Source organism: Capra hircus, chromosome 4 (genome assembly GCF_001704415.2).
Source record: "Capra hircus breed San Clemente chromosome 4, ASM170441v1, whole genome shotgun sequence".
NCBI classification, from domain to species: domain Eukaryota; kingdom Metazoa; phylum Chordata; class Mammalia; order Artiodactyla; family Bovidae; genus Capra; species Capra hircus.
In genome coordinates, this window is record NC_030811.1 from 56,208,992 (window position 1) to 56,347,311 (window position 138,320).

The 138,320-nt window shown below is 39.8% G+C and overlaps 3 protein-coding genes and 1 long non-coding RNA gene across 6 annotated transcripts; 2 read left to right on the forward strand and 2 right to left on the reverse strand.

The window, feature by feature from the left end:
- On the reverse strand, positions 8,607 to 11,703 carry LSM5 (LSM5 homolog, U6 small nuclear RNA and mRNA degradation associated). Its single transcript, XM_005679209.3, has 5 exons — positions 11,609 to 11,703; positions 10,450 to 10,545; positions 10,143 to 10,170; positions 9,472 to 9,544; positions 8,607 to 8,873 (listed from the first exon to the last, which is right to left on the reverse strand). The coding sequence occupies exons 1-5, from the start codon at positions 11,652 to 11,654 to the stop codon at positions 8,841 to 8,843; spliced, it is 276 nt and encodes a 91-aa protein (XP_005679266.1). The 5' UTR covers positions 11,655 to 11,703; the 3' UTR covers positions 8,607 to 8,840.
- Positions 15,678 to 71,334, forward strand: AVL9 (AVL9 cell migration associated). Its single transcript, XM_018047125.1, has 16 exons — positions 15,678 to 16,059; positions 34,035 to 34,155; positions 35,833 to 35,918; positions 39,046 to 39,117; positions 41,700 to 41,789; positions 42,463 to 42,529; positions 43,585 to 43,625; positions 44,797 to 44,835; positions 49,160 to 49,229; positions 49,516 to 50,048; positions 57,483 to 57,617; positions 58,792 to 59,011; positions 61,243 to 61,360; positions 63,871 to 63,924; positions 64,436 to 64,524; positions 66,808 to 71,334. The coding sequence occupies exons 1-16, from the start codon at positions 15,970 to 15,972 to the stop codon at positions 66,921 to 66,923; spliced, it is 1,941 nt and encodes a 646-aa protein (XP_017902614.1). The 5' UTR covers positions 15,678 to 15,969; the 3' UTR covers positions 66,924 to 71,334.
- On the forward strand, positions 76,549 to 88,049 carry LOC108635852. The gene is made up of 3 exons (XR_001917973.1): positions 76,549 to 77,575; positions 82,707 to 82,804; positions 87,416 to 88,049. It is a non-coding gene; the product is annotated as an uncharacterized LOC108635852 (long non-coding RNA).
- On the reverse strand, positions 97,519 to 118,128 carry KBTBD2 (kelch repeat and BTB domain containing 2). Of its 3 annotated transcripts, XM_018047127.1 has the most exons (5): positions 117,503 to 117,930; positions 116,684 to 116,792; positions 108,036 to 108,546; positions 102,859 to 103,024; positions 97,519 to 100,220 (listed from the first exon to the last, which is right to left on the reverse strand). In XM_018047127.1, the coding sequence occupies exons 3-5, from the start codon at positions 108,203 to 108,205 to the stop codon at positions 98,685 to 98,687; spliced, it is 1,872 nt and encodes a 623-aa protein (XP_017902616.1). In that variant the 5' UTR covers positions 108,206 to 108,546; positions 116,684 to 116,792; positions 117,503 to 117,930; the 3' UTR covers positions 97,519 to 98,684. The 3 variants fall into 3 exon arrangements, with proteins under 3 accessions (XP_017902616.1, XP_017902617.1, XP_017902615.1); XM_018047128.1 differs by lacking the exons at positions 116,684 to 116,792; positions 117,503 to 117,930 and adding an exon at positions 118,056 to 118,128; XM_018047126.1 differs by lacking the exon at positions 116,684 to 116,792.

The window sequence follows — 138,320 nt, forward strand, 5'->3', positions numbered from 1 at the left end:
TGAAAGCACTGGTGTCAGGCTCCGCAGCACACCCACCATGACCAACAGGAGGGACTGTAGTCCAGGAGACCCTCTCACAAATCACTGGAGTGTAAATGACTAATGGGTTCATATACTAATTGGTTGTCTGTGGTGGTTCCCTACCAGGTGAATCAATAGCATTTCCTTTTGAAAGTGTGTTGTCACTTAAAGTATACTATGCTGTGTGCTAAGTCACTTCAGTCATGTCTTAACTCTTTGCCACCATATGTACTATAGCCCACCAGGCTCCTCTATCCATAGGATTCTCCAAGGCAAGCATACTGGAGTGGGTTGCCATTCCATTCTGCAGGGGATCTTCCCAACCCAGGGATCGAACCTGCGTCTCTTACATCTCCTGCATTAACAGGCAGATTCTTTAACACTAGTGCCACCTGGAAAGCCCTACTAACTATACCGCCCATTCAAAGGATCTGCAAAAAGAATCTTAAGTTAGAATTCCTGCATTCAGGGAAAATGCAGTGTAATCTGAAACAGTGCTCTTGTAGGTGACAGAGATCTGGGTGGTGGTGGTAAGGAGAGTATGGCAGAGTTGAGAACATCGATCTAGCAGGACTGCTGAGAAAGGGTGGTCCATATGGAGGCAGAGAACTGAAACAGACGGGATCTGTGGTTTGGAGGTGAAAGGAGAAAGTCTGGAGAGGGAATGGAGACAGCAGCCTGAGCTCAAATGGACAGCCAGAGCAGAATTCTGTTTGAGATCATCCTGCCAGAGGGGAGGATTGTGAGGAATTGGGAAAGAGGCTAAGAATAGGGTAAAGGAGTGTTTCTTTTCACTTAGATTTTTATCCCGTAGGCAATAAGTGACTATTCAGATTGAGTAGAGAAATGAAGCGACTTGTGGAATTTCAACCAGCATATAAAGTATTTTATAGGAGAAATTAGAATGGAGAGTGCTTATATGGCAGAAAACCAGTTTTATTCAACAGAACAAAGTGGTGAGGGTTCTGATTCACACAGGAATAAAAAATATGTGCGAGGACTAACAAAGCTGAACCTTTAAAAAAAAGACTGGAACTTGAAGTTGGGAAGAGTTGATTTGCTTTGCTGTGTGGGTTGTGGGTAGGAGGAGTGTAAAATGGTGACATTGAGGGCCTGGACTAGCAGACCACCCACACCTGGCTGAAGCTTGAGTCTGGAGCACCCTAGGACTAGCAGGGGCACAGCTGACAGGAGGGGGGAGGGAGCACCCTAAGGAGAGCTTTGGGAGATGATTACATCTGCGGTGCAAAGAATGAAGCAAAGCAGGTAAGTGAAGAATAGGATACATAATGGTCCCAGGGAAGTTTTAAGTTCCTTAGTCCCAAAACCTTTAGACTGAAGAAATGTGTAAGCCTACCCCTCCTACCTAAAGGTTGGGATATTGTCACAACCTAACTCCTGATCATTAACATGACTATCTGATTCATGCTTAGTGATTTGGAAGAGATTTTTAAAAACAGGATGAGTTTATCAGCAAATTTTTTGCTTTTGGTATGTTTAGTCCTTTTTTAGTCCAGATAAGCTTCAAAATAACCATCTTAAAAGAGGTTGAAGGTGGTCCCTTTGACGTGATGGGGAATGAGGGAAAGAGGCTGGGAACCACTATATTAATTGTGTGCATGAAGGATCTTTGTACAATGCCTTTAAGGCAGCAGTACCCCATCTTAACAAATATCATCTTATGCTGCTGCAGTGGTTAGTGTGCACACAGCTCCACCTGTTCCAGACCCACCCTGTGTGGCCCACAGCTCCTCTCAGGTCACCTGGAGAAAACCTCAACACCACTGATTATGAGGACCAGCTGAGGTGAAGCCCAAGGGACCACCCCCCAATGCATCCTTTGTCCCCCATGGCATTTCTACGTGGAATATCCTTTCTGTTACAGGATTACTGAAGCATAGACTCTGTAAGCAGCTACAGTCCAGTGGAAGACCAATGCCCTTGCAGCCAGAAGCCCTGGAGTCAAGGCACTGCTCTGCCTTTTACCCCAGATACTGACTACCAATTGCAAGGTGGCTTCCTCATCTATAGTCTAGAGATCATGGCCTGACTTTAACAGCATGGTGTGAGAATTAAGTGAACTCATTTGTAAATGGTGGTCTGTAACTTGTGTGTATTGAGTCTGTTACTTGAAACCCTTCCACGTTCACACTGCATGACTTTGACTTCTTTCCCCGGTGGCATCCAGACCTTTGGTTGGTGCGTGGGCCAGAAGTTCCCTGGCATGTTCATTGCCTGGGACTTCTGGTATACAGTTTTCTGGCTTAGTCTCATCTTCCTGAGATGAGTGTGTAAGCTCTACAGCAAGAAAAAAAACAAACACTGGAATTCACCTGTTTGAGAACACAGCATTGCCTGGCTTTCTCATGGGCTAGAGATCCTAATGTCATCATAAGTGACCTTCTGAAGAGCTAGACAACAGAAAAAAGTGGAAATAACTATCCTAGAAGAGCTAGCTGTACATGAAAACAAAGTAGCTGTTCTTAGAGCAGTTACTAGTGTTTACACAGAGATGATCTGTGAGCTCCAAGTTCTGATTCTAGATCACAAAATCAGATCCTAAGATCACAAAGTTTTCTGCTAACTTAGAGACAAAGCATAAAATCAAACAAGTTTCCTGATATAATAAATATAACATGCTAAGTTAAAATAGCCACTATCATATTTAAAATCTCCTACATGCCATTTCAGTCAGCAGAAAACTACAACAAACCAAAATTAAAAGGGTCTTTTTTAGTTTTTAGGTGGCTCTGGGCTTCCCTTGTGGCTCAGCTGGTAAAGAGTCAGACAAAACTACTGAGTGATTTTCACTTTCACATGGTGGCTCAGACCCTGAAGGAGGGCATGACAACCCACTCCAGTATTCTTGCTTGGAGAATCCCATAGACTGGCAGGCTACAGTACAGGATCACAAAGAGTTGGATGCGACAGGAGCAACTTTTTTTTTTTAACTAAAGGTTAACAAAATATGCCCATTAGTCAGATTCTATATAAACATACTGATACTATATTTCTATACCACATCATGCTGAGATGTATAACTTAAATTCACCAAAATAACTAACTTGATTTTTTATTTTTGGAAGAAGAGAAAGCAAAAGGTTGCAGGGAAAATTGGAGGGAAGAAGTTTTAACCTAATCATGGTTCCAGTCTGTCATTAAAGTTGTGTGTGATTTACCTACCCTAACTTCCAACTTCCATGACACTGAGAGGCTCATGGGGGTAGGCTGTGAGTGATCTATTCTAATGAGGAAGGGGGTGGTGCAGGGGGGAGGAAGCAAAGCCAGAGGGAAGGGCCTATTGTAGAGGAAGGAGGTGGGGGTGATCTGTCCCAGAGGGCCCCCACCACCACAACCCACAGCTCTGGATTCAATATCCTCCCTACAGGCCGGTCCTGCCCTGAGGGGGTTGTGGGGCTGCCGTTGGCTGCTCAGCTCCCTGATCACCCACTGTGCCCTTTACTGACCCCTCAGGACTTGGGATGTGGGACTCCTGCTAGTCAGGCAGCACTCAGTAAAGAACTACTGCTAGGACATCCCTGGTGGTCAAGTGGTTAAGAACCCATGTGCCAATGCAGGGGACGTGGGTTGGATCCCTGGCCTGAGAGGATCCCACATGTTGCAGGGCGAATATGCCCACGCACTGCAACAGAGAACCTGAGCATTGCAACTAACACCCGGCACGTCCAAATAAATATTTTTTTAAAAATTGCTAGAAAAAGAGAAGACTGATTGTGAGCAAACTTTTCCTTCTACCAACAGAACTCTCAGACCCCAGGGTTTTAAGGATACAAGCCATGCCTGTACTCCCATTTCTACTTTTCATTGTTCTGCTGGGACATTCAGAAATGGTTTCTGGATGCCAAACTACAAAAGCAGCACCAACAACTGCTCATGTTCATTTTAAAAAATTGTTTTCTAAATTTAAAACATTGAGATGTAATTGACATTTTAACATTGTATTACTTTTAGGTGTGACAATGTTTAGTTTCAAGTACTGGCACATTCCAGGCTATGCAACACATAGCGAGACAATGGATGCAACCCCCTTCTTAAAGTAGTCGGGAAAGGAGGCAGGACCACTGATTCTCTCAGGTCTTCAATGTCTCTACAAAGAAATTTTACTGAAAGAAGGCATGGGCACTGTGACTAATTTAAAATTCTGTACTGACTTCAACAGCTTGGAAACGAGCAAGTCCTCAAATTGCTGTACACAGTGATTTCAGAGATGATTAATTTTCTGATCTTTTTTCTCATTCCAGCTTCATTTCCTGCCATTAGGAAGCCATAGTAAACATTAAAATGTTAAATCATTTAGCAGTCAAATATGTTGATTATCCCAAAATGAATATAGGAAGATCTCCAAAATAGTTTAAAAAAAAAACAAAAAGCAGTAGTGTACAAGACAGTGTGTTCCATACGCTTGTATTTGTGTGTACAGAAAAAGAGATTATGTGTTTACACATTTATATAAACAGACATGCATATACGGGAACTGAATCTCTCTGGAAGAATACCTGAGGGAGGGAGTTTTATTTTCACTTACATTTATTTATGTGCAAATACATTACCTCAAACAATGTTCAATGTTTTTTAATTACAGAAAAAAAAAACACCCAAAACGAAGTTAATGTCACTTTCCTGACATCTGTGTCCCAGGCTAATATAACTCTAAGCCAAAGGTAACCTAGTACTTAGCATATTGCCCCCCTCACACATTTTTTTTTTCTATTAGGAGCTCATTTCTGCTACAGTTATATATATAGGCTGTATTTTTGTTTTGAAATTTCAATGTTACTTCTCTGTTTCAGGAGTTATTAAATTTCCACTCTACCTCTAACCAACTTGCTATTTCCTCCTACCAAAGAACAGGTACATTAAATTTTCAGGTGATATGGAATGTTCAATGTTTAATTACTCCCTGCAGAAGCAACCAGTCAACAATTATCACACCAGGCACAGTGCTAAGTAAGTACCAGAAGGGAGAACTGAGGGGATAAGGCTACTCTTAATGAAATCTAGAAAAGCTACAGTAAAAACTGCTCTTAAAAACCCCCACGTAACTCTTGATAAAGGTAACTTCATCTTGGGATCCACAAAATGGAGGCCTCCTCAGTGACCCAGCTCATGTCACAAATCAAAACCCGTCAGCCTGCACTAACCAGAAATGCCTCGCTGTCGAGGAAACCTAGTATACCCCTGGCACAATCCTCCAACTTAGCCTTAGTTTATCTTACCCTAGATAAGAGGACCCGCTAGCCTTAAATCCCTGACCTCCTCAGTCAGTTCTCACTCAGTCCTGTCTCTTTGCGACCCCATGGACCTCAGCATGCTAGGTTTCCCTGTCCACCACCAACTCCCAGAGTTTACCCAAACTCATGTCCATTGAGTTGGTGATGCCACCCAACCCAGCTCATCCTCTGTCGTCCCTTTTGCCTCCTGCCCTCAATCTTTCCCAGCATCAGGGTCTTTTCCAGTGAGTCAGCTCTTCATATGAGAACTGTGCATGACAGAGAACTTAGGTGCCTTGAGCAGTTTTTTAAAAAACAGGATCTTTCTCTAAAAAATTATTACTTATCTGGCTGCGCTGGGTCTCCACTGCTCGCGTGGGTTTCCTCTAGTTATCAACAAGCAGGGGTTACTCTCTCACTGCAGTGACTCCTCTGGCCATGGAGCACGGGCCCTAGGGCATGCAGGCTTCAGTAGTAAGCGCACGGGCTTAGCTGCTCCGCCACATGTGGGATCTTCCTGGACCAAGCACTGAATTCATGTATATCCCCTGCATTGGCAGGATTCTTAACCACTGGACCACCAGGGAAGCCCCTGTCTTTCAATTTAAATGCAGCAAATTACGAATGTGTAGAAGATCTATATACCCAGTCTCATCTCTATAATCAAGTCTTTGCTTCAGTCGCATCTGCCTTAAAAAGCTACACCTAAGGCAGTGACTGAGGCTTTGGTGAGGAAAAGAACTACCTGGAGAATTTACAAACTTGGTAAAATGCAAAGGCCAAAGGTCCTGTCCTATTTCAGTAAGCCTGGGCCTGTGTTCTGTAGTACCTCTCCAAGTCATTCTGACTTGTCATACTAGTTTTGAAACCGAAGTCTGAGGCAAACTGACCGAAGTCACCAATGCCAGCATAGCTTCAGCCTTTTTTTGCTAAGGCCCCACCTTCACTACAGAGCCCAGCACATACAGCCCGGCCGCCACAGAAATGAAAACACCTGTATAAAAGCCATTCACCAGCAGACTGCCAAAGTGAAAATCCTTTCAAATCATTTCAGCTTAAAATCACCTTTTACTCTGCCAGAATCTTCAATCACATTTTCTCCCCAATTTTTAGCCCTCTAGATCCAATATTCCTTGCCCATGCACTAAATTTTGAGGGATTTTAGAGAGCCAAATAAAGAGTTCTTATTATGTAGAACAGTGGTTCTTAACCACTGTGATTGTTTTGCCCTCAGGGGATATTTGGAGCCACTTCCCTGGGAGGAGCAGGGAAGAAGGAAACTACCGGCATCTAAAGGAGCCTGCAAGGCACAGGACAGCGCGTGCTGCTAAGGATTATCCAGACAAAAATGTCAGGAGCACTGAGGTTAAGAAACCCTTATTTACAATAGTATCCATTCTAAAAGAATTGCAATGTAAGACAAAAGTATAAGCAGGTGGGAGTCAGACCATCAGTATTACAGCTAAAGACTAGATTAAGAGATATACTTTATCTGTAGGCAAGTGGACTTCCTTTCACTGAACCCCAGAAGTAAAACCAATCTTCTTGCCACAGACTAGATAACTGGAGGCCTCCCTTTGAGAGGTCACATTTCTCTAGAACTCACAGCATACTGGAATTAAGAACATGTGCTCCCTGCGGGCTACTAACTCCCAGGAGGAAACAAATGAGCATGACCAACCACCTCGCTCCTGCCAGATATCAAGCAAAAGGGTAGAAAGAAGTTGGCATTACTTCATTCATGTTCCTTCCAAAAGGAAAAATAAAAAAGTATTAATAAAAAATAATAATTAAAAATTAAAAAAAGTATTGCCTCCTATCCCTCCAACAAGGGTCGCAAGTAGTGGGATGGAATAACAGACTCCTAAGAACCTACCGTTAAATCTATGCAAAGTTTGCAAGCCAGCTATTAAACCCATGGCAGCTTGAAACTAGCCAAGCAGGAGTGTTTACACCATGAAAGTAAAAAAACACACAAATCAGTGCTTTGTTTTTTGAAAAGTAAAGTTAGGTCCTTTTACCATTTGGAAACACTGAAACTGAAGATGGATTCAAGATTGATATGAAACAAAATATAATAGTGCACTAATATATGTATATATATATATACACATATATATATCATATCATATGGTTTTAATCATCGATAAAAACCATTAAGGACAAGGCCAACACAAAAAAAATTAATCAAAAAAGTACCAACAGGCAAACTACAAACTGGGGAAGTTACTGTAAAATGCATTAAGAGTAACCTATTAAGAATTCTTACAGATTAGTAAGAAAAAGAACAGTATCTCAATGGCAAAACTCTCATATAACTCACAAAATACAAATGAGTTCAACATTAATTTTAAAAAATTAAACATACCAGATTTTGCCTATCACAATGGCCAAGAGGGGAAAAAAATAGAACACAGCCAGTGTTGATAAGTATGTGATGGGTACTATGAAAAACTGGGCTTCCCAGATGGCTCAGTGATAAAGAATCTGCCTGCCAATGCAGTAGATGAAAGTTCGATCCCTGGGTAGGGAAGATCCCCTGGTGCAGGGAAGAGCAACCCACTCAAGTATTCCTGCCTGGAAAATCCCGTGGATGGAGGAACCTGGTGGACTATAGCACATGGGGTCACAGAGAGTCGGACACAACTGAGCACACACACTAAGAAAAGCTACAGTGTGAAGCTGGCATAAACTTTTTGTTGGCAACTGACATTGATCTTACCATGTAAGGTAAATATATACCAAATTGACCATGCAAATTTCTGAATTTATTCTAAGAAAACTAAAAACGCATAAAGATTTAGTTAAGACTACTGTGACCAATAATAAAGAATAGGCTAAATATGGTAAAACCATTTAATAAAATACTTTGCCCACATTAATGTTGCTGAAATATCTGACATAGAAACTTTCTCACCATTTAAATTCAAAAAAGTCTTAAATGGAGGCAACAAAATGGTACATTTAGGAAGTTTTTTTAAAAAATGTGTACGGAGAGTATATTGAAGAGGATATACAACAAAGTGTGATTAATATTTTTCTTTTCACTTTACATTTCTACAATGTCCATATATTATCTGGGTATGCTGCTTGTTTAACAGGAGTTAATGAACTTTAGTAAAAAAAAAAAAAATCATTTCAAAGCATCAGAGTCTGAAACGAATTTTGTAAACAATCATTTCTAGTTTTTTAAATGTACCTGTTCAAAATCAAGGCTCATCATTTTGTTTGGAACAATTCTTGTTTGAGAATCAAATGTCATGTAGATGAGAACGCAAACATAAAGCGACAGGAAAGTGAGTGAAACTAACTACAAGCTTTGTTTCACTGGCTATTGCAGTATAATGAATAAACTGACAGTTAACAAAAACACATTTATTTTTGTCTTCAAAGAACAAACTGTTCTTTTCCCAATATAACCATGATTAACTTACAAAAATGGGTATTTACAATGCATCTTCAAAGCATTTCCCTTTAACGGGAAACTTGCCTTCACAGAATACAAACATTAAAAGGTTAAAAAAAAAATTCTATTTTGTTGTCATTATAAAAGAAAACAGAACCTAAGCATATATCAAGGAAAGTTATTCATACTTCAGGTCCTTCTCCTCCAGGAACCAGCTGCAAAGGAGGAAAAAGTTTAAAACTTAGTACCACATGATCTAAAAACCCCTACTGAGAGCTCACTGACTGGTCATTGATCAGCCTTTGCCTCTCCCTCATATTCCCATTTTCCCCATGTCACCTCTGTTTACAATTCCAACAGTATCAATTAATACTTAGTGATTTAATGTTTCAACAATTAATTCTTGGTAAAATAAATGATTAAAAAGCACAAGCAGGGACTTCACTGGTGGTGCAATGATTAAGACTCCATGCTCCCAATGCAGCGGGCCCAGGTTTGATCCTTGGTCAAGGAACTGGATCCCACATGTTGCAACTAAGTAAAGATCTTTTGTGAGGCAACTAAAACCCAATGCAGCCAAATAAAAAAATAAATAAATATCTTAAAAATACATAAGATAAAAGGTATAAACAAACTAATCTTAGGCCTAATGTCATCTTCAACAGTTTGGCCACAGAATCCTGATCAGCAGAGCATTCCCTTCCCATCCTAAGCACTGCTGGGCCAAGAACATTGAGTTAAGCAAGTCAGTTCTGTAATCCCTGCCCCACAAAGATGGCTTAACATCTAAATAAAAGACCTTCACTGTCTTACCATTGTTATATTATTTCCATTTAGCAAAATTTGATCTAATTTAGTAATTCTTCTTCCTTCTGGTGTGATTTCACTAAACAAAAAGATTTTCAAAAAGTCAGGATAAAGAGTGATAATCAAAGCCAACATTCTGATCCACCAAAAGGTTAGTTACTATATATAAATGAACTGTACACTTTCCAGAGACAAGGTTATCCCCATGGTGATGTCAATTCTCCAAAGGCAACAGAGTGGACTGATGGCATAAGACCCATATCCACTAGTGCAGATCTTCATCTAAAAAACTGAAACTTGCCAAGGAGGTCAAATATGAAATAAAATGTTTATATATATATACATAAGTTGTAGAGTAACTAATTTAAAACATTAAATGTTTTTATTATAAGTTCCTTTATTTGATCTGAGCCCTAAGATCCCTGGCTGCTTTTAGTATCTTTTACCTTAAATCTTTGTCTCCACTAACTTCCTAGCAATTAGTGACAATTAAATTATGGCAATAATCATCCAATCCAATTTTACTAACATCAGTAGGTAAACTTTCTCTCTTTAGAGTAATTCAAACAAGCAGTGTGCTCTCCTACATCCTTTTACTGACTCAACAGCACTAAAACTGCCTTAAATCAAACACAGAGATTCCCCGTACCCATTCTTTAATTTTTAACACTACTCACAATTCAGTGACATCTTCCAATACCATATCTGAAATTTGGTGTTAAGAAAATAAACATACCAAATTAAATTTACTCTGGCTTATTTCTTTGTTCAGTTTTAATTATAACATTGAATACAATGGCTCAAATGCAAGCTGCGTGCAATTGGTAGGAACTTCATCTTTCAGTACCACAATCCCTTAAAACACTATCACAATTTCAAAAAAAAAATTAAACTTTATTATAATAATCGGTAAGTGCTGATAGTCTATAGTTCTTTTTTAAAAATCTGAAGAAAAATCCATACAACCACCTTTTAAAAGGATACTGACAAAGTCATCAAATCCCAGAAGTGTGCCAACAATCTCTTTATCACTCTTCATCACAATGTGAATTCTTGATCCTATACACTTGTCCACAAGCTCTGCAGATAAGGGCGGGAGAGAGAAAAGATTAGTTTGCCCATTCATATCATTAACAAATATTTGAATGCCTACTGACACTTGTTACATGCATATGGTGAAAAGATAAGCCAGGAAAAGTATTCACTCCAAAACTTTAGACCTTATGTTACATATCTCTGTTCAGTCATTCTATTAAAAGGAAAGTTTTCCCTCCCTGTTCTTCATTTAACCCTCCTTTGTAGCAATTTATCATGGTTGTGGTTTAATATTATTTTAGTTATCTGATTAACATATGAACGCCCCTCTTGACTCTAAGCTGAAAGAGAGCTGAGAGGTGGTTTTTACTCATCAGTGTATCCCCAGTGGACAATGCCTGAAATGTACTGGTCATTCAGAAGAATTTGTTCCAGGAAGGAAAAAAACCTTTACAATCACTGCCACATCCACTAACCCGATAACCCTTCAAATATAAAATATTAAGGAAAAAAAAAAGGCAGAACTGTCTTCATCAGAGACTCCTCCTTGTCATTAAGTCTACGTCTGCCCTGTATCCTGTTTCCTACACTGGTTTGCATGCTATCTGAAGGTAATGGCCGTGATTTAAATTTGTTGAACAGTGCCCAATCAGTGTCTAGTGCACAGATGGCGCGGTAACTGTTTGCTGAATAAATGAGTAATAACAGCTAGTTTTCAGAGGCCTCTTTAAAGGCTCATTCCAAACCCAAGGGCCTCATTCAGAAACCAGCCAGACAGGATATAACCCGGGTAGTTTAAAAGCCCGGTTGCGGAATGGGCCTGTCACTCACTATTATAGAGGCGAGCACCCAACAAAGAAGGTCGACGACACATTCACCAAGACTGAACCTTTCCGGTGAAGGTTTGGGGAGTCAAAAATCCCTGCCTCAAGAAGACTCCCCCACGCCAGAGACGTGTGCGGCCTGAGGCCGTCGAGACTTGGAACCTAAAGGAGAGCTGCAGAGAAAGCTACATTTTTCTAACACTCGGTCAGGGACTGCCTTGCTCTTCGGCCCCAACCCTAACTTTCAACTCCCCGCCCCGGCTCCCCAACAGGACAAAGATTACCTAGAGGAAGCAGCTGCGAAGGGTTAGTGGTAGCGTTAGCCGCCATGGCTACGCCGGAAGTGGCCTGCCTCTATCGACGTCGGAACGGCGAGTTTGAAAGAGCGCGCTTCCGCTTTTTTCCGGCCCGGGCAGGCTCGACCAATCTGAGGCCGAGAGTGCGATTGAGGAGAACCAGCCACTTCTTTATCCTGCAGTGAGATTCTAGAAAGTGTTTCTGTTCACTGAGCGTTCTAGGTTCTCCACAGATAACTCTCCTCTCCAAACTTCCAAGAGACTTTAGAGATCTCCGGTCTTATAAATAAGTTACTTCTCTAACCCGGAAGACTGCGAAACGGAAGCCTTTGTGCTGTCTTATTTCTCCTTATCGAGGTGTGTCTCATATCAACCCAGGATCTTTCTTCGACCAGAATCAATAAATTTGATTTTCCCGCCACCGATTCATTGTGTTGCAATTTTCGTTAAAAAAAAAAAAAAATCTACCGCTTCTTTTAAAAGTTGGATGATTTGAAAACCCACAACTAGCATTTTTAATAAAGTTTTCTGGGCAAGGGGTAAATTTTAAGTATGTTTTCTATTTTCTACTATCGTTTTCTTTTTCTATTTTTCTATTCTACTTTTTCAATTTTTTCCATTTCTACTGTTTTCTATCTTCTACTATCAGGAGTTGGTGATGGACAGGGAAGCCTGGTGTGCTGCAGTCCATGGGGTCGCAAAGAGTCGGACAAAACAGTGACAGAACTGAACTGTCCTTTTTAATCTTGTAATATCGAGAAGTCTACTATACATTTTGTATACACTATTTCTTCCACAGTCCAACAGGCAACTACCAGATGTCATTCTATGTTAACAACATCACATTTAGGAAACCTTGGTGCTTTTACGCATCTGTTTTGAAAAGAAAAAGCGAACAAATTTTTTGCGTTCGTCTATTTTATTTTTATATCTGAGGAGCTTAAAGCTAAAGAGTTTAAGCAGGAAAGGCCAGGAAGAACATCATTCATTCACACAATGGCTGCAAAGCACCAATCATTCATTCATCGAACAAATACTTTAGTTGAACATTGGCATTTTGCTCAGTATAACCAGCGTAAAGAACAGAACTACAACGTCTTCTGCCCTTATAGGAGCTAAAGGATAAATGGGGGAGAAAGACAACTAGCAAGCATTATGTACAAAGCACGTGGAATTTAATATGTAAAGCAAAAAGTCCTCTTTTAACTTCAGGGATCTTAGTCAATCGTCACATCATTCTTTGGCAAGACAAAGTAATGCCAAAAAAAATTTTTTTTCTTATATCTATTCTTGTTTCATTTTCACCATACCATAATGTGAATAGGAACCAAATTCAAGGTATTGTTGCTACCTGATAGAGTTTAAAATTCAAGAAAATAAGCTTTAAGTCAATATCTTGCTTTCCATTACAGAAACCAAATTAACATTCAGCACTATTGATGAAGAATAAAGGAGGTCTTATACTCTGAAAACGGGGATAGTTTGTTTACACAGTAGTTAATGGGGATTGCAGGAAGAGGTGTTTTTATTCTACTGAGTTCTTTCCTGAGGCAAGACACGAAACAACAGGCCAATTCCAAATGAATTTGAAAACATATCATAGCTCTGTCTCCAGGGTTTTTCTCCTGGTTCTTACTTAAGGAGCAGACATAAAATAGAACTTACAATTTATCATAACACATAATTACAAGAAGCTCTTCAATGTACTGTATGTTCAGAAAGACATTTCTAATTTTTTCCCTGGAGATAAATTTCATCATAAAATACAAGCAAATGTTTCCTTTCAAAATAATATTAAGGAAGTATTTCATTATCTCAAATCGCTATTTCCAATCTTGTTTTTTCCAACACTTTTTAAAATAAAGCAGAAATTCCTATTTTCCCTCAGCGTGTCCTTATAGACAATATTTTGCTAATGAATGTATATTAATAGAACTCATTAAAAACTAATGTAAAAGTTGTTAAATTGTTAAATGGACCAGTCTGTATAATTAGAGGTGGACAAAATTTTAGAAATTCCCTTGCTTACTTTCTCTCCCAATTTTCCCTGTGACATATCTTCTTTGTTTAGGCCATTATTTTAAATGACATATTTTTAAAACATTTAAGCAAATAATGGTTATGAATAAATAATTTCATCTTAGTTGGAGACCCTAGCATGCAAAATGTAACAGATTTGAAGGAGTATGGCTGTGCTGGGCCTTATCTGTGGCACTTGAGATCTTTAGATGTGCCATACAAACTCAGCTGTGGCATGTAGGATCTAGTTCCCTGACCAGGGATCAAACCCAGGCCCTCTGCATTGAGCCAGTGGACCACCAGGAAAGTTCTGATACAGACTTTATACTGCTATCACTGGGGTCTCCTGCACAATGAAGTAAACAGCTGGCATTCACTACAGATACAGAGTTCTAAGATGCCCTGACTTTTCTTTTTAAAAAAAAAATGTTCAATTTCACTTCAATTTTAGCTAGGCTAATTGTGGAAAATGTCAAAGCAGATGGAAGAAAACAGAAACATATTCTGTATACAGGGAATTTTATAGTTTCATACACAGTTCTGAGTCAGTACCAAAAATTTTGTAATACAGAAAAGAAATAGTAGCAACAACTTGAAGTTTTTCTACAGTATTATTAGCATTAAAACAATTCTACTGAATCACAGAAAGTATGTTCTATTAATAAGAAGAAAATGGAAGTTAAAGTCACTCAGTCCTGTCCAACTCTTTGGAGACCTCACCAACTTTGATAGTCTTCAAGGCTCCTCTATCCATGGAATTCTCCAGACAAAAATACTGGAGTGGGTAGCCATTCCCTTCGCCAATGTATGGTCCCTACCCAGGGATTGAACCCAGGCCTTCTGCATTGCAGGCAGATTCTTTACCATGTGAGCCGCCATTATACAGTTTTTCCCAGCCATACTTAGATTAGAATGCAGGTCCTTAAATTTTAAGGCCAGAGTGGAAAACATTAACTATTAAGGTTGTCTAAACTAAGAGATGGGCAACTTGTAATGATAAACTTCACAACTAGTTATTGCAATGATTGTGAACGCTATTTAAAGCAGGCACCTACCCTCAAACTGCCCTGGACAAGACTTGTTAAATCTGCTAGTATTTCCACTATTCACTTTAAATTGACATAAAATGAGATACAGTTTCTTTTTAAATTCAACTAGAACAATCAGTAAGGAAATAAAAACCTCTGATGATAACTGACTCCATGTATTTTGTACTGATCAGAGTACTAAACCCAGAAAGATAGAATGCAAAAAAAATTCTTTTTAAATAGCAGGACTAAATTGGCCTTTCCTGGTGGCTCAGACAGTTAAGAATCTGCCTGCAATGCAGGAGACCTGGGTTCAATCCCTGGGTCGGGAAGATCACCCGGAGAAGGGAACGGCTACCCACTCCAGTATTCTTGCCTGGATAATTTCACGAACAGAGGAGCCTGGCAGGCTACAGTCTATGGGGTCGCAAAGAGTCTGACACGACTGAGCAACGAACACTTTCACAACAAAGTAAAAAATAAAATATCAGGACTAGAATAATCATTTTTACAGGTTTCCCTGTAAACTTTTTATTTTCAAGGATATTCTGCATGAGGCCTTAAAACGCTTACAAACTCTTATACATAATATTTAAATAAGGAAAAAACACAGAACGAAGCAAAAGAGAAACTCTGGGTAAGCAAGTAACTTAAAGGTTGAATACACAGACGTAGAGCTGCACCGATATGTCTCCATATTATCAAAATTTAAGAATAAAGGGCAGAGACTCCAGGCCAGAGAGGCGAAGGGAAGGAGGTGGAAGAATTGGATACACGGAAAATGAAGGGGAAAAAAGGTAGGAAAAAACTGACGGAAAAGATGGGTAGGGGCGGAGATTTTAAGGAGGAAGAAGCAAGGACAGAGGAGGAAGGGGGAAAAGGTCACACACAGAGGGGGTGAACTGGGGACAGGTGTGCCCAGAAGCCCCACTAGGCCCCGCCCTCGGCCCCGCCCACCCAGCGCCCCCGCCCAACTCCCCAGGCCCCGCCCCGCCATCAGGCCCAGCCCCGTCAGGTCCCTCCCGGTCCTGCCCAGTCCCGCCTCGCCCGCGGCGGCCCCGGCATCAGGTGACAGCCCGGAAACAGCGGAAGCGGATGAGGGAAGCGCGGCCGCGGCCCGGGGGGGCGGTGCAGAGCTGCAGGATCGTCGGCCTCCTCCCGGTCCCGTGCGCGGCCCTCATGCGGCTCCCTCGCTGACACCTGAAATCCACCTCTCGCCGTCCTCCTGGGGATCGCGGGGTCGCCGAGCTTGCCGCCCTCGGCGGTTGAAGTCATCGTTGTGCGGGCCCGCGGCGTTCGTCCATGGAGATCAGGCGGGGCGGCGATGGCCCCCCACGGGGGCCGGTCCTGCACATCGTGGTGGTCGGCTTTCATCACAAGAAGGGCTGCCAGGTGAGGAAGGAGCCTGTGCCCGCCCCCGACCGTTCGGGCATTCGCGCGCCGCCGACACCCACGCCGTTCCGCTCGGCTCAGACCACCCTCCAGTGCCCTCGGCCCTCCGCCCCTGAACTTGACTCCTCTCTCCTGATCCTCGCAACTCGCCCTACCTGAAGCCCACCCCACACGCTCCCTGTTTTGCCCTCCCCCTGAAAATTGTATCTTGAGCAGCGGAGGAGCTATGTGTCAGTATGTTGGGGTAGGTAGATATTTAGGTTCTTCCGTGGAGTCAGAGGAAGGTAATCGATGGTCGGCCCACTCTTCCTCATCCATCTCTGTCTGCGTGGACTTTCTGGTTGTCTGCTTTTAGTGGGATTCCCTTAGAAAAAAAATCAGCACTTGGGCTGCGTTTTGAAGGTAATGAGCTCTGGGCTTCCTTCCACACGAGTGAGTACCTTAGGATGGTCGAAGCACAGGCGGCACCGTGGGAAAATCAACTTCCTTTGTTTATCTATGAAAGCCCTGGAACCCCTGTTGGGCTGATGTACTGACTCCGCCCCCCTTCCCATTCGGCCTTCGAGTTCCTATTTAGTCTTGTCCAGATCTTTCCTTTTGATGAGAGATAGACTCTCCAGCTCAGTTGCAGTGAGGGGAAGTGTTATTTACTGAGCAAAGAAACGTGGAAATACTAAGTCATTTTTAAGCTTCTTCACTGAAATGGTGAACGGGAACAATAGGACATCTGCAATCTATGTATCGAAGGCAGGGAAACAAAGGTAGAGGATATTTAATGAGCGCAGACATTGGAAGGCAATGATGTCATAATGTGCTATGAACAGTACATTGAAATGCTTAAAGTATTAAAAATGCTGATTGCTACCGCTAGGCAATATAGCATTTCAAAGAAAATGTAATATTTTAGAAGACTGATAGGCAAAATTTCAGTTCATTAGAGGATAATGACAGAAAAGTCATGGAGTGAAAGTAGTTGTGTATGTGTGTGTTTTAAAGACAGCTTCACTTAAAAATATATTCCTTGTCCCTCAAGTAAAAATGACATAGAAAGTTACCAAGGAGGACGTAACATTTTTCAGGGTAGTATTAGAAAATTCTGAGCAACAGCAGTGGAATATATATGTTTTTTAAATGTAGCCTTATATTTGGGGGTAAGAAAATAAATATTTGAGATAACTGTACTATGGCACGTGAGTAGTGCCTTTGTGCTCAGTCGTGTCTGACTCTTTCGATCCCATGGACTGTAGCCCTGCCAGGCTTCTCTCTCCAGGGGATTCTCTAGGCAAGAATAACTGGAGTGGGTTGCCATTTCCTACCCAGGGGATCTTCCCCAGCCAGGGGTAGAATCCACGTTTCCTGCATGGCAGGCAAGTTCTTTACCACTGGGCTACCTAGGAAGCCTGTAAGCGGTGTTCATCATCCTTAGACTTTTAATACTTTAAAACTTCATCTAGTTGTGTGACAACTAACATCAAAGAGATGGAGTTTTAAAGTATTAAAAATCTAAGGATGATGATCACCACTTACCTCAGATATGGGTGAAGCAACTGAAACTTAGAGGAAGTAGCTGATCTTGCCAAGGTTATGCTGGAGTCAGAATTGCCTTGGCGCCCTGTGTGTTCATTCAGCTGAGCCACGTGGCATGGAGGAGTCTTCTATGAAAAAGTAAGAGGTGGGTCCCGTTCACAAACAAACGAAATTTTTAATGACAAAAAAGAAGGAAATATTGGCAGGGAATAGAATAAACTCTTTTAATCATTGCTGTCATCTAAAGTCAAGATTAATTATTATGTGTTCTTCCTGTTTTATTGGTAGAAGTAATATAATTTATGTTTCCAGTAAGGAAAAATGATTTATCGTATGAAAAATATATACTAATCAGGGATTGCTGCTGCTGCTAAGTCGCTTCAGTCATGTCCGACTCTGTGTGACCCCATAGATGGCAGCCCACCAGGCTCCCCCATCCCTAGGATTCTCTAGGCAAGAACACTGGAGTGGGTTGCCATTTCCTTCTCCAATGCGTGAAAGTGGAAAGTGAAAGTGAAGTCGCTCAACTCTTGGCGACCCCGTGGACTGCAGCCCACCAGGCTCCTCCGTCCATGGGATTTTCCAGGCAAGAGTACTAGAGTGGGGTGCCATTGCCTTCTCCGTGCCTCCTCCTAGGGGCTGCTAAATAGCTACTCCACTCAGACAGCAGAGCAAATTAATAAAAAGGCTCTCACACTGAGTTGGTTGATAAAACTGACAGGTCAATGCAGTCAAAAATAATTAAACTTTTGCTGGAGACATAATTTGTATAAATTTATGGAAGTTCATCCAGCTGGAATAGGATGTTCAGTTGATGTGTAATAGTATAGGAAAAGATGGTAAAATAGTTTGTTCAACTGCATTTCTAATTTTTGGTTGCCCTACTTTCCTCCCTTTTTTGTCTTAGTTTTATAAAATATCAAGAAAGTGTTCTAAAAATCCCAATATAAGTCATACTGGGTTTTCCAGGTGGCGCAGTGGTAAAGAATCTGCCTGCCAATGCAGGAGACACAAGAGATAAGGGTTCAATCCCTGGGTTGGTAGGAAATGATAGCCCACTCCAGTATTCTTGCCTGGGAAATTCCATAGACAAAGGAGCCTGATGGGCTACAGCCATGGGGTCGCAAAGAGTCAGACATGACTGAACACATAGGCAAAACATACGCTGTATTAGTTCTTAAACGATGTTCTTCACTTTTGCAAATGATTCTAAAAGACCTGCAACTCTGCTTTCTTAAAAAAATTTTTATTGAAGTATAGTTGATTTACAATGTTGTGTTTCTGATATACAGCAAGTGAATCAGTTACACATAAATCCCACTATTTTTTTAGATTCTTTCCCATATAGATCATTACAGAGTGTTGAGGAGAGTTCCCTGTGCTATAAATAGGTCCTTATTATCTATTTTTATATAGTAGTGTGTATATGTCGGTCCCAATCTCCCAGTTTAGCCTTCCTCCCTTCCCCCTACTAACCATAAGTTTGTTTTCTGCATCCGTGACTCTATTTCTGTTTTGTAAATAAATTAATTTGTACCATTTTTTTAGGTTCCACTTGCAAGTGATATCGTATGATATCTATCTTTCTCAGTCTGAGTTACTTCACTCAGTGTGACAATCTCTAGGTCCATCCATGTTGCTGCAAATGGCATTACTTAGTTCTTTTTTATGGTTGAATAATATTCCGTTGTATATGCACCACATCTTTATCTTTTCCTCTGTCACTGGACATCAGGTTGCTTCCATCTCCTGGCTATTGTAAATAGTGCTACAGTGAACTATGGGGTGCATGTATCCAACTCTGCTTTCTTAATCTCTCAAAAGTCCAAATATGTTTGATGTTCTGTAAAGTTACATGCATTAAGTCCTAGGCAGAAGGACTGTTCCAGAGACTGCTTTTCTTTGTTAATCGGTATATCAGGTGTTTCAGACTTTTTAATTACATAAGGTTTCCCTCAGGATGAATTAATCAGCTACCTTCTTGTGTAAAGGATTAAAAGTACATGGCTCATTGAACTGTGGCTGGTTTTGGATTGTTTTAGGCAGTTTGAGGGTGCTTTGTTAGACTGCTCTTCCAAGTACTGAAAATGCTGCAGGTCATGTTGAGCACCAGTTAATTCAATGCACTGAGATCATTCATAGAAAAAATTTCCATACTTGGTTGTAATTTATAATGTTTAGATTCAAGTGAGCCAAAGTTACACCTTCATTTAAAAAAGTAACTCCTTGTAGCATTGTGCTGGGTTGAACATGGTGACTTTCTCTAGAGGAATATACTAAGTCTTTGTAGACTCTTCTGCTATATTCTGCTGTAAAGGTGCTCTCTAGTGCTGTGATAAAGAAGTCAGGTCCGTTCACATGGGCCAGAGGAAAAGCCATTTGTGTTGAAGGTCCTCAAACTAGGCATGTAGATGTTCACTCCTTCATCTTGTTTCTGACATTTTTCTACCTTTGAGGCCTTCAGATGTATTTTAAATGAAAAATGCCTCTTAAATTAGAATCAACATCTATTAACGTTATCATTTGATTATTTTCTCACTTTTAGTTGGTTAATTCATGGGGATGGATTCTTTTATAGATACATGTTCGTTTCTAGTGTTTGTTCTCATTTATTGATATACTTAACATTTAGAACATTTTAAGTGAGCTAAGGTACTACCATGACATTTCAAATGGTTTTGAAATATTTGCTCATTCTGACTCTTCCCCTGAAATTGTTTAAAATTTAGCACTTAGTAAAGAACTCTTCTTCCTTAAAAATTCACCTGCAGTTAGACCCATTAACATGAGGTAATTTATAGACTTCTCTGTAGTAGTTTGCTTATTATAGATTCTGTGTTCCAGAGTTTTGCTTGTTCTTTATTTGCTTTGTGGAAGTAAACATAAACCGAATTTGTCAGATTCACCATAATTTTGGCAAAATAACATAATCAATATATAGCAAATAAATCTTCTGGTTATTTCTTAGAGTGGAACTTTATTAAGCACTCAAATTAGTAGGGAATAGTTATTTTCCAAAAATGATGTCATAGAAAGTTGGAATTAGGAACTTCCCTGGAAGTCCAGTGTTCAGACTCTGTGCGCCTAATGCAGAGGGCACAGGTTCAATCCCTGGACCTGGAACTAAGGATCCTGCATGGCACAGCCAAAAAAAAAAAAAAAATCCAAACCAGAAAAGGTTGGAATTGTTGCTTTAATTTTGGCCACTATTCTGGTAGAGTTCATGGTTTTATATACATAGCTAGCAGTTTTAATTCTTGAAGAAACTGGTTTTACCAGCCTGTACTTCTCTAAAAGGTAGAATTGTGAAAGAACTAGAACTCACGCTTGCACTAGTTACAGCAGTGAATAAGTGAATAAAGCAACTAGATACAGTGAAGAGAACAGTGTGTTTTCCTGTTGGACTGAGTGGGCTCATCATAGGAAAGTATCTGTGAGTGGCAGGATGTAGCATTGTAAATTCAGGGGTGGGTTGAGGAGATCTGGAGGGACATTTGGTTTATTTTGGGGTTATAGTGTCAAGTCCTGACTCACTTCAGGTTTTGGGGACAGAAGGCTGGCTGACAAATATACAGTTTAGGCACCTGCTGTTGATGGGATCCTGTGATGACAATAATGAACTATTGGGGAGATCTTATTTATAATTCTCGTTGTAATTAAATAGGTCTTTGGGACAGGAAAAGCAAATTTTGTGAGAATTAGAGGTTAGGGAAGAATAAAATCTAAAGTTTGTTTTTTGTTCTTTTTTTAGCTATGCAGAAAAACTCCAGAAATGAGATTACGTTTTCTGGCCCTCCATAGCATTTTTATGTATTGGTGGAGGTTTCTCCTTGATTTTAGCCATGCTTTTTCTGTGCTGAAATGATGAAACTTTCTCACTTTGCAGGGCTGCAACATTAACACTTAGTAGCAGTGGAATACGTATTCTTTTAGGCCTTGGCATCACAGCTAAGCAGGATAGGGGGGCAGGGGGGTCAACCTTCAAGAAATCAGGAAGATTCTTTTGTCTTAAGATTCTCCGCAGGTGGCTAGACAGTGCCTAAGAGCCTAACAGTATATAAATTTCTTTCTTTACCTTAAGTCCTTGATCCCCAGTAACCCACAAGTTACCTAAGTAATATCATGGGTAGTCTTCTCCTTGTTATCAGTGTGATTGCAGATCCGTTGCTGAGCCCAGATTTTGCTAGATATGGGGAAATTGCAGGGATGGGCACTATAACAGGAAGATGAAGACCTACCTACTGAATAATTTTTAAAAAGACTGGTCCTATTATATTCTTTGGTTGAGATGACATCAGATTAAAAACTGTTTTCGTCCTAGGATATTTTTAGAGGCTGTTATTTAAGTTGATTTTTTGGACAGTTTTTAAAATAGTATTTCAGCTGTTTTAAGAAATGACATTTCTTTTCAGAAGTAATATGTGTTCACTGTGGTAGAAAAGTGAGAATATAGAGAATAAAGAAAACTGGCAGTTAAAATCCTTTATCCTAGAGAAGTCTGCCTTGATAAATATTCCTCCATTTCTCCATTTTTTAATGAATATACATAACTTTTTCCTGGAATGTATTAAACTATAAACAAGTTTTTTGACCTGCCTTTTAAATGTAACTTTATACCATTAATATCTTCCATTTTGAGAAGTATTGAATTTTAGCATCTTAAAATAGCTAAGTGTTTTATTGAAATCTTTATTTAACTGGTCTCCTTTTTAGACACTTAAGTGGCATTCCAGTGTTTTGCTATTTTAAATAGTGCAGCAAAGAACATCATTGTGACATTGCACCATTTTTGTAAGTGTGGAGACTATTTTAAGCCATCTTTTTTTTTTTTTTTTAATGGTGAGCTTGTTAAAATAGACTTTGAAGCAGAATATCCTGAACACAATTTAAATTACTCTGGATGATTCTGTCTTCATCACAAATGTCACCGCTTATACTGTGGCATTCTGGGTTTATTTTAACATAGAGTGATTCGCACATACCTCTGACTCAGCGGGGCTTTTGATAACCAGTCTGAGAGAGGGTACTTCTCAGTGTCGACCAGAAACATAACGCTGTAGTTTTCAGCTTACCCTCCCTTCTTTCTCATATGTTGCTTCTTTTTTTGTGTGGACTGGAAGGGCATATCTACTAAATATGTATGAAATACAATGGCTTAGTCATGAATTTTGAAAGAAGACCTAAAGAATTCTCTTTTTATCCAGGGGTTCATGATAGCTAGTTAAGCTGATAGATGCTTTTCTCACTTGTTCCTGGTCGGCAGTGTTCTAGGTAATTAAATCGTCAGAAGTGCAAGTTCAGGGTAAACTGTTTGGGTGTTCAGTTAGATTTGAAAACAGCCCTCTGCACTTGTATTTTCTTAATCCAACTTGTTGTCACAAGGTTTGCTAGCTATGTATTAAGGGAATCACTGCAGAGTTGTTAATGAAACCTGTTCCTGCTCCCCTAGCCTTCACGGGTGATATTAGTAATTTGTTAGGTTCTATTTGGTGGGTATGGTACACACCCAGAAATTGAAATTTTTTATTGAACTGTTCAAAATAAATTTATGTATAACAGATTGCTAAGGTAGAGTTTATTAAAATAAATCGATTTAATCATTTCTTAAGAAGTTTTCTAATTTTTTTCCTGTAAGAAAATAATTTTTTGTCATTTTAGTATATATTCACAATAGCTTAGAGATTAATGTTCCATTTATATCATCTTATCCAGAAGATCAGTCTTCAACATTGCACCAGATTTTTTTTTAATAATTACTCTTCCTATCTTCCATTGTTATTGTTTAGTCGCTAAGTCGTGTCCGACTCTTTGCGACCCCGTGGACTGTAGCCTGCCAGGCTCCTCTGTCCAGGAGATTTCCCAGGCAAGAGTATGGGAGTGGCTTGCCATTTCCTTCTCCAGGGGCTTTGTGTATGGAATTCCTTATATCTCTTTGTAATTTCAGCTCTGCCAACTTTGTTAGAGAATAATGAGGAAGAGTGCCAGTTCTTTTCTAGCATTGAATCTTCCAGAAATTTGCAAAGGAAAGTATAACTTAGAGAAGACCTGATTTCTATGTCCAGCATTTCAAGTGAAAAACATTCTGACAGAGCCTTGGTGCCTACAATGTTTTGACTGTTAGGAAAACAAATCCCTGAGATGCTTACAAAGGAAGCAGAGAAGTGGAGCAGCTGGTTCAGAATCTCATGAAGTCCTCTCCTTCTCTCAGTAAGCCTTGTATCCTTATTGGTGGAGTCCAAGGATGTGTTTAGTTGGTGTGCTGTTTGGCACTGTGGCTTCTATGGGTCTCTGACAGTGGAGTGGTTGCATTGTTAGAGAACAAGGGTATTTTTGAAGTACTCAGAGTTCACATCAGGACACTATGTTATTGTTTTGGTTTTGTAGTTATTCATTGGTGTTTTTCCAACCTTTTGCTTCTGAAGACAAAGTAAATGGACTCTGACTAGAGGACCCCAATTTGACTTGAAAACTATGGGAAAGGGTGGTAATTTTTATTATTCCTGGAGAGTAAACATATGTCACTGTTTTTTTACATAGTTCATTTAGCATTTTGAAAAATTGTCTTTTTATTCCTGGTGGTTAGAAAATTATTATTCAGCTTTCGGGCTTCCCTGGTCTCTCAGTAGTAAAAGAATCTGCCTGCCAATGCAGGAGATGTGGGTTTGATCTCTGGGTGGGGAAGATCCCCTGGAGAAGGAAATGGCAACCTACTCCAGTATTCTTGCCTGGGAAATCCCATGGACAAAGGAACCTGGCTACAGTCCATGGGGTTGCAAAAGAGTTGGATATAACTTAGTAACTTGTTCAATCAATCAGTCGTTTCTGACTCTGCGGCTCCATGGACTGCAGCACGCCAGGCTTCCCTATCCTTCACCATCTCCCAGAGTTTGCTCAAACTCATGTCCATTGAGTCTGTGATGCCATCCAACTGTCTCGTCCTCTGTCATCCCCTTCTCCTCTTGCCTTCAGTCTTTCCCAGCATCAGGGTCTTTTCTAATGAGTCAGCTCCTCACATCAGGTGGCCAAAGTAAGGAGCTTCAGCATTAGTCCTGCCAACGAATATTCAGGGTTGATTTTCTTTGGGATTGACTGGTTTGATCTCCTTGGAGTCCAAGGGACTCTCAAGAATCTTCTCCAGCATCACAGTTCAAAGACATCAGTTCTTCAGCTCTCAGCCTTTCTTATTGTCCATCTCTCTCATCCATGCATAACTACTTGAAAACCACAGCTTTGACTATATGGACCTTTGTCAGCAAAGTAATTTCTCTGCTTTTTAATATGCTGTCTAGGTTTGTCATAGCTTTTCTTCCAAGGAGCAAGCGTCTTTTAATTTCATGGCTGCAGTCACTGTCTGCAGTGATTTTGGAGCCCCCCAAAATAAAGTGTGTCACTGTTTCCATTGTTTCCTTGTGTATTTGCCATGAAGTGATGGGACTGGATGCATGATCTTAGTTTTTTGAATGTTGAGTTTTAAGCCAGCTCTTTCACTCTCCTCTTTCACCTTCATCGAGAGACTCTTTAATTCCTCTTTGCTTTCTGCTGTTAGCGTGGTATCATCTACATATCTGCTGCTGCTGCTGCTAAGGCACTTCAGTCATGTCCAACTCTGTGTGACCCCATAGACGGCAGCCCACCAGGCTCCCCTGTCCCTGGGATTCTCCAGGCAAGAACACTGGAGTGGGTTACCATTTCTTTCTCCAATGGATGAAAGTGAAAAGTGAAAGTGAAGTTGCACAGTCGTGTCCGATGCTTACTGACCCCATTTACTGCAGCCCACCAGACTCCTCCATCCATGGGAGTTTCCAGGCAAGAGTATTGGAGTGGGTTGCCAGTGCCTTCTCTGCTACATATCTGAGGTTATTGTTATTTTTCTTGGCCATCTTGATTCCAGCTTGTGCTTCATCCAGCCTGACATTTCGCATTATGTGCTCTGCATATAAGTTAAATAAGCAGGGAAATAATATAGCCTTGATGTACTCCTTTCCCAATTTTGAACCAGTGTGTTATTCCATGTCTGGTTCTGACTTTAGCGACTAAACAACAATTCAGTTTTCACTTGTTAGCAATCATCCTTTGTCTTTTTTTTCCCTCCTCTTATCTTCTTTTATAGTTATTTAAGTGTGAAAATTTTATTGCTAATTGAGATCAAAATAGATTTTGCCATATGAGTGTTTGTTGACATAAAAAGATACTTGAAATATGTGTGATTTAATATTTAGTGTTATCCTTTCAGTTCAGTCGCTCAGTCATGTCCGACTCTGTGACCCCATGAATCACAGCACGCCAGGCCTCCCTGTCCATCACCACCTCCCGGAGTTTACCCAAACTCATATCCATTGAGTCGGTGATGCCATCCAGCCATCTCATCCTCTGTCGTCCGCTTCTCCTGCCCCCAATCCCTCCCAGCATCAGGGTCTTTTCCAGTGAGTCAACTCTTCGCATGAGGTGGCCAGAGTACTGGAGTTTCAGCTTCAGCGTCAGTCCTTCCAGTGTTATCCTTTAGGGGATATATATCAATATCATATTATGTATTAATATATACTAATTTAATATTATCTTTTTAGGGGAGCAATAGATACATTTGTTACACATTGTCTGTGCTAATACCTTACCAGATACCATGTTTGATCCCCAAATTTAAGTTAGATTTTGGGCTGTGAACTTTCACTATATAATAGGACTCTTACTGGATGATAATCATTCTAAATATTTCTGAGTCTCTGGAGATGTGCTTTGTGTTTTGTCAGTGGTTTTTCACATATACTCAAGACTGCCATATACAGTGTGCAGACCCTGTACAGCACAGCTGCAGGGGAGAGCCCTTCCAGTAGACTGCCATTGTTGGTGGGTCTCCCTAGACTATCCAGTGAGACTGCCTATATACCTGCCTTTACTTTCTGCTTAGTTTTATTGGCTTTATTGTTTAAATTGTGTTTTGATTCAACAGAGTATTATGTAAGAGTCTCAGGTAACCTCCAAGAGAATTCCTCTTAAGCCTTTGTGCCATGAATTGTATGTATGTGTGTGGATTATTTTGGATATATTGAATGGGAGCATACAGAGTATTGAGTCAGCGCTCAAAACATGTGGAAGTTACACCTTAAGATTTATAAATCCCATTAAGTGCAAATAACAGATTCACTGTTGTTTTGTTTTTCCCCACTCATCAACTGGGTATCTAACAATTTAGTCATATTCTACACTAACTACCCAGAGTTAGCCTCATACTCCACAGGTTTAAGGGCTCAGCCCCACAACATGCGCTTACTTTAGACACCAGTCCCAGGTCCCCAGGCTACCTGCATTTCTGTCCAACTTTGCTACAAATTCAGGGGTTCCCGTGTTCCCTGTTAAGATTCTGAGATTTCCTAGAGCAACTCACAAAACTCAGGAAAACACTGCTTTCTTTTACTGATTTATTTAAGGATACCTCTCTGGAATAGCCCAATGGGAGAGATGCACAGGATAAAGTATATGAGCCGAGGCATGGAACTTGCAAGACCTCTCTGGGAACAGCATCCTCCTAGCACCTCAGTGTCTTCATCAGCTGAGAAGCTTCCTGAACCTGATTGTTTGGGGATTTTATGGAGGTTTCATTACATAGGCATGATGGATTGAATCATTAGACATTGGTGATTGAACTCAATCTCCACTCCCTCTCCCCTCCCTGAGATTGAGAGGTGGAGCTGAAAGTTCCTCGCTTTGAATCAAGGCTTCCTCTTTCTGGTGACCAGGCCCCGTTCCAGAGTCATTTAGCCCCACCTAGAGTCACCTTGTTAGCTTGTTGTTGTTCAGTTGCTCAGCCGTATCTGACTCTTTGCAACCCCATGAACTGCAGCACGCCAGGCTACCCTGTCCCTCGTCAGCTCCCGGAACTTGTTCAAACTCACGTCCATTGGGTCGGTGATGCCATCCAATCATCTTGTTCTCTTTGCTCCCCTTCTCCTCCTGCCTTCGGACACTGGCGTGGTTGCAAGCATCTTCTTATGAATAACAAAAGATGTTCCTATCATTTGGGAAATTCCAAAGGGTTGTAGGAGCTTAGGGTTAGGACCAGGGACATAGGTCAAATATATATTTTTTATTACATCACACTTAACTGTCCTGTATAGGTAATAATAATGTTTTTTAAAAAGCTATAAAAATATTCAACAGTAGAGAGTTGACTAATGAAACAAAACTATATTGAAATTATTGTATATGTGTAGACACAAAGGAGTTTGTGTGGAAGTGTTATAAACTTGATTAGAAAGTTTAGCAGTCTCCAAATGCAAGGATTTGTTGGTGGCAGGTAAACCAGTAGAATTCTAGAAAGTTGCCAACACAATATAGGCAATGTTCAATTTGTAAAAAGTTGTATCACCAAAGTTGGCTGTTTGAAATTCTGAATACATATTCCCAAAGAAGCATTGTTAAAAATATTCTGGGTGCAAGTCAGTCTAAAGCTGCCTCAATTTACTCATGGAATTCTTCAAGCATATGTAGTATCTACAGTTAAAACAATTTTATGAGTTGACTATATTTTATATTCCAACTAAAGTCACTCAGAGCAGGTTTTTCTTCAGTAGAATCAGGAGAATATATTGAACATAACATAGCATCAGATATTAATTAGGCTCTGGTCACTGGTAACTTGTTAACTAAATCATCAGAAAAATAGATGTTTTCACCTCCCTTTGTTTCCAAAAAGATAGGATGGAAATAAGATTTCCTTCAGAAATTAGGAACTGCTTGTGGTTATCTTTTGCATTTTTTAAATTCTAAAAGCAGTCATTTAAAAATAAATGCCAGTTTACCTAAAAGTAAACAATAATATTTTCAACTTACCGTCAAGTGGTTTAGAAAATGTATCCGTATACACGTGCAGCACAAATAAAGCAATGACAAAAATTAGCAGTTTGTGAATACAGATGAAAGTATAAGATTGTTCAAATTTTCTATAACTTGGAAACTTTTTAAAAAGATGGGGAGAGAAAAAAGCAGGAATATTCCTTTATCTCCGGCCCTATTTACCTCTCCAGAGATAAAATCTCTATTTTAAAGATGTTTTTCAGGGATGTTTTTTGATTCATTTACAAAGATGTGCTATGTAACTGTTTGCATAAATGGGATTAGAGTAGAAGTAGGATTATATTGTATTTACTGATACCCTGCTTCCTCATTAAATTTAATAGTTGCATTAATTTCCTATTACTGTTACCACAAGCCACACACTTAAAACAATGCAAATTTATTAAGAGTTCTGGAGGTCAGAAATCTGAAATGGGTTTCACTAAGGCTAAAATCAAGGTGTTGGCAGCTCTGCGTTGCTTCAGGATAATCTGGGGGAGAATTAGTTTTCTTGCGTTTTCCAGCTTCTAGAGGTCACCTGCGCTCCTTCGCTCAAGTGACTTCTGAAGGCTCAAGTGCCTTCCTCCATCTTCAAAGCATCTTGAAGCATATCACTGTCACTGTCTCTGCCTCTGCCTCCTCTGCCTCTCATAAGGACCCTTGTGATTACATTGGGACCGCCTGGATAATCCCCATCTGGAGATAATCTTATCTGCGACATCCCTTTTTCATTGTAAAGTAAGGACAGATTCTGAGAATTAGGAGATGGACATATCTGGAGGGCTTTTATTTTACCTACTTTACAGTATATCATACCTGTCTTGCTTTATCTATATATATAAGTCTACCATTCTTTTTAACAGCTGGAGAGAACTGATGTAAAATCTCATTGACCAATCCTCTGATGAATATTTAGGTTTCCAGTTTTTATGCTACAGTAAGTCATATCACTGTGAACATTTTTGTACTTCTCCATGTGAACATCTGTGTGTATTTGTGGAATAAATTCCTAAAATAGAACTTAAGTTAGAGTAAATGTATTACTGATTTGATAATTCTGCCAAATAGCCACCCAGACTGCTGTACCAATTTATAGTTGCACAGCCAAACCCCATATTCTTGTCAGCACAAAGTGTGAATAATTTTTTTCATGTTTTTTAATAATGAGTAAAAATTTTGAAATTCCTTTCCTATGTTTAAATAGGAGATTGAGCACTGTTGTACTACTTGCTTTTGGAATTTTCACGATTAAAGTTGTCGAATGAAAAAAGAAGGCACAACATAAGAGTTGTGAGTTAAATTTTATTTGGGGGCAAAATGAGGACTATAGCCCTGGAGACAGCCTCTCAGAAACGTCTGAGGAACTGCTCTGAAGAGGTAGCTGGGGAGGTCAGTATGTATACCAATACTGTGTGATTTTGGTGAAGGGGGGATACATGGAATTAAGCACACATTTGGCAAAGGGTTACTGCTAGTCACAAGGAGCAGATATCCTTGTCAATGATTTTAGTGCTTTTCTAGGTATAATTTAAAATTATATCTGAATTTTAAGATTTTAGCTGTAAGAATTTAGGCTCATAAATATTCTGAAAATATCTGACAGCCTGCTCTGCCAGTTTTTCTGAGAGCACAGAGTGCCTCATTCCTAATCTCTGCCCTAAATTCCATTCAGACTATGTTGAAGGTCCATGACTGAAGTGGTTAGTGACCTAATCCTTGTAGAGACAGGTTTCAAGTGATAATTTTTAGTTGGCAAAAACTTTTTGGATCATGAAGAGCAACATACTTCTTGATGTACTTGTGATAATTTGAATCCATGATGCTCATATTTATTAAAAAGCATGTTTATTCCATACTAAATGTTTTTAAAGTAAACACTATACATTAAAATTAGTGGTTTTTCAAATGAAATTATTTTGTAATAATTACCAAGTCTTCCTATGTTAAGTATTATATATTGGACTTTAGTGTTTACATAAAATACAATAATTTATTTCCTTGGTGTTTTGTGTGTGGGCGGGGCGGGAGGTGGTTGTTTTTCCTGTTAAACCAAGGATTCTGAGTTGGTAATTTTTTTTCTTTTTTAACTTTGTAACTACCAGATTCATGGCTTCAGGTTTGAACTTACATCCTTCTCTTGATGGCACATTTTGCCTTCCTTACACTTTGAAGAATTGCCAGTATAAAACTGGTATGATAGAGAAGACACAGAGAGATGTGAAGGTAGCCTGAGATTATTTATGCCTCCAGTTAACTGATATTAAATAACTGATCTTGGAGAGAAAGTTTGACTCCATAAATCAAACCTTTGAAAAATCCTTTCAAACTGAAATGTTGATTGCTTCTGGAGGTGGGGGGCAGGGAAATTTAAACATTTCAGTATGGCACAAGATTACTTGTTAAAAATAATCATTTTTAAAGCCCTTTTATAATCAGCTCTCATATGACTAGTGGCACCTTGATTACCTTAAATGTAGGAAAATCAGCCATCATGTCCTTCCACATTAAAAGTGAGATCTAAAAGTGATTCTCATCCTTATGTTGTTCCAACTTTAGTGTATTTATTACTGATGTAATGCAAATCCCTTTTAAAAAAAGTATGTTTTGAAAGAAAATTAAATGTAAGTCAGTGTGATACAGTCCAGGTATTCAGCATTGAATTTTGTCAGCTCTCACTGAGATAACCAAAAGATAAAGAAGCAGAGGGAAGAATGCTGGTAAACCTGGGGAATGCCAGAAACTGGCGGCTTCTGATAAAAACCGTTATTTCTATAAGATACAGTATTAGACGTCATTGATCAGTTCTCAGTCTTGGGGCAAAAAATAACCTAAAGTGGTAGTTAATGCCCACTCATCCCCTAACAGCTCATTGAAACCATAAGCTCCAGTATTGGGAGCAAGGGAGTCAGCTGATGAGAAGCAAAGCTAGATCTTGACTCAGCTTCTCAGGCTCCTTTGTTGACTCTCTCCTACTCAGTTCAAGAGGATATTGGTTTTTCTCAGGGCTCCCTGTCTTCAGTTACCATCTATTTGGTTCAGTTCAGTTCAGTTCAGTCACTCAGTCGTGTCCTACTCTTCGTGACCCCACGAATAGCAGCACGCCAGGCCTCCCTGTCCATCACCAACTCCCGAGTCCACTCAAACTCATGTCCATCAAGTTGGTGATGCCATCCAGCCATCTCATCCTCTGTTGTTCCCTTCTCCTCCTGCCCCCTATCCCTCCCAGCATTCAGGGTCTTTTCCAATAAGTCAACTCTTTGCATGAGGTGGCCAAAGTATTGGAGTTTCAGCTTTAGCATCAGTCCTTCCAGTGAACACCCAGGACTTTAGAATGGACTGGTTGGAACTCCTTGCAGTCCAAGGGACTCTCAAGAGTCTTCTCCAACACCACAGTTCAAAAGCATCAATTCTTCGGCGCTCAGCTTTCTTCACAGTCCAACTCTCACATCCATACATGACTACTGGAAAAACCATAGCCTTGACTAGATGGACCTTAGTCGGCAAAGTAATGTCTCTGCTTTTAAATATGCTGTCTAGGTTGGTCATAACTTTCCTTCCAAGGAGTAAGCGTCTTTTAATATCATGGCTGCAATCACCATCTGCAGTGATTTTAGAGCCCCCCAAAATAAAGTCTGACACTGTTTCCCCATCTATTTCCCATGAAGTGATGGGACCAGATACCATGATCTTCGTTTTCTGAATGTTGAGCTTTAAGCCAACTTTTTCAGTCTCCTCTTTCACTTTCATCAAGAGGCTCTTTAGTTCCTCTTCACTTTCTGCCATAAGGGTGGTGTCATCTGCATATCTGAGGTTATTGAGATTTCTCCTGGCAATCTTGATTCCAGCTTGTGCTTCTTCCAGCCCAGCATTTCTCATGATGTACTCTGCATATAAGTTAAATAAGCAGGGTGACAATATACAGCCTTGACATACTCCTTTTCCTATTTAGAACCAGTGTGTTGTTCCATGTCCAGTTCTAACAGTTGCTTCCTGACCTGCATATGGGTTTCTCAAGAGGCAGGTCAGGTGGTCTGGTATTCTCATCTCTCTCAGAATTTTCCACAGTTTATTGTGATCCACACAGTCAAAGGCTTTGGCATAGTCAATAAAGTAGAAATAGATGTTTTTCTGGAACTCTCTGTTTAGAATGGACTGGTTGGATCTGCTTGCAGTCCAAGGGATTCTCAAAAGAGTCTTCTTCAACACCGCTCTGCATTCACATGCTTATATCTTTCCTTTTCTCCTTTGCTTTTTGCTTCTCTTCTTTTCACAGCTATTTGTAAGGCTTCCTCAGACAGCCATTTTGCTTTTTTGCATTTCTTTTCCACGGGGATGGTCTTGATCCCTGTCTCCTGTACAGTGTCACAAACCTCCATCCATAGTTCATCAGGCACTCTGTCAGATCTAGTCCCTTAAATCTATTTCTCCCTTCCACTGTATAATCATAAGGGATTTGATTTAGGTGATACCTGAATGGTCTAGTGGTTTTCCCTACTTTCTTCAGTTTAAGTCTGAATTTGGCAATAAGCAGTTCATGATCTGAGCCACAGTCAGCTCCCGGTCTTGTTTTTGCTGACTGTATAGAGCTTCTCCATCTTTGGCTGCAAAGAATATTATCAGTCTGATTTCGGTGTTGACCATCTGGTGATGTCCATGTGCAGAGTCTTCTCTTGTGTTGTTGGAAGAGAGCGTTTGTTATGACTAGTGGGTTCTCATGGCAAAACTCTATTAGCCTTTGCCTTGCTTCATTTCGTACTCCAAGGCCAAATTTGCCTGTTACTCCAGGTGTTTCTTGACTTCCTACTTTTGCATTCCAGTCCCCTATAATGAAAAGGACATCTTTTTTGGGTGTTAGTTCTAAAAGGTCTTGTAGGTCTTCATAGAACAGTTCAACTTCAGCTTCTTCAGCGTTACTGGTCTGGGCATAGGCTTGGATTACCATGATATTGAATGGTTTGCCTTGGAAACGAACAGAGATCATTCTGTCGTTTTTGAGATTGCATCCAAGTACTGCATTTCGGACTCTTTTGTCGACTATGATGTCTACTCCCTTTCTTCTGAGGGATTCCTGCCTGCAGTAGTAGATATAATGGTCATCTGAGTTAAATTCACCCATTCCAGTCCATTTTAGTTCTCTGATTCCTAGAATGTCGACGTTCACTCTTGCCATCTCCTGTTTGACCACTCCCAATTTGTCTTGATTCGTGGACCTAACATTCCAGGTTCCTATGCAATATTGCTCTTTACAAAAGCATCAGACTTTGCTTCTATCACCAGTCACATCCACACCTGGGTATTGATCTATTTGGTAACAACTCCCAAACGTATATCTCCAATTCAGTCACCATCCCCACTACACCCTACCCTTAAACACGTCAAAATTAAACTCCTTTAAATCAAAAAAGGGGAAAGGCTTACTTTTTTTTTTCCTTCTTCTTATCCTCCTTTTTTCTTTTTCTTCTTCTATACCAGTAGGTTTGTTGATATTGTCAAATGGCATCAACAAGCATGGCTTATCCTTACTTCTGTCATTGAGAGTTTGAAAGCATTTTTGCCTGTCGAGGTATAACTTTCCCTTTGATCTTCACCCTGTTGGCTAACATTCCTTCCCATTTTAGGTCGAGTTCTCTTACCCACCCCTGATTCCAGGAGATGGACATGATAGTCACAGCTTACCTGAAGAATGGAAGTACTTGCCCTTCCTTGCCTTACCAGATGGCGCACACAACTACCAAGAAGGTATGTAAACAGACAGTGGAGCAATCAATAGATGCCTTTCTTGTTTTTGTTTTTTTTTCAAAATTGCTCCGACGTCTTAGAGTCTGAGTACTGGTAATGAAAGACATTTGGCCTAGTGATGGTTCATAAAATATTTAAGTGCTTGTTTGAAGAGGACTAGTGAGTTATTTATACCAGAGGATCTGCAGAAGAGTACCAGGCTTATATCGGCAATGGTTGGTGAACACTGGCCACTCTTTTGCCAAGAGCTCTGGCCAAGGTAAGTGATTAGCCATATTAGGACGGCTGCTATTGGTAGCACTTTCTGTATTTAAACCTCAGACTCCTCTCAGAGACAAACTCAGGAAGGTTACCTGGACCAGCTGCAGGCTGATTGAAGCTCTAGCTACAGGTTTACTAGCTTCATCTTCCAGTGCCCACCTGAAAACACCTGGGGTTGTTTTTCCTCTCCTGAAGCATTGCCGTCACAGTCTGCTTAAAAGTTTTCACGCGTGAGGAGCGTGTTAACACCCTCAAAGAAAGCAGCGCTGTGAAGTTAGTATGGAATCTCCTATCACCCTATACATGAGTGCTTTGAATGGCTTAATGAAGAAATATGCTTTATCATGGTTTTATAGGCTCTTCTAAGACACCAGATTAAACTTGGTTTGGTTGCTTGTTTTTCTAAAATTTATTACTTTTTGTATGAAATGAGGCAAATTCTACTATGCAGTTTAACATAAAATTTAAATGCTGTATTTTTAACCTCACAAACCTTTTTAACTTTTTATTTTTGTATTGGGGAATAGCCAATTCACAAATCTTTTTGTAAAAATATTCTTAGTATGAGAGCTTTTAAACATACAGAAAAGTTAGAAAAATAGTAAATATTTGACAGATTTTCTTTATATGTCTACGGTTTTGCCTATATTATACTTCCCTGGTGGCTCAGATGGTAAAGAATCGGCCTGCAACGCTGGAGACCCAGGTTTGATGCCTGGGTCAGGAAGATCCCCTGGAGAAGGGAATGGCTACCCACTCCAGTATTCTTGCCTGGAGAATCCCATGGACAGAGCAGCCTGGCAGACTATAGTCCATGGGGTTTCAAAGAGTCAGACATGACTGAGCAACTAACACTTTCATGGTTTTGCCTGCACTATTTGAAAGTCAGTTGTAAACATCATGACGCTTTATCTGTAAATACTTCAGCCTGCATTTTCTAAAAGTAAGATCATTCCTGGGATGACTTTGGATTTGACCTTTACCACAGCTAAGAGATTTAACAGTAATTCCATAATACCACCTTATATCCAGCCTACATTCAGATTTCCTTAATTGTCCTAAGAATTTCCTGGATCTGTTCAAAATTTCTGTGTTGCCTTTGGTTGATAGGATTCTTTACTTTCTTTTAATCTGGGATAATCCTGTAAAATAAAGTATTTTCTGAGAAAGGCAACTGTAGTCTCAATTCATCCTGTTACAATTCAGCCTCTAGAGCTTTTTGTGTGGTGAGTATACACTGAAAGGCAGAGAGAAGAATTCCAAGAAACCAGTGGTTTGATGCTAGAAATAAATCTGACATGGGTTCCTGTTACTTCATCATTTTTGTTTCAATGACTGCATTATACTAATGTCAGAGTTGATTATTAAATACAAGTAATCTACTTTGGTATTTACATTTTTCTGTATATCTCTTAGATACTGTGTTTTTTCACTTGCCACCCAGAAATGGAAATGGAGCCACTATATATGGTATCTCTTGCTATCGACAGATTGAAGCCAAGGTAAGACAGTTAAAATCAAAACCAAAAAAATACTTGAAAACTCCTTGTACTGGCCACTTAAGATGTAGAACTTGGGGAAATACATATGCCTTTATTTTTCATGTGGTACCTGTAATATTGTTTTAAATTTTTACAAACTGTGTAGCTGTTTTCTCTACTATACCAGTTAATTCACATGAATGTTTTTCTAAGTTGAGATTAGTGACTATATTTGTATCATAATGTTTGGTACATTGTTTTTAGATAGTGATACCTAAACTATCCATTTATCTTCAGAATACTGTATTTCAATTACATGGTATCCTTGAGTTTTCTATTTCTAATGTTTGGTATGAAAACTTAAAAAAAACGAACGATAATGAGTGTTTTTCTTTTTTTCAGAAACTTTCTAGAAGTAGTGGAAAGTACTGACCGTAGCTGCAAACTACTCACAAGTTATCTTAATTATCTATAATTAAGATTTTGATCATTCTTAAACTTACCTGCCCTCTTAATGCCTAACTTAGTATAATAGCTCTGACTAACAAATTCAAATAAACCAAGATGGGTAGCTTCCCCTTTCCTGCTTTGTTTCTGAGCACCACCATTCTTTTTGCAGGGTGGATACCCTTTCTGAGTAGATCGCTTTCCTTTTATGAAATCATTAATAACTCTGAAGTAGTGGTACTGGTATGTGTCAGTCACGTACAACTCTTTGTGACCACACAACTGTAACCCGTCAGGCTCCTCTGTCCATGGAATTCTCCAGGCAAGAATACTGGAGTGGGCCAATATTGTAAAGTAATTAGCCTCCAATTAAAATAAATTAATTTAAAAAAAAGAATACTGGAGTAGGTTGCCATTTCCTTCTCCAGAGTCTCCTGCATTGGCAGGCAGATTCTTTACCACTCGTGCCACTTAGGAAGCCTGAAGTAGTTCTCAGCTGCACATTGGAATCACCTGGAGAGTTTTAGATAAGTAGGGATGACTGGGTCCCCACTCCAGAGATTCTGAGTTAATGTTCTGGCATCAGGAGTATTAAAAGCTCCCCAGGTGATTCTCATATTCAGGGCAGATGTGAACCACTGCTCTAAAACAATCGTTTTTAACCAGAACTACTTGGAAACTTTTTAATTATAAGCATAATTGCTGGGCCTTTCCTTCTACAGACTGAATTAGAATCTCTAATAATTGATCCTAGGCAATCACAAAGTTTCAAAAGCTTCCTCAGGTGGACAATTAACTTAGTCATAAAAATTTTTCTTTTAATTTTTATAATGAACGTTTCAAACACAGATAAGAATGGTACAATAAATACCTGTATACCCAGCCATCTGCAGTCAGCAGTCGTTAATATTCTACTACATTTGCTTTGTGTGTGCTTCCCTGAACCATTTGAAAGTAATAAGTAAATTCCAGCATAAACAAGCTAGTTAACTACATGAAATAACCCTCCACGCACAGGGCCTAGAACCGAGGACACACGTTGTAAATGTTTTTGGTTCAGGTGAATGAATGCTGTGCTTAATTGCTCAGTCGTGGCTGACTCTGCAACCCCATGCACGTAGGCAGCCAGGCTCCTCTGTCCATGGGGATTCTCCAGGCAAGAATACTGGAGTGGGTTGCCATACCCTCCTCCAGGGGATCTTCCCAACCCAGGGATCGAACCCTGGTCTTCCGTATTGCAGGTGAATTCTTTACCATCTGAGCTACCAGGAAAGCCCAAGACTCCTGGAGTGGGTAGCCTGTCCCTTCTCCAGGGGAACTTCCTGACCCGGGAATCGAACCAGGGTCTCCTGCATTGTAGACAGATTCTTTACCAGCTGAGCTACCTGGGAAACCCTTCAAGTGAATAACTGAATTTAGAGATAAAGAAATCTGAGAATTTGTATTTTATTTCTTCACATACTGACCCTTGCACATTGATATTACTAGATGACATGAATCAAGCTGCTGCCTTTTCTTGGAAATCTGTTCCTTTTACCACCTTTTACCCCTGTAAATTGTATGTGTGTATTAGTCGCTCAGTTGTATCTGACTCTTTGCAACTCCATGGACTGTAGCCTGCCAGGTTCCTCTGTCCATGGAATTTTCCCAGCAAGAATACTAGGATGGGTAGCCATTCCCTTCTCCAGTAAGTTGTATAATCACAGTACAATTATTTCTCCAGTGCTGTTGTTATTAACAGCGGTTCTCATGCTCTGCCTAGACATCCTTAAAATGGCACTCCATACTGCCTGTCTCCCTTACCTCCTGAGTCTGACCCACTTCTTTTAGGGTTGCCTGTTTCTCCAAGTTGTTGTCTCCTTATCTGATAACTAGACAGATAAATCAGACATCAGAGGCCCTAGAGCCTAGGAGAAAGCCTTTCATTCCCTTTGAACAAAGGTGAGACCTAATGGATGAATCCAGTAAAGGTAAAGAGGTAGAAGCAGATTGAAGAAAGACTCTGCTCTCAGTGTATTTAACAACAGATCATCAGTTCTCAGGCAGTTCTCAGGAAGACACAGATCCGAGGAGATGTCAGGCAGTACACGAGAAGGGGGAGAGTCACTCTTGCTGCCCTCACAGCTTTTCCTGGGGTTGATAAGTCTTGTTTCCTAGCAGAGAACTGCAGAAATCTTATGTGGTCATCCTCAAAATCACCGGGACCTGAGTTACGGCTCAGAACTGGACTACAGTAGGATACAGGTGTGCCAGGACAGACTCCCAACAGTGGAGAATTACCAGCATAACAAAACTGCTGACGATTCTTCCATCTCTGAAGAAACAAGCTCTTAAACTGTCCCCTTCTCACCAGAAACAAAAGTCTCTGAAAGGGGTATCCATTTTAAAACTGGAACCAAGGATGACTGGTTTGCATTATGGTTGTGGCAATTTATACATAAAGTATTCTCCACCAGACTGTAAATTCCTTGAGAGCAGAGATGGTCTCTCACTGTTACATTCCCATTGCCTGCCAGAGTCTAACAGAGTGTTCTGGTTGACGTTTATTCATTCAATAAATATCTTCTGAGATTCTCAGTAAGTACTTTTAAATTTATTAAGCACAAGTATTTTTTTTCTGATTGCTAGCTTATATTGAAACACAATGATTTTTAAATATTTCTGTGAAAATTTTCTAATAATGACTATTTGTTTATAATAGGCATTGAAAGTACGACAAGCAGATATCACCAGAGAGACTGTTCAAAAAAGTGTCTGTGTCCTAAGCAAGCTGGTAAGTAACTGAATAAGCTGTTAATATCAAACACTCATGGCAGCTTTTTACTTGACAATGAAGCATTATTGGAATGAGGAGAGGGACTTCCCTGGCCGTCCAGTGGTTAAGACTGTGCTTCCACTGTGGGGGTTATGGGTTTGATCCCTGGTCTGCAAACTAGATCCCATAGGCCACAACTACGACCCGGCACAGCTAAATAGATAAATATGTTAAAAATAATTTAATCATATGGACCTTACTAATAGGATCTGAAGGATCAGGGTATTTCTTCCAAGATAGTAATTTGACACATAGGGCAAGAATAGTCTCCTAGAAAAGAAATGATTATAAAAGATTTTAGTATCAGAAAATTGGTAGATTGCTAATCTGATTCCTGTACACAGTTTCTTGAAGGGTAGCCTGAGAAAATATATATCAGTGAATTTTTTTTATACTGGACCAGACGACCAGTGTATAGGAGTGCTGAATGTTGGACGAATACACCATTTTGAAAGGCTTCCTGAACAATCATTCTTCAAAGAACAATAATAATCATAAGGGTGCCATTTATCAAGTGCCTATATGTCAAATATTCTATAGCAGGCACTTTTTAGATAGACTTGTCATTTTAAACCTCATAAGAAGAGAGATCTAAGTATTTACTGTCCTTGTTTCACAAATAAAGTTACATATCAGACAAAATATGTCTTGCAGAGACATGTAACTGCTAATGATAAAAGTGCAGTGAAAATCCATTTTTCTCGGACAGATAAAACAGGCAGGGAGATGGAGAGAGCTGGCTCACACAGAAACATCTGATGGTTCATAGTGCCTTTTAGCCTATATGTAAAAATATGTTTAGATAGTAATAATGATATATTAACCAGGATTTTTGTTGTTGCCTGCCAGAGTCTAGCACAGAGTGCTCTGGTTGATGTTTATTCATTCAATAAATATCTTCTGAGATTCTCAATCAATACTTTTAATTTACTAAGTGCAAGATCTTTTTTTTTCTGATTGCTATCTTATATTGGAACATAATGATTTTTAATGACTTTTGTTGTTGTTTTAGCCGCTAAGTTGTACAGCCTCAGGGACTGTAGCCCGCCAGGCTCCTCTGTCCATGGGATTTTCCAGGCAAGAATACTGGAGTGGGTTGCCATGTCCTCCTCCAGGGAATCTTCCCGACAGGGATTGAACCCACATCTCCTGCATTGGCAGGCGGATTCTTTACCACTGAGCCACCAGGAAAGCCCATTAACTTGGATACTGGAGGATAAAACTATTCCAGTATTACTTGTTTTAACTAGTTAGAGAATATATATAGCATTAGTGTCTGCATCCTGAAAAGGGCATAGAAACCAGAAAACATCTAGAAAAGAACATTTTATTGTTGTTCAGTCGCTGGGTCGTGTCCAACTCTTTGCGATCCCATGGACTGCAGCACATCAGGCCTCCCTGTCCTTCACTATCTCCTGGAGTTTGCCCAAATTCATTGAGTCAGTGATGCTATCCAACCATCTCATCCCCTGCCACCCTCTTCTCCTTTTGCCTTCAATCTTTCCCAGCATAAGAAAAGAACATAAAAGGATGGAAATGGTAGGAAGAGGGTTTTAAATAGGTAAGAATTAAGGAGTAACTTTGTTTTCAGATACACAAAAGAATATTATGTAGAATATAATAAAGGACACAGACTAGTCTTTTTTTTTAGATTTTAAGCCTCTGCTACGTCACTTCAGTCGTGTCCGACTCTGTGCGACCCCATAGACGACAGCCCACCAGGCTCCCCTGTCCCTGGGATTCTCCAGGCAAGAACACTGGAGTGGGTTGCCATTTCCTTCTCCAATGCATGAAAGTGAAGAGTGAAAGTGAAGTCGCTCAGTTGTGTCTGACTCTTAGCGACCGCGTGGACTGCAGTCTACCCGGCTCCTCCGTCCATGGGATACTCCAGGCGAGAGTACTGGAGTGGGGTGCCATTGCCTTCTCCGTTCAAGCCTCTATTGAAGGCCAAAAAAGGCAAAATAAACTTAATCATGAGTGTTCAACTAGATATAAGAACTGAGTGCTGCAATGATGATTAAATGTACCCACAACCTAGCAGAACAGTGTGCAGAATTACGATTTTTTAAATTTTATGATACTAATGGCTAACATTTAAGTGCTTTCTATAGCCAGATAGTCTAGTAAGTACTTTTGAATGTGAAAGTGTTAGTCACTCATGTCCAGCTCTGTGTGACCCCCTTGGACTGTAGCCTGCCAGGCTCCTTTCTCCGTGGGATTATCCTTCCATATACACGTGTTTACATTAGGCAGCAGATGTGGAGAGGTTAAGTGCCCAGAGTTATGTGACTGAGTGACTAGAGCAACACGCAGGAGGTCTGTGCCCACACCCTCAACCCAGTGCTCTGAGTGGTGGTTACTTTGTACCTGCACCCCAGGAACTAGAACACATGACTTAACAACACTCAACTGTGAATAATAAGGATACTAAAGTTGTCAATAACTTTTTCCTTTCTGGTCTTTTCAAGTTAAAAAGTTGTGGGGTGTTTGTTTTGTTTTTACTATTATCAAACTAATGGTAATCTCTCTTTTTCTTTAAGCCTCTCTATGGCTTACTCCAAGCAAAACTTCAACTCATTACACATGCATATTTTGAAGAGAAGGATTTTTCCCAAATTTCCATTCTAAAGGTAACTTTTTATCCTCCATGGATGTGCTGAAGACAGATTCATGAATCGAGTAGATCTTTAATATTATGAGAGATGATTTATTAACTTAAGAAAGACATTCCTCTTTGAAAATAACATTGAAGGGCCAAAGATCTGCCCAAAATGTACAATTTCTGCTTAGTGAATTTAACAAAACTATCTTTTACTGGAAATGATGACTACAGTTGATTATAACAAATATTTCTGTTAATGGATAATAGCCATTTTGCTATGGCATTGCTTCTCTACATTTGTTATCTCATTAATACCCTGCAATGTTTATATATCAGGCTTCTGGATCCTAACTCGCATATCAAAAAGCACAGAAAAACTACATGACTATTTTACTGAAAAATAATGTTTTTGTCAAGGCTACCATTATTACATATACAGCGTGGATCTCCCCTGGATTCTAGTGAGAGAGAGACAGTTATTTAGCAAGGATGTAGAGGGAATTTATCCTAGGAATCCATACCACCATGGGAATGGATCAAGCTCTAAAATATAGAGGTACAGAAAGGAGGAGTGCTGGAAACTGGCAGAGTTTCAGAGAGACAAAACTGCTTCAAACAACCAGTTTTCCCCTGGTCATCCTATTTCTGATTCAGTGTCTAAACTGATGGTAAAGTGTTCTAAACTAAATCTTATTTTATAGGAGCTCTATGAACATATGAATAGTTCCCTGGGAGGAACTTCGTTAGAAGGATCTCAGGTATATCTTGGTAAGTCGCTTTTTCTACAAGTCAGAAGAAATGCCCTCTTTTCTTCTTGTTTGGCACGTTGGTTGCATGTAAAACTTCATGATCAGAATTACATTTCTATACGGTATCTAAATTCTGCAACCAAAATTTAGAAGTATTATTGTATAAAGCCTATTTCAGCTTTTCAGAATAATAATGGAAATCTTTTCTTTTCCTTACGTTAATGCTGATCAGGTCAGTTCCTTGTCATAACAGGGAGAGCAAGGGAGAGAGAGATCTGCTTATTAGTGTCTTTCTATTCTAAGATTTTTCAAGTTGGGGGTTTTATGCCATTTTCACAACCAAGAGCATCCATTGGTGTGTCGGGCACTCAGTAAAAGTCCTTTTCATAATTATTTTTTAAAAAGTCTTGATTGCGTAGTGATTTATGCTCACTTGAAATTTTAGCATAAAGTAGCCAAACTGTGCGAGGTTCACTTTTGCAGTCCTATGTGTAATGTGAACTATAAAACTCCTATTTTTCTCTGAATTAATTTATCTTGTCCTATGGCAGGTGATCAGAGAAGACTGTGATTCAGAAATAATATCTATGGGGTATAGTGCCCAAAAGCCTTGTTTAAATGATTGACTGCCACTGTGAAGTACAAGCTTCATGATTTCTAAACTTGTGTAATTTGTAAGATGGCTTTAGAATGGGGAGAAGGCGTGAGAGTTGCTCGGCCACAACATGAGCCTCTAGCCACAAGTAATTGTTTGCATTTAGATTAGAATTAATAGAAATTAAATAAAGTTTAAAAATCAGTTTGCCAGTTACCATATTTCAAGTACTCAGTGGCCACTTATGTCTACTCTATTGGACAATGTAGATTTAGAATATTTCCATTATTGCAGGACATTCTGTCCGACAGTGTTGAAGTTCTGTTTGTATGTGTACATGATCAGATATTACATAAATATTTAAATTTTGCATAGTCCTACTTCTACCTAACTTTTTTGAGGAGATTAAAACTTCCTTTGACAAAAACAGTAGGCTATAGTCACAGATTAGCTTTTCTTTCCTTTTTTTAACATTATAGGTTTATCTCCTCGGGATCTTGTGCTTCATTTTCGACACAAGGTATGATACCTTATTTAAATTTATGATGTACTAAAATTATGTTCATTTACCTAGGAAGGTTCCATGAGCTGCATGGTCTAATGCAGATTATGGCATAACCATGTTTTAATTTTTCTGAGACAGCTGTCATAATGATAGAAAGTTGAAAGTGTTGATAGTGCTTATATAATAGAAATTTCTAAAAGTACACAGTGTCTGTTTATTTCAGTGCAGGATAAGATACTTTTTTCTACAGTAGTTGATATTTTGGATATTATGAAATTAGAGTGGAAAGACACATGTTTTATTTTATTCCTCTTCACTATGATTTATTACAGCATGTTGAGAATAGTTCCCTATGCTATACAGCAGGACCTTGTTGTTTATCCATTCTATACGTGCTGGTTTGCATCCACCAATCTCAAACTCCCAATTCACTCCTCTCCCACCACCCCCGCCACACACTTGGCAACCACAAATCTGTTCTGTAAGCCTGTGAGTCTAGTTCATGGAGAAGTTTATTTACATTGGATTTTAGATTCCGCATGTAAGTGATATCATATGGCATTTGTCTTTCTCCCTCTGACTTACTTCATTTAGTATGATAATCTCCAGGTCCATTCGTATTGCTCCAAATGGCATTGTTTCTTATGCCTGAGTAGTAGTCCATTGTGTGTGTGTGTGTGTGTGTGTGTGTGTGTGTGTGTGTGTGTGTGTGTACCACATCTGAAAGGAATATGTTTTAATTAATCTTGTAGACTATTTTGTATGTTGCCCTGAGAGTAAAACATTTCCCAGCAAAATATCTATACTTAATGTCTTTTGACTGGGGCATACACACAGTGATTGTTCCCTTAACACGTATAGTGAGTATCTGTCTGCTCTGTGAGTGCCCTGGACAAACAGAAGTAAGGGAATAGTACCTTTCCTTTAAGGGGCTTGCAGATATTTCAAGCAAAAAATGGCACAACTTCCTCCAATTTGATAGTGATTTAAGTGGTATTCACATTTTTTAGAGAACTCAGATACTTAATTTCTCAGTATAAGTTCATAATTTTCTATTATTTTTAAAGCACTAGAATTATTTAATATTATTGACTCAATGTTACATGGTTATGTTTGAGGAGGGACAATGGCAAATGAATAATAGGCTTGGATTTCTTATTTTAATACAATATTTTTCTTTCTTCAGGTTTTAATCCTATTTAAACTAATTCTTCTTGAAAAAAAGGTGAGATTTGAATGGATGGAATACTTAACATTTATTGACATTTCTTAAAATTGAAGTATAAATTAAGACTTTTTTGGCTATCAAATTGAGGTGAGCTTAAAGTGCATATTCTTTTTTACTACTATAGAAGTGTGAATTCGTGCAGTGTTTTCTGGGGGCAGTTTGATAGTATTCAGTTATCAAGGTGGTTTTAACTATATAGGTTAAAACCTATATTAACCTATAGGTTAAAACCTATTCTCTATATAGGCAATAGGGAACTCTATGTATGTATGCATATGTGGCCGTGCTGCATTGGCATGCAGAATCTTAGTTACCTGACCAGGAACGGAACCTGCACCCTCTGCAATAGAAGTCCAGAGTCTTCCCCTGGACCATTAGGGAAGTCCCCAAAACTCAGTCTAAATTGACTTAAAAAATGTATTGGCTTGCTTCAGACTTGAGAGTATGCTGACTGAATGGTTTGATAATATAATTAATTACCTAGATTTTTTTCATCTCTTTGGTCTACAGTTCACAGTGCTAGCTTTATCTTGAGCCTGATTTCCCTTGTAGTATAGGATTACTGCCAACAGTAGTTGAGCTATGCTGGTGGCAGAGATAATATCTTTTCCCTAATCTAATGGGAATTCTTCCCTTCAATTCATTTGGGCCTGTGAGGCCATATGCCTACCCAGAACCAATAATTGTTGCTGAAGAAATGCCTGTATTGATTGGCTTAAGTCTGGGTTCCAGATGCACTCTCTGGTACAAAGGGACAGGATTGCCATGATTTTAGATTAAAAAATTATAAGGGATTTTAGACCAAGGTCTCTGCACACTTCAGCCCCAGGGCCAAATCTGGCTCACCACCTATTGTTGCAAATAAAGTTTTCTTGGAACACAGTTTCAGCTATTCTTCAACGTATTGTTTATGGCTGCTTTTGCACTACAGTGGGAGAGTTAAGTAGTTGGAACAGAGATCAAATGGCCCACAAATGAAAAATGCTTACTATCTCACCCTCTATAGAAAGTTTGCTGACCTCTGGTTTAGACTAGTCAGGAGCTATCCCTGGATCTGTGGTCAGTATTACTGTGCTCAGTAGAGATGGAATGAATGTTGGAGGGTCAGTCATTCACAATGTCCAGTATAATTCATTATCATAAAAATGTTTATCCATTTGGCCCAGTAATTGTCCTCTTAAGAGATTTATTTTCCAGAATTTATCTGAGTTGACACAGAGCTCTAAGAGAATTAAGTTTTGATTTATCTTGTATATAATTCCAAACAACAAAAAAGATTCTGAGTGATTTTATTGTTGTAAAGTGAAAAATGGTGATCCAACTACATATCAAGCCCAGGATTCTGATTTTATAAATAAATGTATTTATTCATTGAAACGAGATTGGAGGGAAAGACAGCGACAGTTTGGTGACCATGCATATTTTTTAAGAAGGAAATACTTCTCTGTATTCTGGTTTTCTGAATGAATATGTATTCTTTCTTCAAACAGGAAGGTAAATTTTTTAAAAAATGAAACACGTACTGGTGAAATAGTTCAACCTTTAAAAAAAGCTCTTAGTTGTAAAATACATATAACATATAATTAACCATCTTAACCATTTTTAAGTGTGCAGTTTCATAGCATTAAGTATGTTCATGTTGTTGTGGTATTACCATCTGTCCTCAGAACTCTCTTCATTGTGCAAAACCGAAACTCTACCCATTAAACAATAACTCCACTTTCACCCCTTCTTCCACCGCTGGCGACCACCCTTCTACTTTCTGTCTCTATAAATTGGACTATTCTAGGTTTCTCACAAGTGAAATCATACCTGTTTGGTTTATTTCATTTAGCACAGTGTCCTCAAGGTTCATCCATGTACAACAGATGTCAGAATTTCCTTCCTTTTTAAGGATGAATAATATTCCATTGAATGTACATAGAGCATTTTTTTATCCCTTCATTCATTCATGGACACTTGGGTTGCTTCCGCCTTTCGGCTCTCATGAGTAATACTGCTGTGAACATGGGTCTGTGTAAATGTCTTCAAGGCCTTGGTTTCAGTTTTTTGGAGTGTATACCTAGAAGTGACATCTCTGAATCACATGGTAGTTCTGTTTTTAATGTTTTGAGGAACTGATGTATTTTCCATAGTGGCAACACCATTTTACATTCCTACCAACAGTGCACAAGGGTTCCAATTTATCCACATTCTATCCAGCTTTTGTTATTTGCTTGTTTTTTGATAGTAGCTATCCTAATGGGTGTGAGGTAGTATCTCCTGGTTTTGATTCACATCTTCCTAGTAATTAGTTATGTGAGGACCTTTTCATGTTTTTGTTGGCCCCTTGTATATCTTCCTCGGAGAAATGTCTTCCCTAATCCTATACCCATTTTTAATCAGGTTTGTTTTTTTGTTGTTTAATTGTAAATTTCAAATCTTCCCTGGTAGCTCAGAAGGTAAAGTGTCTGCCTACAATGCAGGAAATCCGGGTTCAATCCCTGGGTCGGGAAGATCTCCTGGAGAAGGAAATGGCAACCCACTCCAGTATTCTTGCCTGGAAAATCCCATGGATGGAGGAGCCTGGTAGGGTACAGTCCATGGGGTCGCAAAGAGTTGGACATGACTGAGCTACTTCACTTTCTTGTAAGTTTCAAATTTTTATTGCAACTTATAATTTTTAAAAAATGTTTTTCAAAACAGCATACATGGTTACATATATCTGAAGAAAAAATTTGCAAAATAATACTTAGTCTAGCCACATGCAGTGGCATTTATGATCAAGTAGGCTTTATTTAACATGGCAAGTCATAGGTATACCCTTTTTATATTCACTTGGTAAAGACATCCTTTAATGCAAGTCTTGGTTTCTCTGCATTTGCACACTACTCGTTAAATCATCAGTGTTTAAGGAGAGCACAGGTGATTGTGGGCATCATGCTTTATTAGATATGACTTAGTGCTACTAAATGATTTAATTGTTAAAACAAAGAAAAAAAACTCACCTCAGCAACTATGCTTGTTTTTTCGTCTAATTTGATTATCAGTAGTGTTAGTTTTAGTTCTATATCTAACTGAACCCTGTCCCTCAATTTTTATTCTGAAAACCCTACAAGAAAGTTGATAGAATAATTTTATAATGGACACTTTACATCCTTCATCCGTTGTTAGCATTTTGACACTTTTGCATTACATGGTTTTATATATGTCATTCTTCCCCCTGAATCATCATAATTTTCAACTAATTTGTAGAACCACGGTACTTCATCCCTAAACGTTTTCAGATATATTTCTTAAGAATAAAGGTATATTCCTGGGGCTTCCCTGGTGGCTCAGTGGTAAGGAATCGACCTGCCAGTGTAGAAGACACAGGTTCAATCCCTGATCCAGGAATATCCCACATGCTGTGGGACAGCTAAGCCTGTGTGCCCTAGAGCCCATGCTCCACAAGAGACGCCACCACAATGAGGAGCTGTCACACCACACCTGGAGAGTAGCTCCAGCACTCTGCAACTGAAGAAAAAGCCCACGCAGCAATGAAGACCCAGCACAGCCAAAAACAAATAAAACCTTTAAAAAAAGAATAGGGTCTATTCCTACATAACAAAAGTATTTTCATATTCAAGAAATTTAACATTGAGATAATAAATGATATCTAATGCACAGTGCCTTTTCCGATTTCCCCAGGTATAATAATGTGCTATAAACTGCTTTTCTTAACCTGGGGACCATGGATCATGTAGTGATTGCATTGTTAGCTCTCTTTAATCTCAAACAGTTCTACCACCTCACTTGTTTTGTTTCTCTGTTTTTATGACATGGATTTTTTTTTTTTAATAATCCAGATTAGTTGCATTTTAATATTAGATTTGTATGATTATTTTCCTTTGGCTCATTTCAGATTAAACTTTTTTGGCAAGAATATTGTATAGGTAGTGATGTGTCCTTCTGGGGCATCATAACTGGAGGCCCATAACTGCTTGTTCTCTTATTGGTGATAGGAAGTTTGACCATTTGACTAAGCTGGTGATTGCCAGGTTTCTTCCTATTAGTACTTGTTATTTTCCTTTGCAATTAATAGGTGAACTTTGGGATGATAAATTTGAAGCTAATGTGAATATCCTGTTGCCCAAGAGCCTTGCACAATAGTTTCAGCATCCACTGGTAATTTTTACTTGAACCATGATTTTCTGATTCTGTCATAAATTCTGCATTTATTAGCTGTTATACTTCCATAAAGAAGATTTTCTTCTCTCGCTTCTTTGCTTTTTTCTTTTTTTTAAAGTGTCATTGTGGACTTGTGGATTTTCTAATTTAATTTTGATTGACTCCATTTCAGGTTCTCTTTTATATTTCTCCAGTGAATAAATTGGTGGGTGCCCTGATGACTGTGTTATCCCTTTTTCCAGGTAAGAGGGTAGCAGTTCCCACTCTCTTACTTATACTGGACCTTTGAATGATGAAAATTTTCAAGGACAAAGTGGTTAGGGTTACTGTCTATTTTAATAGGATATTTTCACTTTGGCAATTGATTTCTCTTTTGTCTGAGATTTTCTTGTATTCAATTAAAATTTGAGCAAGCATAGCTCATTAAAATTTTTTATAAGAGTTCCACTACTTAGAGCAGAATACACAGCTCTTATCTTCTAATATCTCTTTCTAAGCCAAACTGTTCTCCAATATTGTATGTTTTAGGCATGATTGAACATGGACTCAGTGACAGTTCTCAGTACAGACCCCGAAAGAGTATGTCTGAAGATGCTGGGCTTCAGGAAAGCAATCCCCCTGCAGATGAATTTGTTTCTCTGCCTGTTTCTGACATTTCAAATACCAGCTTGGGAACTGTCAAGAAAATCCTGGGAAACCATGGAGGAGATGCAGCCATCAAGACTGAAGAACCTTTATTCCAGGTAGAAGATGATAGCAGTGAACAGGAAGCCAGTGATAGCAATCAATATCTGAAACCTCCTTCTCGCCCATCTCCAGAGTCTTCAGAAAGTGACTGGGAGACCTTGGATCCTAGTGTCTTAGAGGATTCCTCCTTGAAAGAACGAGAACAGGTGGGGCCAGAACAGACAAACTCATTTCCAAAGGACTCTTTGCCCTCAGATAGTCCTCCGATTACTGTTCAACCTCAAGCTAATACCGGCCAGGTGGTCCTAATACCAGGGCTGATTTCTGGCTTGGAGGAGGACCAGTATGGCATGCCCCTGGCCATCTTCACAAAGGTAAGAGTTAATGTCCTTTATTAATGCCCATAAGGATAGCACAAAATCCTTTCAGAATTTAACTTTCAGTGTTGAACACATTTAAGTCTGAAAATTCTCATTGAAAACTGTATAAATAACATAGCAGATATGTAGTACTCTGACATCTGTAACCATGATGTAAGACTGCAGGGGATTTTGATTAGAGTTTGGAAACTGAGGTCAGCAATCACTGTGTTTGGTGTGTTTTTCATTAGTCAGGTTTACCTTCAGGGGAAAAAACAAGACAGCCTTGATTACATTTAATGAATGTATATTAAAATACCGTAATTCCAAAAGCTTCAATTTTATAAGAAAGAATAAAAAGCTTAGATGGCTAACTTAAATATCAGCACCCTTCATAGATAACAATATACTGTTTCGGTTAACTTGCCTTAAAAATTAATCTTTAATCTTTTTATGGAAAAACATACAAAACGTATTTCTAATTTTTTAAAATAATTTAAACACACCATAGTAAAACAAATTGCATCTTTGATTCAGTATCTTATTTCTAGGATATCATTTCTTTGTGTCAGTAATACTATATTAGGATTCTGGAAGCTACATGTGAAGGGTTTTTTTTTTTAATCCTAACAGGAGAAGCTACTTTATTGTCATTCATGAATTTTTTTTTTTAATGAAGATGAAAAGTCCCATTTCATTTTTCAGTCAAAGAAGTATTTATTACCTTCCTATGTGCCAGGCCCTCCCTGTACTAGGTTCTAAATTCTTATATCCATGGCTTTTCAGTTTAACCATGAAAGACAGATACATCTGTCCAGTAACTAGAACAAAATTTATGTTTTTCTCTAAATACCTTCCTGTATGCTGGAAGTAAAACTTTATATGGAAAAGAAAATGGATAGCATTGACTTGACATCAGTCCTCCACTATGTGATAAATTCTTTCTGGGTTTATCCAGTTTTACAAATGAGTACTTGCCCCAAGTCAGTACTGCTGAATAGTTAGCAGAAAATGCTGTCTTTGTTCATTTTGTGGTCTGTTAGGGGATGCTGAAATTATCTTAATCGCTTTCTTGATTGAACTAATGCATATTTGCTTAAAACTAGAGTTTAGGAGCCTGGGTAGAAAACTCTGGGCCCTCAGACTACTAAGTATATTCAACAGCCACAAACTGTGGGTTTTCTGAACTCACATGGGGGGTGTCATGACTGCCTATACTTTTTGGAGCCCTTACTTTTGCAGCTTCACCCACCCACTGTAGTTTTTATCATTGTGGAGATACCAGGAGGGAGATTAACTGGGGTGGGGGATTTTGGTTTGTCTGCGAGGTTGCTGAATTAAACAAAGCAATGTTAATGTGTTGTATGTGCTGTTAATAAACTGTTTGGCAGAATATTCTCTTTGTGTATGTTATACCAGTACTGAATATATGATGGGCTTACCACAATCATTATGGTAAATTAAACATTTTCCTTTTAGGTTTTCTGTTTTATTATGTAATGATTCAAATTTAACTTGTTTAATCACAGTTTCAAATACAATTGCTGATTCTTTGATGTCAGCAGCTTTGGAATATGAAGTATACTTAAAAATGAGTTGCCTTTAGGCTTTTCTTTTTTCCTTCTCTTGAAGATCTTAAAAACACTTGTAGAGAAGACCTGGATTAGCAAAGCATCCTGAAAAGTCATTTCAAATGTAGCCAAAGAGAAGCTTGGATACCCACACAGTATTGCTGAAGTAAGATAGCAAGCTTTGAAGAGAATAGTGAGTTGACTGGTCCCCTGACTGTGTTAGCATATGAAAGTTATGCTTGGAGAGATTCCAAAGCTCCAAATTTCCAGTCTTCTCTCTGGGACTTGAAATTGATGGTGCATTTCTTCTCAGTCTTAGAGATGAGGCTTATTACATAAACACTGTAGATACCAGACTCTAAAATATGCTTGAACTTTTCCTGAGAGCTGAATTAGGGATGTAAGGAAGAAACTAGGTTGCTGAGGGAGAGGAGATGAGACTGGTGGCAACTTTAGGACAGGACCGTGGGATGAGAGGAGGGCAATGAGGGAACCAAAGGAGAAAGATGCAAATTTAGAAAATGTACCCATGTATTCATAGATATCTATGGGTGATTTTTTAACTTTTAAAAAAAGATAAACACCTACTTCTTAGTTTTTTAAATTGCATATATCTGGTACTTTTTAAAATTTAGTAATAATCGCCTCCACCAGAAGATCACTTAATTCAGAATTGTCTTGTTTCAGTCTGTAACTGTTTTAGTAAAACAATAAACTTATGAAAGAATTAATATTAAATGTAGTCGGAAACCAAAATTTTTTCTGCTTCATGTATTAAACTTCTTTATATATTGCTTCTGAGTTTATATTTGGTTTGCTTGCTTACAGTGTGTCATATTCAAATTTAGGGAACCTACAAATAACTTCTATAAAGTAACAGATACATGTTTTTGAGTTTTATTCAAGCAGCACCACAATTTTTCCCCTTCCTCTCTCAGCGTGATTTTTAGTTTCATCATAATTTCGCATGAAATTGTGTTTTATTATTCCTCTGTAGTTTTCTGGTTTTGGCTATTCTGCAATATGTAAATTCTGTGGATGGATATCTACATCGTTTCTGGTTTCTGGTTACTACAAATAACGCTTCTGCTGCTGCTGCTGCTGCTAAGTCGCTTCAGTCGTGTCCGACTCTGTGCGACCCCATGGACAGCAGCCCACCAGGCTCCCCCATCCCTGGGATTCTCCAGGCGAGAATCCTAGAGTGGGTTGCCACTTCCTTCTCCAATGCATGAAAGTGAAAAGTGAAAGTGAAGTCGCTCAAGTCGTGCCCGACTCTTAGCAACCCCGTGGACTGCAGCCTACCAGGCTCCTCCATCCATGGGGGTTTCCAGGCAAGAGTACTGGAGTGGTTTGCCATTGCCTTCTCCAAATAACGCTTCTATTAAATTCTTATTCAGTAATCTTGGCTGTATATGTGCAAGCATTTCTTTAGGAGTCAGTGCTTAGAAGTGGGAATGCTGGATTATAAGGAATGGGTAGATTAGCTTTACTAGAATAATTCCAATCTGTTTTCTAAAGTGGTTGTGACAATTTCTATTCCCACAGCAATGGATAAGAGTTCCTTTTGCTTCACATTCTCACCAATGGTTGTTATTGTCAAACCTCCTAATATTTAGCCAGTCTCGTGGCTCTTGTCTTTTCTTCTGTAGTCACTGTTGAGGCTGACCGTCTTTTCATATTCTTGGTAACCTTTTGAATTTCCTTTTGTGTAGTAATTATTTAAACCTTCTGGATTGTCTCCCTCATTCTCATGATTTGTGAGACTTCAGGCTTTGTAGTTTTGACTTCCACATTTTGGGTTTGTCTACCTGGAATTCATTTTTGTGTATGTTGAGGAAGGGCGTCTGTCTCTGTGCTTTGTTGCTGCTTCATCCATGTATCTGTCTATCCTTGGGTCAGTCCCGCACTGTGTTAATTACCATTATGTCGTGTCAGGCAGAGAAAAGGCTTCCCCTCTTGCTATTGTTCTTCAAGAGTTTCTTAGCCCTTTGCATTTCCACATCAATTTCAGGATCAACTTAAGTTCTTTCTTATACTTAAGATTTAGATAGGGGTTACCTTTGCTACTGCTACTGCTGCTAAGTCGCTTCAGTCGTGTCCGACTCTGTGCGACCCCATAGACGGCAGTCCACCAGGCTCCCCCATCCCTGGGATTCCCAGGCAAGAACACTGGAGTGGGTTGCCATTTCCTTCTCCAATGCATCAAAGTGAAAAGTGAAAGGGAAGTTGCTCAGTTGTGTCAGACTCTAGCAACCCCATGGACTGCAGCCTAACAGGCTCCTCTGTCCATGGGATTTTCCCAGCAAAAGTACTGCAGTGGGGTGCCATTGCCTTCTCTAGGGGTTACCTTTAAGTGCTAGATAAAGTTTGGAGAGAACTGACATCCCTACAGTATGGAGGCTTGCGGTTCACAAACATGCTTATCATCTCAGACCTGAGAGATAAGTAAGTGGCAGTTGGTCCTCATGACATTGTAGCCCTTCCCAGGTCACAACGGAGAAGGCAGTATGCTTTTGAGTGCTGTAACAGATCAGCTCACAGCAGGTCTGCCAGATTTACCAAGCTGAGGTGTGGTTTTTGATGCTATCTGTTTCTTAATTTTAACCGTGGTCAAAAAACAGAAGATTTGTCCACTTTATCATTTTTAAGTGCACAATTATGTGGTATTAAGTGTATTCTCATGGTTGTACTACAGATCTCTAGAACTTTCTCATCATGCAAAACTGAAAGTCTGTGTTCTTTAAACCACAACTCCCCATTCTCCCCTCACCCCAACCCTTGGCACCCATCATTGTTTCTATGAACTTAACTACTTGTAAATACTTACATAAGTGGAATCATACAGCATTTATCTCTTTGTGACTGGCCTGTTTCACCTAACACAATATCCTCAAGGTTCGTCCATGTGGTAGCGTACGACAGAATTCCCTTCCTTACGGCTAAATCATATTCCATTGTATGTACATGCCACACTTTCCTTATCCATTTATCCATCGATGGGCATTTGGGTTACTTCTACATTTTGGCTATTATGAGTAGTGCTTCTGTGAACATAGGTGTGCAAATATCTCTGCAGTTTCTTTTTTTTTTTTTGGCCATTATATACCTCAGCCCAAATGTAGAAGTTAAAGCACCCTAGAAAAGAGGAAAGTAGTAGTGTGTTTGGGTGTAGAGGTTGCTGTATTTTAATGTACTCAGACTCTTGCTGCCACTGTACATTGGAGATCTTTAAATTTAGGCTAGATTGACCATCAGTAAAAGTGACGATGCTAAAATTTTAAGGTTATTTTGAACTACTATTTAAAATAATTTTACAAATCTGCAATCCTCTCACATGGTTCAATATTCAGAAGGTTCCAAAGCATCTATAATAATAAAAAATCTCTCTCATTCCATTCCCTACTACTCAGAGAATAGCAGGAAATTTGTTCCCCTCTCCGTTGGCAACCAACCTTACCTAATCTATGTCCTTTTTTTTTTTTTTTTTTAAACAAAGTATTCCCTGGAGACGAACTTCATCACTTACTGCAGGGTACTCCATCATATAGAAAAACATTTATTCATTGCCCTGCTGCTGCTGCTGCTAAGTCGATTCAGTCATGTCCGATTCTGTGCGACCCCATTGACAGCAGCCCAGCAGGCACCCCCGTCCCTGGGATTCAACACAGGAGTGGGTTGCCATTTCCTTCTCCAATGCATGAAAGTGAAAAGTGAAAGTGAAGTTGCTCAGTCATGTCCGACTCTTAGCGACCCCATGGACTGCAGCCCACCAGGCTCCTCCGTCCATGGGATTTTCCAGGCAAGAGTGCTGGAGTGGGGTGCCATTGCCTCCTCCGATTCATTGCCCTAGTCATGAGTGGTTAGGATTCCTGTCTTTTGCAATGATAAGTAATGCTGCAATAAGTAACTTTTTACAAATCTCACACATGAACAGGTGTATCTGTAGGATAAATTGTAAGAAGTAAAATACTGGGTCAAAGAATATGGATATGTGTAATATTTTAAGGACTGTATTTCTTCATTTTTTTAAAAAAAACTTCGAAACTATTGACTTTTTTAGAAAACTACATTCTTAGTTTTCGTGCGACTTAGCCAAGAATTCCACTGTTGACAATAGACTTTTCTTCTTTAACAGAATCAGCTGTGAAATGCAATACTATGAGCAATTGAATCAATCTTTGTAAATATTGGTAGTTCTGAAAGTGCCCTTATCAAGGATTCTCAGTCCTGGCTGGGGGAGTAGGAGTACTCGGGAGAGTCCATATAAAGTTTGAAAGAACGTCCGGCATTGTAGTATTTATGTTCAGAAACAGGTAACAAGTTTTTAATTCGTAGTACACAAGGTAAAGTATGACCCATGAGTCTACCAGCCGTTTGAGTGATTTGGCATGAGGAGCATGGGTCCTTTCCACCCTCAGTCACAAGAGGGCGTGGGTTGAGAAGCACTATATGCTGAATCTGTGTAAGGCAGAGACGTGGGTTTCTGTTTGCTGCATCTACTGTTTCACATGTTATAGAGGAGAGGAAAACACTGTCAAGAAGGAGAATGGAGCCAGTTTACCAGACATGTGTTCCAGCTTCTGGAAGTCTTCTCTCCCGTCTTCCCCTAATAGCTGGCTGTGTGCTACATCCTAGACATAGGGAAGGGCACGAAGCAGCAGGAGTGGTGTTGCCTTCCCTCAGAGAAGTTCTCATGGTGGAAACGACATTATCTGGATAACTGTGGTTCAGTGTTTTGCTTTATTTTTTTTAAAGATGATTAGAATAACAAATAAAACTGTCATCGAACTTGATTGAAAACAAACTCAGGAGTTCAGCAAGTCCTCCCTCCTGGCTTTATACACAAATTATGCCACTTGTTGAGATCTATCTTGATTTAGAATTTTCAGCAGAAATTCCATTTCCTCCTTCAGTGCATCATTCCAGTGTTAGCATTACTTTTTTCTCAGGATATAGACTTTTTTTGTACACTTAACTCCCTGCTGTGGCTTGGCAGTTAAAATATTTAATTTTCAGGGTAGTGGTATTTTCGAATGCAGTTCAACTGGAAATTTTAAATACACAACTACTGCCATGGTCATTTTTGCTTTGAACATTTAGTAGCAAATATCTTGAAATACTGTATCATTTTAAATTATAGGACAGTGAAATAATTGCTATGCAGTGCTTTGCTATTCTCACAAGAGTATTTTGGTGGTTATGTGCAAATGCCTGTGTTTTAAACTTTTACTGGAAGAAGGAACAGCTTTCTACTAAACAGCATACTTTTAATGGGCTTAATATTAGTACTTCATTCCTAAATGAAAAAAAAAAAACACCTAGCTTGTTAGTTGTAGTGGAAGCTTTTAAGTTGAACTGAAAGCCAAGTGGTCACACAAGACAAACCTTCATGTTAGACCACCTTGCCAAGATTTGACCATTCATGGAGCAGGTTAGCAATTAACTGGCCTTAATACAGTCAGGACCTGTGGTTGTTATTATTGGTATATTATTGTGTTGATTCAAAGATCAGCTGTGTTAGGAATAGCATGAGGTTGGGGGAAGATTGGAACTTTCCTTTCCTACTGTTAGCTGTCTAGGCTTGACGAGGGGCTTCCCTGGTGGCTCAGTTGGTAAAGAACCCACCTGTGATGCAGGAGACCCAGATTCCGTCCCTGAATGGGGGAAATGCCCTGGAAAAGCAAATGGCAACCCATTCTAGTATTCTAGCCTGGAAAATCCCATGGACAGAGGAGCCTGGTGGGCTACCATGGCCCAGTCCATGGGGTCGCAAAGAGTTGAACACAACTTAGTGACTGAACCACCGAAACACCAGCTGTTAGGGGAGACATGGCTGTTCCGTTACTTTTCTAACATCTTGTGCTCTTGTAACTCATAGGGATATCTGTGTTTGCCTTATATGGCACTGCAGCAGCATCATCTTCTCTCTGATGTCACCATTCGAGGATTTGTTGCTGGAGCTACTAACATCCTTTTTCGACAACAGAAACACCTCAGTGATGCCATTGTGGAAGTAAGTTGACATCTGAGTGCAGGTCCTTGACTGCTGGTCCCTGTTTTACTTTTTTAAATGGAATTTGGGGCATAGTAATAACACTAATAGTGGTCATAATTGCTTCCTTTGCCAGGCATCCTAAGCACCTTAGGTATATGAACTTATCTAATTTTCATAACAACCTGTGAGATAGGCATTGTTACTGTCCGTATCACACCTGCGGAAGCTAAGGAACAGAGGGGATCAGACAGCTGCTAAGTGGATGAGCCAGGATTCCTACCAAGGCAATCTAGTCTTACTATAGTCTCACAATAAAAGTGTGTTTATCGTTTAAATAGTTTAAATACCTCTACCTTGTTTAATATGCCCCAGTATCAAGTGGAAGGAGCTAGAGATAAACATCTGATATCTTATTAATATAGAAGAAGTATAAGTAATATAACTTTTACAGTTAAAATAATTTTTACAAATGGGTGGAGGGGATTTCAGCCACCCTAAGGTTTCTGTAGTTCCTGCCAGAAAGTACCAGAATGTGCTTCCTGGGGAAATGTTTATAATACAATAAAGTAAAAATCTGGGCTTCAAAGCTATATGGATCCCAATATTGAGGGAGAAAAATACATATATTATACCTTCCAAGACAGAAGGATATAGATGAAAAGACCACAGAGTTTTCTTAAACATTATTGTGACATTCTAGTTCTGAAGTGGGTTGACAAGCTGATGGGTATTTATTATTATACTTTAAAACTAACTTGTAAGTTACATATAGTTCTTTCTGTGTCAAGTATTACATAATAAATATACCCCAAAGTATCTGTTCAGTCAAAGCAAAAATTTTTAGTAATTGTATTTAATTAATTGTATTCATTTCTGTTGGTATGATAAAGGTGATTTGTACTGTACATTTCTATATTTTCCAAAATATTTGTGAACATGAATCACTTTTATAATTCAAAATTAAGTATTTATGCATGTAAGAACAAAAAATGAACATTTTTTTAAGTAGTGAAAAATAAGAAACAGCTTCAGAATAAAAAACCTGTCTCTTTCTTAGGCTCATCTTTTGAGAATGCTATTATTCATATTTTTTTATTTCCAGCTCCAACTTCCCAATAGTTAGTCTTTAAAGTGTGGCATGGATGTCTGCATGAATGCCCAGACTCTGACTTGTACCTGGGTAACCCTCTAGGTAGAAGAAGCTCTGATCCAGATCCACGATCCAGAACTTAGGAAGCTGCTCAATCCAACCACTGCAGACCTAAGGTTCGCAGATTACCTAGTGAGGCATGTGACTGAGAACCGGGACGACGTCTTCTTGGATGGCACGGGCTGGGAGGGAGGTGACGAGTGGATCCGAGCCCAGTTTGCAGTCTATATCCATGCACTGTTGGCCGCCACACTGCAGCTAGGTAAGGAGCTCACAGTCACTTTCTCATTTTGTAACTCTGGATGCTTTGAATTGCATAAGAAATAAAGCGATCAGAAAAATTACCTGTCACTGCACACACATAGAATTAACTACTCTTCACAGTTTGAGTAATTCACATCCTTCTGGACCTCTTTCTATGCATGTTTTGGGTTTTAGTTTTGCAGTGTTCGTGGTAGTCCTTCTGCAAACATGGATCCCATTTTTCATGTTTTTTATAGCTTAGTTTTTCTTTTACTGTAAACATGTATCAAGAGAGTAAATGCAGATCTTCATCACTTTTTACATGACCTAGTATTCCACCATACGGAAGGATATATAGGTAGTTGAGTGCTCCTTATAAACACTGCTTACATGTTTTTAAGATATATGAGGGTTGGAAAAAAATATTTTTTAAAATAGAAATCATTGGAGATCACATTCTGAGTGATTAAAGCTTCAAATTTATCTGTTCTAATAGTATCCCTATTAAATGTTTAAAATGGATCGGGCAAACATAGAATCACTCCTGTGTTAAAATTCTCATTCCCTGTAGAAACGAATATATTCAAGGAGAAATGAAGCTTTGCAGTGAGCTTTCACACCTGGGATACCTGCCACCCTGCACATTAGCAAATCAGTAGATTTGGTAGTGATGGTCGTAAGGTTGTTAAAAGGATATGGACCTTTTGTTTTCCCTGCTTCTCAATGATCTCTCCAACTGTTTCCAGGTTGCTTTTTAAAAAATTGTGGTGAAATCCATATAAAATTTACCGTCTTAACCATTTATAAGTGTGTAGTTCCTCAGTGTTGAAGTACCTTCACGTTGTGGTGTCAGTAGATGTTTAAATCAACCCCACTGCTGCCGCCTCCCAGATTAGTTCTTCCAATAGTACATGCAGAGGTTTAAATCCAGGCTTCAGGCACGTTCTTCATTCATTGAGAAATCTATGGAGTGACTCCTTATTTGTTAATGGGATTTTTTTTTTTTTAATGTCTGCCTCTTCTACAATTGTAGCAACTGAGATCTCCAAATTAAATCCTCTAACCCAAAATCACTCAGTTTATCTAGTAAGAAAACCCAGGTCTCCACCAGTCATGTATGTTCCTGAGTAATTAATTTACTTCTTAAAAATATTTTCCTGAGTACACAGTAGCTATGTATTTTCAGAGGGAACATTTAACATGTGTGGAGACCCACCCTTATTTTTGTTTGAGCACTTTAACATCTTCTAACTCATTTCATCGTCCCAGCAATCTTAGGGGTAGATACCGTGTCATCCTCATTTTACAGATTTGAGAATGTGAGGCACAGAGAGGTTAAATAACTTGCTCTTCCCCCCTGGTAAGAGACTGAGCTGGACTTCAACCCAAGTAGTCTGGTTCACACCCAAGCTTTTAAAGGAAATTTAGCCCAATAAGCTGATTGATGAATATGTTCTTAAAAGCACTTCCTTATGGTGTATATAGAACCATGAATGCTCTTTTCTTCCTCTCCCAGCAACGAAAGTCACCTGTTTCACCTTCAAAGCAAGCAACTTGGAATTAATATATGAAGCGATAGCCATTTGAATCAGTTCTCCAAACCTTTTCTGTTCTTCCAAGTAGAAGAAGCACTGTGGATTGAAGCTTCCTCTTGATAGTGACGAAGCCAAAAAGTTTTATGCATTAAATATATGAAAATCCCCTTATTAAGTATTTTGACCCTGAAATGCATGGACACTCAAGAATGAGTTTCACCAAATAGTAAGATAAAGAAAAAAGAATGGCTAAAAAGAACCAATTATTCTAATTTCCTTTCTTAGAAAATGGTATTTGTGAAAAGATTTTTTAAAAATACCTAATTGCATACTCCATAATATATATGTATGTCAGTATGTTTAACTCACTCTAGTGTGTAGTTTTTAATAAATAGTACTATGCCTCCTTACCTTGGTGAGGAGAACATGGAAATATTTTGGAGTTTTTAGGAACCTTAGAAAATATTTGGCTCAACCCCCTCATTTTCTAGTAGGAAAAATGAAATTCCAGGTGATCAAGTGACTTAGCAAAGGCCACATAGCTTCTTACTAGGGTTCTGGAACTTGACCCAAGTTTCCTGACGTTTGGTAGGCTTTCTCCCCAAGAAAGCAGCAGGGGACAGGGAGGCTAAAGCCATTTCTTTACTGTTATTATTAATCTTTATAACCCTGACTGGCTACAGTCCAGCCCAACTTTCAAATATTTACTTGACAGATAATGAAAAGATCTTATCGGACTATGGGACGACCTTTGTTACAGCTTGGAAGAACACTCACAACTACAGGGTCTGGAACAGCAACAAGCACCCAGCACTTGCAGAAATAAATCCAAAGTAAGCACATCCTCTATAGGGTGATAGAGGTGGTTGGCTTATTAAGGGTTTCTGAATAAAGAAAATCATGTCTGAACTCTGATGATACTGTGAATATCTTCAAGAATCCCTTAAATAGATTTTGTTATTTAAAAAAAAGGCTCCCAAGTACAGGGAAGCAGCTGAAAACTGCTTCCCTATTCACACTTCTTACTCACAAAGCACAAGGCATTTTGGAAGCACTAACATTTCTCCCAGCTTCCAGTATAATTAGGAGACGAAAGTCCCAGCCTGTGGGGATGCTCGTATGTCATATCGATCTTTCCTCCCTTTCTCTGGATTTTTGCCTCAGCAGAATGGTCAAGCGAGACAGAAGCCTTGAGGGAAATAGCACTGGTTAAAACTGAGAGGTTATTGTAAAATATGAAGTGTGAACAACTGAAGTCAATATTTGAATTCCTAGATAATCGGTAAAATCTGGTGCCATTTCCATATCAGATTCTAAGATCCAACAAAACTTAATACCTGTCATAATATTGACTGTTGACTGGGCAAAGACTTTATTCCACGTAAAAGGCATTTAAATGTGCTAGAGAATTGGGCCATTAAGAAAAAAATACCATGTGAATGGGAGAGTGGAGTCTAAGGAGATCAACTGATATAATGTGTACATAGTGGGAACTTCTAAATTAAAGGATTTTAATTTCTTTATGATATAAGTATACGTTGAACTTTTGTTTTCATTTGTGGTTTTTTTGTGTATGTGTTTTTTAATTTTTATTGGAGTATCATTGCTTTGCAGCGTTATGTTTCACTTGTATTTTAAACTTTACTTCTTCATGAAAATATGACAGAAATCAACTTAGTAATGATTACCATATTATTTAGGAACTTGGGTAAACTTGACTTGGGACTGTGCTTTAGTGGGGCTACACACACAAAATCCAAGGATTTATGTCATTGTAACTTGCAGAAGCATCTGCAAGGAAGCAGAGCTTGGGAGAACTTGTCTGCTAAACTTATCCATCTAGGTTCAGGACCAGTTTTGGTGAATTTAGTCCTCATACTGGGCTATGACAGAAACCTAGATTGCCATTTGGATGTGGTAAAAACATAAGAGAATGAAAAGACAGAAACACTGTAATGGAATTAAATGAAAGGACTAAGTTCAAAGTTTTCCCCTCACTAACCACAAGGTCTGTGTTCTGAAGAGTAATGAAGAGAAACAGATGTGAGCTTGCTTGCCTAGTGGCGCTGGTTGTAGTGGTGGCTGGTGAGTGGCCGTTCACAGTTCTGTCTCCTCCCTTGGGCTCTGTTAGCCTGGACAGATCTTTACTCAGCTGCTGCGTCTGCTGTAGTGCCTTTAACTTGAAGCAGTGCTACAGATTTTAATGCAGGTCCTTATGAGGATTAGCTGGCATGTGTTTTATAGGATTGTGAAAACAGTACTTTTAAAACTATGTAAATAATTGAGATTATTTAGGTTGAGGAGAAAGAAAGCTGAAGCAAAAGACCAGAAAATTAGATAGGGAACTTATGCAGATATGATAGTCAGCAGATTTTCAGTATTTTCACCAGATTAAAAACAAGAAATGATGATCGTCTTCAGCTGTCATCAGGGGATATAATTTAGAAATATTCAAAACTTAATGTACGGTTTGAGATCTTTGAAACCCTTTCTTCCGCTCCTGATTAAGTCCTCTCAGTGCTTTCAACTGGTGATTCGGAAATCCAGATAAAAGAGAGGTTGTTATGTATGCTTAACGTGACCAGTAAATAAATTTGTTATCATTTGAAAAGCCATAATAGCATTTTTTAAATTTTAATTGGAGGCTAATTGCTTTACAATATTGTGGTGGTTTTTGCCATACATTCACATGAATCAGCCACATAATAGCATTTTCATGTTTTAATAAGTGGCTGCAAATTTCACCAGGGTGACTTTTTTTCTGGTCACTTTCTTTGTTAGACATTGACAGAAGGACCCCTGGCCTGTGTATGAGATAAGAATCTGAATGTTTACTGATTCTTTGTTTTATAGTGTAATGTTGATCAGGTTGCCTGATTTTTATATATACTATTTCCCTAAGATCTGCACTTTGAGTTGCTTTTCTGATAACACAGATTAAATCTTCCTTTGACCAATAACACCCGTTTATAAGATGGCCAGAATCAAGCCACGGCCAAAGTCAGGGACTCTAACCCTGACTGTCCCAGGAGCTTTTTTTTAAAATGTTGGTGCTTGGGCCCCACCTCAGACCAAAGAAGAACATTAGGGCGGCACTAACACAAACCAACCCCACCCAAGGGGAAAAAACACCTATTTTACAAGCAAAGTACGTAAGCTAAGAGAGACTCCCGTGACTGAGTGGAGAGCTGTGATCAGAGCCCTATTTCCGGTATCGCATTTGGAGCACCGCCGCCCGCCTGAGTCACCCCCGTGCAGTTTCCTGGTACTTCCTTGTGATAACTCTGTGTTGCAGCTTCACTGGTGAGATACTCATAGTCTAAACTCAAACTTTGTTTTACAGCCATCCTTTCCAAGGACAGTACTCAGTGTCAGACATGAAGTTAAGATTCTCACAGTGAGTATTTAGGGAAAATCCTAGGAACATTCTTCTGTCTGAATTCATGCCATGTGTTTCATCGCTAATTGGGAATTGTTTTTCTCCACTTCATAGACTTGTGCTTCAAATAGTAACCAAATATGTGCATAACGTTCTCTAGCTCAGCAGTGTGTATGTTTCAAAATGAAAACACTGCTGTTTCATGGAGAATGGTGTGAACTAATAGCAGGATTTGCCATTTTTATTCTGGTGAAGTAACTTTAGCAAATTATGACCATACGAATTATGTATAACCATACATCCTTATGTCCTTACACCACTTTCTGGCTCATCTATATATTCTTTTAAAATTTTCTGAAAATTCCTGTACTTAAAATATTAGTAAATTAATTGATGTATAACAAATAATGAATTATTAATCTTTTCTCAATAATTCTGATTTGGGGGATGATTATAGAGTGGTTAATATATATGTGAGTGATTTTTGTTTTTTAACTGTACTTACTTAACATTTCTCTCCTTTACTCAGTTCTGTTCAAAACAGTGAGCGTGGCAAAAAACTTGGAAACGTCATGGTTACAACAAGTCGGAATGTTGTACAAACAGGAAAAGCTGTTGGTAAGGATGTCTTAGGCAGGAACAGATTGGAATCATAAAACATCTCTTCTCTATCCTCAGTATGTCACAGATAAAAATATAAAGTTGCAGAGATGTGTAGATCACATAATAATGCAAGATGGTTGAATATACAGAGGTTTTTCTTTTTAATTTTGGTTGGTCTTATTCATTAAAACAATTCTTGTGACACTAGATAATGCCAAACCAAGTTCAGCAAATGTTGTCATATCTGTTCTGTTATCAGGAGTCAAACTTCTCTGGATTTCTCTTGCTGTTCCCTGAGCTGCCCACAGTTCTTTATAAATAGTAGAGCTGCCCACAGTTCTTTATAAATAGTAGAGTACTATTTATATAATAATAAAGTAGGCATTAGGAGCAGCTGTCTTTAAAGGTAGTATCACATAGTAAAGAAGATCAGTGAAAACCAACAATTTTTTTATGAAAAGATCACATTAATGATACTTCTACAGACTAGTAAAGAGAAAAAGAAGATACAGATGACCAGTACTGGGCATAAAAGAGGGGATACCACTATAGATCTTACAGAAATTAAAAGGATAATTAGGTAATGCCATGAATAATCTTGTGCCAGTTTTTCAACTGCTCAGATGAAATCTACAAAATCCTTGAAAGACTCAAATTGCCAAAACCAATGCAATAAAGACATAGAAAATCTGAATAGCCCTAAATACATTAAATAAATTGAGTTACAGTTTAAAGGCTTGCTACAGGTTTTTAAATGTAATCTAAGCCCAGGTGGCTTCACTTACGAATTTTATCAAACATTTAAGGAATAATGTTAATTTTATACAAACTCTTTCAGAAAGTAATGGCTGAGGTAATGCCTCCCAACTTGTTTTATAAGGGTGTATTACCCTGATACCAAAACCAGACGAATGGTTGTTAGGTATACCCTTCTGTACCTAGCTTTATTCACTTTGGCTGTTTTGAAGATTATTCCATCTCTTTTTCTAAAGAAATTTCTTGTTCCTTCTTTCCTATATTTTTAACTGTTTACTTTTATGCTGTTTCAAACTTAAAGAAGTCATGTAACAGTGTACAGGGAACTCCCAGTTGTCTCAGGTGCCCAGTTATTTACACTTGGCTACATTTGTTTTGTAATATCAGTATTAAAAATAGGGCCCATCTCATTCCTCAGCTCCTGAGAGCTAAGGGTTAGCTGACTAACCCTTAGTGAACACAACTCTAAAGCCCCAGAACTAGGTGATATCTGTGCCAGGGCCCTCCTAGCTCTAATGTCCTGTACATCTGGAGATGGGTAAGAGAACTGTTCTACAGATTTAAAGGCAAACACGGGGCACACAGTCCTATCACCCCTGTACAAGGGAACAGAATTAAATGTATAAGCATTTATTTCCATACAGTATTATACCTTTGACTTATTTTTAATTCTTTGTTTTTGGTAGAAAAATTCTACTTCATCAAAGGTATATGATGTCAGTTAATTTTTAGTGATGCTGCTGATACTTAAATTCTATGGCCTGTTCCCTTCTTCCACACTCCCCTCTCCAAGAACAGTGAGTGTGTATGATTCAACTTACATAATTTCATTATAACATCAGCTTTTGAGATAATGCTGTTAAAAACAAAACAGACCTCAGGCAGATGGAGCTCTGTATGTTTTAATTTGGTGCACCATGGTTATTTATTTTATCTATTTGAGTGCTTCGGGCCTGTCTTGCAGCGTTGCAGGCTTTTCTCTGGTTGTGGCGCATAGGCTTAGTTGCCCCGAGGCATGTGGGATGCCAGTTCCCAGACCAAGGATCAAACCCGTTTTCCCTTGCATTGTAAGGCAGATTTCCAATCACTCGACCACCAGGGAAGTCCTGTGATGCAACATGATTTTAGATGACAATAACAAATTTCCCTAAGCAGCCTAACAACTCTTTCTTATAGGTGGTTTTCAGTTATAAACTTGGATTTGGGTTACAGAGAGCACATAGAAGTTTTGTTTTGTTGTGTGTGTGTGTGTGTGTGTGTGTGTTTTAAGCTCTCCAAGTCATTTAAGAACCACTGGCCTGGGAAAAGTTTCCCAAAGACTTTCAAAGTACTTAGGAGAGCAGTGTCTTATACCCAGACACTAGTCAGGTTCCTCTTAGACATTCCCATGGTAAGGGATTATTTTGAAACTAGAAGTGTCAATTTTATTGTAGTACCTATTAACATATCAGTGTGTTGCAGTTAAGTAACATTGGTTTTCCAGTGCCTCTTAACAGAAGTGAAGATCGTTTTCCTTTTATTTTTCCCCTCCTTTCCACTCAGGCCAGTCGGTTGGAGGAGCTTTTTCCAGTGCGAAGACAGCTATGTCTTCATGGCTTTCTACTTTCACGAGTTCCACTCCACAGAGTCTCACTGAGCTGCCTGACGGGAAACCCTGAGCCGAGCAAGCCACCCAGAAGCTGCTGTCGCTTTCTTAGGTTTTAAGCGTCCCCTGTCTGTCTACTGCTCCCAGACTGTTCCTCTTCATCGGCTGCAGGTCCACAGCAGGGGACCAATAGGTCGAACTGTTTACATGGACGGTTGCCCTCTGTCTAAATGAATGTCATGGGACACTGAAAAGATGAAAACCACAACCGCAGCCGGGATGGCTTCCCAGGTTGGGGTTTAAATTGACTACATTTATTTCAGTCTGAGCCTGATAAAAACACACAGTGAACCTTCTAATGAATTTTGAGTTCTGACATTATACATTTGTTTACTTTAGAAAAGTTTTTCCTTGATGTAAGTTTTGTTCTGTTGTTGCTGTCTGAATATCCAGATGGATATTTATACCTGCTAAGATTAAGTTATATTACTATTTTAATTTCTCTAAAGTGAGCCCTAAAATGTTCTGATAGCGTGGAGGGGCCATACAACCCAACCCTTTGCTGTTATTTTGCTGAGTTATATGAGGATTTTTTTGTTTGTTGGTTCTCTACCTACAAAACAAATTTGTCATTCACTTCCTCCTGGAAACCATAGAAGTCAGAGGTGGTAGTTCTGAGGATGGAGTGTTTGTGATTTTAATTTATCCTTTTCCCATCCTACACACTTGCTTTGAGGTGTCAAGGAGTGTCACTGTGCTTTCTTCCTCTTCCTAATTGTTCAAGTAGATGTGCAAAGAATGAGCATGGTGATGGTTACAGCAGAGTTGAAACAGTTTAACTGTGTATTTAGGGCAAGACTTTTAAAGACCTAGGTGGGTTCTGTTGACTGTAGTAACGTTGCAATCTTTACATGCATTTTTTAACCCAAAGTTTGTGCCTTCTATTTCTTCTTTTGAACGGTTTTCCATTGGGTGTTTACAGATATAACAGGTTTTTTCTCAGTCTTACTCTTCATGAAGCTTTTCGAGGCACTTGGCCTTCCTCCTTCCCTGATAGAAAATCTTCATGTAATCAATGTCTACCCCCTTCCAAAAGCATTTTTAAAAGAAAAGATGATCTGTAAATATTAAATAGAATTCTCATCTTGGCTCACATTTAGAAAAGCAAGAGAAGAAAACTGCAGCCATGACATTAGTCATGGTTTGTGAAGGACATCTGGGTTCACATTAGACACAGGTGTGCTCACAACTGAAGATTTTTACACAGCTAGACCTCATGTAGCTGCCAGGCTCAGCTCTCATTTGCTTTTCAAGGGGACTTTGATTGGGTGTTCTCAGGGAGTACTTACAGGCAACAGACTGCTTTTTCAGTAACAAAAGATACTTGGGAAATACATTGTGAATATTACCTACATTTGATGTGATGAGTATTGAGAAAATCAGGGGCCTAATTAGGGAGGACTCTTGATTATACTTGATTTATCCTTTAAGAAATGTTTGTGTAAGAAGCACTACTGGGGTGTGTGAAATGAAGCATAGGGACATAATCCAAATATCCCTGAATTTTCCAATTTGTGTTTTAACACAAGTCCTACAAACCTAAAAGCATACTTCCCTTTGAGTAAAATGATTTAAGAATTCATTGCTGATAAAGGGCTTATTGTGGGAAACATTAATTTTACTTCTAGGAAAGCTTTCTCAGGAAAATACTGTTTGAAGAGAAGAGGGTAGTACCAAACAAAAGTTTTAAAAGGTACTTTAAAGTTGCACTGAGATGAACATCTCGTTGTTTCATGAGGGCGCTTCGTTGGATGGAGTATGATAGTGTATCAGATAGCATTCACAGTGCTGTGAGGGGTCAGCCAGCACGCTGCTGGTTCATCCTTCAGTTTGTATGATTGGGGTGAATTCTCATCTCTCATCATTCAAAGCAGCCCAGTCCACTTTGGAATTCCACTGAAATAAAAATAGTTACATAAAATTTAACTTTGCTTTGCTATCACTCCCCATTTTAATGCACACCTTAGTGGAACTTTCTCTTCACGTTTCCAGTTAAGAGTTCTACCCTTACAGTGGTCATTTAACTGGCTTTCAACATAAAATGAGTATTTCAGAAGATGGAACTTCTGTCATAGAGACGGTCAGAAGACCATAAGTATATCTGTTCTTTCAGGCTCTAGGAGGTGTGGGGTCTTCAGGGAGTGCGGCTGTCGCACTATCGGTGGGGCCCCGGGCAGCCAGCGCAGGGAGAGGCAGGAGGCCTGGCCCCTGGTCCTGGGGGCCCGCGCGCTTCAGGTTTGGGTTCTGGGCTCCGCCCAGTGGCAGCCTGGAAACAGTAGCTTTCTCCAGTTTCCGGCTCTGTGAGCCATAGCAGCCAGCACGGATGTGGCCGTCTGTGGACATCTCACTGGTAAAGATGTGTGCTTTGCTTGGCCACACAGTGCTTTCATCTGAGAACTGAGTGTGTTTAAGTAGGCCTGAGGGAGCTAGGGTCAGCCAGGCTTTTTCAGAGTGCGCCAGGCACACAGACTGCATCCACAGCTTGGTGGACACTTCTCAGCTGTCCAGGTGACTTGAAGATAGTGTTTGGAAAAAGTCCCTGGCTGGCTTTAATTCCTACCAGGCACTGTAATGACAGTGACATAGGTAAGGGAAAGAGGGCTAAAGCTGGCCCAAGTGTCCCAGGCTAATAACTTGGAGAAGCTGTGAAGTGTGGCTTGGAGTTCTCTTGCATTTGCGTTGGCTCTTGTAACCAGGATGAATAGTCTATCCCCAAAGCCGCTAGTGATTTGCCAGCCCTCCGACCCTAAGACAGTTCTCTTCCACTGTTTGCTTTAAGAAACACAGCAGTAATATCCTTGGGCAGCAGACCAGAGCATATAACCTGATCTCCTCAACCTTATCTTGCTTTCGGAGTCCTTTATTAAGCATTGAATTTTTTTTAAGGATAATTTACTCAGAAAGGCAAGGAGGAAACAAACTTTGAAGGGAGAGATGAGACATTTATTGTTGCAAAGCCGAGAGACAGGTTCTTAAAGTCTGCATGAAAGTATTTTGGGAGCAGTATTTAATATGCTAAAGGATGTACGAGTTCTTTAATGAAGAAGTTAGATTTTTCATCTGCTAGTTATAAGCTGTAAAATGAAGCTTTGTCTCCCTGGCAGGCAAATTTTGGTTTGGTTTTGTGGAAGTTCAAGCCAGTGGTCCTTTTCCCTGAGGTGTGGTGATGAGTTTAGGAACACCCAGCTCTGGGAGGGGCCAGTGGACTAATCCTGAACCCTTGAACTGTTATCTGCTTCAGCAGTTTTGGAAAGTAGCCTGTTAGGATGGTAGCCGATGAATGTGGCCTGTTGTTCTACTGGGGAGTTGTAGGGACTCTGGAGATGGTATTGACACTGGTGTGCTCTGACTGTGTGGCCAGAGTATTCAGAGTGGCACAGTATTCAGTCTGTCCACCCAGTTCTGTGGTGTCCTCTAAACAAGATAGAGAACGCAGCCCTGGTTTCTAGAAGAAGATTGTCATTCCACGTAGTGCAATGTGTCACTAGGAGTTTTTTCATTCCAAGTCTTTGGGCTTCGTAACATTGGAATTGTTTTTTCATAATTCCCGACATTCCATAAATATTTGTCAAGGACAAAGAAAAGGAATGTGTTTCTTTATTCTTCTCACATAAATAACTTTGTACACATGACTTCCTGCTTTCATATGAAGGAGAAGAAACTAGCTCCCTTATGTGGCAGCTCCAAAATTAAAAGATTGTTGCACGTATAAGGGGTTGAATATATTTTATAAAACTAATGCATTTGTATTTCTGTGCTGTTCTAAAGATTACCTTTTTACTTATATTAATTAAAGATATAGAAAGTATATATTTAAATCATGTAAATGTGACTCATTAGGGAGTTTCCTCAATCTTCATCAGCTTCTCACACTCACATAGTATGCTGCTCAAATTTTTTTGTGTGCAATATGAACATTTGAACATTTCAGTCAGGTACTGAGCCAGAAAAGGTAATTGAAGTTTTTAGAAAACTTAACGTTGCTTAGAAAATATTTTGTTTTCTTGAAATAGTAATAATTTATAGCTAGGAAGATAAGATCAAGACTTATTTCAGGCCACTTGGTCACTGGTTCCTAAATTTAGGAAGCACTTGATTAACAAGTTGTTGAAAGCATTTAGTGGGTACAGGAATAGTTTAAATACTTGAGGTTAGAGGCTTTCCTCCGATCCCTTTCTAAGTTTTAGCATAGAAATCTTAGAAAGTTTTCTAAGGAAGTATAGCTGTGGTCCATGTTCCGATCAGAAAGGTAGTTTCTCTTTGCTCTATTAGTTTTATAATTTGTACTAGTTATTTGTTTCTGTTGTCATTTGTTTTTTTAATGTTAAAATTATAAATCATGTCTAATCATACTGAATTATAAAACTTCTACTGTATCTTTCTTTTAAGGAAAAATGAGAATAAATTATCCTGTTTGTCCTGCATACAGTGTACTTGGTCTGTCTTCTTAGAAGTACCCTTCATGTTGTCAGTGTGGTTTCTGGCCTGTTTCCCCAATGCACAGAAGGGCCAGCTTCGTTTATTAGGAAACTAGCAGAACTAGAGGACTCGTTGCTCGTTTTTTCTCTCTCGTTTTGAAATTACTTATGGTGGTACTTCAGTCTGTGAGGTGGTTACCCTTGCAGCAAGAATGTTCAGAACCTGGGGCTACACAGCATACAGCCAAACAGAGCTTGGTCATGCAAGAACATCTTGTCACATGCTCACTGACAGAAATCCCCAGCGGACAGGGGCATCGTCACAAGCAACTCATTTTTCCATCTGCACTGGTGAGCTTCAAAATAGCCTTGACATTGCCACTGAGGATTCCTAACACATTTTTATATGTATTTCCGTGTACCATGGTTTCTTTCCTTACAGCTGTGTTGCAAAACAGCTTCAAAGAAGGAGATAAGTTTCTTTGCCCTCCCAGGAATGGGCCCTTCCTTGAGTGCAGGATTAAGTTTAAGGTACCAGTGTTCTTACAACGTGGACCATTGCTGCCTGGATCTGACAGGGTGACTCAGGCAGTAGAGCTTGACACTACTGGCATCTCCCCTTTCCCAAGGACCTGCCTTCCCAAGGACCTACACTCAGGCTCTGCTATGGTGAGAGGATGGCTCCCCTTCGTCTCCTGGATCAGCGTTGCCTGGCGTTCATTCTCATAGGATGGGAGATACAATCAACAAATCTGGCAGCATCTGGAAGGAGCATGATTATAGAGCCAGTTTCTTCCAAGGAATCACCCATTGTGAAGGGCTTCCCTCCTCCTACAGTAATCACAAGCTCGGGGAACTGCTCAGTAACAACTGATCTCTCCCAAGTTTACAATCGACAAACCCCCAACTGGCCTTCGACTTTCACATCACATGACTGATCCACTCCAGTCAAGACGGCTAAGGTCTAGTCATCAGAATAGGTAACATGCTTTGTATGACTATGGAGTCAGGCTGGGAGCCTCTGGGGTACAAGAACTGAATGGTCATACTCGTTGCTCTTGATCTGATGTATATACCTATTTTTGGAACCACTGACATCCCCACAGAACACAAAAACTAAGGTTCATATATTTCTAAATGCAGGTTTTATCCTTCACTAGACCTAGCTTCCAGAGAAGGCAATGGCACCCCACTCTAGTGTTCTTGCCTGGAAAATCCCATGGACGGAGGAGCCTGGTGGGCTGCTGTCTATGGGGTCGCACAGAGTCGGACACGACTGAAGCGACTGAGCAGCAGCAGACCTAGCTTCACTCCTGGGGCTCAGAGCTGTGGACTGGGGAAAATGATGAAAGTCACTTGATAAGATACTGATCATTGTTGAAGCCAGGTGATGAGCACACAGGAGTTTGTTAGACTATTCTGGTTTTGTATATGTTTGAGGATTTTCATAATGAAAAGTTTAAAACTTGCTAGTCAAACACCTCTACTGCTGCTGAAAAGGCTCCGCTGCTGCCACCCTTCCCTGGCAGTACTCAAGTAGTTGCAGAGAATGCTGAAGCCTTCAGTCAGGCTCTCAGCATCAGGTCAGTGTCTGCTAGTCCTCTTCTGACCTTATGTGATTCTGGTCACTCATTCTTGAAAAGCAGAATCTCTCTCGTTAACTTTAGAATGGAAGGGCTGGGAGGGACAGAAAATTAGTTTCTGAAAAAGTTTGTCCAGCCCCTGAGTGCTCACTGTTCCTCAGTAACTCATCTCTGTTCCGTCTCGTTCTAACTTCACTTCCATTGTGCGCGTGTGCTGTCGCTTCAGTCATGTCTGACTCTGCGACCCATGGACTGTAGCCCAGCAGGCTCCTCTGTCCATGGGATTCTCCAGGCCAGAACACTGGAGTGGGTTGCCATGCCCTCCTCCAAGGGATCTTCTCAATCCAGGCATTGAGTTTATGTCCTATGTCTCCTGAATTGTGGCAGATTTTTTACCGCTGAGCCACTGGGGAAGCCCTCACTTCCATCATTCCTGGTCCATTATGCCTGCACCTTACTGGTTTCCCTACTTCCAGTCCACCCTACCCCTCACACCCAGATTCATCTCCCTAAGACTTTAGGGTATTTTTAATTGTCCCTTGCTACATGATAATCCTCCAAGCCTACTTAACTGTCTACAGAATTAAATCCAGATTCCTAAATCAAGCACTCAGTGTCTGCCACACGGTAATGTCCCAAGCTTCTCCAGTGACCCCCTGGCCTCCACAAGCCCCCAGCTAACTGACACCTTTGCTGTGGTGACACTTTCCTTCCTTCTAGCTGTTGGATGAGCATTGAGAGAAACCCTGTTTACACTAACTGAATGTCAGCTTCAGCCCCTCTTGTTCCTCAAAGTCTCCCCTGGGGCTAACCTAAGTTCTTTCTAAAATACTTGACTCAGCTTTTATCGATGATGTTGTTCAGTTGCAAAGTTGTGTCTGGCTCTTTGCGACCTCTTAGACTGCAGCACGCCAGGCTCCTCTGTCTTCCACTGTATCCTAGAGTTTGCTCAAATTTGTGCCCATCAAGTCCATGATGCCTTTATTGAGCACCACACAAATAGGTGCTTTCCAGTTTTGAAGATTTTCAGCTAGCAAAACTCTAAGAAAGGGATGGCAAATTAAGTGTGAGATATACATCTGGAAAGAAATGTATACATTAAGATTAACCAGTCATACAACTGATGCCCAGGGAGGAAATAGGGTATTGCCAGCACCTAAAACGCTCCATCCTTTGTGTCTTTCCCAGAGCATAATTCTTCCTCCGGAGATATTTGGTTCTCTGATTTTGGAGATAATTATTTCTTTATAGTTCTACCTCCTTCTTCCTGTGTACATATACGCAAAGCATTGTTTTGGTCTTTGAACTTGTATAAATGGAATCACCTCATTGGTATTGTCTTTTTCTGCCTAATTTTGGTTTTAGGAAATCATTCTCTTTCACTGCTTCCTAAGCTGTCTCACTGTACAGCTGCACAGTTTATCCCCTCTATGTGGGTTCAGTTCAGTCGCTCAGTCGTGTCCGACTCTGCAACCCCATGAATCGCAGCACGCCAGGCCTCCCTGTCCATCACCAACTCCTGGAGTTCACTCAGACTCGCATCCATCAAGTCAGTGATGCCATCCAGCCGTCTGTGGGTAGGCATTGGCTATTTCCAGTTTGAGGTTTTCGTGAGGAGCAGTGCTGCTCTGACCCTTCTAGAAAACACTTGCAGTGCATCTATGCACTGCACATTTTCTGTACGGGATAAATGTGGGAATGAAACTGGAGGCATGGAAATATGTAAACTAAACTTTTTTGTTAACGTTAACTTGTTTTCAAAGAGATGGTGCTATTTACCCTCCCATCAGCAGGGCATGAGAACAGCATTGTTCCACGTCGTCCCCAATGCTTGGGTATCATCAGGAATTTAAATTTCTCTTGATTCGGTGAGTGTAAAATGGTATCTCATTGTGGGTTTTAATTTGCATTTCCCTGTTGTACTAGTAAAATTGAGCACCTTTTTATTTATTGATTGATTGTTCAGATTTCCACTTTGGGGAAATGCCTATTTGGTTTTTACCCATTTTTCTATTAGTCTATCTGTTTCTTACTTGCTTGAGTGTGTATGTGTGTATATGTCTGTCTATAGATATACATTATTAGGGATTTCTGGATACTGTTTCTTCGCTGTGTTGCAGATTTCTTGTTCTGTGGCTTACCTTCATTCTTTTTGGTCTCTTGATGAATCATGTTCTTAATGTAGTCAAACTTTTATCTTTCCTCTTAAGATTAGTGGAAATCCTATCTTTTTGTGTTTCATTTAACAAATTTTTTTTCCACCTCAAGGTCATAAGGATAATCTCTATAATCTTCTAGTGTTTCAGTTTTCCTTTTCATACTTAAAGAATTTCTCTACCCGAAATTTCTTTCCCAATCCCCACCCTTTCTTCCTTACCCAATATGACTAGAAAGTTTTGGCACTTCTTATTTTGCTGAGTAAGAACTCTTTTTATTTATTTATTTTTGTTTTTTAAAAAAATCTTTATTGAAATATAGTGGTTTACAGTGTGTTTGTTAGTTTCAGGTGTACAGCAAAGCAATTCAGTTATATTTTTTAGATTCTTTTCCATTATAGGTTATTACAAGATATCAAGTAGAGCTCCTTGCGCTATACAGTAGATCCTTGTTGGTTATCTATTTTATATACAGTAGTGTGTATATTTTAATCCCAAATTCCTAATTTATCCTTCCCCCCTCCCCTTCCCCTTCGGTTACCATAGGTTTGTTTTCTATGTTTCTGTGAATACTTCTGTTTTATAAATAAATTATTTGTATCATTCTTTTAAAGTTCCATATATAAACAATGTCATATAATATTGGTCTTTCTCTTATCACTATCACTTCTCACCAAGACATTTTGATACCAAAACATGAGAAGAGCATAAGGTCAGAGTAAAGGAGAACCCTTTAAATCAAATAATTAACTCTGTGTTATACTTGTTTAATTTGTCCATATTTTTCTCATTTTGTTACAGGTCCTTTGCAGAACTTCGCCTAAGTATAAGTTTATGAAGATGGAGGAAGGAATCCTATTTTTTTTTTTAATTTTGAAAGGCAGATGTTCTCCAAGTCTAACAACCACATAAATGCCCAGTGTGTCCACAAATGTCCAGAGCAGCCCCTAGCAATAAGGACTTCTAACACTGTAGCAAAGATGCATACTGGCCTCCAGAGATCCAAGATGCACACATATTTGACTACTTGCCCTGGGAAGTCACTCTTAAAACTAACGCAAGTCCCTCACACTGCATTTTAAATACCACCTTCTTCCCATCAAGTATTTGCGTGCCTACTGTGTACACACACAGTACATGCCCCACACATAGCAGGGGGAGATGGACAATTACCATGGATGGTTACCATGGATGGTAAAGAGGCCGGGTCAAGGGTCAAAGCCCAGCCCAGTTTGACCACAGCATGGCGGCCAGCTGCTTTTTTACAGATTGAGTAGATGTTGGCTCAGCTGGTAAGGAACTTGCCTACTAATGCAGGAGACACAAAAGACACTGGTTCAATCCCCAGGTTGGGAAGATCCCCTGGAGGAGGAGATGGCAACTCTTCCAGTATTCTTGCCTGGGAAATCCCATGGACAGAGGAGCCAGGTGGGCTACAGTCCATGGGGTTGCAAAGGGTCAGACATGACTGAGCACACACGCACTTGTAGATGTTTCTTCCCTTGAAGACTGATGGTTTTAGGAGTGAGGTGGGTTTAGAGGAAGAAGCTGTAAGATACAAAGAGCTCCAGGGCGTTAGGAGAACAGCATAGGCAAAGACTGGGAAACAGCAGATGTTCTTTGGTGTGGCTGGAACATAAATGGCAAGGAGAGCTGAGCAAGAGATGAGGCTATAGGCTAAGGCCAGACCAGGAAAAAGAGATCCCTGTCAGCCTGGCAAAGGGGGGATGGACTTGTTCTAAAAGGCCAATGGAAAACCTTAAAGGGCTTCCTAAGAGCAAGTGGCAGGATGCTGCATTTGAAAAGTTTCATTCTGGCTTGGGCACCACAGCATTTAGACTGGTGGGACTTGTGAATGAAAAGCAACTCTAAAGTGATTGTGGGCAGTGCCAGGAAAGCACAGAGGACTCTTCAGCATCAGTCATTACCTTTTTTGGCCATGGATCTTAGTTCCCCAACCAGAGTTGGAATGCGCATCCTCTGTAGCGGAAGTGCCCAGTCTTAACCACTGAACCACCAGAGAAGTCCCCTTTGAAGTTACTCCTTTTTGGCAAAGGGGAGACCCAAGAGACACTTGCCACCACTGCTGTGTGGATATATTTAAACCTGGGTGCAACTCTATTTTTAGTTTACCAGCAGGAAGGGTATACCTCGTGTATTCAAAAAGTCCATCTGTGGTTAACATCTGGACTTTGATTTATTATATTCAGTCTAATCCATGGAATTTTTATTCTGATCAGCGTTACCAGATGAACCATGTTCTCTGAGGAATGATTAGCCCAAAGTAGGACAGAAGAGAATCTGAGAAGTAGCCTTCCCACCTGCCCCTTGGAAACAGTCCCCAGCAGCACTTCCTGGAAACCACGAGACAAGTTGCATGGCACCAGCCTCGGCTGCAGAGATCCTGAATTGGTTCTTTGTACAAGATCGTCTCTTAGACACCAAAGCCTCAGTGCCCTCAAAAGATCATTCACTCCCTCTAAATGCCTTAGAAATGGAAATTCTCAGGTAAGGTTTTAACAGATGAAGATAAATGAGTATTTTTTTGTGTGTCATCCACTTTATGGTTATTTAAAAGCCCAAGGCCAGCAGGACTGAAATTTTTAAATCTTCTACTTTACAATAATCATATTTTAAAGTGTGTTTTTCCATTGGTGATAGATTGTGCATTTTGAGACTCGAGGTTTAAAACATTTTTATTTTGTGTGCCATTTAATTCTACTCCTTTGAGCATCTAGACTTAAGAATCCTTAGGATTTTTCCTCTCAGGTCTACTTGGAAAAGAAGGATGCTAGTTGCTGCTTCTCTAGTTGGAAAACATGTTTTCTGTTTCCTTTTAAGTTATCAGGTTAAATTCAGTGACTATTCTCCCAGAATTCTGTTCTTACAGGCTATTCTGTAAGAGCAGATTGTATTTCCAAAGTTTCTGATACAATTCTCAGGGAATGTGGAATGGGTTTCCTAATGGACAATGTTGTTTACAGGAGCTGGGCCTCAGCTCATAAAAGCCTGTATGTCAGAGAGCCAGAGTATGTACCAAATAAGTAGAAGGTGCTAGAGAACTGAAATGCTCCACACAGCAGACAGAAAAATGTGATAACTTACAACTTGACAGCTGAAAACATAGCTACCCTCTGCACAGCTCCAGTGCAAATAAGTCAAGATTCAGTCACAAAACTACTTAACTATGGGTGAGGTGCTGTTCAGGGGTCCAGGAGACAAGAGGAGATCTGCTCAAAAATTTGATTAAAAAGTGATGAATATCTTGAGAGGTCCAATAAAGTGCCATGACTGGAACAATCAGAGAAGGCTTCCTGTGACATTCACACTGCTCCTTGAGTGAAGATGTTAACATTTTGAGTAGAGACAGTAAAGATCAGAGCAGACTTTTAGTCTAACCAGGGGTCCTATGAGCTGTGATGCAGGAGAAGAAGGGATCAGTGGCTATAGGCCTATGAAGAGATACGGAGCGATGACAGAGGAGAAAGAAGTGAACAGTCTCTGGTGATGCTAAAGCCAGAAGGAACCTGAAAAGTATGGAAACCACCCGAGATTAGCCTTGGTGAGAAGACAAAGATTAAGGGAAAGAGAATGAGGAGGAGGGAAATCCCTGCCAATACAGGAAGAAAAAGAAGTACCTGTAAGGGTTCATCTATATGTTGAGAACCTCTGTTGGATGAGGTGGTCACCTTCCCAGAGTCAGGAGTACGAAATACTCCATCAAGTAAGCTGGAAGGTTTGGAAAGTGCAGTTAGCTTTATATCAGTGTCACAGAACAAGGCATTTTGAAAAGAAACATCAAGTTGTTTTCTATGGGGACCAAAAGATGCTTTTCCCACTTTCAAGCTGTGACAGATTTCAAGTCCAAACATAATGTTGATTAAAATCAACTATTTTCACTTGATCTATGTGGTTATATGAGTGTGCTCAGTCGCTCAATCATGTCCAACTCGTTGCCACCCCATGGGCTATAGCCCACCAGGCTGCTCTGTCCATGGAATTCTCCAGGCAAGAATACTGTGGTGGGTAGCCATTCCCTTCTCCAGGTATCGAACCCAGGTCTCCTGCACTGCAGGTGGATTCTTTACTGTCTGAGCCACCAGGGTATACAGGATAACAATAAAATGAGCATTCCATCACTTGATCTAAGATGGTGTCTCATCACTCTAAGCTGGGGAAAAGATGGGAAGAGGGGAAAGGCCCAGGGAAGCACACAGGCTGCTTCCCTCAGGGCCTCCTGCCTTGTGTTCCAATTGCTACCTGAGTTTCCCTCACTGGGAAAGGATTTCTGTTCTGAGAATCCCAAAAGCTGAAGACAATACAGTCCTGGATTGTTATGTGACCTTGGGCACATTAAAAAAAGAAAAAACGGAAAACTCTGGGCCTGTGTTCTGAATAAAATAAGGGAGGAGGATTAGTGGTTTTCAGTCTTCTCTTAGGTGGGAAACTGCTCAGACAAAGTCCTCCGGGTGCTGGCTGAGGAAGACGCCTCCCCCGGCACTTGACTGTTCATTCGTCCCTCGTTTAGGTCTCCATGACTCAGTGCTTCCTGTACTGTGTCGAGTTCCCACACTCCAGCAGAGTTCTTTTTTTGAGCGTGTCAGAATGTGAAGCTAACACTTATTTCATTGCTTTAAGCAAGATGGGCTTTTAAGGAGGACGGTCAAAAATGCAAGTATGAAAAAAAAAAAATGCAAGTATGAGCCTTTTTATGACCCTGTCCCTGCATCAGGAAAGCATCTAACTCAATGTCAACGGACTTAATCCCAGCTAAGCCTGATTGGCATTCCATTCCTAACAGTTAATATCAAGGAGATAATCCAAAAGGGGGGTGGGGGAAGCCATGTGCATGGAGTTCTTTGTCACTGTATTTTTCATTATAATGAAAAATGCAAAACTAGAAACAGCCGACAGGAGGAAGGACGAGTTACGGTGATCAGTGTCATACTAGCAGGTTCGCTGCTCACTCACATCAGACAGCTGAGAACAATCACTGGAAACGGGATAAAGAGAAGAGGAAAGTGCAGAACAGTGACGCATGCAAAGGAGGTGGGAGCCCAGTTTGCTTCCGCTGCATTTCTCCTTCCTCTTGCCTGTGTCTTGTCTCAGTTTCTCCCACATTGCTATTGGAACATGGGAAAATGAGTTGATTGGTGAGGTCAATAATCCTGTGGTGATTTTCGGCTTCTGAACTGTGTCTTGAAGGATGCGACAGAACCCAAGCACTAAGAGAGGTAAAGCACTCATTGTTTGGCAGCTAAGTCACGTCAGACCCTTTTGCGACTGCATGGACTATAACCTACCAGGCTCCTCTGTCCGTGGGATTTCTCAGGCAAGAGTACAGGAGTGGGTTGCCGTTTCCTTCTCCAGAGGAACTTACCAACCCAGGAATAAAACCTGCGTCCCCTACATTGGCATGTGGACTCTCTACCACTGAGCCACGAGCGAAGCCCAAAGAACTCATTGAATGGTAGTTAGAGCCTCTTGGGCTTCCAGTGCCTTTCTGCCCCACTGGGACCTGAATATATTTCCATCACCATCCTTACTGTTCCAGTATTGTGATGAACCATGAGGACAGGAGCATGGCACACAGTAGGCACTTGTGACATGAACAAAACCCTCCTTTCCTTCCTCTGTGGTTGTGGCTTACCAAGAAGCACCATGCAACTGATGCAGTGATAGAGCCAGAGAAACTAAGAAAGCAAAAGAAAGCAGTGCTTTAACTATTTTCTCTTACAAAGTACTTGGTGAAACTAAGAGGATATTTAGCACCACAAAAAGTAGGCCAAGGGTAAGAAAAACTCTCCATACCCAAGAGACTTCAGCTGACCAAATTAAGTCTGATCCAGAATAAACAGTTCTCATCTGGAAGTCTAGCAGTTCCAGAAAGCACTGTGCAGGGAAAAAGGCCCACGATGCTAATCTGCATAATTATGTAACCCTTCAGCAAAGTGGGAATAAATACCATTGTAAAGGGGTGCACAGGAAAAGTCAAATGTGAGCAAGTAACAGTTCTCAGACCTTAAGAAGACTTTATTCCTGAAGAAAAACCAGGCCCTTTCCCATGAACTTGAACAACGTCAGTTTTGCCCATGCTCACCCAGCATCCAAAGCCTAGACCAAGATTTCTATTATCAGATCCCTCCAGTGGGACTTGCCTAGTGGTCCAGTGGCTAAGACTCTGCACTCCCATGCAGGGGGCCTGAGTTAGATCACTGGTCAGGGAACTAGAACCCACCTGGTGCAACTAACGATCCTGCTTGCTGGGAAAGATTGAAGGAAGGAGAAGGGGATAACAGAAGACAGATGGTTGGATGGCATCACTGACTCAAGGGACATGAGTTTCAGCAAACTCTGGGAGATGGCGAAGGACAGGGAAGACTGGCGTGCTCTAGTCCATGGGGTCACAAAGAATCGGACACAACTGAGCGACTGAACAACAATAACAACCTAATTAATCATAAGGACGTTATCTTTCTGCAGCACCCGAAGTGAACCTACTCCAGTACTATCGCGTGCCAATGACGATCGTGGTTATGCAGGTCTATTTCCTTACCAACAAACTTCGGGAGACGATACTCCATCTTTTAACCATCAAGTGGAAATTAATCTTTATATTTTACTTATTCATCCAGTAATCATAACTGGCACATATTGAACAGCTGGATGTGCTAGACAGCGTGCTAACAACTTTCACCTGTGTAAAACAATGTTAATCCTATTTTTAAATTTTTATTTATTTATTTTTGGCTGTACTGGGTCTTCACTGCTGCTTGGGCTTTTTTCTAGTTGCAGAGCATGGACTCTAGGGCACGTGGGCTCAGTAATTGTGGTTCCCACGCTCTAGACCACAGGCTTAATAGTTGTGGTACATGGGCTTAATTGCCCCTCAGCATGAGGATCTTCCTGGACCAGGGATTGAACCTATGTCTCTTGCATTGACGGGGATTCTTTACCACGGAGCCACAAGGGAAGCCCAATAGGATTATTAGCTCCAGGAATTTCCACTGGAGAAGGAAATGGCAACCAACCCACTCCAGTATTCTTGCCTGAGAAATCCCTTGGACAGAGGAGCCTGGCGGGATACAGTCCACGGAGTCGCATACGACTCAGTGACTAAACAGTAGCAAATAATCTTACTAGTAGAAATTATTTTTCCCAATTTTTGGAGGAAAAATTTGAACCAATGAAACTCAAATTTACATCATATATCATCCACTACATTCAAAAAGACCATTGAACTGTAAGAGACATGGGGGGGAGGTCTTCAAGCTCAAACTCCTCATTGTTGTTTACCTTCCTTTATTATGGAAATACTCAAATACATTGAAAAGTATAATAAACCTCTTTGTAATAAACGACTCAGCTTCAGTAGTCATCAATTTATAGTCAGTCTTATTTAATCTTTACCCTCACTTACTTTCCTCCATCCCATAGAATATTTTTGCCATAATATCTTTTTAGTCCTTATCTGGAAATCATTTCAAACCTACATACAAGTTGCTAAAATGAAAATATTTTTAAAACCCATTACCCTTTACCTCCATCTATTTATTCATTTGCTCTATCAGTACGTTTTCTTTTTCTCTCACCGACCGACCCCCCCACCCTACCCTTACACTTTTTGGTTGTTGTTCAGCTGCTAAGTCGGACTCTTTGCGACCGGATGTACTGCAGCACGCCAGGCTTCCCTGTCCTTCACTACCTCCCAGACATTTGAGGGGAAACCATTTGAGGGTAAGTTAATACGTCACAACGCTTTATCCCTGGATACTTACTTCATTGTGTATCTCCTAAAAATAAGGATATTCTTTTATAGACCGTAGTATAATCAACTTCAGTAAAATGAACACTGACTCATTACTTTATCTCCTCTATTCTTATTCCGGTTTTGTCAGTTGTATCCTTAGAGCGTTTCTTTCCCCTGCAATATAGCATCCAGTTTGGGGTGAGGTATTACATTTAGTTGTTAGTCTCTTTTGATCAGGAACATTTCCAGAGCTTTTGTGTTTCATGACATTGACATTTTGGGAAAATGAATCCCTTTCCCTTTCTTTTTCTTTTTTTTTTTTTTTGAGCCATGCTGTGCACTGTTCAGGATCTTAGTTCCCCAGCCAGGAATTGAACGTGTGTTTCCTGCAGTGGAAGCGTAGTCTTAACCACTGGACTTCCAGGGAAGTCCCTCTTTTCCTTTTTTTAACAAGACATTTCTCATTTGATGTTTGTTTGCTGTTTCCTTATGATTAGACTCAAGAAATGCATTCTTGGCCAGAACATTACCTAGATGAGGCTGTGACCTTCTCAGAGCATCACATGGGAGCTATATGATATCCATCTCTCCTTACTGGTGGTGGTAATCTTCACCAGTCAAGGTTGTTGCCCAGCTTCATCACTGTACAATTACTGTTTTTTTCTCCTCTCTTATAAATAATAAACAGCCTGTGGGGAGACACTGTAAGATCACAGAAATGTTCTGCTTATCAGAATTTCCCCCACATTCAGCATTTGTGTTTAGTTACCTGTTGCTGCATAATAGGTTATGCCAAAACTTAGTAGATTAAAACAATAAATATTTATGATCTCACACAGTTTTTGTGAGTCAGCATGTTGGCACTGCCTTGGCTGGATGGTTCCTGGCTCAGGGTCCCCTTATGAGGTTACATTCCAGCTGTTGGCCAGGAGCTGCTGGCACCTGAAGGCTTGACTGTGGCTGGAGAATCCACTTCCAGAGTGGGTCGTTCACATGCCTGGGAAGTCTGGGGAACTGAGGAGGCTTCAAGTTCCCTGCCAGATGGACCTCTCCAAAGGGTCACTTGTGTATCCTCTTTGCATGGCACTGGGTTCCTCTAGAGCAAGTAATCCCTAACAGGGAAAGGAGAGGGCAAAGCCTTGTGACCTAGACTCAGAAACCACACACTCACTTCCACTTACAGTCAGCTCGTTAGAAGTGAGAAACCAAGTCCAGCTTACGTTCCAGAGAAGGGAAATTTAGCTCCAACTTTAAGTTCCAACTCTCTCTATGTTTTGGTGGGCTCATCGATTGGTTTGTGGGATCTTACTTTCCTGACCAGGGATTGAACCCATGCCTTCCACAGTGAAAGTGCTGAGTCCTAACCACTCGACCTCCAGGGAGTTCCCTAAAATTCTAGCTCTTGAACAGAGAATATCAAAGAATTGGTGGACATCAGTTAGGGCCATTACAGCATCCTTTGATGATTCTTGCCTGGTTTAATCCTTACTCAAAATAATGATTTCCCAACTATCCTGTATTATTTTTAAAAGCAAATTATAGCATCATATTACATCTATAAATTTTGGGGAATGTATCTCTTTAAAATGAGTATTTTTAATATTATAAACTTATAATGTTATATATTATAATATCAAATAGCAGATCCCCTGGAGGAGGAAATGGCAACCCACTCCAGTATTCATGCCTGGATAAACCCATGGACAGAGGAGCCTGGCGGGCTACAGTCTATGGGGTCACAAAGAGTGGATACAACTAAGCAACTGAGCAGTCAGGCAGTCAGTATTTAAATTTCCATGTGTCCCATGAATGCTGCACTTTTCATTGAGATACAATTCACAGGCCTCAAAGTTCACTCTTAAAGTGTTCAGTCCAGTGGTTTATAGTATTTTGAGTTGTACAATCATCACCACTAGTTTATCACCTCAAGAAGAAACCCTGTATCATTAGCAGTTACTTCCCATTTCCAAATCAGTCTCTGACAACCACTAATATGCTTTCTATGGATATGCTTTTTATGGATATTTCATATAAAGGGAATAATTACAGTATGTGGCATTTTATGTCTGATTTCTTTTGAAACCATGGATGTAATCCATGTCACCTGCCTTTACTAACGAAGGTTTTAAGACTTTCAGGTCCTCCCAAGCAGCATGTAGCGTAACAACATGTTTGCCCAAGTTGTTTTTCAGGAACTTGGAGTCAGCTGCATCTGCTTCAAGTTGAGCCAAAGTCAGCTGTGTCTGCTCTGAACTGAGCTGTTTAGGTCAGGATGGGACCACCAGCCCTTCACCTGGGCACGCATGAGCATCTGCTTCTGCCTTATTGAACATGCAGAGGCCTGTAGCTTTGCTATGCCTACAGGGAACAATTATCACACCTTTTCCCGATCATCTTTCCTTTCTCCCCAGGCCTCAGACCACCCTGCTTCTTTGTTCTTTATCCCATACCTGAGACTCTTGCCTTCAGGGAAGCAGACTGGAGACATGTTTTCCTGTCTCCTCGTTTTGCTGCAAACCTGGCATCTGTTTTGACTTCCTGCACATCTGGCAAAACAAACCTGGTGGTAACACCTTCACTTAGTATAAAGTTTTTAAGGTTGATTTATGTTGTAGCATGACTAAGTACTTCAGTCCTTGCTATGGCTGGATAGTATTCCATTGTATGGAGATCCTGCACTTTGTTTATCCATTTTTTGGCTATTTGCAAATAATATTACTCATGTACAAGTGTTTGTGTGGAGCCCTATTTAATTTGTTTCTTTGAATTGGTACCAAAATAAAATCCACATAATGCCATTAGCTGATAAATCTTTTAAGTCTCTAGAGGTTCCTCTACAACTTTGTATTTTTTCTCCAATTTGTTGAAGAAATTGAGTCATCTGTCCTGTACAGTTTTGCAAAATCAAGATTTTGCTGATTGGATCCTTTAGATATAAATAATTTAACATGTTACTCTAATGTCTATAGTTTCATAGATTGGTAGCTGAGGGTAGAGGCTTGATCAGATTCAGACTTGATGGGGGAGGGAAGGCTGGCAAGATTACATTCTATGGTCTGTTCTACAAACAATGTCTGGTTTTCTCTTTTTTTATATTAGCAGCCATTGATGATTATTGCCTAGATCCACTATGGAATGAGAAGTAGCAAGACTTTAATTCTGTCATTTCTTTATTAGCTAGAATATGGTATAAAGAAAAAATTTGCCCTCAACTATTTTACTGTATCGTTCAATTTATATATAAAAGGAAGGATAAAATGTTTGAATGTTTCCCTTTATTTCCTAGTTTTCAAAATGAATTGATTCATTATCATACTCTAATAATGACCAGCTATTTGTGAGCTTTAAAAATTAACTCATGAAATCCCCTGGAGGCCCATTGGTTAGGACATGGAGCTTTTACTGCCCTGCAGGGATTTATCTCTGGTGGCGGAACTAAGATCCCAGAAGTTGCTTGGGGTGGCAAATAAAAATAGCCATATTAATAAGCTTCTCATCTTGAAGTCTTCATCCCTTCATTCTCTTAACCACTGAAGCATAGATTACCTCAGAGAAATTTAAATACTAGTATTTGAACTTTATACATCATATTCTTTGGAGTTCCTTTTTATTTTTAAAAAGAGTGAATTGGTTTTTAATAAGTCAGTGTCTGTTTATGCTTTTCTCTTGGTTTAGGACATGATGTTTGATCATGAGAGCTTTCAATGGTATAGGGAAAAGAGAAAAAATCTGCCAAATGCATTAGAAAGCATTTGAATAGAAATGCTGGTTCCTATTTAAAACACTCTTTTCTGCATATACCCAAACGGGAGTAAAAGATGCCTTAATATTTAATTTTTATATTGTTAGAGACAATGGGTTTAATAAATTCCTTTTTATCTGTTGTGTATTTTTAGTTATTTGGTAACTGAGTTCTAAGTTCTTTCATATAAACTCCATTTCAAGCCTTGTTTGTTTTCAAGTACTCAAATGTATGTCTCATTTTGAATATGAGACATATATAATATGTTCGAAGCATCTTTGTAAAAATATATAGAATTCTTTAAAATGCTGAACTGTAGTACCTGCTTATTTTTTTAGTCATTAGTAGAGAAAAAAGTTTTATCAAGAAGTTACTGATGTGAATGTGCAATTTACAGTGATTTCATATGTGCTCCCCAGCTTCAAAATCACTTAGAACTACAGCTGTGGTTTCTGGAAGGGTCAGTTGTTGCTTCCTCAAGTTACACCTGTACAGCTTGGATTTGAGTTTTTAAAGAATATTTAACTTTTAAAGAAGTTATCTTAGGAAAAGGGGAGTTTGAGTTGTATTCATGGTTTTGGCTGGGTTAACAATGTTTGAATTATAAAGTAAGTATAATTATGGTAAAGAAGCTCAGCCTCATTTTTAAATGTTGAATCACATTTTATTTCTTGGATTAATACTATAGAAACTTCAAAATTCAGGACCACTGAAATATGCCAAGTTCTGTTTTGGGATTGTGTGTTTAGTTCTTGTTATGTTGATTAGTTTGCTTTTTTAAATTTTTTATTGAAGGATAATTGCTTTACAGAATTTTGTTTTCTGTCAAATCTCAACTTTTTTTTTTTTCTTAAAGAAACTGAAAATGCTACATCTACTAGTGGAAGAAAATGCTTCGGTTTGCTCTGAAGATTTTGCTGTTGTTCAAGCATATTGTGGTTCAAAGTTTACAAAGAATAATGTTAGTTAAATGCCAATGAACTCTTTTTATATGAAATATAGAGATTCTGGGGGGGGGGTGATGGTGGCAGTGGTGCCTCTTACTTCCTTATGTAAGATGCTTGAACATTCTCATCAATATTGCCATCATCTGTTTCATATTCCCAGTGAGGAATTCCCTGGGTGTCCAGTGGTTAGGACTCAGTGCGTCACTGCTGGGGCCTGGATTCAGTCCTGGTCATGGCACCGAGATCCTACAAGTCACATGGCCAAAAAAACAAACAACAAAATCTCCCAGTATGTTTTCTCAAAGTCTATTTACTTAAGATTGTATGGAATGACATAATAAAGAATAAAATCTGAATTACAGACACACAGTAATAATTCAATATTTAAAAATAATTTTCATATTTTGGCAGGAACACAGAAATAGAATTTTTGACATTCATTATATTAGGTGATTAATGCTATTTCTTTTGATATAAAGTCCTCTTATTTGGAGTTTAATATTTCATATGTTCAAATGTGTACAATATCCCCAAATAAAAATAATTAAGAAACTTTGAAAATTTTCAGGCTAATGTTTTTGTTTCTGAAGACAATAAAGAGATTACTTAGTAGATCATTTCCAAGAAAAAAGATACTGACATATTTTACAGTGGTATCCCCTTGGAAGTTCCATGGATTAAGGGTAAAAATAAGTTCTTTTGTATATCATTAAACAGCTGGCACTGTCCCAGAGAGGAATATTTTCAAAATGGGAAATATATGATACAATATGTGATTAGTATTGGGAAAATATTTTCAAATATATCAATGTTTGTATTTTAATGTTTTTCCACTAAAAATAATGTTAATGGTACAATGAGAAATGGAAAATTAACCACAATTTAAAAATTAACCACAATAAAAGTGAAAGTGAAAGGTATTATAATTCAGAAGTTCTAATTTTCAAAAAATCATTAACCTAGATATCTTCTTCTGATTGGAGTTTTTATTATTACTGTTGCTCATACTGCCCTCTCTCTGCTCAGTGGCTTTTTGGTTTGCTTTTAATTTTTTGTGGCCTTGTCTGTCCCTACACAGCCAGACTTGGGAACTGATTCTGGGGAGCCTTGATGCCCTCATTTTGAATATGGAATGCACATGTGCAATTAGCTCTTGCACACTTGCCCTTGGGCATCAGGCCCCTCTGCCCCACTAGGCCATGTTCCTAGGGCCAGGAGTTTGTCCCCTCTATGCAATTGATGAGGAGGTTCAAATGGTGTTTACAGTTCCTGCTGTCCTTGTGGGTCTAGTAATTATGAATCCCAGGTGTCTCTCATGCCATGGAGCTGTAGTCAGGCCTGGTCAATGGTTCTTGGAACAGTGGGTTCCAAAGTCATTTGATGTGGCTCTAATAGTCTGATAGTTTTTGGTTTTTTTTTTAAATCTATTTTTGGATGTGCTGGGTCTCTGTTGCTGAACACATGCTTTCTCTAGTTGTGCTCAGGCTTCTCACTGCAGTTGCTTTTTTTGCGGAGCATGGCCTCTAGAACTCATGGCCTTCAGTAGTTGTGGCGCTTGGGTTAGTTGCCCTGCAGCATGTGGAATCTTCTCACACCAGGGATTCAACCCATGTCCCCTGCTATGACAGGCAGATTGTTACCCACTGCACCACCAGGGAAGTCCCTGATAGCTTTCTTTATATCTGGCAAAATAAGATATTCTAAGCTCCTTTGTACATTTTTTTCTTTTTTTGCAATTGAGGTGCTTCTTTTTCTAACTTAATTTTTACATTATATTGGAATATATTTACAATGTGGTGTTAGTTTCAGGTATACAGCAGAGTGATTCAGTTATACATATACATATTTCTATTCTTTTCCAGATTCTATTTTCATATAGGTTATTATAGAACATTGAGTAGAATTCCCTGTGCTATACAGCAAGTCCTTTTGATTCATCTGTTTATATATAGTAATGTGCATGTTAATCCCAATCTCCTGATTTATCCCTTCCGGTGACCTGTCCCCTTTGATAACTGTAAATTTGTTTTTGAAGTCTGTAGGTCTGTTCCTATTTTGTAAATAAGTTCATTTGTATAAATTTTTAGATTTCACATATAAGTGATATCATACAATATTTGTCTTTCTGTCTTAGTTTGATAATCTCTAGGTCCACTCACATTGCTGCTAATGGCGTTATTTCATTCTTTTTATGGCTGAGTAATATTCTACTGTGATATGTAATCTTTATTCATTCCTGTCTTGATGGACATTTAGGTTGCTTCCAGGTCTTGGCTATTGTAAACAGTACTGCAGTGAACATTGAAGTGATTGTATCTTTTTGAATTATGGTTTTCTCTACACATATGCCCAAGAGTGGGATTGCTAGGTCATATGGTAGTTCTGTTTTTTTTCTGGCTGTGCCATGTGGCACATAAGATTTTAGCTTCCTGACAAGTGATTGAACCCACATCCCCTGCATTAGAGGCGTGGAGTCTTAACCACTGGACAACCGTGGAAGTCCCCTATTTTTTAGGAACCACCATATTGTTCCCCACAGTGGTGGTACCAATTTACATTCACACCAACAGTGTAGGAGGGGTCCCTTTTCTCCACACTCTCTCCAGCATTTATTGTTTGTAGACTTCGAACAGGCCATTCTGATCCATGTGAGTTGATAGACTGCTGTAGTTTTGATGTGCATTTCTCTAATAATTAGTGATGCTGAGCATCTTTTCTTGTGCTCTTCGGCCATCTGTATATCTTCTTTAGAGAAATGTCTATTTAGATCTTCTACCCATTTGTGTGTGTGTGTGTCTGTGTGTGTGTTTTATATTGAGTTGCATGAGCTGTTTCTATATTTGGAGATTAATCCCTTGTCAGTCATATCGGTTGCAAAATATTTTTTCCCATCCTGAGGGTTGTCTTTTATTTACGGTTTCCTTTGCTATGAAAAAACTTAAGTTCAAATAGGTCCCATTTGTTTATTTATATTTTCATTAGAAGGGGTGGCTCAGCTGGTAAAGAATCCGCCTGCAATGTGGGAGACCTGGGTTTGATCCCTGGGTTGGGAAGATCCCCTGGAGAAGGGAAAGGCTATTCACTCCAGTATTCTGGCCTGGAGAATTCCACAGACTGTATAGTCCATGGGGTCACAAAAAGTCAGACACAACTGAGCGCCTTTCATTTTCACTTTTTCAGAAGGTGGATCCAAAAAGGTACTGCTAAAATTTATGCTGAAGCATGTTCTGCCTATGTTCTCTAAGAGTTTTAAATATTTTTTGGTCTTACATGTAGGTCTTTAATCCATTGAGTTTATTTTTTGTGTATGGTTATAGAATGTTCTAATTTCATTCTTTTACATGGAGCTGTCCAGTTTTCCCAGCACCACTTGTTGAAAAGACTGTTGTTTCCCCTGCTCTTTTTCATAGATTGATCATAGCTGCGTGAGTTTATTTCTGGGCTTTCTATCACATTGAACTATTTTTGTGCCAGTACCATACTGTTTTGATTACTGTAGCTATGCTATATTGTAGCATAGTCTGAAGTCAGGGAGCTTGATTCCTCCAGCTCAGTTTTTTCTTTCTTAGATTGCTTTGGGTGTTAAGGATCTTTTGTGATTCCATACAAATTCAAAATTTTTTTGTTCTAGCTCTGTGAGAAATACCATTGGTAATTTGACTGGGATTGCACTGAATCTAGATAACCTTGGGTAGAATCATTATATGATTAATCATTATTTGATTCTTCCAGTCCAAGATCATGGTATATCTTTCCATCTGTGTCATCTTCTTTTATCAGTGTCTTTATGGTTTTCAGAGTAAAAGTCTTTTGCCTCCTTGGGTAGGTTTAGTCCTAAGAATTTTATTCTTTTTGATGTGATGGTATATGGGATTATTTCCTTAATTTCTCTTTCTGATCTTTCATTGTTAAGTGTCTAGAAATACAACAGATTTCTGTGTATTAATTTTGTATTTGCAACTTTACCAAATTCATTGATGAGCCCTAGTAGTTTTCTGGTGGCATCTTAGGATTTTCTGTGTACAGTATCATATCTGCAAACAGTAAGTTTTACTTCTTCTTTTCCAATTTGGATTCCTTTTTTTTTCTTCTCTGATTGCCATAACTAGGACTTCCAAAATTCTTTTGAATAAAAGTGGTGAGAGTGACAACTTTGTCTTTTTCCTGATCTTAAGAGAAAAACCTTTTAGTTTTTCATCACTGGGAATGATGATGTGGGTTTGTGATATATGGCCTTTACTATGTTGAGGTAGTTTCCCTCTATGGCCACTTTCTGGAGAGTTTTTGTCATAAATCAGTATTGAATTTAGTCAAAAGCGTTTTCTGCATCTATTGATTGCTTATTGCAATGAGCAATGGCCTATTCAACAGAAAGGAGAAAATATGTTAAGATAAAATGTAGTGTAAATTTATATAGGGTTTTACTCATCCTCTTCTATTTTTCCTTTCTCCTCTGCAGAGAATTCCAGCTCTAAGAAGATTCTAGTAATAACAGATTAGATTATTACTCATTTGCTTTAGCCACAGTACACACACAATAGTATTAGAAAACTAATACCAACACTACCACTAATAATATGACTAAAACAAGTTTAAAAGATTTCTCTTTAGGGTTTATTCCACTAGAGATGTACAAATTACTGTTTTAAGTTGATTAAAAGTTCCTTTCTGTGGTTATGCCACCCCAGTATACTAATTTAGATTCTTTAGCTTCATCTTAAAATCTGTTTTATAATTATGTAAAATATTTACATATTTTGATCCCTCATCCTGTTCCTTTCCTTTCCTTCTAGTTAAGCATTTAAAATGTTTATATTTATCTTTTTTAAAGATGTAACAAATTTTGTAAATAATGTAATTTTACTGTATACACACACTTTTCTCCACTTTTTTAGCTTAGTAATATGTTCTGGAGACCTACGGTGGAGGTGACATTATTTAACCATTCCTGATTTAACCAGTTGCTGGTGGATTTGGGGTTGTTTCTGGTCTTTTTGCTATTATAAATGCTACTGTAAGGGATAAGTCTTGTGCATGTATTTAAAAAATGCTTTTTTCTCAGAAAGAGATCCCTAGATTTAGAATTGTGATCAAGATTACTAGTACTGTCAAATCTCCAACTACCATAATTTGTAGGAGTATCAGGAATATGTGAGCATATATGGTTCTTGACCAACAGTATGTCCAACTTTGGATTTTTACCTACTTAATACATGAGAAATAGTATCCCAGTGTTGGTTTTATTGTCTGTGTTTCTCGTAGTATGAATAAGATCAGCATATATCAAGTTTATTGTTCATCTCAAAGCTCAATTTCTTACAGAGTACTTGTTCTTTTTATTTTTAAAAACTCTTTTAAAGATATTAGAGATACTAGCACTTCTAAACCTTTTTCATATTTTGCCATGTCTTACTTTGAATTTTGATGGTTGATAACACATAAAACAAAGCTGACTTATATATGTTCTTGTATCCTGTAAACTTGCTAAATTGTTAGTTCTAGTACCTTTTTAAAAAATTTATCACAAATGGTCCTTAGATTTTGTCAAATAACTTTTCTTTTGAAATAATTATATGATTTTTCTCCTTTATCCTGTTCATATGTTATATGATTTTCAGATGTTTAACCAACCTTTCATTCTTAAGATAAATCCCACTTGGTCAAATCAAAATTGTTGGAAAGTTTGTGTTTTTAATGTTGGTTCATTTGATGTTAATTTACTGACAAATCCTTTTTCCATAGTGTCAGAGATAGTCCATTGCTGATGACTACAATTCTGAAATGGTGGTCTGAATTATCTACTCCCACAGATTCCCCGTGTGACCTACGCATGCCTTTATATAGATTTTTCTGTGTGCCTACTATGTGCCAGGCATTATTATGCATTGAGGATACAGAAATAAATATGGTAGACAGCCCTTGCCCTCTCAGCTGTGGTGAAGACAGTAAGATAGTTTAATGAGTGTTAGGCAATAGAGAGTAAAATTTGAGATTTAAACAAAGGGAACCATGTTATAATTTTTTTAAAGCTGCTTGGAGGGGACATGTCCCTGGAGGTCCAGAGGTTAAGACTACGCAATGCAAGGGGCATGGGTTTTACCCCTGGTCCAGGAACTAAGATCCCACATGTCCCATGGCACAGCTGAAGGGAAAAAAAAAGTCACTTGGAGGAAGTTACCTGAATGGTAAATTGAGTTCAACCAGGGTTACCGTATTATTTACTATCCAAACAGGGACAATTTTCAAAGTGAAAACAAGCATAAAGTAGGATGTATAATCACCTTAAATCTAACCAGTCAAATGAGAAGTGTTTGAGGCAGAAAAAACTATGTGAAAGAGGACAAGGCCCATTAAGATAACTAAAAATCTTAATTTATTGAGCTGTAAACTGTGAGGGAAGAAATTAGGTGAGAAAAGCAAAGACCAAAATATAAAGGTCTTGTAAAGTGGCAAGGAACTTGAGCTTTAGTCTAAGGACAATGAACATTCTAGGAGAAAGTGTGAGCAAAGAAGGTATCCTTAGAGATTATTTGGAGGGGAATGGAGAGTGGGTATCGGTTTTGGGGGACATGAAATGTTCCACAGTTGTGTGACACAAAGACACTGAATGGCACACTATGTGCCTTACAGCTCGATAAAGCTTTTTTCCTCCAGCTGAGAGATGAAAACAGCTCTAGATTACTGTGTTCCGAGTAAGGATGATTTCAAGAGATATTTAAGAGAACCTATAAGGCCTTGTGACTGACAGGATATGGAGGTGAGGGAGAGGGAAAAATCAGTTAACTTCCGAGATTCTGGCTTAAGCAACAGGATGGATGATGGTGCCATTTACTGACATAACCAGAACCAGAAATGAGGGTGTGGATGGAGAAATAAAAATGTCTAATTTGAGATAACTTTGAAAACATTTAAGTTATGGACTGTTTGTGCCCTCCCAAAATTTGTTAAATTGAAACTCTAATCCCAACTAGGTGTTGGGAGGTAAGGCCACTGAGAATTACGTCACGAGGGTGGAACCCTCATGAATCTAAGTAGTGGCCCAAGACATCACTGAATCTTCCTGCCACAGGATACAAAGTTGGCAGTCTTCAAGTCAGAAGAGGAATTTGTCAGAATCTAACCATGCTGGCACCCTGACCTTGAACTTCCAGCCTCCAGAACTGTAAGAAATTTCAGCTTATAAGCAACCTAATCTATGGTACTTTGTTATAGCAGCTCCAGTTAAAACAGTATCCAAGTTTGGCTCGGGTGAAGATCTGGGCTGAAGAGAATCAGCGGAAGTCATTGAAGTGGAGTTTTGTTTAGGGCATGTGTAAGACATGGTTAGAGGTGAAATTAGCAAGGGCCTGAGAGAAGGCTCTGAGGGGGGAAGAAAACCAGAGGAGCATAACGTGACAAGTGCAGTTTAGAGTCTCATAAAGTGTTCAACAGTGTAAAATACTATCACATTTCAAAGTAAAATGAGCAAAGTATCCTCTGGACTTAAAAAAATTCAAGTTTCAGTGGAGTAACAGTGGCAAAAACTAGACTCCTATGAGTTTTGTGGTAAATTGTGAGCTGTGATTCCTCAAAGGACAAATCAGGCAAGGGTTAGGTTTGTAAGTGGGAAAGAGGGAAAGGGTTGAGGAAGATGATTTTTACTTTAAAAAAGGTTTCAGTTCAGTTCAGTCGCTCAGTCGTGTCCGACTCTTTGCGACCCCATGAATCACAGCACACCAGGCCTCCCTGTCCATCACCATCTCCCGGAGTTCACTCAGACTCACGTCCATCGAGTCCATGATGCCATCCAGCCATCTCATCCTGGGTCGTCCCCTTCTCCTGCCCCCAATCCCTCCCAGCATCAGAGTCTTTTCCAACGAGTCAACTCTTCACATGAGGTGGCCAAAGTACTGGAGTTTCAGCTTTAGCATCAGTCCTTCCAAAGAAATCCCAGGGCTGATCTTCAGAATGGACTGGTTGGATCTCCTTGCAGTCCAAGGGACTCTCAAGAGTCTTCTCCAACACCACAGTTCAAAAGCATCTATTCTTCAGCGCTCAGCTTTCTTCACAGTCCACTCTCACACCCATACATGACCACAGGAAAAACCATAGCCTTGACTAGACAGACCTTTGTTGGCAAAGTAATCTCTCTGCTTTTGAATATGCTATCTAGGATGGTCATAACTTTCCTTCCAAGGAGTAAGCGTCTTTTAATTTCATGGCTGCAATTACCATCTGCAGTGATTTTGGAGCCCCTCAAAATAAAGTCTGCCACTGCTTCCCCATGTACTTCCCATGAAGTGATGGGACCAGATGCCATGATCTTCATTTTCTGAATGTTGAGCTTTAAGACAACTTTTTCACTTTGGTCATGTTTAAAGAAATACAAGGACCCAATTAGAGAAACTGAAGTACTGGAGGAATGAGAAGGCTACTTAAGAATCAGCTGGGGAAGGCTTGCAAAGTTTAAGGTTTGGTTAGAGTTTAGGAATCTGTATTTAAGTTCCTGATAGGATTTTGATGCTCAAGACTGTAAGAAACGCTGCGGGGAGAAGGAGCCACCCCTATAGACCGTTGATCAGGGCCTTTTTTTGGGCGGTCGCTCTCGGGCAGAACTCCCGGGGCGGGTAAGCAAGGAAGCGAGGGGTAGGGGGTCTGCGAAGCAAAGGGAGTCTGCGGGGTAAAGGGAGTCTGTGAGGGTGGGGAAGGGTTTTATAGCCCAGCCGGGCCTCCCATATAAGGCAGAAAACGCGGGCTCAGCGGTGATTGGTGTCCAAGGGCTCCGTGTCAGCTCCTGATTGGTCGGCGAGGGCTTCGTGTCGGCTCCTGATTGGTCGGCTTGGTTGCCGGCCCGTCTCTGGGGCTTGTCTGCAGCGCCCTCTGCCGGGACATGTCCCGACATGCCTGACCTTGCCCTGACCTTTCATCCTGACCTCGCCCTAAACCTTTCATCCTGACCTTGCCCTGACCTCTCATCCTGACCTGGCCCTGACCTTTCAAAGACAATTTGGGAGCTAGCAGAATCATAAGAGCAACCTTTGTAAGATACTTCATGCTTTTATGCTTTCTAAACAGGAGAGGAAGAACCTATAGAGGATGCAGGTACAGACAGATTTGGTGATGGATAGTTCAGAAGTAATCTGCTAACAGACTTGGGGAAGGTGAAGATTTAAGGAGACTACAGATTTCAGATTGTTTTGAAGAATGGACAGGTTGCTAATGTTGAGGACTTAGTTGAGGATGATAATCACAAATTTATAGTGTCACCAGTCTATACCATTATGTTCTTTTCTGTGGCAGTTATCAGCAACCCAATTGTATTTAGATAAGGCAGACAGAGCTAAACTCATCTAAGATTCAGAGTTTGCCACAAGTTATAAAAGTGACAGTAAGGCAAAGAAGTTTGGAGAACTGCCAAAAAATCTTTTTCCTTCACTTTAGAAGGATAATTCTGAAGGACACAGAATTTTGTGTTGCTTTTACTCTAAACACTTTAAATATTTTATTCCATTTTCTTGCCTGAAGAGAAGCTGAAGAGAACTATGTATAGGTATTTTTTTTTCACCTGGCTTCTCTCAGGATTTTTTTTTCGATTTTCTATAATTTTGAAACAGACCTAATTTGCACTTTACTCAATAAGGAGTGGGCAGCAAAACATAATCAATGATATACTCTAGGAAGACCAGAATCTAATCTAGGTAATCTAGAATCAAACCTTTATATTTACGGCCTAAACCAATGGGGTTCCAAAAGACTACTGCTTTGAAGAGTGTACAGACTGTGGTTTCCTTTGTTTGGGATGAGGCTTAGGCATCATCCCAAGTTTTTTCAAAAGTACCCAGAGATGATTCTAATAGGCAACTACAGTTGAAAGGCAGTCATTGATCTGTAATTTATGTTGCTACAGTAAGGCTCAAATCAGACAGACATATAATCTCAAAATTCTGAAGAAATCACCGGTAACAAACTAAGCTGACCCCATAAAACTACAATCACACATTAATCACACCATTCTCATCACAAAAGAAAAACATTTTGAATATATACAATTTATTTAATAAATTAATATCATTCAAAATACAGTGCCAGAACATTATGCAGTTGAACATGCTAGTAATGTTTGTCATGAAGCACCTGTGCTCATGTTAGATTGGCGGCGGCCCGCTACTGCTAGTGGTTCCTGGGATTAATGCCAGAGCAGCACTAGTTATCTGCTCTTCTGCACCGCTAGTGCAGAGAATTCCTGAACAGTTCACCTTTCTAATCCTACCCCCCCACACACAACAGGTTAAAAAAAACACACCCTGACAGCTAACAAATATCTATACACAATCACTCTACAGTAATGCTTATTAAATTAAGATGTAATGACCTGGTTAACCCACTCTAAATCTTTAAGATGGAGAAATACAACAGCAGCAGGTAGTATTATGCATGAGCCAATGTTAATGTAATACAGAAAGTGGAGGCATTTACTGATTAAAGCTCCACACAGACCCGCACAATGAGGGACTAGCAATTCTTATTGCAAGCCCAGCAACTTAAGTCCACACCTGGTAAATGACCAGCTGATTGGAAGACCTGTATTCTAGATAGACAAGTATAAGTTAGTGAAAAGAGAGTACATGCACCTAATAGTATATAGTTAGACTGATCCTGCAGTCATACTTTCCCTGTGCAATACCATAAAATGGAAGATCTTCCTCAACTATAGGATTTAGACAACATTTCTATGCCAACATGGACACTAGTGTTAAGTGCAGCTCACTTAACTACACTGAAAAAAACTATATTCCAGGACTTCAAAACAGAAGCACAGGAATGAAATACATTTACCAAAATAACCTCAGCACAATTTGTGATATACCACACTAGGAACAGGAAACTACTTTAATAAGTGAACTTTTGGAACTGTACATACACAGGGCTAACAATGTTAGATAATCCAGATTGTTATGCTCTCATGATACACATTAAAGTTTCTCAATTATTGGATAATCTATTTCATATTATGGAAGCATATCTTTAAGACTCACTGATATATATTATACTGATGCAAATATTAAGTAGGGCATAAAAATAAAATTTATCAAAGATAGATTTTTTTTTTATGTACTCATTCAGTCCTTCCATAGTCTCTCATTAAGCAAAGAAAATGACAAAGCAAACAGACGAAGCGTGCACTCCCTGAACTCCTGACTATACAGGCGGTAGCGCAACCATCTCTCCATCCATTTCAAACTCCTCTGTTCCATCCGGTGAAAAAAGGTAAGTTGGTGGTTTCCATGGAGATTCTTCAAGGCAAGACGGATACAGTTTCCCCACAGTGCATCGAAAATCTCTCCCTAGGTCCCAGAGTACACGTTCAGATATATGTTGCCGCAGAGACCACCGGTCAAGTTCCAGATCGTATTGGTAAGTGACGTACTTAGCTCTCTCATTTAAGTGGGTTTCTCGCATAAACACACACAGAGAATTTGAGATTACAACAGCTCTCACACAGGGATCTGAGTACCTCTTAGCAGGGATGTTGGCTGCCATTTTCCACTCATTTTTATTCACATCATAGACTTCCACAGTTACTGAAGACCCATCTACAGTGCCAGAGGGGAGTCTTATGCCAGAATTAGTAGCAATGTGCAACCCTCCGATATAGAAAATTTTATCACCAAAAGCTGCAGCTGAAGCAAAAGACCTGCTCGTCTGTCTCATGGCCATTTCTACCCATGAATCAGACCTTGGAAAATAACAATACATGAGGTTCAGGGTCATCACATAAATGCAGTCATGAACTACAACTGCTGCACTCCACTGCCAAGCACAAGGCAAAGGGCTTACCATTGTCCATTCATCCTTCTCAGTGTCGTATCTTTCTACAGTCCTCCGATTAAGTTCTCCACCCACACTATCTCCTCCGATTGCATAGATATAGCCTTCACAGCAAACCAAAGATGGCTTTACGCGGACAAAAAGCATTGGGGTCTTTGGAAACCAGGTATTTTGCTGTGCATCAAACCAATAAAAGCAATTCACAGTTCTAAAGGCAGTCTGAAGTTTGCTTGTTTTACTGTGATTTGTTTTTGTGTTTTTCAGAGGAACTTGACCACCTGCTATATAGATGTCATTATCAGGTGTTACAACGGTCCCAACCTTATGTAAATCAGCTGGTGGGCTGCATAGCTTATAAACTTTTTCTGCTTGGGGGCTGTAACATACTGAAGAGTAAAGACTACAAGGATTTTCTGAAGATGCTTCAATGAAAATCATCATCTCCTCTTTAGTCATTCCAAGTCTTGGTTTGAAAAACTTGGGCATGGACTTATACAGACCTTGAACAACTACTGACTTATCATTGGGTGGCAGACCTTGAAACCAAGCTCTCTGTGTTACTTCTGAAAGTGCATCAATTCTGATTTGGCTAAGAACTGAAGACAAATACTGCGATCGTGATTCCGTGTTGTACTCCAGCCACAGCATAGCAGCTTCACGAACTGTCTCCTCCTTTTCTACGTTTAAATTGTCACTACTGAGAATGTCTATCAGTAGATCATGTGACAGCTGCATGAAAGCCTCCTGATGATACACAGCCGTGAACTTGTGCTCCACCATCCTTTTAGCACTTTGTTTTAATTCCTCACAGCTGAACAGATCAGCAAAACTCAACAATCGCACACAATTCTCTGCATTTATCTTTTTAATTAAATATTCTCGACAACGTTGTAACACATCTTCTACCTAAAAATGGGGGGAAAACAAGGCTGATAAGGCAAGCTAGACATTTGCTATGTAACACACAAGTATATTAATCAAATCCTTATACTGTAGTTTTATTTTCAGATACACTTTTGGGCTAAGAGATAGTGTCTTCCAGTAATAAAAAAAAATCTAGAAGACTGTGCAGGGGCTTTCCTGGTGGCTCAGATGGTAAAGAATTCGTCTGCAATGCAGGAGACCTGGGTTCGATCTCTTGGTTGGAGAAGGGAATGGCTACCCGCTCCAGTATTCTGGCCTGGAGAATTCCATGGACAGAGGCACCTGGCAGGCTACAGTCCATGGGGTCACAAAGAGTCATATACGACTGAGGGACTTTCAAAATATATTGTTTTGCATTTTCCTTCCTGTCTAGTGGCCTACTTAACTGCCCTATTTAGGAGTCGGTATAACATCAGACAGGCTCTTGGGGACTTCCCCAGTGTTTAAGACGCTGAGCTTCCACTGCAGGGGGTGCGGGTTCAATCCCTGGTCAGGGAACTAAAATCCCATATCCCACATGCTACACACAAACAAGACCCCCCAATAAATGACTCTTAAAAACCTAAACAGCCTAAAGGTAAGGAAATTCATGCATAAGTTAAATACTTTTAGGCTTTAAAAAACATGTAACTGAGAAAACCAAATAAGAACAATGTAAATCAGTACAGGACATGATTATTGTTGAGAAGCGAGAATCTGGTTTTGTCAACGTGTATAAGATATTCATAAAAAAGCAGCAACACACAATGCCTAACAATAGTTATCTGCCTTTCTTACCTGGAGCACTAGGATAACCAATCAAAAGAAAACAGTGCAGTTATAAATAATTTACATTTAACAACCCATCTTAGCCACTCAAAGTTTCCTAGATTTGTTTTCTCTCAAGACAAAACAGATCTCAGTTGAGTTACAAGTGCTACCTACTCTATTTATTCCAGATCACAGTGATTAACTAGAAACAGTTTGTGATAAGAAGTGAAGTTGTTTGGATTCAAAACTTGGATAGGCCAGTCAACACTTGTAATAATATCAGACAAGTAGCTTTCTTCTCTAAGCCTCAGCTTTCTCCTGCATAAAATGGGGAAATCCTTTAAGTGATTATTTTAGGATTAAATGAGAACTGATATATAGTATTAGTACAGTATCTGGCATATAAAAACATTTCATGCAGTTAATAGTGAAAGCCATGTTGGCAGTCATAAAATGCCCCGTCCCAGACTTGCCAGGGCAACCTTAGTCCTGTAGGCAGAGTCTGGGTTTGCACTGGGTAAGCATATGCCTAAGGGTTTCATTAACATGATTAAAAAACAAAGGAAAGCTGTCACTATTTACAGTAACAGTGTTCTGAAACCCAAATTTCTTAAAATTCCTCAATTATTTAGCAATTCTAAAAATACCTGCTTTTAGTTTCTGGCTTTTAAAAAAAGTAATGAAATCATTTAAATTATAGAAGACAGTGCTTACAGTAGGCCTCTCTCCCTTTTAGGTTTGAATTAAGGATATCAATGTCTTCCACTGTAAAGCACCAGGAAGCTACCATGGGCTTCAGTTTCCCCAGAATTACAGGTACGGTAGGACACTGCACAACTGGGGGGCGGGGAGAAGAGTACATACTAAAAAGCAGGAAAGCTACTTAAACTGGTGCTCAACCAATGTCACTGACGTTTATTCAGCACGCATTTATCCAGTACTCACTAGGTATCATGAACTATGCTACAAAAATTTAACCTTCAGTTTGATGATTCTCCCTTTGGAGAAACTTATTTCTGAAAATACAAAGAATTATTCCAAATAGGAAAAGAAATGAGAAAAATATATTTATTTAGCCACACCATACAGCATGTGGGATCTTAGTTTCCTGGCCAGGGATCAAACCTATGTCCCCTGCAGTGGAAGTGTGAATTCTTAACCAATGGACCACCAGCAGTCCTGGAAAATATTTTTATATGCCTCTTAAAATTTAAAAGAAATACTGAAGGGTGAAAGTCCCTGTTGGTCCAGTGGTTAAGATTCTGCTTCCACTGCAGGGAGCATGGGTTCCAACCCTGGTTCAGGAACTAAGATTCCACAAGCCACATGGCATGGCCAAAAATAAAAATGTTGAAGGGGAAACAAAGAGTGAGAGAGTGAAACAATTTATCATATGTAAATATATCATCACTTTTTCTTTTAGTTTAATTCTTAATAGCTCAGTGTGTTCTCATGCTATTACAAATATCTGTTTGATAACTTCTGTTAAGAATCTTGACATTTTCCATGAAAAGTAATACCATCAAAAATTAGCATATCTAAGCTTTTAACCAAAACACCAAAGCATTTAAATTTAGTAACACTGTTAAAAACTTTTTACTTGAGATCTAAATTCTGTGGTATACTACGCAAAATATGAAACTATTATGAAATTTTCACCTATCTTTTCAGTAAAGTTCCCATCATAAAACTAAGTTTACTAGATGATCAAATTCTATTGTTTTTCTTTTATACATTTTAAAAAGAAAAACTTTACACTCTAAAATCTGTGATAAAATTACACAGCTATAATACATCACTGATAAAACAATGCTTCTTAAGAAAAATAAACCACAGTTAACACATACAACTGAGAGAAAAGACTGCTTACCTGCAGGAAGCAAGCTGTTTCATAAAGCTGTTCTACAGTGCTGTCATTTATTGCCAAGTTACCCGTGTATGTATAGGTTATTATTATCTGTAAGGTGGCTGAATCCACATTCCTCAGATGTATGTGTGTCTGTTTACTTTCACTCAGTCCACTCATGAACATGGCCCTACAGTAAGGGTGGGAGGGGGAAACAAAAGTAGAGCTAAAAACAAACACCAAAACTAGACCACAGAGAATGTTTATTTAGGGTATCTGCTGATGGACAACTTACAGGGAAAAATTTTGGGGGGAGGCAACAGAAAAGTATAATTCAGTGCCAAAGCTATACCAAACTTTTCTACTATGCCATTCTGAATGATAATATCAAAATTAATTTACTCCTTATATTCACACAGTGGAATTTAGCAACGAAAGAAACTCTTTAATATGTACACAGACAAACCTTAAAATCATTATAGCCAGTGAAAGGCAGATACAAAAGACCACATACTATATGATTCCATTTATATGAAATATCCCCCCAAAGCAAACATACAGAGGCAGAGGGGAGAGTAGTAGTTACCTAGGGCCATGGGTAAAAAAGGTGAGTGTGCATAAAGTGACAGAAATATTTCAAACTAGATTGTAGAGATGGTTGTATAGCTCTTTAAATATACTGAAATACTTAGTTGTATGTAAATTAGCTCTCAACAAAGCTGTTAAAATTTCTACTTACTCAAATGATTTCCTAAAAATATGCAGGACAGTTTCCTAAAAAATTACATGCAGGAAAATATGCTGTAAAGGAAATTATGTTATGAAGAATACAAACTAAAATGTCCACATATAGGGAAGAGATGAAAAAAAATGCAGAGTATTACCGAACATATAGAAAAGCCTATAGTGATCTAAAGTGTGGTATCACAACAACTAGCCTGGGCACCTCAAGGACAAGATTAGAAACACTTTAAAGTGGATGAAGTAGTCAGTCAGGGTAGAATATAAGAACTTTTTCTGGGGGGAGACTGCTGAACCTAAGAGGTTCAGGCATTTAGATCACAGAAGGCTTAAATGAGACCCAAGAGGGAATTCCCTGGCGGTTCAGTGGTTAGGACCCAGTGCTTTCACTGTTTGGGCTTGAGTTCAGTCCTGCATCGGGGGTAAGATCACGCAAGCCCAACAGCAGAGCCAAAATTTTTACTGAACTTCCTTGTAGATAATGAAGAATGCTGAAGGTTCTGAGCATGGATTCACTAGCATAATAAAACATTCTAGAATGAATACTCCATACTGACAGATCTCAAAAGCCAAAGGGGGGAGGCCAGAAAACTGCTCTTTAGGCTACTGTAATAATCTATGTTAGAAGAACCATCTGACTGAGGATGGCAGAAATGGACACAAAAGCTTTTACAAAAAACCCAACAAGATCAGGTGCTTTTCTGAACATTGGCAATAAGAATAGGAAGTAGATTGTTGTTTTTTAGTTGCTAAGTTGTGTCTGACTCTTTGCGACCCTGTGGAATGCAGCATGCCAGGCTCCTCTGTCCTCAACTATCTCCCAGAATTTGTTCCAATTCATGTTCATTGAGTGGGTGATGCTATCTAACCATCTTGTTCTTTGCTGCTCCTTTCTTAGATAGGAAAAGAATCAAAGCTAGCTCTTTATTTTCAAGTAAATGCCTGAAAAAAAATACTGTTAACCATTGAGAGGAAAACTGTAAGATGGAAGAAAAAAGTTAATCTTGTAAAAAAAGCTGAGTTAAATTTTAGATATGTTTAACTGAAGGTGTGGGCAGCTGAGTCAAATAGAAATAATACAATAACCAATTAAGTATTTAATATTACTGAAACAATGAAGGGCAGGCATTAATGCAATAGACTGTGAATTATCTACAAAATGTCATGTGTTAAAGCCAAGTTAAGTTACATGAGCGAGACTAAAAAACTAAAAGAAAAACCCACCCAGATTCCCAATGGCCAACCTGAGGTAGAGTTCTATTAGAAGAAAAAGTAAGAATGACAAAAGGTTGAGAAACATTCATCAGAGAAATAAGAACAAGCCAGTCAGTATAATGCTACTCTGGGCAAGGGAAGCAGGGTGTCAAAAACTAGAGCCTCAAGGGTAACAAATGCAGCAAAAGTAATTAGGAAAGCACTGGTGATTTCCGGTGTAGCTCACAAGGAGCAGCAAGAACAGCAGCTAACTTGAGGCAGTTAGGAAATGGAAAAGTGGCAGTCAGGGAATAGAAAAAGGGAATGAAAACATCAATCAGGGTATCTGAAAACTGCCTCCCAAAGAATACAGAATGGCCATAAATAAACCTAATCAAAGTAAAGGCGAACAGGAATTATTCTCGAAAAACATCCAAGATGTAACAAGAAAACGCTAAGAAAAGCACCTAAGACTACTGGTGGCACTTGTTTCACAAGACACTTCTCTCACATGGGCGATAAGCAAAAGCAACCTGAAAGAGAATTACAAGCGAGCTGAGCAAAAATGGAAGATTTAGGGGTCATGTGCTTTTTCTCTGTTCCAATAGAAGGTAGTTAACTTTGGAAGAGGAAGTAGGTCAAGAGAACAGCTGACTATACAGATGACACTGAGACTGGTTATTCCAGGCTATAGTTTAAGGCACCAGAATAAATGGACTTCTGTAAAGGATCTATGCTTCCCAAAGACGAAAGACACTAGGGGAAGCTGAGCCAACTTGATCATAAAAATCTGAAACAGGCTTTTCAAGGAAAGAATAAATGCTGAATTGCATAATATTACAGCAGGCTGAATCACCATGGTGAGAGAGGTGCTGAGTAATTCTCAAGTAATCCCTTTCACTTGGCGTCTACTGTATATGTTACTAAGAAGTAGAAACTATTACTTCAGAGGTTCTTGGGATTTTAAAAGTTTTTTTTGATTCTTGGTGGAATGAAACTGGTAAACTGCAAAAGAATGTACCTAGTTCAAAGGACAAAATTTCTCATAGGAAATTTCTAATGGTTAAATTGATAGCGATATATGTAAGGATACTGAAATCTACAAAGTTGTAAGCAGAATCCAGCTGAAAAAACCTGGGTAAAGATCAAGTTATTATTGTGGGAATATATAATAACTATCTATCCAGTCCAGAGAAAAGATATATATAGGAGGAAAAATTAATATATGTGGTTTGGTCTTGTGGATTATGAAATTATCCCAGACACAGGATTGTAAAGATGGATGGATTTAATCCCAAACACGGGCAGAACTATTCTTTCTACTGTTACTTCAAATCCCTATTATCTGATTTGCTTTAGGGAGAATATATTCTCTTAGAACACCAAAGATGCTAAAAAGAAGGGAACTAACTAGTGAGTGATAATAACAGCAGCCTTAAATAGACTGTGTTGCTTTTTAAATTGTGATACTGATGAAATATTTAAACTTTTTATTTAGCCTTCCAGGAAGCCAATTCCAACCCAGTTAGTTAAGAATAACCTCATGGCTAGAGAATTTAGAGAACAGTGTGTTGTCTATACAATGAAAAATAAAGTTAACAAGGAAGAAAAAAGGTAAGACACCTAACCCATAATTGCATGTGTTACCTTCCTGATAAAGATGACAATTAAGCAAAAAGAATTTCTGCACAGGTTTAAAAGTTACACAAGACAACTACTAGGGTAATAACCACAGAAGAGTCTATGATTACAAATACCAATCTGGAAATCAACAAGTCATACAGTTTCCAATAAAGAATAATCAATTCATAATTAACAGCCATTAAAAAGGGAGAACTAAAAAAAAAAAGGGAGAACTAATGGACCTAGGTTTGACTGAATCTGTAACTGAATTCCTGACACTATCTACTAAGCCAAAGGAGATGAAAAACAAAACCAATCCTGACAATCACAATCATCTGGGAAGCTCTTAAAATACACAAATCCTGAAACTCTAACTCGGACCCACTGAGTTAGACCCAGAAGAATCATAACTTCTGGGTTTGAAATCCAAGAATCTCTATCTGTAGAAACACGAGAGGATTCTAAGGATCCTCTCTAGGTCTATTAGGTTTTCTAGAATCACTGTTTGCAAATATGCTAAGTCTTCTATGATAAAAATAGTTTCAATGTCTGAAACTATGAAATATCCAACGTTAAACCTGAAAAAACGGCAGGCACAGCAAAGCAACTGACAAGGCAATCTGGGCCTAAGCTTCTATAATCATCATGAGATGTGTTATAAAGTTTCTACACCTTCCTCTATGTTAGCTTTGAAAAGTTAAGATTATACCTGTCCTGTCTATAGCTGCCACTAAAAAGCAGCATAAAGTAAGTTTCACTGATGATAGCCACTTAAGCCAGCTAAGATTTGTTGTACGAATATACCAGTCCACATTTAACTCATCTTTATTCATTCTGTCCCTTTCAAATATTAAGTAAAGATTCAACCTAAGGGCAGTGACCAAACATAGGAATTTCTATGCCTTAATTCTATTCCTCCCATGAAATACATAACAAAGGAAAACCTACCTTAAAAAGATTAACAGTTGTAAAAAGTCATAAAAATGTTAAGTTTTATTTATAATTAGCAAACAATTAAATCAACTTCTAAATTCTGAGGCACAGAGAACATTATCAGTTATTAACTATTTCAATCTGGGAAGAAGTCTGATAAGGCTAAAAAGATGACACAAATGATCAAAGTAACCAACAGTGAGCAAAAAATTCATTTTTTCAAAGGAAATAAAAGTCCTTTAAAAATTAATAATAATAAAAAATAATTTTTAAAAAAGTCCTTAACACATCTAAACACTACCAATTATCTTCTAGAAGTTATTATCAAGTATACAGTAACTGTTAAATTCATAACATTTTAAAATCTTATGAGTAAGTGAAAATTACACCATTCATTTTCCTTTCTCTTTCAATGAAAAAAACAGTACTGTATTCTGAACCTTCTTGCTTCCGCATCATTAAACTTAACCTTAATTTCAAATTTCTTGTATTTAATCTTTGTAAAACCTTCCCTTGCCTGTCCCTTATTTACACACACAGGAGGTGACTGGCAAGCACTTTATCACCCAAATAGAAAATTTAGGCAAAACATTAAGACATCTAATTTTTTTAATTTTAAATAGTGTTTAAAATAATTTCTATCAAAAGATTAAAACAAGCTAACATTCTGCACTTGAAATTACAAACTAACCAAGATTTAAAGTACTTACCTAAAATAAGAGCTACATGTTGCAAGAACCATCTTATGACAAGGGAATTCAGTGCCCTCAACAATTAACACTATGTCAGTAAACAACTGCTGTTCATAAAACAATTTTAACTGCTCCAACAAGGACACAGCATATTCAGTATTGATCTGCTTCTCCTCTTGAGTGGACATGACTGTATTCCATTAATATCTCCAGGAACAGATTAGAATAAAGTCAGTCTTACTGATGGAAGGTCAAGTGAATGCTTCAGAAATAAAAAAAGGAGAAACTCTGCTTGCTGATATCTGCAGCATTCAGAACCAAGACTGACACACTCACTAATGAATAGTATCTTGCTATAGGCTTAGAATCACTACTAGGTCATCCTGTGTTAATTAGGTTCTTCAGAGTTTTTCAACACAGTCTGCACACATCTTGCTCAAATTTGCAACTGTTGTTCATCTCAAAAGAGAGTAACACACGAGGTAGATTTTGTGGCAACATCCTATGTTTGGTGGATCCTCTGGAGTAACTAAAAAAAAAAAAATATATCAGTCAGAGTATCTAGGCCAGTACATTTTTAGAATACAATGTTTAAGCAGACTTACATATGAATTACATTTTTTTTATGTTCAACTTTAGACATTACCATAAAAATAAAACATGAGAAAAGGAATACTTTAAAAGTTTATTACATTTGTAGTTTTAAGTTATCTTTTTGACTTCTATAAAAAATTTAAACATTTCAGAAAGAACATATCAATATGCATACATTTATGAAGTTCTTTAAAAACAAAAACATACAGTATGACAAAATAGAGAAATATATTACTACATGAAGACTTCATATTATACAAATATGCATGTTCACAAAATGTGTAAATTTAAAATTTTCAGGAGATTCAAGTCCGGTTTTTAGACAGTTCATCTGGAAGAATTCCCCAAAATTGCCAAGATATCTGAGTGAAAGGGAGGCAAGTCCTTCCTCATGACTTATCAAATATTAAAATATATTAACAGTTCTACAATAAAGGCAAGTAAATAAAACCCAAGTAAATATAATACACTCAAGTTAAAAGAAAAGGTATTAGATATGATAAAGAAGTCTTCAAAGTAGAAGACTGGTTATTCCAACAAATAACACTGGACACCCCCAGGAGGAAAAAACAAAATCCAATACCATTCATCAAAGAAATTCCAGCTGCATTAAAGTTTAATTTTAAAATATTATTTGGAAATAAGTATTTATAACATATGGCAGGGGAAGGCAATGGCACCCCATTCCAGTACTCTTGCCTAGAAAATCCCATGGACGGAGGAGCCTGGTAGGCTGCAGTCCATGGGGTCGTGAAGAGTCGGACACAGCTGAGCGACTTCACTTTCACTTTTCACTTTCATGCATTGGAGAAAGAAATGGCAACCCACTCCAGTATTCTTGCCTGGAGAATCCCAGGGACAGGGAAGCCTGGTGAGCAGCCATCTATGGGGTCACACAGAGTCGGACACGACTGAAGTGACTTAGCAGCAGCAACGTATGGCAAATGAATTACAAATAAGGAAAAAGAATGTATAATATAGAGTACTAATAGTTAAAAATCTATCACCTGTTCCCTAATTAGATGATTCTTAGTTCCATAATCAGAAAGTCAAGTGCTGTTGACATGAAAACTATAAAACTATTTAACCATCATTTGGAACTACTACAACTTTTTCTCACAAAAATATCATCCATCTCTCAAACAGGTCACATTGTACTTTGGGCCAACCTATACTATTACATAAACTGCTAACCTGATGTAGACTGTCAAATTTCCAGCCAAGTAAATATAAGGAAGTAACTAAAACAGGTGCAAAGCCAGAGACTTTGGGTCATTTAAGGTAATGACTTTGCTCTTCCAGATCTGAAAGTTACCCTATAAATCTAAGTTTACTGCATAACCTCTAAGGCTAATGATACCTAAAATCACTGGCTATTTTCATATATTAATAATGCAGCAAGGCCCAGTGTTAGTGAGGGTGTTAGAAATGAGCATTTTTACACAAGAGTGTAAGTTGATACATACCTCCAAGCCCTTAATCAAAACTCTTAGAGCCAGCTATGTTCTGGAATTTAGGATCTCTCAAATCTTATAAAGGTAATGTGGTACATATATCATGTACTACAAGCAGTCTGGGACAGAACTCCATAACTGAACATCCTATTTTCACTGAGGGAAATGTGAATAGTATGAAAAATAATACTATATAGAGTCTCATTACTTCAGATCAAGTTTTACAAAACAAAAATTTTTTTAACTTGATATTAAGAGCTTTTTGAATATCAGAACTGCAAAGGAAATATTACAGAAGATTTAATATTTGGCACTGTAAATGCTTATTATCTCAATCTTTCAATTCTGCCTCTAAAAATTTATCTGACAGAAATGTATATATTGATAGGCTAAAATTCCTAACCCCAGCTGTAGGACCCCAAATTGTCCCCATCCATGTTTAAACCAGGTGACAGGAGCTGCTGGCCAGGGCCAGGATGGATTTAGATGACACACTACACTCCAGAACTCCTTGCAGGGTAGCTGTACAGGTTCACTCTGATTATTTCTCTAAGACTTCATACTCTCTGAACCTGATTTTTTTGCAGTTCCTTTTCTGAGCCCCATTTATGTATGTCTCCATTTTATTGGATTTTATTTCTTTTTATCATATTCATGATACTGTATTAAAACAATACTAGTCTGGTTTTAGAAAATTACACGGTGAGCCAACCTTATACAATCTTATTGTCACTGCTTTATACACCCCCAATTTCCATCCCTCCCTTTGAAATCTAGGGTACACTGTCTTCCTAACAATTTTTATTTAAGATATCTCAACATTAAAATAGGCAGCAAAAGTCATTCAGACATCATATAAATTTAATAATTTACACAGATCAGTATCTAGTACAATTCAAAATAAAATTAAGTGTTGCTTTTCTGGGAACATAAGAGTTCAAAATGTATTAACTGAAAGTGTAAAAAATGGCAAAGTTTAAGATGGCCAACAAATAACCTTCAAAAGGTCCTTAAAAGCAATATACTACACACTCTGAAACATATCACAAAGTCTGAACTATCCTACTTAATAACCAAAGATTGGACACATTTTACAAACTTCCCCTTAATTCCCAGGTATCAATGAAACTGTTTACTTAATTTTCAATCATAAATTAATGGCTACTTAAATTTAACTCCACAAATGTTTTTTGGGTATTTACTAAGTGCTGGTCATTGTACTGTAAGTACTCAGACTGAGAGCTGCCAACTGTGAGAGCTCCAAGACACCAAGTCATTTACTCTTACTACAGCCAAAACATGTCTATCATTTAAAAAGAGTGTCTTTATTCTGGACAAACTCAAATCTACAGGTAGGCGAAAGAATAAAATCTAGCTGTCATGATCTTTCCTTTCCAAACTTTTGATAGAGAAGTAATACAAGGAATTTTATCCTTTACCCTGAGAACAACTGTAGCACAAGTAAAACGAGCAAAGGAGGCAGCTGGCATTTGTCCCCCTGTTAACAGCGGTTCACACACAGAGGAAAGAAATATTTGCTGAAGACTTACTTAAACCTTCTAAATTTTGTTAACATATGCAATGATTACTTAATTAAAAAACTCAAACTTTCAAAAGGTATACTACTTTCTTTTCTCATCATAAAGACAAAATATTTTAGGATTTGTAAGCAGAGTCTTTGTCTCAAATACTAAAGCTGCTGCAGTCTGAAAACAGCGAAGTCAACATATAAAGGAAGGGACATGATTCAACAAATGTTCTCTACAAAAACGGACTACAGGATAAATGTACCAATCTCTGTTTTAGGCTGCTTCTTGATCAAATATTAAGAATTTTTTAAAAAGGTGGTAACAAAAATACACATTTCAAGATATTTTCCCCAGAAGAATGTTTCCCCTTCAAGTCATAAAAACAAGAAAAAGCACAAACCTTAAATGCTTGAAAGTTGAATTAAATATAATTCTTAATCTAACCTGTCTGTATTCCACCTTTCAACTGAAATATTTTAACATCTCTTACCTAGTCACACAACCACTTTCCCTACTTACTACAGGCTCAGTCAACTTTTGAAACACTTTAAAAAAATCCAGTGAGTATCCTTTATTTAGGTTAGAAAAAAAGGACTTTTCTAATCTGCTGAAAGAAACCCACAATGAGGGGGAAAAAAAAAAAAACTATTTTAGAGTCAAAAACACTTAAATTTCTTTCTTTTTTCAAATCAAATCAACTACATCATTTCTGGAGAAGGAAATAGCAACCCACTCCAGTATTCTTGCCTGGAGAATCCCATGGACAGAGTCTGGCAGGCTATAGTACCAAAGGTAGCAAAGAGTCGGACACAACTGAAGGGACTTAGTAGGCACAACTTATTTATATATATTTGAAATACAGAAGATGTGTACAAAACAATTCTGTGTAAAGACATCCAATGAACACGTGGATTCAGCAGATGAACTGATGGCCAAAGACTTGGAATCCACTATCAGTTGACACATTTCCAGGTATCAGGCAACTTAAGATGAATAGAAAGGTCCTATAATTTAAAGGTAGTTGTCAAGACATATTTCACAGTGAGAAAAGCCAACTAGAAAAAGCATTAAATGGGAGTCATACAGACACCGTATAATGACATTCAGAATCTAACAAAGTAAAATGTACTCTGGCATAAAAAGTATGGTTAGAATGCTATATACAGGATGATATCCTTTCTTCTACTCTTCATCAACTTTCTGCAAGTAAGTAGAGAACAAAGACCAACTTATGTTTTAATCTAAAAGCTTTCTATTAAGAGTGGAATTGCAACTGAGAGAAAAAAAAAAAAGCAAAAACTTGGATTCTAACATTTTTTCTAGGCTACCCAAGTCTCCAAGGTTCTACTGAGTGAATTTTGCCACACAAGATAGTTTCAGAGCATTCTGTTATTAAATGGTCATCAGGATTAAATCAGTCAACAATCCATAGCAATACACACAATTCTACTTAAAAATCTGAAATACCTCTTACAGAAAGTTGTTTCAATACTTGTTTTCCTCCCTTGCATAATCAATGTGACTATAAATTTTGTAGGGGAAGCAAGTGTATCTAACTTTACTTTGAAATCTAGTTTTCATTCCCACAAGTGTGTCATTTATAGTACCTTTCCACAGAATAGCTACAGAAACATAGTGAAAGTGAAGTGAAGTCACTCAGTCGTGTCCGACTCTTTGCGACCCCTTAGACTGTAGCCTACCAGGCTCCTCTGTCCATGGGATTTTCCAGGCAATAGTCCTGGAGTGGACTGCCATTTCCTTCTCCAGGGGATCTTCCCAACCCAGGGCTTGAACCCAGGTCTCCCGCATCGTAGACAGACGCTTTACCGTCTGGGCCACCAAGGAAGTCCCAATAGAAACATAAACAGATACAAAACAAGTTTTCCCAATGTTATACAGACAAGATCTGGAGGATAAAGAATAAAGGACTGAGTAACTACTGAATGTGAAAATGAGACTGATCAGCAATTAACAGAGCTATACGTGTGAAACCAGGAAGGATAAGAAGATAGAGTCATTGTTCAGTCACTAAGTTGTGTCCTCCTCTTTTGAGACCCTATAGATTGTAGCCTGCCAGGCTCTTGTCCATGGGATTTCCCAGGCAAGAATACTGGAGTGGGCTGCCATTTCCTTTTCCAGGTGAAAAAACGGAGGAGGTTGCAAACAGCGACTGCACAAAAACTACACAGTAATGATGAAACAGTGATAAAGAGCAAGAGCAGTGGACTACAGGTCATCACCTGTATGCAGCACTTTGAAGTTGTATATTATTAACTTAGGTGATGCTCTAACTTCCAGTGCTACAAATGTCAATATAGAAGATCTAAACTTGTTAGAAAAAATCCAAGGCTATTCTAATGTCAAGTATTGCCAAAAAATTAGAGCATGGACTGTGGAGCCAAATTACTTGGGTTGAAATCCCAACTCTGCAACTTACTAGTTGTGTGACCTTTCATAAGTTATTTCCTTTTTGTGCTGTAGTATGCTCATCTGTAAAATGTGGGATAAAAACAGAATTCTTCTCAACTGGATTAAGGATTAAATGAGCTCTATGGAGAGTTTGGAGCAGTGCCTGACACACAGAACTACTACTCTGTGCAAAAAAAAAATAATTTGTAATTATTTTACTTAACATACTCACTTACTGGTCAAGCTTTTTGTAGTACCTTCCCACCTTCTCAACCTTCATACCTACACAGGTCTGAGTCCTAATTACAAGGTTTCAACACTCAAACACAGTTCTCTTTTTGCCTTGGGTGAATACCATTTTAGATAAGAAAATTTTTTTCAAAGATTTTAGGGAGTATTTTTGATGGTACAAATCATGAAACATACCAGTACAACAAAGACTAACCTTGAGAAGGCTGATGCCTGTGCAAAAAAATAACTGATAGCCAGGAAGGCACCAGTCATAGAACAAGCCTTTCTTCATTTCAGTGAAAAGATAGGTTTCTGCTTCAGGGAGGACAATATATTGGTGCTAGAAAGAGTTTGCCTTCAAGTTATCAAAACAACCCTGACAGTTGGGAATGTTTGGAAAACCACTTCATCTTCAAATTGATTGTCAACTACTACACAAGCAGAATTTTCTGGAATTGTGACAAACATCAATTAAAAAGCAAACACCCTGACTTTTAAAGAATGTATGAGTTTGAGACATTTCAGTACAGCTTCCTCTACTCTAATAAAGTTCAGAACTTAGATCTACTCCTTGACCCCTTTTCCAACGAGTGTGAAAAGACTACCTGACTCCATCAACTTAATTATGCTCAGTATCCCAAGTAAAGTCAGGTCACAAGAATAGGCTTCTGTTCTACATTATGATCAGTAAGTTATCTCACTTTAAAAAAATTAAACAACAACATAAAGGAAACACCATTTGTGATAGAATAATTATGACTGAGGTCTGTCCTTTTATTTTGGTTATCACTTTTCTTTTTTCCCCTCAGCTCTGCAGACTTAAGAAAGCTGAAGAAATATAAAGTAAAACTGACCTTAACTTTTTCAATAGGATTTCATTTTTCACCAAATCAGTGATTATTTCCAATCACAATAACAAAACTATTTCCCAAATATTAAATATATTCATGAGGTCATTAAGGGCACAATCACGTAACAACAATAATGGCTACTTAAGTTTCTCAGTTCCTAAAAAAAAATAAAAAGAAGGGTAAACTGAGGAATACCTAGAATCCCCTGCCAATCATGGAACCTATTTACACCTTACCACTTGTCAGTAAGTATGGGAGGGAGTGGAGCTGAGGGGAAAAAAAAAGGGAAGAACTGAAAAGTATCTCTTATTAAATGATAACATTTTCTCCGAGTCTCCTACTATAATCCCTCCTTCCCACACAGAAGAATCTAGGTGCTGAAAAATCCTGGCAAGTGAACAGGGAGTAAGCTTCACATATTTAAAAAGTTACTTGAAAACAACCTATCATTTTTAATACCCTGAGTAATTTGAACATAAACTGCTCTATTCAATCTACAAAACTGAAAATGATTAAGACTAAGATATAATGAAGGACTTTGGTATTTCCATTCATATTTTTTATGACATCAGAACCAATCCTTTTTCCTGCTCTTAGAAATATAAGCAAGAAGAAAAACAACTCTTTTCTAAGTAAATGAGTAAAATCTTTGGGAAAACCAAATAATCTTTTGCCTTTTAAGACTGCATTCAAATTTCTATAAATTTACCATTCACTTTAAACACATTCAGTGTTCAATGTTTGGATGTTATGAAATAGCTAATTATTTCCATTAACTAGGAGAAAGAAAATTTGTGAAGGAGCGTGGACTGAAGTACTGACACCTCTATTCCCAACCACCTCCTTAAGTGCCATGTGAATAACCAAAGCTAGCTGATTCTGCGGTAATGCTTAGAAGAGCAAAAAGGAGAGAAGAGTTACAGCACTTAAAACTCTTCCGACAAAGAGCTGTCTGTAGAGAAAAAAGAACCATGCAGAAAAGCATGAACTATAAACCAAGCTCAACAGGAATGCCACAGCCCTGGTACTGTTTACTGAGGACAACAACCTCTTGAGAATTTCAGGGCCCAATCTAAAGGGGCTTCAATAAGCACTAGACCAGCAAAAGATCAAAGTAAAGAAGTAATCTTAATATTAGCAAAATTCCACATCATCAAGGCTGGAAAACAATTGACTGGTTAGACTTTTCAATTTACTTTCGGTCAGAAAAAGTCCTTCTTAGAAAAAAAAAAAAGGAAAAAAATCCTAACCTACGGTTAACTAAAGTAAGCCGCTCACAATTTCGAGATTTGAAGTTCATACGACTCAAAAACTCAGGCAAAAAAAATCACAACACAGCGGGAAGCAAAACCAACCAACCAACCCACCTTACTTTAAAATAGAGAACCACTGTCAATTCCACTTTGTTGATTAGTGGTCTCAATAGAAAAGATGAAAAATAACTGTAGTCAGAGTACACTGCTGATAGGGTTGTTTCTAAATGCCTGAATGCTAAGTGAGCCAGACGTACAGATTCATGTTATCAACAACACGTGACGTCCTGTACCCTACGTTTTTACAACGCCGATACTTTAGCTAGATATTTCACGGAAACATACCCTTTCACAGGCAATTTTACATTTTCGATTCTTTTTCTATTTTCATTTTGACGGGGTCATCCGTGGCGTCGAACAACTCTAGATATTTCTGACTGGTATATTATTCTCCCTTTGAAGTAGTAGAAAGTGAGCTTTGATTAATAAACCAGGAGAAATAAAAGAGCCGTTAACTCAAAATAACCGCTCCACATCGGGATAGTCTACTCCACGGCTTCTTAATTCACAGGAAGAGAAAGGTGGTCGAGCTCAAATAACTTAAGAGATTTCAGTCTAAAGTAAATACGTACACAATTTTCCGTTTCAAAGAGCAGCTTCTGCTTTCTTTTTAAAATCATCAGTAGACCCACAATGGGACCTCTGTTAATCTAGACATCTCTTGGTTACTTAAGAAGTACCGGACAAGGAAAAAACGCAGGGCTTGCCCTCCTACTGCCTACCGTCTCGCGAACACGTCGCGAGTAGTCAAGGGAAACAGCTTGATTTTGGCAACGCGGGCTCCAGCCGGGGCCAGGGCGCCGCCCGGGAGACCCGCGGCCGGAAACGCCCCCGCGAGGGACTCGCTCAGCCGCCCCTGCCCCAAGCACCGGCCGGACGCCGGGCCGCAGCGGGGCCGCCGCCGGGTGTGGACAGAGGCGCCGGCCGCCAGCGCCCATCCCCCGCCCGCGGCGGAAACGTCTCCGGTTTGAAAGATGCCGCCGCAGCCGCCCCCTGCCCGCCGAGCCACAAAGGGCCGAACCCCCTCCAGCCGCGGCCCTCCTTCCCTAGCTCTCCACAGGTCGCCCCCGGGTCCCCCACCCGGAGCTGGAGAAGCCTGCTCACCCGAGTCCCTCAGTCCTGAGGGTTGGGATCCAGTGCGGCCGGCGGCCCCGAAGACGCTGGGCCCCAGGAGCGCGGCGGCGGGGGCGTGGCCCTCCCGCGGCGGCTAGGGCCGGGGTCTCGCCTCCGCCTCCCTAAGAGGAAGGCTGGCGCCGCCGCCTCCCCTTCCTTCCGGTTTCCCCTCGCGCCCTCCTTCGGCCGCTCAGTCCTGAGCGGAAAACTGCGTCCTCTTCGGGCGCCGCCGCACGCTCCTCTGGGCCCGACCACCGCCAGACTCCTCCCCCGGGAGCCGCGCCGCCCGCCCTCGCCGCCTCGTCAGCCCCGCGGCCGCGAGACGCCTGGCTTGCCGCTCCCACCCCGCCCCTGCGGCGCGCTCTCGCCCTCTTGGCGGGCCCCTTTCGAGACCCGGGGACGCGCGGACAGCGGACCGTGGGCCAGCCTTCTCCAGGTTTCTTTTCCCGCCGCGCGCGCCCAGGCGCGCGCCTAGCACCACAAACGTCGGTTTCGCAGTTTCCCGGGTTCTTGGGACCACCCCCCCAACCCCGCCCGCCCTTACCCTCGCTTCCCCCGCCCTTTTCCTTTGCTAGATCCCACCGGAAAGCCAAAACAATTGGGTCCGCGCAGGCGCGTGGAGGAAGCGGAAAGAGCAGGAAGGGCGGGGAAGGCGCGAGGTGACGGGGAAACGCTTTTGAAGGGGTTTCCCTGGGAAGGTCAGCGGAGAGTCCGTGGAGGGCGCGTGCGCGGCGGAGGGGTCGCCCTCCGAGGAGCGCGGGTGTGGGGCGCCAGGGGGTGCGGATAAGGGAGGCTTCAGGCCTAGCCTGGTGAAAAGAGCACAGAGAAACTCAGTGCTGGGAAATGCGGACAGCCAAGCACCAAGTTCTATGCCGTAGACTGATTTTTTCCCCCTCTCGAAATACAGAAATTTGCAGAGTCCCGGAGTGGGAACAAGGTGGACTAGACAACACCAGACCAGGGAAGAAAGACGCTGGGAGGCTGAGTGGGCTTTGTCTCCTCGGCCCCTTCTCTCCAAAACACGCTCTCCACTTATCAGAGCACATTCGGTTTCCAGTGCTCATCAAGAGAGACTTCATGTCCTGGTCTCAAGGCCAAGGGAAAACTCAAAGCAGCACCTGAAAGAGCTTGCAGTTCTGGAGAGTGAACCGTTGGCGTGTGGAGGGAAGGCTCTTCAGCTCGTTTGTGCTGCAATGCCTCGGCTTCCAGCTCCCCCCAGTAACTTCCAAAGGAGAGCCTTCAGCTTCACTAAGCGAGGCTTTTGTAACAGCCGTAGGCTGTGGCCCACTCTGGTGTGGTTAACTTGGTACGGCTTGCTAGCAGGCAGAAAAGTCACAGATCTACTCTCTAGTTTGATACAATTTATTCATAGATCACTAAACTGTCAGAAATGCCCACACAGACTTCACCCACCTGCATAACTTCCATTCTTGGCACAAGCCCAATCTGGAGAATGTACGTGACCAATTATAAACTAAATGCACACATTTACTGAAGAGCTTCTTTAGACCAGATTAAATCAACTGAATACACACCAAGATATGTGTGTCTGGGACTACGGCAGAATCTAGAAACTAATTCAAAGCATCTTTATTAACTACAGTATGCTCTCACTCTGCTTAGTCTGACTAAATGTCTGTTTTTGATCCTTAAGATTCAAATCATTTAACAGATGGTTGTGTTCCTACTCTGTGCCAGGCTGGATCCTGGAGATGCAAAGCGTAAACAAGAAGGCAGAAACAAAAAAAGGGTTTGTGTTTCCTCCTCTAGAAGACAGAGAATCATTTAAAATATTTTTAAGGCGAATATCTTTTTATTTATTTTTATTTATTTATTTTGGCCTCACCGCGCTGGCATGTGGGATACTAGTTCCTTACCAGGGATGGCATCCCCCCACCCCAACCCCGCATGGGTAGCAAGGAGTCTTCACCACTGGACCAGAAGGGAAGTCCCAAGGAAGAGAATATCTTGATAAGATTTTAGAAAAATAATTCTGAAGCATGGTGCATATTGGGCTGAATCTGGGGTTACTAGTTGGGAGGCTGTAAAAATAATCCAGACAGGAGGTGGAGAGAGTCCGAACTAATGTGAGGAGAGTGAAACAGAGCTGGACTTAACACTAGCTAGATATAATATGTAAGATTCAGGTACTAACAGGATGAGAGGAAATAAGAAGTGAAGGATGACTGAGTTTTCTGGTTAGGGTGACTAAATAGTAATATCAGTAACTATAGGAAAAGTAGCTAATTGTCAGGATAAGAGAGTACTAAAAGGTATCATTTTAATAGCTATACAGTTAGGAATGCATATGGCTGCAAATAAAAAAATTCTACTGCAGTGGCTTAAAGAAGGGTCTGTTTAGTCACGTAAACCTGAAGGTGATTCAACAGCTCTAGAAAAGCAGAGCCCAAATGTCTATGATTCTTTTAGCATTTCTCTCATAATTGCAAGATGGCTGCAACAGTTTTAGCCTTTACAATAGTTAGTTGTCAGAGGCAGGAAGATAGGGAAAGGAATGGCTTCAGCCGTCTTTTTCTTTTTTTCCCAAGAAAGTAAAAGCTTTCCCAGGATAATACTCCATACCCCAACTCAGCAGACTTTCACATACATCTCACTTTCTAGAACTGTAATTCAGCCAACTATAGCTGTGAAGACAGATTTTCCAGGTCTAGCAAAAGCCTATTTGGGTCAGAGAAGTAGCAAGCTGCTACTTAGTTAATACTTACAGCATTACTTTTATAACATTTAAAACACTGTGGGATGGCAGGCTGGATTGAAGTTTCTAGAGTTTCCAAACCAGTCTTTTTGGTGTTTTATCTTAACTGGAAAAAGAACAAGTCGAACATTTATTCTCAAATATTTGTACATGTTTGCTGTTCCTTCCCTCCTCAAAGTTGTAATCCCCTTAAAAATCCTTAAAGAAGACTGTAGCCATTAGGAAGAGGAGGCTGCTGATGTCAAGAGGAGGCTGACTCCTTGCAGCTACTGTGGTAGAACAACTGTAAAGTGTCACTATAAACCTCAACACCACCTTGCCTTCTTTACAATTTCACTTCTTAGCTCAGAAGCAGAACAATCACAGCTAGTTTGAGTGCCCATTTTAGGGAGATCATAAATCAGTATTTTCTAGCTTTTATACTAATTTTTTTTTTTTGCAATGTAAAGTAGCTCCCTTGTGATCTTTATCTAAAACTATGCACATGACATTGTTTCAAACATTCCTTTTGAGTTAATAAGGCATTTTATTTCAATTAAGTGTCAAATGCCATGAAACAGAATTCTTAAGACTACATTTTAAACACTGTCATGATTCTAGAAAAGAAAGCAGAAATGATTATAAAAATAAAAAAAATAAAAATGTAACTGGGAAAATAAAGATGTAACTACACATTTTCTAAAGTTGAATTTTTGCTTAACCATTTCTGATGTTATAAATCATAATGATTTAAGATACTAAGATAATCTAAAATATTCTTAATGTTAATTTTAACCTATTTACAAACCTTGGATTTGGGGGAGGAAGTTACCAGGCCATCTGTGAGGGGAGAGTGCACAATCCACAGTTGGTTGAATCTGCAGATGCAGCATTGCGGATAGGGAGGGCCCACGATAAAGTTATGTGGACTTAGAGAAGGGTCAGTGCCCCTAAACTCCATGTTGTTCAAGGGTCAACCGTATATCCTTTCTATCTTGCTTCCCTATAATAAGTACATCATGGGTACTGGCTGAAGAAGTTGTGTAAACAGGCCTTTAGCAATGTAATGGTATGGTATGGGGCAAGGCAGGTATTCTGTATTCCTACAATTATGTCTGTTAGTGAGCTTATATTGCTCATTGTGAACTTCACACATTACGGGTCAGAAAGATCCCCTGGAGTAGGAAATGGCAACACACTCCAGTATTCTTGCCTGGAGAATCCCATGGACAGAGGAGCCTGGCAGGCTACACAGTCCATAGGGTTGCAAAGAGTTGGACACGACTGAGCGACTAACACTTATACACTTATGCACCATAAGAAAACTGCAGAGCTCCAGGAGGTAAAAGTCATGGAAATGTGGAGGCCCCATCAATGACTTGGTCTCCCTGAAGTTTTTATTTCTTAGACTTGTCAACACTGAGCTCCAGAAATTTGTCAATTAAAGTTCAGGTTTCCCCACTCAGTGCTAGTTCCCATAGAGGTTGCTGCTTTGGGGCTTCACCAGTAAATTGTGATTCTCTGTATTTGCCTGTCCTAGAATCAGCCATTTCTTCAAGTTCTGATTCCTCCAAGTGGAGAATGGCATTTAGAAACCAAGATCTGAGGGCTAGGTATCCTTCTTGTTTCCAAAGATATTATTGCTTTAGGCCCTCTCAGCAAACAGAACCAGAAAACAGATGTAAGCTTATGCATACACATGTATGCATGTATGTACATACATGTAGACCAAAAATTAAGGAGCCTGCCAGACTACAAACATGGGATTGCAAAAAAGTCAATTATGACTTAGTGACTAAACAACAATAACAGAAAATTTAAACAAAAAATGTGAATTAAAAGGATATTTATAAATAAAGAACATCTAATAATTAGTGGATAAAATTTTTTAAAAATTTATGCAACCATTTACAAAATTTGAATACTTACAAGGCCATATAAAACAAATCCAAACTAATGCCAAATTATTGGCAACTTTGAACAAAATGCACTATAATTAGAAATCAATAATAAAATGTTAGCCAAAATAATCTGATGTTTGTAAATTGAAAAACTTTGTTCTTAATAATTCAAAGGATCATGAAAAGAACCATACTGCAATTAGAAAAAAGAGCAAAGAATGGAAATTAGAAACTATATAGAAATAAATTACTATGAGAATTCTTCATAACAACTTGTAAAATGCAATCGAAGAGGTATTTAGAAGGAAATGTATAACTTTAAACATGTATATAAGAAATAAAAGTTAAATTAATTAGCTAGATGTCCAACTCAAAAGCTAGAAAAGTAAACAAGAGGAAATCCAAAGACCTTTAAAAATACAAATGAAAGAACAGTAATTACTACATCGGAAATAAAGGAGAGGAAAAACAACAAAACAGTTTGTACTTTGATAAGAGTAATGAAATGGATATAGTTTCAAGCATGTTGATCAGGAAAAATTATAGAGGACAAAGAACATTAAGTCTCAAAATAAGAACATATTTATAGATATCACAACCACTTTTAAAAAATCAAAAATCATGAAAACTTTTATAGCTACAAATTGGGAAACTCAGACAAAAAGGACAAATTCCTAGAAAAATTCCAAGTTGTTAAAACAAAATCAAGAAATTAAAAAAACAGACATAAACATTAGATAAAATGCATCAATAGCCAAGTCTACTTACAAAACAAAATACACAATGTAATCTTACAGGGAAGTTCTACTAGACTTTCAAGGAATAAATAGATAATCCTTGTCTTATGCAAATTGCTCTAGAGAACAGAAAAAGATGGCAAGTTATCGAGTTTATGTTACAGTATGAGGCTAGGATATCTTGAAACCAAGAAAAGTTATAAAACAATTCCACCTCTAGTCTTAGTTTCCAAAATTCCAAATAAAATACCAGCAAATGGGATCCTACAATGCATATTAAAATATATCAAGACCAAGGTGGGGAAATTCCCTGACAGTCCAGTGGTGAGGACTCCCTGCTTCCATTGCTGGGGGCCTGGGTTCAATCCCTGGACAGGGAACAAAGATTTCACAACCCGTGCAGCACAGCCAAAAATAAAAGAAAAATTTTAAAAAAGACCAAGTTGGGTGCACCCTAAGGATACAAGGATTGTTTAACAAGCGAAAAATTCTTTAAAGAATCTGCTTTATTAGCAAGATGAAGAGGGAAAAATATGATTATTTCAAAGATGCAGGAAACCATTTGTTAAAGTTCAACATTCATTCAATATTTTAAAACTTCTCAGCCAATTGGAATAAAAGATCCTACTAATTTGCTAAAGGATGTCTCAAGAATAACCTACAATAATCCTTTATAGTGTATCATTAGAAATTAAATACAGGAATTCCCTGGTGGTGCAGATAATAAGAATCCACGTGCCAATGTAGGGGATAGAGGTTCAATCTCCAGCCTGGGAAGATTCCACCTGCCTCGGAGCACGACTCCTGAGCTTGTGTGCCACAACTTCTAAAGCCTGTGTGCCTACAGCCTGTGCTTGGCAACAAAAGAAGTCACTAATGAGAAGCCCTCGCACCACACACAAAAAAAGCTTAATTAAAATAAAGAAATTAAGTACAAGACAATGCTATCTGCTATCTATTTTCTAATTGAATATTGTGCTGAAGGTTTTAGAGATTAACATAAGATAAATAAGATATTCATTGAAAAGGAAGAAACAAAATCCATTATTTATAATAGCTCATTTGAGTTCACATAGAACATCTAGTCAAATACACAAAAAATCGAAACTAAAGAGAGTTCAGTAAAGTTGCTGCAATATAAAATCAGTATGTAAATATCAATAGTATTCCTATATCCCACCAACACAGTTTAAAAATGTAATTTAAATCATTTTTCAATAGCAAGAAAAGCTGTAACTCTAAAAGATATTTATAAAAGAAATTATAAATTAGAACCTTGTATTTAAGATTTATCCATGGAGACAGATATGATTCTAGTTATTTCATTTAATTTCTGTGTAGTATACTTTATCTATACTACAATTTATTCTTTTATGGACAATTAAGTGGCTTTCCATTTTTTTTATAAGTAATGCTATAACAACAAACATTTTAAATAAAGAGCTGCTTGTGTGTATATGCAAGGTTTTTCCCAAGGATATTTTAAGAGGCAGAATTGCTGCTTTATGACTTCATGACACATTTTCAGCTTTTTCAGATACTGTCAACTTGCCCTCCAGAGTGATTTTTACCAATTTATACTCTCAAGAGTAACTGTCACTCCACTTCTTCCTCAACTCTTGGTGTTTTCAGACTCATTTTCCCCCCAATATGATAGTTATGAATGGCATCTCATTGCAAATACAAGAAGAATGAAGGCTCCTTAGGAATTATAATTCTGTTTTCCTTCCCTGTTTCCTTAGGGCTAGAATTGTGCTGGTACCATTATAGGTACTCAAATTTTGTGAATGGAATGAATGAATGAAGGATCACTAGTGAGGCTCTTTAGGTGTGGAAAGCAAGACCATCATTACATTTGTGTTTAAAATTTCTATCTAAAATCAGCATGTCAATTGAGAGGAAAGTAGAAATCACTTTGCTTTAATAAGAGATGAAGACTGTCAAAATGAGAGTGACACTGACTACACACACACTGGAAAAGGCACTGGGTCTGGAAATCCAAAGAAAGACCTCATCCTACCCCCCTGTCCAACTAGAACTGCAACTTAACATATGTGGACAGATTACTTAACCTCCTTGAATCTTAGGTGTCCTCATCTTAAAATAGAGAGGATAATAATAACACCCATTTGGAATCTTGAGCAGAGAACACACAGTTCACTAGCTGGACATTAATGCAAAAATAGCAACCACCATCTAACCTCAGACATCCTACCTAACACAAAATGCCTCAGTTGGCACAAAAACATCCTTACATCAATGGTCTAGTTGGAATCTATGGACCAGGTAGTACCACTCTGTTTCATTCTTGACATCTTCCAGCATTGCCTCAGATTCAAAGTTCCCAGTTAGCTGGCATTTCTGGGAACTTTCATTTCAGTCCTTCTTCCTGCTGAACTACCTACCAACTCACTCAACTATGCAAACTAGAAGCCCTGTTTAGCTAAGCATAAGCCACCATATCCCTCACCTATTTGAAGCTTATTCCCTCATAAGGACACTCCTGTTCTGAGCTGCCCTCATGAGAAGATTCTTCATGCTCCCACTCTCCATGAACTCCAGGGCTGAGACATGAACACTAGCAGGTGGCAGATCCAAGCTTTCTGGGTACTTAAGATTATAAAATTCGGGGACTCCATTTAAGAAAAGCATCAAGTTATGAATACAAGCATCTTGTGATATTTCCATCTCTCACCTTGCTGGTCACTCTGCCACATTCATTGAGGACAGAAGAACCTCTAAATGACTATATGAAAGACGCTAAAGGAAGCAGGACACACCAGGGCCCTCCCAGGGTCAAAAGCCTTTCTGTGTCAGCCATTTATGTTTATAGAGAAAGGTTTTCGTATCCTAGATATTCCCTGAGTTTCAAAGAACACACTCAGTTACTAACTAAGAAAGTGAGGGAAGGCAGTAACAAAGGAAAAGCAAGACCAACATAACCTTTTCCATGGTTGTTAGCTTAAACTAATCCCTTAATTTATGACCCCAAACATCTGAGATAATGTCCTTTTTGGCTTCAACCAGCTGGCTCCAACAGACTTAAAACTGATGACACCTGGAGGGTCAACTAAGAATTGAGGCTCCTGAATCATCATGAAGGCTCTAAGTACAGAATAAAATGCCTCAACAACTGCTTTTGCTCAGTACTCTTGCCTGGCAAACCCCATGGACGGAGGAGCCTGGTAGGCTGCAGTCCATGGGGTTGCTAGGAGTCGGACATGACTGAACAACTTCACTTTCACTTTTCACTTTCATGCATTGGAGAAGGAAATGGCAACCCACTCCAGTGTTGTTGCCTGGAGAATCCCAGGGACAGGGGAGCCTGGTGGGCTGCCGTCTCTGGGGTCGTACAGAGTCGGACACGACTGAAGCCACTTAGCAGCAGCAGCAGCAGACCATCACTTACTAGTTTTCTTTGCAGGAACACACAGATCAATCATAGTCACCAATGAAACATCCAGTCACAGGAAGCCAGGAAGACCTCAATTGAGGTCTTATCAGAAAATCACAAAGAACCTGTACCTCCGTTGCCTTAAAAAACCTTGCACCCCAGCCCAGCAGCTCCTAGGATGGATTTGAGATGAATCTATCAATCTATTAATCCATCTTTTGGGTTGGTGTGTCTTCAGCAAGTAAATCTTTCTTTGCTCCAAACTCCAGTGTTTCAGTTTGTTTGGCCTCACTGTGCATCAGGCACACAAACTTGGGTTCAAAGGGGGTGACTCACAAAACTCCAGATTCCCAGATCTTTTCCTTTTTCAGAGCCAACGACTTCATGCCCACCTGAGTCCAACAAACCAATGGTAACCCTGTGGACCTAGTTATAACTTACAGCTACTCCAACTCTGAAATCCTAAACCTCAGATATCCATTCTCACACCACAAACGCCCTCCTCTAGCTTTTTCATTCTCATGTATAAGACTTCCATTACTTTTTCTTAACTTGATCAGCTCCTCTCTCCCTGACTACATGCTAAGTCACTAAGTATGGTGAGGCAAGGCATTTAGGGAGCACAGTGTATGGAGGCGCTTACACTCAGGGTCACACAAGTGCAGGGTATGCATGTGTGTTATGATGTGTTACTTTAACATCTCACCATTACACTGAACTTTCTTGAGCCCTTGATTTCTCTTCCTATAAGCCCTGCAAAACCACAATCCTTGATGCACCCAACCATTCTGTCTCTCCCAAGTGACTGAAAATGACGAGGCAAGTGACATACCACTGCAGATGAGGGCCAATACAAATTTCTGAATCTCATCCCCAGGTCAGCCCCTAGTTCTACCAGCAGCTCTTTTCCGTCTATAAATTACTGCTCCTTCCATTCCTTGGGGCAATATGGCAGGCATTGTTAGTACTATTCCTACCCCTCTTGACTGAAAATATAGTAACACCAAGGTAATAGAACTAAATTCCTGCTTTCAGGATGTCATTTCTCTCCAACCTCAAAGACTCTCCTGTCCAAGACCAAGCACTGCAACCAGGCTGGACTACTCTCCCATTCTCAGAACATCATCTTAACATCCCTCTCTCTCCACTGTCAGTAACGTCTCCCTGTCTCTCCATGCCCGAGAGAAATACACCTCAATTCCTCTCATTAAAAAAAAAAAATCTGAAAACCCCACAAATCCTCCTTACAACCCCATGACTCCCCTCCATTACTGTCCTATAGCTTATCTTCCATTCACACACACACAGTACTCTACTCACCAGCTTCCCCTTCTCACTGCCCACCCATCACCCCAGAGACGATGCCCACACGTCCCTGTAGCACCACTGCCCCCGACCACTAGCGTCCTCATCCCTGAAGCCCGTTCCCCCGAGATGCTGCTCTCAGCAGCATGAAGCACGCTTGCTTACCCCACCTGTAGAAATCTTCCTCCTCTCAGGTCTGTCTGTCGTCCAGGTTGGCCTCCTTCGTCTCTTCTCCTCGGTAGGCTTCTCTTCCTTGCGTCAGCGGCTTTGTGCCCAAGTAAGGAAGGAGGCCAGGAGCTCAGAGAAGCAGCTGTGACCCGTCCTAACTCAACACACTCTGAGGAGGGGACAGTCGCGGGGGAGGGGCAGAAGCGCTCTGTCCTCTAGAAGAGCCAGGGTCAGGGCCCCCACGCTGACAGGGGTGTGCAGAAGGGAGAACTGGGGTTCACCCCAGAGTGAGTGGAGAGGACCATTTACCTCCAACAAGTCTCAGCACCGGCTTCTTCCAGCGCCTTCTGTCTGGGCAGTCTGGCCTGGGAGCTCCGACAGGGCGCAAGCGCAGGGGCGGGGCCTGCGGAAGAAGCTGCACGTGCAGGTCCAGACGGCCGAATAAAGGCTGGGGCCTTGGCCATGGGCAGTGAGGTCTGACTAGCCCGGGTTGTCTGCTCCACCACTTCCAATTGCCTAGAGGCTTGCAGTCGCAGACGTCATGCTAGAGCAGGTTGGTGTCGCTAATGGGAACACAGCGTCGTACAGGGCACGGGGGCGCAGGGTTTGGAGGTCTTAGGGACAGACCGGCCTACAGGGAGGAGGGTGTTAGGAGACGCGGAGACGAGGCCAGGACTCCGGGACTGGGGAGGGGTTCAGACTGTGGCGGAAGCTGAGGGGCGTGCTGGAGAGGCTGCGGACAAGGGCAGTGCAGCTGGGCCTAAGCCCCCTCTTCCACTGCAGCCGCTGGGCGCGGCCCCTGGCTTTGGCGCCAGACGCTGAGGGCCCCCACGGCTCCAAGGCCTCATCTTCCCAAGACGGGGCTGGTTAGGGAGCCAGACTCGCTCAGCACGACGTGCGCCCGGGCCTCTGGGCACTGCTCCCCTGGTCGTAACGCATGCAGGGCAACGCATCCAGGCCAGCGGGAAGGCAAGGTAAGGGACCTGCCACCCAGGCTCCCAGGCCTGACGGGAACGAAGATGATTCTCTTCCTCCACAACACTGTACAGGGTGGAGTGCAGCTGTCCTTTTCTGACTACGAACATGCTATTTTTTTTCAGCAAAAATAAACTGGTCAGGGAACAACAAAAAAATTGAGGGCAATAACTCCAGATCTTTTTCTTCTATGTGCCGCCCAAGGCCCAGCAGCCTCACCTGCGTCCAAAATCCTGCCTGTAATCCCCTCTCCATTTCTGGGGCAGGTGAGGAATCTGAATCCCCAAGGAGGTTCAGTGGGATTACAGGCCCTCCCTGTAAACCAAAGCCTGAAGGTTTTCTAACACCTTTGTCCATTACATCCCTTCACCCTGTGTTCACAGGAAAGAGACTGTGGCAGATGTGGGGCAGTGTTTGTAGTTCAGGTTAATAGGAAACATTCTAATTCTAGCTATATGCCAGCTACTCTGCTAAATACTAAAAGTAGGTTCTCTCATTTGACCTCAACAACCCATGAGCTCAGTATTGTTACTGTGCTTGTTTCCCAAACTAGGGAGCCAAGGCTCCCAGTCAGTGACTGGCCCAGTTTCACAGCATAATCTAATCAAAGTCTTCTCATGTTGTGAGATTAGTCTGGCTGAAAGAGGTACCCTAGAGGTTTCTAGTCCCCTGTAATATGCTTTGCTGGAGCAGCCGTGAAGAGATACCCCACGCCCAAGGTAAGAGAAACCCAAGTAAGATGGTAGGTGTTGCAAGAGGGCATTAGAGGGCAGACACACTGAAACCATACTCACAGAAAGCTAGTCAGTCTAATCACACTAGGACCACAGCCTTGTCTAACTCAATGAAACCAAGCCATGCCCATGGGGCAACCCAAGATGGGTAGTTCATGGTGGAGAGGTCTGACAGAATGTGGTCCACTGGAGAAGGGAATGGCAAGCCACTTCAGTATTCTTGCCTTGAAAACCCCATGAACAGTATGAAAAGGCAAAATGATAGGATATTGAACAAGGAACTCCCCAGGTCATTAGGTGCCCAATATGCTACTGGAGATCAGTGGAGAAATAACTCCAGAAAGAATGAAGGGATGGAGCCAAAGCAAAAACAATACCCAGCTGGGTATGGTGACTGGTGATAGACGCAAGATCCGATGCTGTAAAGAGCAATATTGCATAGGAACCTGGAATGTCAGGTCCATGAATCAAGGCAAATTGGAAGTGGTCAAACAAGAGATGGCAAGGGTGAACGTCGACATTCTAGGAATCAGCAAACTAAAATGGACTGGAATGGGTGAATTTAACTCAGATGACCATTATATCTACTACTGCAGGCAGGAATCCCTCAGAAGAAAGGGAGTAGCCATCATGGTCAACAAAAGAGTCTGAAATGCAGTACTTGGATGCAATCTCAAAACCGACAGAATGATCTCTGTTCGTCTCCAAGGCAAACCATTCAATATCACAGTTATCTAAGTCTATGCCCCAACCAGTAACGCTGAAGAAACTGAAGTTGAACGGTTTTATGAAGACCTACAAGATCTTTTAGAAGTAACACCCAAAAAAGATGTCCTTTTCATTATAGGGGACTAGAATGCAAAAGTAGGAAGTCAAGAAACACCTGGAGTAACAGGCAAATTTGGCCTCGGAATGCAGAATGAAGCAGGCAAAGACTAATAGAGTTTTGCCAAGAAAATGCACTGGTCATAGCAAACACCCTCCTCCAACAACACAAGAGAAGACTCTACACGTGGACATCACCAGATGGTCAACACCGAAATCAGATTGATTATATTCTTTGCAGCCAAAGATGGAGAAGCTCTATACAGTCAGCAAAAACAAGACTGGGAGCTGACTTGGCTCAGATCATGAACTCCTTATTACCAAATTCAGACTGAAATTGAAGAAAGCAGGGAAAACATTCAGTAGTAGACCGTTCAGGTATGACCTAAATCAAATCCCTTATGATTATACAGTGGAAGTGAGAAATAGATTTAAGGGTCTAGATCTGATAGACAGAGTGCCTGATGAACTATGGAATGAGGTTTGTGACATTGTACAGGAGACAGGGATCAAGACCATCCCCATGGAAAAGAAATGCAAAAAAGAAAAATGGCTGTCTGAGGAAGCCTTACAAATAGCTGTGAAAAGAAGAGAGGCGAAAAGCAAAGGAGAAAAGGAAAGATATAAGCATCTGAATGCAGAGTTCCAAAGAATAGCAAGAAGAGATAAGAAAGCCTTCTTCAGCGATCAATGCAAAGAAATAGAGGAAAACAACAGAATGGGAAAGACTAGAGATCTCTTCAAAAAAATTAGAGATACCAAGGGAACATTTCATGTAAAGACGGGCTCGATAAAGGACAGAAATGGTATGGACCTAACAGAAGCAGAAGATATTAAGAAGAGGTGGCAAGAATACACAGAAGAACTGTACAAAAAAGATATTCACAACCAAGATAATCATGACGATGTGATCACTAATCTAGACCCAGACATCTTGGAATGTGAAGTCAAGTGGGCCTTAGAAAGCATCACTACGAACAAAGCTAGTGGAGGTGATGGAATTCCAGTTGAGCTATTTCAAATCCTGAAAGATGATGCTGTGAAAGTGCTGCACTCAATATGCCAGCAAATTTGGAAAACTCAGCAGTGGCCACAGGATGGGAAAAGGTCAGTTTTCATTCCAATCCCAAAGAAAGGCAATGCCAAAGAATGCTCAAACTACCGCACAATTGCACTCATCTCACATGCTAGTAAAGTAATCCTCAAAATTCTCCAAGCCAGGCTTCAACAATACATGAACCGTGAACTTCCTGATGGTCAAGCTGGTTTTCGAAAAGGCAGAGGAACCAGAGATCAAATTGCCAACATCCTCTGGATCATGGAAAAAGCAAGAGAGTTCCAGAAAAACATCTATTTCTGCTTTATTGACTATGCCAAAGCCTTTGACTGTGTGGATCACAAGAAACTGTGGAAAATTCTGAAAGAGATGGGAATACCAGACCACCTAACCTGCCTCTTGAGAAATCTGTATGCAGGTCAGGAAGCAACAGTTAGAACTGGACATGGAACAACAGACTGGTCCCAAATAGGAAAAGGAGTACGTCAAGATTGTATATTGTCACCCTGCTTATTTAACTTATATGCAGAGTACATCATGAGAAATGCTGGACTGGAAGAAACACAAGCTGGAATCAAGATTGCCGGGAGAAATATCAGTAACCTCAGATATGCAGATGACACCACCCTTATGGCAGAAAGTGAAGAGGAGCTAAAAAGCCTCTTGATGAAAGTGAAAGAGGACAGTGAAAAAGTTGGCTTAAAGCTCAACATTCAGAAAACGAAGATCATGGCATCTGGTCCCATCACTTCATGGGAAATAGATGGGGAAACAGTAGAAACAGTGTCAGATTTTATTTTTTTGTGCTCCGAAATCACTGCAGATGGTGACTGCAGCCATGAAATTAAAAGACGCTTACTCCTTGGAAGAAAAGTTATGACCAATCTAGATAGTATATTCAAAAGCAGAGACATTACTTTGTCGACTAAAGTCCGTCTAGTCAAGGCTACGGTTTTTCCTGTGGTCATGTATGGATGTGAGAGTTGGACTGTGAAGAAGGCTGAGCACCGAAGAATTGATGCTTTTGAACTGTGGTGTTGGAGAAGACCCTTGAGAGTCCCTTGGACTGCAAGGAGATCCAACCAGTCCATTCTGAAGGAGATCAACCCTGGGATTTCTTTGGAAGGAATGATGTTAAAGCTGAAGCTCCAGTACTTTGGCCACCTCATGTGAAGAGTTGACTCATTGGAAAAGACTCTGATGCTGGGAGGGATTGGGGGCAGGAGGAGAAGGGGACGGCAGACGATCAGATGGCTCGATGGTATCACGGACTCGATGGACGTGAGCCTGAGTGAACTCCGGGAGTTGGTGATGGACAGGGAGGCCTGGTGTGCTGCGATTCATGGGGTCACAAAGAGTCGGACACGACTGAGCGACTGAACTGAACTGAACTGAAAGGTTCTAAAAGCTGTTATGGTGATGTCAGAAAAGTAGTTTGGAAGAAGATAGACAAATAAGATTTGAAAATGTCTGGAAGGCAAACATCTAGGATTTCATTCAGCGCATGGGGGGAAGGGCTGTAGGCAGGCAAGAGGATCCATGGGGTGATTCTCCCAAGTATCCTGCTGTAGATAAAGCCTGTTGTATATATAGTGTAACTTTTCCAAATAAAAAGCCAGGTGTGATGAGGAGAGCTTAGAATTCATCAATGACTGTTCTCAGATGAATAGTAGTCACAATCTGAGCAAGAGAACCTTGAGCCAGCTTATGGCCTGTGACCTACAGTTCCTCACTGTGTCTCTACCTGGCAGATGTTTGGACTAGCATCTCCACCACGAGCCACTTCCTTCAAGAAACCTTACTATATATAAACCATTGGGTCTGTTTCTCTGGAGATTCCCTAATTAGTACAGATGTTGAAATGCTGTTTCAAAATGGTACAGAGACAAGGATTTTAAGGGGAAAATTGTTGGAGTACAGAGGGTAGGGGGTTCTAACAGAAAACAATTCATAGTGTATCTTAAATATTATTTGAATTAACAGGTTGAGATGCCTCTGTGATTTTTCCACACCATTCCCCCTCAGGTTTAAATTGTTTGTCCTTTTGAGTTGTGGTTTAGGAGAATTAAAGTGCTGAGTGCTAGGAGTAGGATTAAAATTTGTAATTTTTTTTCTATTCCAACATAATTTAGACTTTAGTGAAAAAAGAAATGTATAAAATTCCAAGAGTAAAGCCATCTAGTGAACTTTGGTTAGCTAGATGGGGACTCCAAAGACATAATCCATTTTTTAGTCTATTTCCCTCTCATTCTAGGTTTTGACTTTCTCTGTGTTGGCCTCACTGTTAGCCACTATTTCAGAGTGGCAAAGATGCTCACAACATTTCCAGGCCTATGATGATTCTCTGGCTAGTCATCCAGGAGAATAACATACTCTTCCAATAGTTTCAACAAGAGTTCCAGATCTGGCCCTCCACAGACTAGCTTTGAAGTTATCTGTCTCTATGGTTACATGAACTACCTTTTGTAACTTCTGACCTCTTAAGAGGGCTTCCCAGGTGGCTCAGTGGTAAAGAATCCTCCTGCCAAGTAGGAGACATGGGTTCAATGCCTGGGTCGGGAAGATACCCTGAAGGAGCAAATGGCAACCCACTCTAGTATTCTTGCCTGGGAAATCCCATGGACAGAGGAGCCTGGCAGGCCGTAGTCCATAGGGTCACAAAAGAGTTGGACACAACTTAGCAGCTAAACAACAACAACAAACCTCTTAAGACAATGTTGAAATCCACGCTGAGACTTCCTTTTCCTTCAGTAAAGGAAAATACCCACATGCATATGCTTATACAAAATATTAGGTCAAGTACGAGAGGCACACTGATGCATTCCTCGACAGTGAAACTGAGTTCATGAGATTAGCTGCACAACACTGATTTGAATGTAACTACCATTTCTTTTATATAGTTAGAAGTTTCATCTTGGCTTCACTTGTCAGTTGTACAAATCTGTCTGGCAATGTCAGATGCCTTTCCCCAAAATGTATTTGTATGAGAGAAACGTGTCTGATGTTATTGACACCACTGCAGTGGTTATCCCTAAAAGTGGAAATGGGGGGAAATGTGTGTCTGTGTGTGAATGAATACTGATGAATACATAGGCTTAGGAAGCATTTTAAATCCAAAACTTTTGTTCCCTTTTGCTCTGTAAGGTCTGGTATTATTCCTCTTGTAACCATTACTAGCCTGAGTTATACCTGGTATGTGCTTGGTCTCTTTTAAAAGGCTACGAAGTTGGGAGTGCTGTTCTTAGTATGCTGCCCAATTGACGGCCTGGGAATCAACCAGGTGGAATAGATGCCTGCCCTAGAGCTGTTCTAGTGTGAAGAGGGGTTCTGGAGGCCCCACTGATATAGTCATTCCTCCCTCGTTGGTTGACTTCTGCGAATGTCCAGGGAGGAACTGCTGCTGCTGCTAAGTCGCTTCAGTCATGTCCGACTCTGTGCGACCCCATCTGACGGCAGCCCACCAGGCTCCCCCGTCCCTGGGATTCTCTAGGCAACAACACTGGAGTGGGTTGCCATTTCCTTCTCCAAGGCATGAAAGTGAAGAGTGAAAGTGAAGTCGCTCAGTCGTGTCCGACTCTTAGCGACCCCATGGACTGCAGCCTACCAGGCTCCTCCGTCCATGGGATTTGCCAGGCAAGAGTACTGGAGTGGGGTGCCATTGCCTTCTCTTCAGGGAGGAACTAGGGGCTGTTAACCAGCTGGCATAGAGTAAACTCAGTATTTTAACAATTGGTTAAAAAAAAAACCCAACAAACAATTGGTATGGATGTACAGGTGTGCACTGGCTGAATGTTGTGACTGGCTTCAAGAGACAAAATTACTATCCCCTTCTCTTTCTAGGTTTCAGAAATGGAAGTCTGTATTTTCCACGTTCTACGGTGCTCAGTGAGGATTCTGCCTTCCTGTTCCTCAGTCCTCATTGCCCACTATCCTTAATCAAAGACCCATAGTCCCTATGTCTTATAATGTGGCACAATTCCAACAATATGGTGGCTATGGGGAAGAAATGAAAATGAAACACATGCATACTGAACCTCAACAGGCTGAAAACATGAATAAGAAAACAAGATGTACACTCAGAAGGCAAAACCCATGACATAGGAAAGGTGACTAGTATCCCTAATATGGACATTGAAACTGACAACATTCATCAAGAAACATATGAGGCTTTGATTTTTGTTGCCCAGAAGAGGGAGCTAAATGGCAAGAGCCCTTCTAATTACACTGTAGAGAAACGCCCTCAAGGAAGCTATGCATCCAAGAAAGAGCCAAGGAGGCTAGAACAGGGCAAAGGATCCTCTATAATAAAATTCTGGAAATCACTGAAACAAACTGTGGGTTTGTATGATGTGGCTTATGGTAAAACTATGCCAGAGAATGTACTGGCATTTCACAGAGTTCCTGTAAACGTAGAGGTGTGCTTTATAACCTCATGAGGGTGGAGACCACATTGCATATAAAGATGAACACGGAGTTGTCCAGTCGGAGTAGTATCTTGATGTTTTAAGACATGATGAGATGTTAAAGTCAGGATTTATCATAGAGATGAACTTGGGTGAGGAAAATAAGAGATATGCAACTCTTTCCCAAACCCACCACCTCCAAATGACAGAGATGAGATCCAGAATACCCAGAATTCAAAACTGTACTAGTCTGCTAGAGATAGGAACAAGCTTCGTCGGGAAGCTTCATGCTCCACTCTGCACCAGCATGGAAGCAGTTAAAGACCTGAGCCTACATTCAGAATCATCTCAGAAGCCCTTTACTGCAGGGGAAAGTAAGCCAGAGAACAGGACGGGAGCCATGGCTCCCCTGAGACTGTGGGTGAAGAGGCAGAGCGCAACAGCTACCCTGAGATGCCTGTCTCGTCCCCTCCCTGCTTGGCTCAGGTCAGCAAAGTAGATGAGGGCATCCAGTGCAGTATGAGTTGGTAGACTGAGGAATAGTCTGGGAATTCCCCTGAGTCTTCACCAGGAAGTGAATGGTAGGAGGGGAGCAGAGCAGATATCAGTGGGGAGCAGGAGCCAGGATGAAGTCTATAAGGTGGAGAACAATGGCTGCAAGGGGCGCATTCCCTCCCCTACCTGGTTGGCCCAGGTCAACAAAGTGGATGAGGGCATCCAGTGTGACATGAGTTGCTCTGAAGCTCAGGTAGAGAAATCCCCCAGCAAATGTCCCCCAGGGGTGAAGAGACAGCATCAGACAGCAAAACCAAGGGATCTTGGAAACAACCAGTCACCAATAGGAAATTAAGTGCAGATAAAGAGGAAATGATCATGAACGTTGATGAGATTGGGGAAGGTGTATAATGAGAACTTGAAAACATGTGCAAAGATTAAAAAGACTCTGAAAGGCTGGAAGCTGAAAGAGCTGAGCAGCTTCTCAAATATTTATTAAGACAGCCTATTTGCTGAAGAAAAGAGCTGCTTTGACCATTGTGCTTCCTGAGGATTCAGAAGACTCTGAGTTGGAAGAGGAGGGTGACATGGATGAGGTAGGATGCCTCCTTGAAGGAGTGAGTCCACAGGGCCCTCTGACATCTTCCAAAGGAAGGTCTTATGAGGCTGGAAGGATAATCAGGATGCCGCCTGAGAACTCTCTCCCTCCCCAACTTACGGTGTGGCCCACCAGAAATTAGTGCAAATTGTTACAAGTTCGTGGTGAATATGAGTGTGTCCCTGCAGTTTACCGGTGGAAACGACAGGATGGCTGTGAAAGCACTGGTGTCAGGCTCCAAAGCACACCCACCATGGCCAACAAGGAGGGACTGCAGTCCAGGAGAGCCTCAAAAATCACTGGAGTGTAAGTGACTATACTAATATGGTATACTAATTGGTTGTGCTGGTTCCGTACCAGGTGAATCAATAGCATTTCTTCATTTTGAAAGTGTGTTGTCACTTAAACTGTACTGTCCACATTCAAAGGATTTGCAAAGAGACTCTGTTAGAATTTCTGCACTCCAGGAAATTGCAGTGTAATGTGAAATGAAGTGCTCCAGTAGAAGATGATAGAGAGCTGGGTGGTGGTGGGCTGTGGTAGTCAGGAGGACATCTAGCTGGATGACTGAGAATGGGCAGTCCACATGCAGGCAGAGACTTTCCACACAAATTTAGGATCTGTTTGGAAATAAATGGACTTCCCTGGTGGCTCAGACGGTAAAGCATCTGCCTACAATGCAGGAGACCTGGGTTCAGTCCCTGGGTCAGGAAGATCTTCTGGAGGAGGAAATGGCAACCCACTCCAGTATTCTTGCCTGGAAAATCCCATGGATGGAGGAGCCTGGTAGGCTACAGTCCGTGGGGTCTCAAAGAGTCCGACACGACCGAGCGACTTCACTTTTGGAAATAAAAGCACAAAGTTTGGAGAGGGAATAGAGACAGCAGCATGAGCTCAGATGGACAGCCAGGGCAGGATTCTGTTCGAGATTATCCTGCTGGAGGGAAGAATTGTGAGGAATTGGGAAGGAGGCTGAGAATGGGGTAAAGTCAGTGTGTTTCTCTTCCCTTATAGACTTTATCCTGTAGGCAGTAAGTGGCTAATTCAGACTGAGTAGAGAAATGAAATGAAGGGGCTGTAGGAATTTCAACCAGCATATAAAGTATTTTATAGGAGAAATTAGAATGGAGAGTGACTATATGGCTGAAAATCAGTTTTATTCAACAAAAAGTGTTGCAATTCAACAGAACGAAGTGATGAGGATCCTGACTTGCATGAGTATAAGACAGACATATGAGAGGCCTAATACAATTATATCTTTAAAAGGTTGGAGTTTGCACTTGAGTACATGGGAAAAAATGGTAACTTCCATGGAAAAGAGTTAACTTGGGAAGAGAAGTTGCTTTGCTTCGCTGTGTGGGTTGTGGTTGGGAGAAGCGTAAAATGCTGAGATAGAGGGACTGGACTAGCAGCCCATCCACACCTGGACCATCCTAGGACTGGTGGGGTACAGGTGACAGGAGTGGGGAGGGAGGGATGACCCTAAGGAGAGCTTTGGGAGATGATTATATCTAGGGGTGCA

Bases quoted from the DNA above. Each gene is read 5' to 3' on its own strand.
- LSM5 (XM_005679209.3), bottom strand. From the start codon at position 11,654: ATGGCGGCTAACGCTACCACTAACCCTTCGCAGCTGCTTCCTCTAG. The intron at 10,546-11,608 runs GTAATCTTTGTC...CCTTATCTGCAG, and splicing joins TTCGCAGCTGCTTCCTCTAG to AGCTTGTGGACAAGTGTATA. The intron at 9,545-10,142 runs GTGAGTAGTGTT...CTTTTTGTTTAG, and splicing joins TTGGAAGATGTCACTGAATT to TGAAATCACACCAGAAGGAA.
- AVL9 (XM_018047125.1), top strand. From the start codon at position 15,970: ATGGAGATCAGGCGGGGCGGCGATGGCCCCCCACGGGGGCCGGTCCTG. The intron at 59,012-61,242 runs GTAAGGAGCTCA...TTTACTTGACAG, and splicing joins GGCCGCCACACTGCAGCTAG to ATAATGAAAAGATCTTATCG. The intron at 61,361-63,870 runs GTAAGCACATCC...TTTGTTTTACAG, and splicing joins CTTGCAGAAATAAATCCAAA to CCATCCTTTCCAAGGACAGT.
- KBTBD2 (XM_018047128.1), bottom strand. From the start codon at position 108,205: ATGTCCACTCAAGAGGAGAAGCAGATCAATACTGAATATGCTGTGTCC. The intron at 103,025-108,035 runs GTAAGTACTTTA...CCCTTACTGTAG, and splicing joins ACATGTAGCTCTTATTTTAG to GGCCATGTTCATGAGTGGAC. The intron at 100,221-102,858 runs GTAAGCAGTCTT...CCCCATTTTTAG, and splicing joins AAACAGCTTGCTTCCTGCAG to GTAGAAGATGTGTTACAACG.